Source organism: Dicentrarchus labrax, unplaced genomic scaffold, assembly GCF_905237075.1.
Source record: "Dicentrarchus labrax unplaced genomic scaffold, dlabrax2021, whole genome shotgun sequence".
Lineage (NCBI taxonomy): Eukaryota > Metazoa > Chordata > Actinopteri > Moronidae > Dicentrarchus > Dicentrarchus labrax.
In genome coordinates, this window is record NW_026136722.1 from 21,334,580 (window position 1) to 21,449,747 (window position 115,168).

The following is a 115,168-nucleotide window of genomic DNA, read 5'->3' on the forward strand; positions in this document are numbered from 1 at the left end:
GCAGCTGTGGCTCAGGAGGTAGAGCAAGTAATCGACTAATCAGAAGGTTGGCAGTTCGATCCCTGGCTCCTCAGTGTCCTGGAGGAAGATACTGAACCCCAAAAGGCTCCCAATGCTGTGCGGTGGTTTATGAATGTGACTGAGTGAGTTAGTTCCTGTTTGATGTAGTGTAAAAGAGTGGTCGGAAGACTACAAAGTGCCATACAAGTACAACCACCTCTGATAAGATGTTTATTTAGAGAAAAAGCCGTAGTGCTTGTGCCACTGAGGCATTAAGAATAACTATACAGAAAAAGCCAATCTTCTTGTTGATGTAGATCATATAGAGGTATCAGTATTAAACTGTTTCAGAACCAGTTAAAAAGCCCTTGTAGTAGGTTCAAATAAAACACTCACTCACCATTTCTCAGTTCCATTTTTATTTGGCATCCAACAAAATCCATTAAAAGCTTTAAGAATTAACATTTTACACCATCACCAAAAACATAATTTCTCCCACTAAAAAAGTAAAACTAGAAGGTCAAGATTCATAAAATGCAAGCATTAGGGTTCGGGAGTGAATACATATGAGGCAAGCAACAGCTTCTGACAGGCAAGTCAAAAAAGGCAGAAATCTACTCCTACAGTTCTATCTAAAGAAGGACTGAAGATAGTTACAAAGCACAACACAGACAGAAGACCGAAGAAAAACAATCAGACGGAGGCTCTCCCTCGTCTAAGGGACGTCACCTTGTACGTGTCCAATCCAAGCTCACAAATGAGCCCTCCAAAACTATTTCACATGACAGGACGTTTTCATTTTATCCACAAAAGTACAAAGAACCTTCCTGAGAAAACAACTCCACTTTTATTGTGGGAAACACTTCAGAGACGTGTCAAAGTCTTTACTGTTCACCAATCAAAGTACAGTTGGATTATTGTTTTCCACTCCAATTTCTTTTCATTTAAGGTTTCAGGTGGGTGTCCGAATAGCCTTAAGAATCCTGCTGAACTTTTCTTTCTCATCATTCCCGCCCAACCGTGTAACCCACTGGCCAATCAGAATCAAAACACCCGTTGAGGAAAAGGTTAGAGAAAAACAAGTGTGGCCAAGTACATGCACCATACATCTGAGCCGCAGCTCTGGTGAAGTCCCACCCACAGCCTGTCAGCTGTGTGCTTCAGAGGGAAACGGCTCACTTCCTGCTTCATCCTGCCCTCAGCTGGAGTTTGATTGGCTCAACAGGATGAAGTGACGTTTATGGGTACAACTTGATAGTGAGCTATGCAGGTGAGGGGGGAAGGTATTTCCAAGTGGAGGGTGAGGAAGCCTTTGCCCTCCTTCCCCCCTCCCCCATTCGGCGCTGCTTTGCCTAGTCAAACCCCAGAAAGGAAGGCGGGGCTGCAGGCCCACTAAGCGTTGTGTTAGCCCGATCGCCGATGGTTGGGGGAGTGTGGTTGCAGCGGTGCTACGAGGTCGCTGCCCCAGTTTGGGTGCCCAGGAGTTTGGGAGGGCGGACTAAGCATCCGCTTCCCATTTCCTCCCCCCAGTGTGGTCTGGTACTGCTGTTTCCGACACCCCAGACCCGCTGGACTCTGGTGGATCTCCAAGCCTTCGCTGGACCAATGACGTGAAGCAGCGTAGCGTTCACACCCAGGCCGTCCAACCCTCATACAGCTGGGCCAGGTTGTCCATGTTGGTGGCCTCCTTGATGACATAGTCCACCTGCAACACAACAGTATGACAGTTTAACAAATAGCCCGTGTCTCATTTTTAGAGATGGGAACAATGATCTGAGAGCACTGCTTAGTACTAGTATTTGACAGAGTAAAGAATAAAAACAAATATATGTACAGCAGGTAAATGCAAAAATAAAATGTGTGTGTGAGACAGTTGGCGTGGACACTGCTACTCAATTTATTCTAGTTTAGACTGATGGGATGGTTGTACATCAGGCTTCAATCTGCCATGAGAGCCAGTGTGTCCTGTGTTACCTGCTCAGTGACGCTCATCCTCCTGTTGGGATCGATGTCTCTGCCCTCCAGCTTGGCTTTTACTCTCTTCCACACACTGACCGCGTACGAGTTCCTCTCCTGGACGGCTTTAACACAGCAAGCAGCAGGTTCAAGGCAGTGCAGTGCCATTTCAAACAGATCCCACCCCTGATGTGATGCTTAACGTCACGCTTAGGTATATTTTGAGGATGATGTACATGTAAGGTACAGTATATGGTATCAAGGTATTGCTTTGTAGTGTCTGGTACCTTAGGTGTAATATTTATTGAGCATGAGAGGTGTGTAATAGGATTCCCAACCACAGACCAGTGAAGAGAGTGAAGAACAGTTACCTCGTCCAGTTTTAGGGTCTCGTACAGCCCTCTTGGGGCTGGGGTTGAGGCCTTTGCTGTTCATTAGCAGAGTGCTGGGTGGGGTGTCAGTGGGAGTTCCCAGGTTACGTGGCAGGGCCTTGCGTGCATTCTGGGACATTGAGTCTGGCTGGGTCTTCACCCCACTGCATCTAACAGCTGAAGTCAAAGCACATGTACTTATGATCAGTATTAGACACATGAAACATAAATAGTACATAAACATTTCATCTGGGCCCTGTACACTTGAGCTGTGGACATAAAGTTTGGTAGAGAACGGCTGCTGTCATCAGCTTTAATTCAGTGAGTAGTTAGTAGTAAGTTCCTCTTGTTCCAGGAAGTGGGGAGCCACAACAACTAACCTAGGAATTAAATTACAAAATGAGAATCCCAGTTCTTGTTTGTTTCCACCACATTTAAAAAATCATGTAAAGGAGAGTGTTGAGGTTGAAAAGGAGACCAGAGTGCGTGCCTCCACAGGAGATTTCTCTCCACGAAAGTTGAATTGTGTGCCCTAGCCATGAACGCCATGTCATTAACAAGCTTCCTCCACATGCGGCTCACCTGCTTGTTATAAAACATACTACTGAAGAAACTCAATAGACACATACAGGCTGAGAGTGAGAAAAACAGGAAGAGTAGGTGTGTATGTGCGTAGTAAAGAGTACTAAAGGGAAAAGCAAGGTGAGCAGATTAGAGTAGTATGTGAGTTAAGTACTGAATAAAAAAAATAAATAATAAAAAGGGGCATGTAATATATTCTTCTCAAATTCTCAAATATTTTCAATGGATAAAAATCCCATATCAGTCGGGCTCTGTAGAATTTTGCTGCTGTTTAGATGGTTCTATAGATCTTTTTTCTGCTGTGACAACTGCTCCCACTGGAATCCTTTGTAACTGAAGACAGCTGCTGTTCTAAGCCAAGAAGGAAACAGTGTATTTACAGCCACCTTCAGAGACCACAAGACAAGAAGGAAACTGTATATTCCCGTAATCCATACCTGCTGCAAAGCTCGTCTGTGCTGCAGAAACAGGACTGGCACATTCACTGTCTCTGTCTGTCACCAGCGGGGAGGCAAAGCCCACCAGGCCATTGTACACACTGTAGACACACAGAATATTAACACAGGGAAATGTAATGCGTGTGTAATGGTATACTTGTGTGTTAGTGAGAGTACCTCTGGCTCTGTGAGTGCAGTTCCTTCAGGGTAGCAGGAATCTCCTCCAGCAGTTCAAGCTGCTCCTGGTTGCGAGGCTGCCCGCTGGCCTGAACCACAGTGAATAAGACCAGCTGGATATTGTCCTGCCATGCTTTGTACTCCAACAGGAAGTGACGCACACTGCCCTCATATGCCACCTCTTCACCATCTGCCAACGCTGCCTCCTCGTCCTGTATGACAGAATTAACACAGAGGATGACTACTGGTCCCAGCTGATACACACTCATGGCTCAGGATGGAACATAACTGCATACTGTAAGAAACAATGTCTTTAGATTGTAACACACTATGCAAAGCCCTTTGTTTAAATAAAAGTAAATCAATTAAAAATGACAAAGAAAAAAATCAAATGCAAATGTATTAAAAATGCATGTGTGAAATAGCTGTGTGTTGAGTGTACCTTAGCCATGGCTCTCAGCAGGTGTTTGACGTCAGCCAGCTGGCGGTTGTGGTTGGACAGAATGGTCTTAATGGAGTCGACCAGGAGCTGCAGTGTCTCTCCACAGGACTCCAGCTGCTGCTCCCGCTCCTCCTGAGTCCTCCGCTCCAAGCTCAGCTCCTCCTCCAGTTGTCTCTGGGCACAGCTCAGCCAATCAGGACTGCCTATGGGCAGGTCCAGCACTGGACTCTGTAGGGATCAACAAAGATCTTAAAAAGGTACCCTGTGGTGTTTTTAATCTCCGGTAGCACTACGGAGCAGAGTGGGTCCCTGTTTTGCACACAAGGACGCACACATCCATAATGCAATGAACATTCCTGCCAATGGTTTCCCACCATTCCACTGACCTACAGGTGGCGGTATCATATGAGATATACAGCAATGTGCAGGAAAAGGCAGGGAGGGAGAAGACAGGCTCAAGATAGCTGCCAACTTGTAGCCTACCGTTCATGCCGATGCACATGGTTCTATTTATACTACAAATGAGGGTCTGTGTTCTTACTAACTTCACTTTTTCCCCGGAATTTGTGCTTTCCCGTCTCGCAGGTTCTCATGGATCCTAATGGTGCCTGCTATCATGGTCCTGCTCGACTCCCACTGCTAATGTTATTCATCTTTATTATTCTTCTTATTACTATTGTTATTATTATTCATTCCCCATCATTGTGGCATCATCATCATCATCATCCTCAGTTATTTCTACTAGTATAGTTGTTGCTATTGTTTTTGCTGTGCACCTTTTTCTGTGTCCTCCTCTCTCCCTCTAACCCCAACTGGTCGAGGCAGACTGCCACCCACCTGGAGCTGCTGTCGCCAAGTGCTTGCTCATGGTGGGAACTGTTGGGTCTCTGTAAATAATTTTATAAGAAGTACGGTCTAGACTTGCTCTATTTGAAAAGGGTCCTGAGATGAACTGGCGCTATACAAATAAAATTTAATTTAATTATCTGGAACATGCACTGTTGGCATGCTTGATATATGTTAAGTCCGCATGGCAACAAATATTGGCCTACACATGGACATCGGCATTTACATTGTGCTGACCAAAGCGGACACTCACGGACAGCATGAATTGGCCTTAAATGCTTTCCGTTTCAAATAGAACTTCCAAGCATGATAAATAAAGATGATTTTAAGTTTCTTTTTTTCTTCTCGTAACATTTCAAGTAGGAAGCAGAGCATTAAGTACTTCTGGTTTTACCATCAGAAACAAAATACTTTTAATAATTAACTTAATAAGCTAATGAATCATCTAAATTACGCTAAAATATTATTAATCTATAAACATGTAACAAAACTTCCAATGAAAGGTCAGAGGTCAAACCCACCAGTCTGTGCAACAGTTGGAGCTCGAGAGGAGAAACAGTGCTGCTGAACTGGGCAGCATAGGAACATGTTTGCTGGCAGCGCTTCAGCAGCTCAAACAGTGCTGCATCCATGTTGAGGGCTTCGGGGGTTCGGGTCCGAAGACCCTCAAAGTTCAGGATGGTAGAGCACAAGAAGGTGACCTGCAAGGAAGATAGCAAGGAAACATTCTTCAGCATTGGTCATCTATCAAGTGCAAGGGAGGGTAAAAAGAGAGTCACTGAAGTTTTACAAATGGTAGATGGATAGATCATTGTCAAAACACGGGTCTTACCTGGCTGGTGTGCTGGTTCTCTCTGGCCACCATGGCCCGTCTCTCCCTGATGGTCATCTCAAAGTCCTGCAGAACAGGGGCCAGTGCCGGGTTGGCTCCACCAGCCCACTTAAGGCGCTGCTCAATGCTTGCCTCCAGCGACACCAGTTTCTCCTGAGAACACCAGCAGTCAAACAACACAGGATTATTTTATTATTACATCTTAGTGCGGCATTTGACACCACTGACCATAATATTCTTTTACAGAGACTTGAGCATCAAATTGGCATTAAAGGAACCGCACTAAGCTGGTTTAGGTCATACTTATCAGATCGTTCTCAGTTTGTACACGTTAACGATGAATCTTCCATAAATACTAGTTAGTCACGGAGTTCCACAAGGTTCTGTACTTGGACCAATTCTATTCACTTTATACATGCTACCCTTAAGCAACATTATTAGGAATCACTCCATTAACTTGCTATGCAGATGATACCCAGTTATATCTTTCGATCAAGCCCGTTGAAATTAACCAATTATCTAAATTACAAACATGTCTTAAGGACATAAAAACCTGGATGTGCTGCAATTTTCTGATGTTAAACTCAGAAAAAAAACAAAATTCTTGTACTTGGGCCCCAAAAACTCACTGTCTGAAGATATAGTTACTCTAAATGGCATTACCTTGGCCTCTAGCACCACTGTCAGGAATCTTGGAGTTATCTTTGATCAGGACATGTCATTTAATTCCCATATAAAGCAAACCTCTAGGACTGCCTTTTTTCATTTATTGAATTATATATTACATATACATTGCAAAAATCAGACACATCCTGTCTAATCCATGCATTTGTTACTTCGAGGCTGGATTACTGCAATTTCTTATTATCAGGTTGCCCCAATAAGTCCATTAAGACGCTCCAATTAATTCAGAACGCTGCAGCACGAGTACTGACAGGAACTAGGAAGAGATCACATCTCTCCTGTACTAGCTTCTCTGCATTGGCTCCCTTTAAAATTTAGAATAGAATTTAAAATCCTCCTCCTCACCTACAAAGATCTTTGTGGTCAGGCCCTTTCATATCTTAAAGAACTCATAGCACCCTATTATCCCCCTAGAACACTACGTTCTCTGAATGCAGGGCTACTTGTGGTTCCTATAGTCTCTAAAAGTAGAACAGGAGCCAGAGCCCCCAGTTACCAAGCTCCTCTCCTGTGGAACCAGCTTCCAGTTTTGGTTCTGGAGGCAGACACCCTCTCCACATTTAAGAGTAGGCTTAAGACGTTCTTCTTTGATAAAGCTTATAGTTAGGGCTGACTCAGGTGAGTCCTGAACCATCCCTTAGTTATGCTGCTCTAGGCCTAGACTACCGGGGATTTCCCATGATGCACTGAGCTGAGGAGTTCTTGTGCTTTCTCGTCTTGCAGGTTCTCATGGATCCTGGTGGAGCCTCCTGCCGTGGTCCTACTTGACTCCCATTGCTAATATTACTGAATTATAATAATAATTAGGGACAGAGCCAGCGACCGTTGGAGGTCGCTGGTCAGCCACTAGGTGGCGCTATTGTCAAGAAATTGCATTTAGGCTAATAACTTCCGCATCTTTTGTCACACATTCGAAAACCTTATATCAACGCGTTCGGTGAATGGAGCTGAATCTCCCCATATAGGCCACGCCCATTTTTGCCTTGAGTTTTTTTTTTGCTAGAGCCCAAAATGTCCTTAAACTACTTTTTCGTGATCCATCCATGCGCTTTTGTCCGATTCGCACAAAATTTTGCACGTAGCATCTGGAGACTGTCCTGGCAAAAAAGGAATTTAAAGTATTTAGATATTTCAAAAAATAAGCAAGTTATAAAGTTAGCACTTCCTGTTGATTTTTAGTCAAAAAAGGAAGTGGGGTATTTCTCCACATTGGTATGTCCGATATACACCAACCTTGGGGTCAATAGTTCCTTATGTCTTCATTATGTATCGTTCACAATTCCAGGCCATAACCACAAGGTGGCGCTCTTTAAAATTAAGAAGTTTATATCTCAGCATTGGAATGTGTGATTAAAATGAAACTTGGTACGATGCTTGCCCATGGCTCCCTGAGGCTCACTAATAAATGTGTCAACAATCTGCCACTACATGACGCTCTGGTGGCAGGGTAAACCACTCTGCGGAGACCATAATAGTTATGAATATGAAATTCACACGGCACATGTAGACTGGTGCCTGTAGTTCAAATACCAAAAATCGTGTTTGAATTCCGTGCTCATTTTCTGTGATTTTTCGCCTTGTATTTGAACGAACTCCTCCTAGGGAATTTATCGGATCAACTTCTAATTTAATCAGCGCAATCTAAAGACATTCATGATTAAAAGTTGTGCTATTTACGACATTCCGTCAAACGGCGTGCCCGTGGCGCTGTGTTGAATTACAACCAGTCACTATGTACACTGAAGTGGAGTACACTGCAAATTATCTGGCACTTGCCAAGATTAAAAATCTAATTTCTAGACATCATAGATAATTTGCATTGTTTGAAAAGTTATTATTCACTTATTTTTAAGTCATCATTTTACATTATAATCTTACCCTTTCACACACATTCACTCAGCGATGGCAAAGTCCATCGAACACAAACTAACATTCATACACATTCACACACTGATGCACGGCATCTGGAGCAATTTGGGGTTAAGTATCTTCAACAGGAGCCGGGGATCGAACCCAGTTCCGATTAAGGAACGACCTGCTCTGCCTCTCAGCCACAGCCGCCTGATTTAAGAATCACATATAACGCATCGATGACTGACTTCAAACATGTTGAAACAAAAAGAAACTATACAACCTTAGATACAATTACACATTTTCAGTAGAGATGCAACAGGCAACAATCAGATCCTAATCTGGTTAAAATAGCTGATTCTGTATTATTTACATTTTTTGTATGATTTTCACATGAGCTATGATATTTTTATGTTGGTGACCGACAAGCAGGCTGCTCCCCCTTTTTGATCAAACCCCTTATGGCAAAGTACTTGTGTATCAGAGCAAAGGTCATCATCAGGGATCATCATCTAGGGGTCATTATTGAAATAATTTAGATGAAAGGGATATTTTAAATAAATAAACAGAAAATTTGAACTGATGGTGGTAGAGCAGAGATCATGGGGTCAATAAAAAGATAAAAACTACTGAAAATACATTAAAGTCTGAGCTGAAGATGGTGCTAAAGCAAATGTCATGAGCTCACCAAAATACATTGGCTTCATCCCTAATAAGGACTTATCAATGTGCACTGTAAGTTTGAAAAAACAAACAAACATGAAAGCTATGCCAGATATTGTGCTAACACGAAAACTGAGATGGTGAGGGTAAAACCCTTAAAACCCCCCCAAAAAAATCCAGATGAAAGAAATACTGTTTGAAAAAACCATCACACCAAAGTTTTGCAAACCCAAATAGTGGGAGTGGGATGGGGGGGTCGTTGTCCATTCGCTTGGTGGGCACGCAGTCGTCAAATACAGATTTTAAGGGTAAATGTGGTATTTTTTAGTATTTTCTGCGCATTCTAAGTTCATGATGTCAGTCATTTGTGTCTAGCATGGTTGAAGCGATTTCCCGCTTTGAAAGAAATGACACCGCTGAAAAACTTCAACGAGGGGAACAAAAATTCAAGGTAAGTACGTTAACCTACTTAATCCAGGAACGCCTTGTTATTTTGAGACAAAACCGCGGTTAAAAGTAACTGCATTGTAATGCACAGAGGCGGCTGGTCGCAAGCTAGCTATCATTAGCCTTTGCCCGCTTTTGCTAACGTTAGCTTACTCTGGCTGTGTATTTTTTGTGGAAAGCGAGACGGAAAGCTCCGATAACCCAACATGGACGAGTTCGAGGACACCATATTGTCGGTGTTGGAAGGTAAATCATGTTTTTCATTCATGTTAACTGATTAGCTGAGCAACATTAGCATCTTTATTTGTCTGTATCTTTGAAAGGGAGATTGTTGACGTAATAACTAACGTTAGTGTGCTGTTAGCACAAAATTTGAGAGTCATGTTAAATGCTAATAGCGAGTCATTAAGTAACTGTTCAATGCATATAATTTAATGAGTAATTGTTTCAATAATAGCTCTAACGCACATATAATGATAAGTGAAGAGCTGCAAACATTCTGTCTTTGACTACCATAAAACTACAGTTTACACCAGGCTTTTATGCTTTTAGTCTATTAACTTGTCTTGCTTTTAATTGGGATAGGTGTAAGGATGGGGCCGATCCGATCAAGTATCGGGACCGATACCAGCGTAATTCACGTATCGGATTTTCCCGATCCAACCTGTGGAGATATCCGATATCCATGAGCCTTAACGTTGTCGGCTGAAATGACTCCACAAGTTATTCCTGCCGGCCGGTCTGCTAGCTGGCTGCAAACTGCGGAATGGATTTCCTGAACCGAGGCGCGGCTCAATGAGACAGAGTTATGAGACACGCACCCGCTCAGGAAATCCATTCCGCAGTTTGCAGCCAGGTAGCAAAGCCGTGATTCAGAGAGGCGGAAGCTCCCTCACGTCATACAACACTACAAACGCAATCAAACCTTTAAAGAAGCACGGGGCTGTATATGAAAATTCGAAGCAGTAACATTATCCTTAGAGTGACTTCCTGAGGAGGGCAGTAATACGCCTAGCGTCTAAACTGCCGGAAATCCATACAAAGACGACGACGAACAGCACAGGGATTTTTTAGCCAGGGGGCAGAAAGACAAAAGTAGCTTCCAGGGATCACTTCTAGAGTCATTCCAAAAACAAGGTAAACTCCAGGCAGACAACGTGAAAGCTAAAGGGATTAGTGTGTGTGTGTGTGTGTGTGTGTGTGTGTGTGTGTGTGTGTGTGTGTGTGTGTAAGATGCTTACACTTATTGCACTTTTCTTATATTTCAATTATTTGACATTTTGGGAATTTAATAAATATTGACATGACAATCAATTTGAAACCCTTACAGTTGCATATTTGTTTTCAGGATGGGATTTTTCCTGTTAATAGGATTTCCTGTTTTTCTGACTTTCTTTTCTGACCTTATACTTACCTCAAGTTGCCTTTTGGGGCATACATACGTACATATCATACTTGCCTGTTGAGAGGAGTTTATTTCAGCCTCATATAAAATCAACAATAATGATAATATTAAAGCAAACAGAGCTCTGGTATCGGAATAGTGTCGGTATTGGCAGTTATCCAAATTCAGGTATCGGGATCGGAAGTGAAAAAATGTGGATCGGTGCATCCCTAGAGGTGTCTAAATGAGACATTAAAATATTTTTGACTGATTGGTAATCAGTAATTGTGATGTTTAGAATTTTAGTAAAAACTGGGTGCTTCATTTCACAGACAACCAGACAGACATATGTATATGTGTTTATAACATGCAACCACAACCAGGCAACGATAAATATATTGCAACTCCTCATGTGACTGGGAGCTGGAAAATGTCTCATCTAAAACTAGAAATGTTTTATCAATTACAGCCGCCGGCATTGATGAGGAGGCTTTGAAAAACCTTAGCCGGGATGACCTGAAGGATCTTTTTCCTGGTCCTGAGAATTTTCTCAGAAGAAAGAAGCTTTGGGATTTTATCAATCAAAAGGTAAATACACATGTGATGGGATTTACTGTACAAATGTTCTCACATGATCAATGCTCTTAATTGTTTTTATTTATTTATCCCCAACAATTGTAATAGTGTGAAAGAACTGACCAAGATACCAGCACTTGTAGAGGAAGTTGGATTATAGCCTCAACTAGTGCCATCCCACCATGCCAGCCTCAAGCTTCCACTCCCATATCCAAAACTGCTGACAAAACAATGAAAATGCTAGTTCATGGGAGAAGAAGTAGAATACCCCTCCAAAGTTGAAATGAGAGCAATGGCACAGAAAATTGTGGTGAGACAAGTCACGACACAAGTGGCGACACAAGTGGTTCCAGTGTTGATACCATACTACTTGAGAGCAACGATGACCTCAGCGAGGACAACTCCAGTGCTGGTATGTTCTTAAAGTTGGGAAAAGTGAAAGTGTGCAGTCACCGTACTGGTTTCTGTAAATCCATAAAAAACATTTAAACCTGTAATGAGACTGCATGTATGTGCTTTCCTGTTAGTTTTCAAATACTTACATTTAAATTTTTTTCAATCATTTTTGCCACAAAAAAGCATCCCCGCTCCAGCTACCCTCCAGTGGTAAGGAAGCCCAATAATAGCAACCTTGCTTCAGTGCTATCATCCAACTCATCCACATTATCCAGGACTGCAACAGCTTCACCAACTACATTTGCAGAGGATGTTGGTAAGCTTCACTCTTTGCCACCTTTCAGCCTGCTATTGATGATAGATCTTGATCTTTAGATTAAATTACTTCCAAAAATATATCGGCTCACAGTCATTGTCTACTTTACTTTTTGGCCTAACTTAACTTGATTTGACCCATTATTTTACAAACAAGCATCTCAAACATGCATTTAACCCAAGTTGTGCATCATAATGCATTATTTTTAACATTAGGGCTAATGAAATTAATAAAGTAATTTTCTTTAATTTTTAATACTTCATTAAGAAATTTTACTTGAGTTTGGTAGAAATATTACTTCTGATAGTGTACCTTAATATGGATTTTGTGAAGTCTAGTGGGGGGACTAGCTACAAATAGAAAAATAATTTTAAACATGCTGGATTATAGCATGTCTGCTAATTTGCCCAACGCTGCTTGCAGCTTTAGTTCCATGTTAATTTCCTCTGTTTCAACATCAGTTTGAGCACTCTGTTGATAGTGCACTTGATGCCATTCATTTGCTGCAACCTGATCAGTTAATCAATGACTGTGTTCAGTGAACATACTCTTTTAAGCAGTTTTGATGCACAGCATGTTCACACTCTCCACCATATTGTCCTTATCGTTCTGTTCCAGCCTGGCGAGGACCCTGGGCTCTACCTGGAGAAGCGGCCTCTCTCCTCCCTGGTGCTACTTTTTGATGGAACGATCAGCATCGTTGCCGTGGGAAACAGGCCAGTGTGCAACCTCCCCCAGGAGGATTTTTGGGAAGGAATTTTGGTGTTAATGGCATACTACTACACTTTGCACTTGACATACCCAAAATGTGTTGCAACAGTCCTCTGTCATTCAGTAATTGGTGATGCCATCCACGATCAAGACGCCACTGGCGCATATAAAAAAGCAATAGCTGAATGGAAGTCGTTCATTGACAAATAAGTGAATGGTGAGAAGGACTTTGACAGGTCAGTTGTTTTGCTTTTTGTTTGCTGTGCCTTAGCTTGTTTTGTTCATAACTTCGTATGGATAACGTGTTTGATTTTATGATGCTGGAACCCTGACAGTGTTTATTAAATGTGGATGTTTATCATGCAGTCCAGGCTGTGGTTTCAGTGTGTCGGTCAAGACGTGTAGTCTTGTAATAAGGACAGGTTTCAAGATTTTGGGTCTGCTTATAATATGGATTTAGTTTCATTTTAAGATGTGACAACTTGTATCAAGATACAGCTTGTTTCATTTTAAGATGTGACAACTTGTATCAAGATACAGCTTGTTTCATTTTAAGATGTGACAACTTGTATCAAGATACAGCTTGTTTCATTTTAAGATGTGACAACTTGTATCAAGATACAGCTTGTTTCATTTTAAGATGTGACAACTTGTAACGAGATACAGCTTAATCAAACTATACTTAAACTGAGTCATTTTTACTTAAAGTATAATTAGGGACCGAGCACTAAAAAGTGCAAGGACCCTATTGTTCCTCTAAGAATTATTATTATACCTCTGGGACTTCAACCGCATATTTGGCCCCCGCAACATGCTCAAAATGCCATGAAAATTTGCACAAAATTCAAACGTAGATAAAATACCGATATGACATTGTCCCCGTGCACGGGCGCTGCCGAACGTCTAAGCCACGCCCCCCAGAATCAGCCCCCAAGACACGTAAGGCCCACATGTACGAAAATTGCTACGCATGTGTATCATGATAAAAGAAGCAGAAAAGCCTCTTGGACCCATGCCCCAAAACCCACAGGAAGTCTGCAATTTCAATTTTTAATTTTCATCATTTTGTGGTCATTTTGACTTTTTGGGCTTGTATTTGAACGAACTCCTCCTAGGGAACTTCAAAATTGGTCAGTACAGTCAAAACATGGTGCTGAATGAACGCTGTTCAATTTGTAACTGTACGTTGAAGGGCGTGTCCGTGGCGTGCCGTCAAAGTTGGCCATTTTTAAGTCCTTGGTCATTTTCGGTGAATTTTCGCCTTGCATTTGAACGAACTCGTCCTAGGGAATTTCTGGGATCTGCTTCAAAATTGGTCAGTACAGTCACAAAATGGTGCTGAATGAACGCTGTTCATTTTTTGACTGTACGTTGAAGGGTGTGTCCGTGGCGTGCCGTCAAAGTTGGCCATTTTGAAGTCTGTGATCTTGTATTTGAACAAACAAACCCCTAGGGAATTTATCAGATCTGCTTCAAAACTTGACAGTACTCTTGAATAATGTTGCTGATTACAAGTTGTGCTATTTATGACTGTACGTTGAAGGGCGTGTCTGTGGCGTGCCGTCAAAGTTGGCCATTTTGAACGAATGTCACACTGTGATGTCATTTTTGGCATTTCAGGGCTTCTATTTTAACTAACTCCTCCTACAGGTTCTATTGGATCTACTTCAAAATTGGTCAGTGCAGTCAGTTTTTTTCGTCCAACATTGTGCCCGTGGCGTGGCGTCCCGTGGCATCCAATTTCAAACCTTTGCCATGAAAGAGGGATTCTTCATAACTTCTGCGTACATGATCCAACTGCAACGAAACTTCACATGTTTGATAAGAGTCCCGCCCTGAACATGTCTATGTGATAATATTCTGTAATAGTCAGAGCGCCACCTAGTGGCAACAGGAAGTATCACGTTTTATACTTTCATGTTCTACACCAAGCAGGATGATCAGACCCAGCTGAAATTTACTTATAAAATGCAAAACACATAGTTGATTATATGTGATGACTGTGGTGAGGGGGCGTGTCTGTAGCGTGGCGGGAAATTTTGATGCATCGCCACAAAACACGAATTTGCTATAACTTGAGTGTACATTGTCCAATGGGCTCCAAACTTCACATGTCTGATAAGAGTCCCGCCCTGAACACGTCTATGTGATAATATTCAGTAAAAGTGAGAGCGCCACCTAGTGGTGAAAGGAAATGTCATTTTTTTATACTTCCATGTTCTACTCCTAGTAGGATGATCAGATCAAGCTGAAATCTAGTCAGAAAATGGAAAACATGTTCTTGATGATATTTCTTGATTGTGGTGAGTTTTTGTTACAGGGCGTGTCCGTGGCGTGGCGTCAAACTTTGATGTACCGCCAGAACACACAAAGTTGCTATAACTTGAGTGTACATTGTCCAATCGGCTCCAAACTTCACATGTCTGATAAGAGTCCTGCCCTGAACACATAGTGATAGCGCCACCTAGTGGCAACAGGAAGTAAGTGCTGCGTGGCGATTTTGAGCTGATTTACGTGAGATTTTCATGTCGTGGTCCGCACGTGTTACGACGGCACGTGACGCGGCCGCAGCACGCCCCGAGTTGCGTGGAGTGCGAGGTCCCGTCCATCGCTGCTTGCAGCTTTAATTTATTATTATTGTTGTTATTATTGTTGCTACGGTCACTGTTGATGCTGTGGTCGCTGGCTCCTCCCGCCACATGTACACCAAATTGCTCCCGATGCTGTGCGTCGGTGTGTGAATGTGTATGTATGTGTTAGTTTCCGTTCGATGGTTTGCCATCACTGTGTGAATGTGTGTGAAAGGGTGAATGTGGCACGTAGTGTAAAAGCGCCTCGAGTGGTCGGAAGACTAGACATTCCAGTATGAGTGTTAAATTTTTTTGTCATTTTGTTTCTCTTAAATTTGAGACTTTAAGCTGAGAAAATGGCATTTTCCTGAACTGAACTCCATTACAATACCATGTCTCGGTGAGGACATTTGACTGATGGATTAAACATGGTGTCTGGGGCAGGACACTGACCTGAATAGCCACTATGGCTCCCTCGTCCTGACTCAGCTTGTACAGCTTCTTTTTCATGTTGCTGAGGATGACGGAGCGAGGAGGAATGCTGACACTCAGAGGTTGGTTACTGGGGCCCAGAACATCCTCATGCTGCCACTGTAGGTGGACACACACACAATACACACAATTTTTCCCTTTATAATTTACCTCAATACAAATAATATCACAATTATATCATATTTACACCCACACACACACACACACACACACACACACACACACACACACACACACACACACACACAGAAATAAGTGGTACTAGTCCATGATAACAGATAATTAACCTTGTAAACTGTCATACTACAAGCAAGCAACATTTTCAGTGTTGGTAAATATATGACAAATGTGTGAATATGTGTGCTCATTTCAACCTTTGAAGAGAATATAAACACAGCTTACCAGAAACATCCACACACACAAACACACTTCAGTCTGTACCTGAAACATGGCAATGTGCAGCTGACTCCTCTGCAGGCTGGCCTTGGTGGCTTCCAGGTTGGCGTCTAACCTCCTCAGCAGATCTACTTTCTTCCAGGCTGTGTCATAGGAGGAGGCCAGCACCGTGGCTCTGTTCAGCAGCAGCTGGGAGACCCGGCCTGACGCCAGGCTCTGCTCCACTGCCTTCTTACAAAGCTCATCCAGGGACACCTGAGGAGTCAACACAGACAGTGCTTAAGTCATAATAAGGTCAGATACTGACTGATATGTAGGGATCTTTTTGTACACTGAAACAGTAAAAGGGTCTATGAGTACTATCCAGAACCATACCTATACAGTATATAAGTTATAATGCAGTGCCTCAGGTACAGGCCTCTACAGTACAAGTATCTGACTTGCATATGCGATTGCACTGTGCAAATGAGAAAAATGATTTGGGCACACACATGTGAATGACTAGGGATGTCCCCAAAAACCCAGTTCTGAATTGGAACTGGTTCTAAATTGTAATAAAAACATAAGTAAAAGGTCAATAAAAGAAAAAACAAAAACATAAAAAGCAACTAGTGCTGTCACCTAACAGTTGACTAAACCATTAGTCGATGAGCAGTCTTAGTCAACGCACTTTTCGTTGGTTGGATAGTCAACAATTGTCCTGCTCTATTTGAAAAGTGTCCTGAGATAACTTCTGTTATGAATTGGCGCTATACAAATAAAAATGAATTGAATTAAATTGAATTGAATTGTCGTACCTTGCTCTCTGCACCAAAGTCTTTTGCCTCCACCTGGGCAACAACGTCCAGGCCGAGGGCAGACAGGGTGCTGCAGAGGGCCAGGCCAAGGGCTTGGCTAGGCAGACCCATGAGCATCTGCCGAACAAACTCTGCTGTGAAGGCCTGGATGGGGCGAGTCATCTGCTCCTCACTGACCACCGTCACACCTGAGCCTGCTGCACTTGGCCGCCGGTACAGAGGCTTCCCCAAGCAAACTGGTCCATTTGTAGGTAACAGGTCCTCAGCTGGGGGGCAGGTACCTAAACACACCAGAATTGTCACAGTCTTAATATAATACGAACTGATACATTTTTTTCAATTCATTTTTCAAGCAAAAATGTTAATTATTTGCTGGTTCCAGCTTCTTCAGTGTAAGGATTTTCTGCTTTTCTTTGTCATGTTTGTGATGATGTTATATGAACATTTTTCACATTTAGTTCGACATTTTATAAACCATTAGGCAGATTAATCGATAATGAAAAGATTTGTTAGTCGCAGCCCTTCTGAAAAGCTAACCAATGAACTCTTAACACTGATGGTTATTGACCATGAATACAATTTCAATTTTAATAAAATCTGCAAGCAACGATGATCGGGTAATCGCACTCCACGCAACTCGGGGCGTGCTGCGGCTGTGTCACGTGCAGGCGTAACACATGCAGACCAAAACATGAAAATTTCATGTAAATCAGATCAAAGTCGCTGTGCAGCGCTTACTTCCGGTTGCCAGTAGGTGGTGCTATCACTATATCTGAATATTGTCATGGAGACTTGTTCAGGGCGGGACTCTTATCAAACGTGTGAAGTTTCATTGAGATTGGACCACTATCTGTTTTATGGCCAATTGGCGGAATTCGACACATCGTCACGGGAACGCGGTTAAACGTACATTCACAAATAGCACAACTTTTGATCACCAATGCGTCTAGATTGCAGTGATCGAATTTAAAGTCAGTCTGATGGAGAACCGGATGTGCTTTGCCGTGTGAAGATGTGCATGCGGAGGCTCCGTGTAAAAGTTGTAAAAAATATTAATATCACCATACTTCTATCAGTTTGGGGGAGTGACCGAATGCTGTTCTGTTTCGGGAGCTAACAAGTGCGCTTTTAGTGCATTTTAAGACCGAAAATGACTTCTCGATCGACTCGAACGGGTGGAGAGAAGCAGCAGGTGGTTAGCAGCATGGCCTCCTCGGCTAGCAAGGACAATGTTAGCCCATCACAAGCCGACGGCATACCTCAGTGGGCTAAGGACATATTGTCCGAGATTAAAAAAAACAAAGCTGGGGTTACGAAACACAGAGAGGAGACAAAGACCGAGATCGCAAAGTGTAAGGAAGAGATAGAAAAAGGAAGAAAAGAGATGATGAATGAGATGGAAAAATGGACCACGAGTTTGGAAGAGAGCACGAAAGCCCAGTTTGAGTTGCTACGCGGGGAGGTGAAGCTGATCGGTGACAAAACTAGCAGTCTGGCTGATAGGATGGACGAACGAAAAAAGGAGGTAGATGAAACGTTAAATGATCAGTCCAAAACCATAACCAACATGGGGACAAGACTGAAAGAAATGGAGAAGGAGATACTGAAGGGACTGAGGGACGTCGAGTGAACGATCACGGCGCAACAACATACGTATCGTGGGGGTAAGAGAAGGGGCTGAGGCAGACAAAAAGCCGTCGGAGTTTGTGGCGGGCTTACTGAAAGAAAAGTTGGGTCTGGCAGCAGCACCGATGCTGGACCGAGCACACCGGGCACTCGGCGCGAGACGAGACAGGAACGGAGTTCCACCGAGAGCATTTGTAGTGAGATGTCATTACTACACAGAGAAAGAGGAGATATTGAAGAGGGCGAGGGAAATGGAGAGAACACCCGAGGGTCAGAGCGGACGGATTCACATCTTCCCGGACTTCACCCAGGAAGTGAACAGTAAGAGAGCAGCCTTCAGAGAAGCAAGAAGCCTCTGCGGACCTGCACAGACGTCAGATACGGGCTGCGTTACCCGGCAACACTGGTGATTATGCCAGAAGGAGGACAAACGACATACATCAAGAAGGAACTGAGCCCCGGGTGAAGCTTAATTGTCTGATTTGTTTCTGGCTAAGTAGAAATTACACATGCTTACACTGTTGAAATGGTGGGATTAATATAGGCAGGATATTGTTGACCAGCCCTGACAATATTGACAAAATATTTGGTTTCAGTGTATATTTAAAGGGAAGGTATATATATATACAACACACTACTTTACCCTATTCAGGATCTCATTGTTGAGAGCTCCCCATGTTTGTTGTTTCCATTAGGTGAATAAGTCAAAAGGGTGATGTTATATTTTTCAGACTAAGAGGGTGATATGCACGGAGCTGCACACGGTAGGCTTGGTGTGCAGGAGATGGTGGACCGGTTGGCCACGAGGGAGCTCGTTAAGAGCATTATGTTTGGGTTAGCATTCATATGTTATGTGTTATGTATTGACTGTGTCTGTGTGTGTGATGGCAAGTGATGAGCTGGAATGTAAGGGCGATCAATAAGCCAGCCAAACGGAGTAAGGTATTTTCACATTTGAGAGACCAGGGAGTAGAGATAGTATATTTACAGGAGACACATTTGTTGAACAGGGACCACCTCAAGCTCTGCAGGGGAGGATTTAATCAGGTTTATCACTCAAATTTCAATAGTAAGAGTCGGGGAGTGGCCATCCTCATACATAGGAATGTACAATTTATAGAAACAACTACTATAAAAGATAAACATGATCGGTATATTATTGTAGTTGGAAAATTATTCAATATGCCAGTGGTGCTGGTAAACATATATGCACCCAATTGGGATAATGTTAAATTTTTTAAAGGACCTATTCTCATTATTACCAAATCTGGATACTCATAATCTGATTCTAGGGGGAGACTTGAATTGTGCCCTAGATTCAACTCTGGACCACTCTAGCCCAACATCCAATGTAATAAGCAAATCAGCACAATGCATTAACGCCTTCTGTAAGGTATATGGTATATTTGATCCATGGAGATACGTAAATCCAACCTCCAGGCAATGCTCCTTTTACTCCCCACCAAATCGGACGTATACTAGGATCGACTACTTCTTATTAGATAATAAACTGACCCCTATAGTAACAGGTATAGAATATTCTGGTATAGTAATATCCGACCACAGCCCAGTCATATTGAAACTTCACTTTCCTGAGAACACGCCACCTCAGAGAATGTGGCGCCTTAATAACAGGCTATTGGCAGATGATCATTTTACAAAATTTATAAACTTGCAAATAGTCTTTTTCTTAGAGCTTAATGATACCCCTGACATAAGTAGTGCCACTTTGTGGGAATCCTTAAAAGCTTATATTTGAGGACAAATAATTTCATATAATGCTGGTGAAAGGAAAAGAAAGATGAATATGATATCTTAATAAATCAACCCGAGGAGGATCTATATGTTAGGTCGAGACAGGATATCTACGAGCAGGGTGAGCGTGCAGGTAAGCTCCTCAGCCACCAGCTGAAGAAATCAGCAGCTGCTGGTATGATAGTGGAGATGGGGGATAATCTGGGAAATAAAATTATAGAGCAGAAAGGTATTAACCTATTTAAGTCTTTTTATAAGGATCTTTATACTTCAGAAGTAAATGACAGGGAGCGAGTGAAGAATTTTTTTTGAAAATCTGGAAATGCCATCCCTAGAGAGGGCAGCTAGGGATAGATTAGAGGGGCCCCTGACTACAAGGGAGATAGAGAATGCGATTCGAAATATGAAGACAGGTAAAGCGCCAGGCCCTGATGGGTTCCCGAGTGAATTTTATAAAACATTTGCTCCTAAACTGATACCCCTGCTCTGTAGAGTATATAAGGAGGTTCTTGATAATAAAACTTTACCTCAAACAATGTCACAGGCTATGATCTCTGTGCTCCTTAAGAAGGATAAGGATCCACTTAAATGTGAATCATACCACCCAGTGAGTTTACTTGGATGTGACTATAAGATATTGACCAAAGTACTGGCAGCTAGGATTGAGCCTGTTATAAGATAATACATACTGACCAGACAGGGTTTGTTACTGGCAGACAGCTTTCCAGTAATCTCCGTCGCCTTTTTAATGTGATATATACTGCTGAAGATAACATTGAGCCCGAGATTGTGATAGCCTTAGATGCCCACAAAGCCTTTGATAGAATAGAGTATTTCTATCTGTCATGGCCCTTGAGAGATTCGGATTTGGTCCTAAATTTCGTTCATGGATTGAGATAATATATGCAAACCCCCAGGCTATGGTAAGAACAAACAATATAATATCTGAACCTTTTCCTCTGTTTCGGGGAACAAGGCAGGGGTGCCCTTTGTCACCCCTGCTCTTTGATGTGGCAATTGAGCCCCTTGCAATAATGCTGAGGAATGCTGCTGGCTTGGGGGGAATACGCAGGGGGATGCAAAACCATAAACTTTCGCTATATGCTGATGACCTCCTCCTTTTCCTGTCGAACCCTGTCACAAGCATTCCGGTGGCTCTTGGTATTATCAGGGACTTTGGGAGGGTTTCGGGCTATAAAATTAACCTAGAAAAAAGCGTTCTTTTCCCAATTAATAAATAGGCGAGGAGACTATCATTCCAGGCCTACCCTTTTACAACACATAAAGATAAATTCATCTATTTAGGTGTTAATGTAACAAGTAAATACAAAGACTTATTTAATCATAACTTTAAAGTAACATTGGATAAGGCAAAATTAGATATGGAAAGGTGGTCATCCCTCCCACTATCATTAGCAGTGAAAATAAATTCTGTTAAAATGACTGTAATGCCTGGATTCCTGTATTTGTTCCAGACAATACCAATTTTCATTCCTAAATCGTTTTTTAAAAGAACTGAATAAATGTACATCTACCTTTATCTGGAAAAAAACAGTCCCCTGGATAAGAAGAGAGTTTCTTGAGAGACAGAGGGAAGAGGGAGGCCTGGCCCTTCCAAATTATATGCACTATTATTGGGCGGCTAATATACATAAACTGTTGTTTTGGGTCTCACAGTTAGATGATGATGAAACCCCAGTGTGGGTACATATGGAAAGATATGCATCTAGTCCAGTATCCCTACGCTCCCTGATCTGCGCCCCTCTGCCCTTAAGCAAGCATCTTTACACAAACAACCCTGTTGTACATGGCTCTATCGATATCTGGGTTCAATTCAGAACTCATCTTAAAAACAGAAACGCCCTCCTATCTGCTCCCGTTTATGGCAATCACTTGTTTTTCCTCGGCCCTTGGGGGAACAGCGTTTAGGGATTAATGTGTTAAAAATCTTTTTAAAGATGATGTATTTACGTCTGCTGCTCAACTGAAGAAGGAATATTGAATCCCCTCAAAGACTAACTACCTCAGATACTTTCAGATTCGAGATTTTGTGAAAAAGACATTCTCCTCATCCCTAGAGTTACCACAGAGTGGGTGGATAGATGGGCTATTGGACATGAACCCGACTATTAAAGGGATGGTTTCTATGCTTTATGTGAATAAGCAGAAGGTGGCTTCCCCATCCCTTGATTACATAAAGAAGAAATGGGAGAAAGAGTTACAGTTGGACACATCGGATGTTGAATGGAGATGGGCAGTAGAACTAATACACACTTCTTCTGTATGTGTTAGGCATGGATTGATACAGTTTAAGGTGTTACACAGACTTCATTTCACGATGGACAAACTGGCAAGAATCTACCAGGGAGCTGATCCGACTTGCCCTCGATGTAAACAGGTGCCAGCCAACATAAGCCACATGTTCTGGTCTTGTCCCAGGCTCAAAGAGTTTTGGACCAAAATTTTCAAAACCTTCTCATCCATTTATAACAAAAATATAGAGCCCGGTCCTCTGGCAGCCATTTTTGGTGTGGCGCCGGGGGAAACACAACTAACGATTGCTCAAAGGAGAGCAATAGCATTCTCTTCATTGTTGGCCAGGAGATTGATCTTATTTAACTGGATAAAGGCAGCACCGCCAACTCACAAACGATGGGTAGAGGAGGTGATGGCACACCTTAAATTAGAACATCTTAGATTTACTTTGCAGGACAACACTACGAGATACTCTAAGATCTGGCAGCCAGTTTTCATCTGCTCCAACATAACTGGCAGCTTCTGACGGACACGCCCTTTAATGTACATGCACAAATAGCACAACTTTTAATCAGCACCATACTTAGACTGTACTGACCAATTTTGAAGCAGATCCGATGAATTCCCTAGGAGGAGTTCGTTCAAATACAACGCAAAAAGATCGCCGAAAGTGAAAATCTAAATCAAAATGGCCGACTTCCCGTGGGGTTTGGGGTATGGGTCCTAGTTTCGTACAAATCGGTGAAACATGGCGCCGGGGCTGCTGTTTTTTATTCTGTAGGGGGCGCTACAAACACAACGATTTTTGGTATGTGAACTTCAGGCACCAGTCTACACGTGCCCTGTGAATTTCATATTTATAACTATTACGGTCTCCGCAGAGTGATTTACCCTGCAACCAGAGCGGATTGTTGACACATTTATAAGTGAGCCTCAGGGAGCCATGGGAAAGCATCCTACCAAGTTTCATTTTAATCACACGTGCCAATGCTGAGATATAAACTTCTTCATTTTAAAGAGCGCCACCTTGTGGCTATGGCCTGAAATTGTGCACGATGCCTTAGGAAGACATGGGGAACTATGGACCCAATCTTGGCGTCAATTGGAGAAACCAATGTGGAGAAATGGTCCACTTCCTTTTTTGATGAAAAAATAAAAGGAAGTTCTAATTTTATAACATGCTTATTTTTTAAATATAAAAGTTCTTTAAATTACTTTTTTATAAAGGATGGTCTACAGATGCTACGTGAAAACTTTTGTGCGAATCAGACCAAGCGTGTAGGAGGAACACGAAAAAGTAGTTCATGGACATTTTGTGCTCTAGAGGAAAAAAAAATTCCGGGGGGTAATGGCCTATATGGGGAGATTCAGCTCCATTCACCGTACGCGTGGATATAAGCTTTTTGAATGTGCGACAAGCGATGTGAGTTATTAGCCTAAATCAATTTCCTGTTGCCACTAGGTGGCGCTCTCACTATTAGTGAATATTAATCACATAGATGTGTTCAGAGCCGGACTCTTATCAAACATGTGAAGTTTCGTTGCAGTCAGATCATGTATGCAGAAGTTATGACGAATCCCTCTTTCATGGCGAAGGTTTGAAATTGCATGCCACAGGATGCCATTGTTGACATTTCTTAGCGAACCTCAGGGAGCCATGGGCAAGCATCATACCAAGTTTCATTTTAATCACACGTGCCGTTGCAGAGATATAAACTTCTTTATTTTAAAGAGCGCCACCTAGTGGTGATGGCTGGAAATTGTGCACGATGCCTCAGGAAGACATGGGGAACTATGGACCCATGGTTGGTGTCAGTCAGACATACCAATGTGGAGAAATGGTCCACTCCACAGGAAGTGCTAATTTTACAACGTGCTTATTTTTTTTAAATATCAAAACTCTTTTAATTACTTTATTATTAGGACAGTTCCCAGATGCTACGTACAAAATTTCATGCGAATCGGACAAGGGACATGGGAGGAACAAGATAAAGTAGTTTATGGACATTATGCGCTCTAGAAAATAAAAAGTCGAGGCAGAAGTGGGCGGGGCTTATATGGGGAGATTCAGCTCCATTCACCGAACGTGTGGATATGAGTTTTTTGAATGTGCGACAAACGATGTGGGAGTTATTAGCCTAAACACACTTTTCATGATAGTAGTGCCACCTAGTGGCCAACCCAAAATTGACACATAGAATATCGAATTTTTCGCCACGACTGACAATAATAATTCCTTGAATTACAATAGGGCCTTGCACTGGTCAGTGCTCGCTCCCTAATAATAATTCCTTGCATTACAATAGGGCCTTGCACTGGTCAGCGCTCGCTCCCTAATAATAATTCCTTGCATTACAATAGGGCCTTGCACTGGTCAGTGCTCGCTCCCTAATAATAATTCCTTGCATTACAATAGGGCCTTGCACTGGTCAGTGCTCGGTCCCTAATAATAGGTAAGAATAAGAAACAGCAAATACAATAGGGACCTCCAGTGGTCGCTGGCTCGGTCCCTAATAAGAAACATAGCAAATACAATAGGGACCTCCAGCGGTCGCTGGCTCGATCCCTAGTAAGAAAAAGAAGAATTCCTTAAATTACAATAGGGCCTTCGCACGGTCAGTGCTCGGGCCCTAATTAAAACAACCAAGTGGGATAAAATTGACTAAGACTCATTTTCCCTGCCTGAGAAACACACCTTTGATTTGGTCTAAAAACAGCAGAAATATAAAGATAAAATTTTTTTAATTTTACAGTATAAGGATTAAAAAAAAGGAAGAAAATCTTTTTCTGTCTTCCACAGCACTTATCAAGTCCAGTCCAAGTTCCATTTTAACAGGTGACTTGTGGTAGTGCCAAGCACTATGGGTGAATGATTTTTAATTGGTTTAAAAAAACCTTAAAAACTAACACCGTGATTCCACCCGGTACGGCTCTATAACAGCTTGTCCTCCACACAGCTTCATGCCCCACCAGGAGTGTTTTGCCTGCCGATTTTGTGGATTTGGACTTTATCCCTAGACTTATGTGCTTCTACCCTGGGTAATTGTTCCTTTTTTTTTCTGTTTTTACAACTGGGCGTCTGTACAGGGTGTTTTATTTTGAAAATTGACTAGATTCTTTACACTGTTTCTTTGTCTGACTTCCTGCCAGCTGAAAATAGACCAGCTGGGTATTCTCCGTGGAGCAGAATGGAGAGATTCTTCTGATGGAACTACAAGCAGTGTCTATAAGGGCTGCGACGCAGGCATGACTGAATCAAGTCTTTAGCTACTATGATGCAGTGAGGAGTTCTTACCAGACAGAGTCTGAGCGAAGGAGGCACACAGCCTGAAGAAATCCCTGATGGTCTGCAGTCTCTTGAGGAAGAACACCTCCTCCATCAGCTGCCGCTGATTAAGGCTGTCAAAGAAGTGGAGCTGTGTGGCCCGTGCCTCCTTGAGAACATCTACCTTCCTCCAGGCCGATGGCACCTCCAGAGAACTCAGCTGAGGACAAAGAGGAGCAGTAGAAAATGGGGTTAGAGCGCCGATTGGTCACTCAGGGAAAAGCTGATCAATATTTACCACTGGCCTGTTTAAGACCGTACCACCCTGCACCAGCATTGTTTTTTGCCACAATGCTGCCACTCCCACAATCCACAAGTTCAGTTGCAAGCCAACAATCTAATAATTTTTTTTGTCTGAAGTCCTTGAAAAACTCTTAAGTATACATGATAATGGCTTCGGAGTGTAAATCGAAGGGTCTCATGGAAAATGCAGACCGACTGGCCCGCACAGACCTCTAGCCTGTGGTTTTTACGTAGGATTGAGGGCTTACATATAAATTAACAGACATGACACAGGGAAGAACATTCTGTATGTCATTCAAATGCTATTATTACAGTTATCATATTTGAATACAATTTGGAAGTTACCTTCTCTGTGAGCTGCCCAAAGGCAGTCTCTAGCTGGGTAAACATGCCATCAAAGGCCACCAACAACATCTGACCCGCAGACATCTTTGGTGTGTCCTGGCCTGGTCCATCCATGCTGCGAGGCTGAATCAGCTCAGAGTACTGAGCACGCAGCATCCTGAGCAAAAAAAATATTTTCATAGGTTTGTGTCTGCCAATGCTGTGTCTGATCATGACAAGTAGAACTCAATCCACAAACACAGCAACTACTTACCTGGTGATGTGCAGGCAGTGGTTGTGCCCGTCGTGGTCCAGGCCTGTGGTGGCCTGCAGACTGTCGGCCAAACCTTGCAGGCCGAGGCCGTCGGAGCTCTGCTCCACCAGCTGCTCCAACTCTGCCAACATTGACTCCAGGGTGGGCTCTCCTTTCACCATACAGCGCAGAGCTTCTGGAAAGATGATCTGACGGAAGTTGGTGTTTAGTTCCTACAAAGGAGACATTAGTCAGAAACCCCTGTACAACAAAACAAAAACATGACGGAAGCTCATTTCCATCCACAGAACAGCCTGCTTCTGGCTGTCAACGGTTGAATTCACCATGTTTTGGGGGTGCGCTTACCTGCAAGCAAGTGTACACAGCGTTGGCCAGGTACACAGCTTGTGTGGTAGCTGAGGGTGCAGGCAGCTCCAGGTCGTGGGGCAGAAGTGGGCAGCGTTGTAGCAGTGTTGCCAGGGCACTGACATTTCCAATCATACTGCTGAGCTCCTCCAGGAACCACGCCCCATCCCGAGATGTCAGGTCTACCAGCTGCTCTCCAGCACTGGCCGCTGCACCCTCCATCACCAGGTTCCGCCTGGAGAACAAAAAAAATGTGATCTCATTCTGTTCGACTGCAAATTTTATCTTTCCCTTTATTTTCTGAGTTACATGTTCCAGAAGCACCACATATAAATAGTTTGATGTTCTGAACAGAAATACAGATGAAAATAGCTTAGTTTAGCACTTCGTAGGATATTTTACCACCAACTGGACAAACAGCAGAGTGAAATGTGAACGAAAATTGGTTAAACCTGCAGAGTGTGCAGAGGGCAGAGGTGATGATTCCAGCCATGCTGAGGGAGCCCAACTCGCCATTCTCCCGTAGGTAGACTGTGATGCAGTGCTCAATCTCCTGGAGCTGCTCCTCGCAGGCTGCTGCAGTTGTGCACTCAGCCTTCAGTCGCTCTGCTTGGTGCATCACACGCTCGTTAGTGTCAGCCACTTGGTGCTGCAAAGTCAGCTCCACGCTGGACAAAAACTGGCAGGAGGCTGCAGGAGGCTGGGGAGCAAACAGCACCTCATATCTGTAAAGGGAGGAGGAAACAAAGCTCAATGATGAGTACAACAAAATGACATAATCTTAATGATAATGATATGATGGTGCAGAGGCAGAGCGGGTCGTCCCCTAATCAGAAGGTTGTTGGTTCGATCCCCGGCTCCTCCTTTCACATGTCAAAATATCCTTGAGCAAGATACTGAACCCCAAATTGCTCCCGATGCTGTGCATCAGTGTGTGAATGTGTATGAATGAGTTAGTTTCTGTTCGATGGACTTTGCCATCACTGTGTGAATGTGTGTGAAAGGGTGAATGTGGTATGTAGTGTAAAAGTGCTTTGAGTGGTCGGAAGACTAGAAAGGTACAGGTCCATTTACCATTTACCTTTTTCACAGCAGCCATTTTGACATAAAATAGGGTAAACTCAGGTGCTACCAATGATCAGGGTGCTGTTATTGTGGCATGTTAGCTCAGTAGAAAGGATCTGCTACACTAAATGGAAGTGGATTATCCTGAGGATAACATTTCTGGAAAGAGATGCTTTTTAGGGTAAACAACCTTGAGTAGGACAACCTGTTGCTTAGTAACAGTGACAGACAATAGCGTTTCAAGAATTTGCAAGAATCCACCAGGCCTTAACAAAACCAACCAATCAGAGCAGAGAAAGATAGTTGAGTCTCATTCCCAGGTCGTCAAATATTAATGTTGGGAATGAGACTAATCAATCATCTTCAAGCCACCAGCCCAAAGTGTCTTTATATCTTTATTGGCTCTGATTGGTTGTTTTCGTTCAGGCCCGGTGGAATCTTGCAGATTCCATTAGGAGCACTAGGAGGAGCCAGAGGAACCTGATTATCTGTCTCATGTTCTACTGTCAGGATATAGTGAAAGTTACAGCAAATATGACAAAAAGTTATTTAAAAAAACCTACTATACCTTTAATGAATGAAATAGAAAAATACATTGCTGTAGATTTCAGAATGCGACTGGTCGTACAGTCATATGAAAATAAACCACACCTTTGAACAATTTAGAAATTTGCCATGGAAATAGTATAAGGGTTCTTAATATTTTATATGATACCATAAAGGAAAAGCTTGCTGGAGTTCCTTACTGTCTGCAGACGTGCTGGCATTGCTCCGCTGTCATGTCTCTCAGCAGTTCCTCCAACCAAGCCTTCCACTGGTGGGCGCGATGGAGCAGCACGGTAGCCCGTGGGTACAACAGAGCCACTGTGGCATAGCTGTGCAGTTGCTCCAGGCAGCCATGAAGGGCCCCGCGGCGCTGCTGCAGCAAGGAGCTGACCTCTGTCTCCAGGCTCTCGCACTGGCTGATCAGGTGGGCCTGGCCTGCATTCTGCAGAAAGGCTGTAGCTGGTACATAGCTAGGAGGACCTGGAAGAATTGAACAACCAAGAACAAGATGTAACACAACTCAAAGAAACTACAAAAAATTGCTCAATATGGAATTTTAACAATACATTTCACCACACTTAAAGACATGAAGTTAGGCCTTAAAAAGTAGCAGCCTTTAAATTGTATTCTACTCTGCATGCTGGCAGGATGATCTTGGTGGAAATTTGCTTGATGACCCTCATAAGTCTAATAAACACCCAATGGTAGCTAGCTAATTAAATACATCATATCCAGGAATGTGTATAAAAATGGGGAAGCACATTTTACATAAAACCAAAGAAAATTGATTCTTAAAAACTAATTCATCCATTGCTTGCATCAGTTCCAGTGGCACTAACCAAGATCTATGGGGCTGCTGATGTCCTGCAGCAGGCTGGCCAGTTGGGTGGCCTCCAGGTTGGAGAATGCTGCCTGGTACTGGGAGATCCACTGGTCCAGGTCAGCCAGTTTGCTCTGAATGGCCTCCTGCACAGTCCGCTGCCGCGACTGCAGCTGAGTGTGCTCAGAGTACCTGTGATGAGGAGGGCTGGGTGAATAAGCTTTCATAAAATGGTGCTACATACAGTATTTATGAGCCACCTGCCTGGCTCCTCCCTGTATATAAAGAAGAGAAAATCCATCTCAAGTCTTAAGCATTTTGTGAAAGTCAGTCTTTGTTGAAATTACCGTATTTACAGTTATTGGTCTGTTTATTATTATTACGTTTAGGACCTTTCACTGCATTTTGACCCCCCCTGAACGTATACTTTTCGTGAATTTTATTTGGCGGGCCTGGTGCAATATCGGATATTCTATGCGTCACATTCAGGTCGGCCACTAGGTGGTGCTACTATCATAAAAAATGCGTTTAGGCTAATAACTCCTGCATACTTTTTCTCACATTCAAAAACCTTGTATCCATGATATGCAACGAAACTTCACGTTTGATAAGAGTCTGGCTCTGAACACGTCTATGTGATAATATTCAGAAATAGTGAGAGCGCCACCTAGTGGCAACAGGAAATTGTTTTAGGCTATTAACTCCCACATTAAATTAGCACTTCCTGTTGATTTTTCGTCAAAAAAGGAAGTTGGGCATTTCTCCACATTGGTATGTTCAATTGACACCAAACTTGGGTCAATAGTTGATTATCTGTCTTCATTATGCATCGTACACAATTTCAGGTCATCACCACAAGGCGCTTTAAAATGAAGAAGTTTAAACCACCGCAATGGAAAGGTATTAAAATAAACCTCGTTAGGTTTTTCCCCCCTCCCCCTCGGGCCCCAAGAAAGAAAAAAAAAATACGAATGTGGCGCGCAGAAATCCTACGCGGAGACCGTAATAGTTATGAATATGAAATTCACAGGACACGTGTAGACTGGTGCCTGTAGCTCACATACCAAAAATCGTGTTTGTCGCGCCCCCCTACAGGATTTCAAAAAAGCAGCCCAGGCGCCACGTTTCACCGATATGTATGAAAACTATTTGAATGAACTCCTCCTATGGAAATTCTGGGATCTGCTTCAAAATTGGTCAGTACAGTCAATTTGTGACTCTAAGTTGAAGGGCGTGTCCGTGGCATGCCGTCAAAGTTGGCCATTTTGAAGTCCGTGCTCATTTTCGGTGAATTTCCGCTTTGTATTTGAACAAACTCCTCCTAGGGAATTTCTGGGATCTGCTTCAAAATTGGTCAGTACAGTCAAAAAAATTTGCTGAATGAACGCTGTTCTTTTTGGGACTGTACGTTGAAGGGCGTGTCTCTGGCGTGCCGTCAAAGTTGGCCATTTTGAATCGAATGTCAAACTGTGATGTCATTTTTGGCATTTCAGGGCTTCTATTTTAACTAACTCCTCCTACAGGTTTTATCAGACCTACTTCAAAATTGGTCAGTACAGTCAAAAAATGTTGCTGAATGAACGCTGTTCATTTTGTGACTGTACGTTAAAGGGCGTGTCCGTGGCGTGTCGCCAAAGTTAGCCATTTTGAATTCCATGGTCTTTTTTTCGAAGTGATAAAACACAAACACCCCTCCACTCCCACCAGCCACATCTACAAACAATATTTCCTACGGAGTATTGTTCGTGGAATATTGTAGGAAACCGCTGGAAGTCAAGTATTAAATTGCAAGATAAATAGGGGACTTTACGTCAAACTGCGTGCCAGTGACGACTTGTCGAATTCAGCCGATTTGCCATTAAACAGTACTCATAACTTCAGCGTACGTGGTCCAATCTCAATGAAACTTCACGTGTTTGATAAGAGTCCAGCCCTGAACACGTCTACATGACAATATTCAGACAGTGATAGCGCCACCTACTGGCAACAGGAAGCAATCGCTGCGTGGCGATTTTGAGCTGATTTACGTGAGATTTTCATGTCGTGGTCCGCACGCGTTACGACGGCACATGATACGGCCGCAGCACGCCCCCAGTTTTGTGGAGTGCGAGGTCCCGTCCAACGCTGCTTGCAGCTTTAATTTAGAAATGTATTTCCCAAAATCCATGACCAAGAACAGACAGAGACTATGTAACTCGACATATAGAGGCCAAAAAGATTGAGAATTCTACCGGGAATGTTAATGAAGACGAAGGAGTGAAATGAGGTGAGCTGGGCGATATGAAGACGGCCAATTTACCAAAGATTCACTGAACAAAAATGCTGATGTGGTACATGAAAATTTAGCTAAAAATGTGGAGAATGCAATGCAATCAAGCATTTTGGGTGATGTCTAGGCAAACGCCGGCAGCAGAGCAAAAACACGGGAGGCTACCTTATTTAGAAATTTAGTTTACAGCATTCAAGACCAAGAACAGACATTCAATCAGGAAATGCAAGTTAAACACAATAGCACACAGAAATTAACATAACACGCCACCGAGTCCAACAAGCAAGTTACCGGTAGCAAGTTCACCATCCATTAAATTCTTCGTCCTCCGTAGGGCTAGGCCTACATAGTTGTATAACGGCTCTGGTTGTCACAAGCCTAGAGCGCCTTCTCGCGGCTGTGGACGGTAATGTTTAGGCTACTCCTCGTTTCATGTCGGAATTATTATTCATAAACATGTTAAATTTCATATATAAGTTGCACCTGACTATAAGTCGCAGGACCAGCCAAACTATGAAAAAAAGCACGACTTATAGTCCAGAAAATACGGTATTTCTTGTGTCTTCTGTTTTGATTCATTTTAACTTGGATTTGGAGTAAATGAATATTGTGCTGTTAGACCTTTGCTCGAGGGTGAGGATTAGATGATCTGGATGGTTCTCTGCCCCCTCCAGGAAGGCCATCTCCTCCTGAAGTTTGGCTTGTAGTTTTTCCCCCTGGCAGAGCAGCTCCTGCAGGACCAAGTACTCATCCACTGCCTCTTCCACTTGTGGCAACACTGCCAGCATCTCGTCACGATTCTTAAACCAGTTTACCTGCACACAGTCCACAGTCACACTCAAAATCCTTAAATGCTTTGCTTCTAGATAATTTGTGTGAAGTACTTCAATAAATCAAATGGTCTATCTTTGTAGGGGATACTTTCCATAATGTTGTAAGACACTTAGAATAGGAATATGAGCCTGTCAGTGGCAGAAACAACAACTTTTAGTGGACGTACTTTGATGGAAAGACTAACATTACAAGGAAGCCATAGTATTTTCTCATCTAACTCAGTGACTTTTGTTCAAACCAGCATAGGTGATTGTTGGAACAGTGGAAATACTAACAAAGACAGTTGTGGTGAGTTTTATTGTTTTTGTCCAGTTTAAATTGACTTTTAAAATTATTCAATTCAATTTATTTGTATAGTGCCAATTCATAACAGAACATATCTCAGGACACTTTTCAAAATAGAGCAGGTCTAGACCGAACTCCTTATAACATTATTTACAGAGACCCAACAGTTATCTGCTAGGTAAAATTACTGGTTTTCTCAAAAGGAGTCTGGTCAGCAGTAGCATGGCAAGTACATTTTGTATATATAACCCTTTAAATGAAATAGAGGGCATACATTGTCACCTCCCGAATTTCATTCTATTCAGACTGATTAAACATAATTTAGACAATTAGAGAAAATTAAAACTTTGCAGCAGTCAACTCTTGTCATGCCCTCACCTTAATCTCAGCCACCCTGGAGGAGAAGAGAGAGCGTGTGATGTCTCTCTCCATCTCCCTCTTGCTCTGCTTGCTGTCGGCCTGTTGGCCTCCTCCTCCATACACTGCACCAGCAAAGCCCACCTCCCCCCCAGCAGTCCAGTCCACCAGGGGATCATAAACAAAGGCCTCCAGCAGGGTGAGTAGGGTCTCTCTGCCCCGACGCATCATCTGAACCACCTGAAATGACACATCTGACTTTAGCAATTACTGCAGAGCAGCAGCTATCTGCAAGAAGCAGCAAACATTTTTATTAGAGATCAAGACTAGGTCCTGCACAGTCTTTGCCTTAAGGTTATGCATTTCAACAGGTGTATAAATGGTTTTACGATGAAGTCCTGAATGTGTGTGAATGTGATGTGGTGTCACCTGTTCGCAGGACAGCCTGAAGATACCCTCCACGCCAGTGACTCCCAGAGCAGTCTCAATGTTGTGGGTCATTCTGAATGGGACCTTCTCTGGCACCCGAAGGCTCTTCCCTAAACACATGCAAAAAAACATGCATACTGTCTTTTCTTATGGGTAACAGTTTGCTCAGGACTATTTTTATGACCTAATTTTTGATCAAGTAAGACATAATCAGCAGAAACAAATGAAACAGTAGCTCATAAGACAAGGCAGAGCGTACATATTGGACATAAAGTGGTTCTTAATGTCATTCTGATTACAGGTTAAATTTAAGACTTTAAGATGTTTTTAAGACCATTATGACTGCAATTTATGACCCATTTTACATCCATACTGGGAAAAAAAAATTACAAAGATATGAAGAAAAAATGGTATTGGTTCCATGTGGTTTTGTAGTTGTTGCAGCATTATCAATACAAATTTCTACCAAAAACACATTTAAATCTGTACCAGAAAATGAAAGTAACGTTAACTTCAGTAATCCCATGAATTTTAAAAGACCTTTCAAAATCATATTTAAGACTGTTGGGATCCAAGGATACCTTTAAATATGAACTTCATTTGTTCATTTGAAGTGTTTAACAGAAACACAAAAGAACATGTTGGAATATGGCCATGTGCTCAGGAATTCTCCTGAGGCCTGTATGTACCAGTAAAAGCCTGATTGTGGTAGTCTTTCAGACAAAGGGAACACGCCCGCCAGATAAGAGACCTCAAGTGGGGGTCACGGAATGCGGGGTGTGTTTTAAAAGCCATAAAATGACCAAACACCGGCCTGTCACCAAGGCTATTTAAGCCAGAGAGATGATTCGGTTCTCCCTCGCTCACACCCACACTGGGTGATAAGTTCTGGACCTCGGTGCAGCCTGACCCACCGACGACACACGACAATAGGATTATAGCACGGCACAAAGGCCTGCTTTTTCCTGTGATACCTGCACCAGCGGACATCGCACAGCAGACTGTTTGGACTTCAGAACCACAATTACTACTGGCTGACCCACGCAACTCGACCAAACTCTTTTTCATCTCCATTGGACTGTTGGTAACGTACTGGGCATAGACAGACAATTTAACAGAGTTAACGGATAAACAAAGACTGTTTAATTATTGTTAATGTTGCTGATGTGTTTTATTCAGGTTACTGTGGTATTGTGATGTTGATTTGATTAACTGAGGTTACTGTAGTAACTGTAGTCTTTGAGACAGTGCCAAGGTGCTGTTAGTTTAATGCTTCACATAGACCTCGTCTTTGCATACACCAACTCCCTTAAGGCACCGTTAAACTAAAAATCACACACACATATTTGGTCTAAGTACACGAGGAGAGGGATTCAAATCCTCCCGCTTCTTCTATCTCTCACCAGCATGTGTTTCACATCCTGAAACATCTGGTCAGAGGACCTTTTATGACACACACACACACACACACACACACACACACACACACACACACACACACACACACACACACACACACACACACACACACACACACACACACACACACACACACACACACACACCACCCCCCACCCACACCCCTTTAGTTCTTTTAAGTCGGACTGTATATTGTGTATCTTTCCTCTGTTTGCTTTTATTATATCTGGTTAATAAATGTTTGTGTTTACATAGCTGGCCTATTTAATTTCGTACAAGAGTGAGTGATACCAACCTCTTCTATGTAGAACTCCAATAGCTCCCACTTTAGCTATTATTAATGATTTTGGTTGTAATTATTAATTTAATTATTAATCTGATTTCTGAATTAATAGTTTAGTGTAATTTTTATGAGACTGATCAATCGATTATTGGTTATCGTTCCCTTATTTAAGGGTGGTGCCCTGAGGAACTTTAATATTAATTAAAGTAATTTTCTATTATCTTCTGATAATTATAATTTTTGATAACCATTAATTGATTAAACCAATACAGTTAGACCACTCTACCACCCTACGTCGTAGAGCCCGACAAGACATTTGAAGGCCTAAAAATCAGATAATTGGAATTTAGACCCTGCAGACACCCTGGATTAAAATGACTCAGCACACAGTTAAATAAACCAGTTGAAACTGACCTTTTTCAAAGCATACATTGTAGTCAATGTGCACCACCTCTCCAGTAGTCATGTCAATCAACACATTGTCAAGGTGGCGGTCGCCAAGGCCGATGATGTACCCCACCATCGACATAACAGCAGTGGATCTGGCATAAGACTGCAGCATGAAAGAAAAGGAATATCAACAAAACAGAAAATTCAGAGTGGACGCTTGAGCAAACACTGGACATGCTGTATTTTTTTTTTATGGTAAAGATTTTGTCATGAGTAAAAAAACAGTTAAATGTTTGATAATGCAAACAGCCGTGACTACCTGAGTGACCCTCCACCACTCACTGGGTGTGGTGCAGGAACACCACAGCTCCTTGGCCAGCAGGTTGGAAGGTGTGGCCTCCATTAACTCTTTCAGCACCTCCTTCATGACGCTCAGGGGCCAGTCTCGTCGTGTCACATCTAGACTGAGCCCCACTGCCTTTAGAGCTGGACCAATGCGGCTGTAATAGAGCTCACTAGGGCGGGGCACTGGAGGCACTGGCTGTTGCTGGAATGAGTCTTGGGCCTGGTCAGGACAAAAAAAAAACAAGTCAATGTAGTCAGAAAATGTCCTGGTGCAGTTTTGGTAAACAAATTGTGAGCGAGTGCAGAGGAGAATGTTACCTTCTGAGTCTGCAGCACAGTCTCTCTCTGCTGCCAGCGCTTGTAGAGGCCAAACAGTGGCGTGGCTCCGTCCACCCACTGGATAAGTCCTGATCTGGTTCCGAGGGGGGTAACAGAGTAGTGGCGGGCATGGAAGTGCGGCTGCTCCTGCTGGTTGATCTTGGTGAACATGGTGTTGACAATTGACAAAAACTGCATAATGCGCTCATCCAAATGCAAATCCTCCAGACCTGAGGGGACAAGATTTGAATCATTATTATCATTAGGGACCGAGCCAGCGACCGCCTATTGTCCCTTAGGCAGTGACATCTTATGAATCTTAAACATTTTTAAAGAACCATGTTGCCATGGCGAGGTGGCAAAAATCAGCTTTTGTGTTAACATTTGAACACTTTTTGGGGGGCTAAAACATTCCAGAAAAACTCATGAAACTTTGCACAAAATTCAATCATGGCGGAGGCTAAGGTATTGTCTTGGCCCCGCAGATGGGCGTTGCATAATGGCCCAGAATCAGCCCCCACGACACGTACGACTGACATGTACAGAAATTGGTACGCATGCGTACCATGATGGGACAAGCAAAAAAGCCTCTTGGACCCATAACCCAAACCCAACTGGAAGTCGGCCATTTTGAATTTCGTGTTCATTTTCGCCGATTTGCACACGTTGTATTTGAACAAACTCCTCCTAGGGAATTTATCGGATCAACTTCAAATTTAATCAGCGCAATCTAAAGACATTCATGATTAAAAGTTGTGCTATTTACAAAATTCTGTGCCTGTGGCGTCACATTTTAAGGATTTGCTATGAAAAAGAAGTTGTGATAACTTCAGTGTACATGATCCAATCTCAATGAATCTTCACGTTTAATAAGAGTCCCGCCCTGAACACGTCTAGCTCTAGTAATAGCGCCACCCACTGGCAACAGGAAGTAAGCGCTGCGTGGCAATTTTGATCTGATTTACGTGAAAGTTTCATGTTCTGGTCTGCATGTGTTACACCAGCACATGACGCGGCCGCAGCACACCCCGAGTTGCGTGGAGTGCGAGGGCCTGTTCATCTCTGCTTGCAGCTTTAATTAGGGACCGAGCCAGTGTCAACACTGGGAGGTCATTATTGTTTTTGCTAAAGTTATTATTATTTGGGTTAGTGTTAAAAGTAGGTTTAGGTAGGGGCGCCCAGTTAGCTTAGTGGGTAGAGCTGCCGACCCATGTACCAAGGTTGAGTCCAGTGTTGCTGCAGTGGCCCAGGGTTCGTGTCATCCCGTTTCTGCCCCCCTTTCGTGTCTATCTTCAGCTGCCACTATCATAAAGGCAATAAAAGCCCAATTTTTTTTTTTTTAAAGTAGGTTTAGGCTAATAACTCCTGCATCGTTTGTCTCACATTAAAAACACTATATCCACATGATAAGTGAATGGAGCTGCATAGGACACGCCCATTTCCGCCTAGAATCTTTTTTTGCTACAGCGCGAAAAGTCCATAAACTACGTTTTCGTGTTCCATCCATGCACTTTTGTCCGATTCGCACAAAACTTGTCACGTAGTAGTTTATATCTCCGCATCGGCACGTGTAATTAAAACGAAATATGATACGATGATTTCCCATGGCTACCTGAGGCTCGCTAAAAAATGTGTTAACAATCCGCCACTAGGTGGCGCTCCGGTGGCAGGGTAAATCACTGTGCGGAGACCGTATTAGTTATGAATGTGAAATTCACAGGGCACGTCTAGACTGGTGCCTGTGTCTTACATACCAAAAATTGTGTGTGTTTTATTTGAACAAACTCCTCCTAGGGAATATATCGGATAAATTTCAAAATTGGTCAGTACAATCAAAACAAACTGTAGATAAAAAGTGCTATTTGTGACTGTGTGTCAAGCGGCATGCCCATGGTGTGGCGTCCAATTTCAATGACTCGCACGAAAAAGGAAGTTGTGTAATGGTAGATTCAGTTTGTTTGTTTTGGCCACTGCAGATGCCCAACCTCCCCCTTCCTAACACAAGATGCCAGGTCCTTTTGCGTTTTGTAGATTGTGATGTCTGGACTCGGCTTTGCACCTGAATGCAAGATCCTGCAGGACGCCTCATATGCAAAACACACCAGCAGGGGGTCGGCCCCGATGCCTGCAGGGGGCAGAGGGGTGTGAAAGCACTTCTTGGAGGGCCAGACTCCTACAGCAGACAAAGGGGTGTGAAAGAGGTGGTCCTCAGGTATAAATGTTTAGATCTCCCCATGTTCGGGGTCTTTGACCGCTTGCATGTTGATTGACCTTTTCTTTGCAAAAAAATTAAAAACTTCTGCTTCTTCTATAGGCAGGGCTTAAAGTTTGAAAAAACCCTGAGCCTGAACTTTTTTCGACAGGGGGGGAAGAGGGTAGTGGATCCGACGCATACGCTAGGTGATTTGGCAAATTTTGGCATTGTGCTTGGTAGGGTACAAGATGACCTACCTTCGTGACGTCGTGCCACTAGTAACATATATTAGCTTCTTCGCGCACAACACACAGAAACAAGCACCTGGCTCTCTTAATTTTTGGCACCAGCTACCAAAAGGCTTGCTGTCTCCGCCCCTTTCTTCTATCCACGCCCAGCGCCATTTATTTTGAAGACCTTTTTCAGTAAGCACGTCTTCTTCAGGCTTCATGAATTTCCCCTCCATCTTTGGATTTCAGTGAAACAAACGCCGGCCTGGATGCTGCGTTTAAGACCACTCAGAGGTAACCGAGAAGTCATAGTGTACGCGCTACAGGTTAAGTCGGAAGAGAAAAGCGAAGTGTGGCAAATTGTCACTATCCGCTGAACACTGAAAACCTATGCAGCAGCAATTCATGCTTATTTTGGAAGAAGATGAATATACCTGTAATTTCCGAGTTTGACGCTGATCAATTCATTTTCCACAATTCACAGCCCGTTTTTCCCGAGTTGTCTGGAACGCAGCATCACCTGCTGCTGGCCTCCCGTGGTTACTGTTGCTATGTCTGTCACAACCTTCGGAGTACATCCACGGTCACAGCAACCGTAACTATGCACGTCATTGCGTGTGCATAGTTACGATTGCTAACTTTGGATTGGACAGTAGCGGTTTGAGGGAGGGGCTTGACAATATCCTGCATCAACAGGTTATTTTTTAATGTTTACTTTTTTTTTTTTAATGAATCGCGGTCAAACTCCACACTGGCACGGTGCTGGAATACTTTAAGCCCTGTATAGGGGGGAAAAAAAAAGGAACCAGTACATGAATTTTTGTATTGAACATCCAAATTCGATTTGACACACAAAATTCGGATAAGTCGGATACAGTCCTAATTAGGGACCGAGCCAGCGACCGGCAAGGTCCCTATTGTTTTTGCTTCGTTTCTTATTATTAGGGACCGAGCCAGCGACCGCTGGAGGCCCCTATTGTTTTTGCTCGATTTCTTCTTCTTACCTATTATTTTTAGCCCCCATTGACTGCATTTTTGCTCCCTGAACATATACCAAAAGTCAATTTTATTTGGCAAAGTTGTCAGGCCTGGTGAAAATGGGGATTTTCTATGCGTCGCTTAAAGTGCGTTTAGGCTAATAACTTCTGCATAGTTTGTCGCATATTCATAAACCTTATATCCACGCGTTCGGTGAATGGAGCTGAATCTCCCCATATAGGCCCCGCCCACTTCCGCCTATAATTTCTTTTCGTTAGGGCGCGAAATGTCCTTAAATTACTTTTTCGTGGTCCTCCTACACGCTTTTTCCGATTCGCATGAAATTTTTCACCTAGCACCTGGGGACCGCCCTGGCAAAAACAGTAATTTGAACATTTTTGAAATTTCAAAAAATATATATAAAATTCCAACTTCCTGTAGATTTTTCGTCAAAAAAGGAAGTGGACTATTTCTCCACATTGCTATGTCCGATTGACACCAAACTTGGGTCCATAGTTCCACACAGCATCGTGCACAATTTCAGGCCATCGCCACTAGGTAGCGCTCTTTAAAATGTAGAAGTTTATATCCCTACAACGGTATGTGTGATTAAGATGAAACTTGGTACGATGCTTCCCCATGGCTCCCTGAAGCTCGCTAAAAAATGTGTCAACAATCCGCCACTAGGTGGCGCTCTGGTGGCATGGTAAATCACTGTGCGGAGACCGTAATAGTTATGAATATGAAATTCACAGGGCACGTGTAGAGTGGGGCCTGAAGCTCACATACCAAAAATCGTGTTTGTCGTGTGTAGCGCCCCCTACAGGATAAAAAAACAGCAGCCCCGGCGCCACATTTCACCGATATGTACGAAACTCGGTAGGCATGTGTAACATGCCGGGACGTACAAAAAAGCCTCTTGGACCCATACCCAAAACCCCACAGGAAGTCGGCCATTTTGATTTTCACTTTCAGCGAACTTTTCGTGTTGTATTTGAACGAACTCCTCCTAGGGAATTTATCGGATCTGCTTCAAAATTTGTGAGTACAGTCAAAAAATGGTGCTGATTAAAAGTTGTGCTATTTGTGCATGTACGTTGAAGGGCGTGTCCGTGGCGTGCCCTCAAAGTTGGCCAGGTTGAACCAAATGTCAAACTGTGATGCCATTTCCGGCATTTTGCAGTGATTTTCAGCATTTTTTTGCGCTGTATTTGAACAAACTCCTGCTGTGCTATTTGAGACTGTACGTTGAACGTCTATGGCGTGAGGTCAAAATTGGCCACTTTGAATTCTGTCGTCATACAAACTGAAAAGTTGAGCTGTGACTGTACATTAAACGGCGTGCCAGTGACAACTTGTCCATTTCAGCAGATTCGCCATAAAATAGTGCTCATAACTTCAGTGTGCAGTGTCCAATCTCCAATAAACTTAATATATTCTGAAACAGTTTTGCCCTGAACACGTCGCGTAACTTCAGCGTACGTGGTCCAGTCTCAATGAAACTTCACGTGTGTTATAACAGTCCCGCCCTGAACTTGTCTACATGACAATATTAAGACATAGTGATAGCGCCACCTACTGACAACAGGAAGTAAGCGCTGCATGGCAATTTTGAGCTGATTTACGTGAAATTTCATGTTTTGGTCCACACGTGTAACGACGGCACGTGGCGCGGCCGCATCACGACCCGAGTTGCGTGGAGTGCGAGGTCCCGCTCAACGCTGCTTGCAGCTTTAATTAGTTAATGGTTACTGTAGCCATGTAGATATATTTTTGACAAGTATGTTCTATAAGTATAAAGGCAAGAGTGCAGTTGATGTTAATGTCCCCCTTAACAAATAAGTATAAATCTAGTTCAAGGAAATAAAACCATTCTCCTTTAAACTGCAATGAAACTGCGCACAGTGTAACTGGATTGAATGTTGAATGTTCTTCGGGTGAGATAAAGGCTATTCTTGTAAGAACCCTTTTTATTTGTTTCCCCCCCCATACTGGCTGCTGTGAGCTGTCTCCTACCTTTAAAAAGGTATGGGTAGCTGCGTCCATCTGAGCCCAGAAAGAAGAGCTTCTTTGGCTTGGTCTTAGTGGGCAGGATGGTGATGGTGTTGCCCACGTTCTGTATGGTGACGGCGTCTGACGCAGACACCTCGCCTGGCAGGGCCATCTCGGTTTTGGTCATAGACACCAGGCGAGGGCTGATCTCATCCAGATGAAGCAGATAGCTGGCTCGCTTCTGAGCACGCTGCTGCAGGCTCATCATGATCTGACAAACACCCACAACACTTAGTCAAGCTTGTTGTGTTGTGTACAATGCATAATGATTGTATTGATGATTGTATGTATAGAAAGAGTATATAACTATCATAAGCCTAAAACCATGCTTACAGGTCTCTCTGACACACACCTGCTTGAAGGGGAGCCAGCTGCTGGCGGGGTTGGCAGGGTTTGCAGGGTTTCTCAGTCGCTCCAGGGCAGAGACAATGGCATTACCATAGGTTTGCTGGAACCAGGTCTCATGTGGAGTCTCTGCTGGAGCTGCTGTGATGCTGCAGACGTGATCCAGGGCAAAAACCACGGGCCGCATAAGAGCAGAGTGCTTCTCACGCATAATGGCAATCTTTTCATCCCTGCAGCACAACAAAGAGTATAACTAGACTTGCAAGTATAATCCAGGCAGCCCAGTGCAATTTGGACCTGGAAAGCAAGGGCTTTAACAGGTGGTTTAACATCAGTGATGAAGTTGCAGAGTTTAGGCAAACCAATGGAAGCTTCTTGGCATCGCGATTAAACTCTGGATAGCATCTGTTTAACTGATATTTCAAGTTGACTTTAAATATTGTCTGATCATTGGCCTGCAGAATGGGAGGACTGCCGTTTGCTGCAATGCCTCATTTGGTCTGAATACAGACCTTAAAAAAGCTATACTCTTCACAGACACTCCAGAAGGCAGCATGAATTGTCATATTTAAATTTGATTGTGTTTATTTTGAATGAAAAAAACTTGTTTTCCTTTTTAATTAACATGACCATACTTTTAATACATCCTGCATAAGCACATGAATTTCAGTGGCATTTGGAGCACTTTTTAGATCTTGGTGGTTTTTATATTTGAACCGGATGAAGGATTTTAGTCTTGATCTTAAATTGTCATAATCTGAACCAAAATGAGAGTCAAAATGAAGACAAAACCGAAGGGAACATAGAAACTGTACTTTCAATTTAGACTAATAACTACCAGAACATAGACTCACAGGTTAAATGCAGCTGTTAGTGAGAAATTGCCTACAACTGAGGATCTCGGTTTCTAAGGTCTATGTAGGTCAGCCTCACCTGCGCAGTGTGTTGTTGTTCTGCACTCTCTTGACCTCATCCTCCAGCTGCTGGATCCTACGCAGGACGTGCATGTGTTGCTGTTGTAAGACGCCCAGCCACAGCTCATCCCACAGTAAGGTCACTCTGCGCAGCTCACCCACCAGCTGCTGGACCTGGTTGGCACACAGGACTGGTTACCAGCTTTTCAAGACTACAGCATGAATCTTATCTGCAGGCCCTGTATGTGTCCACCAACATAGGTGTTTTGTTTTTTATCCTGAACAGGACTCAGGACTGTGTGGGCACGTACACACTGTGCTTGACTGCTAACTCCCTCACTCTGAAAGTTCCCTTTTGGGAAGTTCATGACTGATGACTATATAGTCTTGTAATATGGATGCTTTTTTCAGCTACAGCTGATATAAGTAACACGAACAGTGTAATGCTGGTATTTTGCAAATAATCTTACATAGGGCTTGCCAAAGACTGCAAGAGCTGGAATGTTTCCAGCATGAGACTGGAACAAACTCTCTGTGTAGCCTCCTACCTGAAGCACCATGGTAGGGTTTGCAAAGGACAGTTTCTCCACAATCTTGCTGTAACAGTCCTGCATCATGGCTTGATCTTGACTGGAGCAGAAGGTTGCGAGCTGTTCTCCAGATCCTTCTTGTCCGCCACTCTCTGGCTGCTCCTCCCCCTCCCCACCCAGGCCCTCTTCCTGCATGCTGCCCAAGAAGGTGGGCAGAGCTGACGGCAATTTACTCCCTGTCAATACATTTGATCTTAAGTTAAACAAATCTACAGTATATACATATCTATTGGTATCACAAATAATTTTTATTGTCATTAAGGCCACTAAATTGATATTTTCACTTAAATACCATTTTGTATCAATTTTGACCAGTGGTGGTCATCTGTTCCACTGTTAACAGAAGCCAAACAGTGAAGATAATGAGAATAAATCACTTCTAATAAAATTAATGAGACATGTTAACTGCACACAGCCAGGTCAACAGAGTTTCAGAATACCTGCATTCTGAGCCTCCCCTCCCAGGGAGAGTGAGCCCACAATGGCGGGGTAGAGGATGAGATGCGGAGAGTCCTGGGCCACTCGACAAAGCAGGCTGCATATGCTCTGTCGGATGTAAGCCTCTGGATGGTTGAGGCGGGAAAAGAGCTGGGGGATGATACCTAGGGAAGGACACACGTTATCACATAATGCAGCAGTATGCTACAACAGAAAGGTGAGGTGAGAAACTGGTCGTCATAGAGATGGGGAGGAAGCGAAAACTGTTTATACACAGGGATATAATTGTTTAAACACGGGATAGCGACACATGTTCATGGTGTTACTGTACTCCACGGTTGAAAACCTTAAACTCTGAGCAAATTAAATGTCACACTGTAGCCGCCAAAAAAGGAAACGTTCGCTACGGAAATAAAAGCTTACTTGAAGTTTAGACAGATTTACCAAGGTCGAGGGATAATACACAATGACAGTCATTCTCTCCTCACTCACACTTCACTGGAAGAAATGGCAATTGTCGCCAAAATGTGGCTGTAGGTGTGTGTGACCAATCGGTAGGTGTGCATATTCTGACCCTATGGGCTGACCAAGAGCCAGTCAAATCAAAACTAAACCTTTCCTGCATATAACCAGCTTTTGCCTACTCCTCTTTTCTATTCTGTTCATCTGATATACATGATTGCAACAGCCAGTGCATCGATGACTCAGATAGTTAATCTTATTCTTGTGCACACAAGACAAGAACAAACTCTCCTTTGGACACTATTTGTATGGGAAGAATTCACTTGTGGATGCTTATTATGCATTAGAACATACCCCTCCAGGGTGCTGTAGGGGTTGAGGCTAAGCCTAGCTCAAGCCCTTCCCTCAGTTCACCAGCATGCTTCACCAGCAGACGGAGAAGACGCAGGGTTGCCATGACGATCACATCGTCATTGCTCTGTTTGGTGTTGTGACAGGACAGCAGGAGTTTAGGGTCATCCTCATCAATAGGGACCTAAAACACACAATACACACTTACGAAGGACTGAGTCATAGTCAGCCACAACATAACAGCAACACACTGTTTGTCATTAGGTTTCACCTGTCCAGCATTCAGCTTGAGGAAGGTAAAATAGGCCTGGCAGGACACCCGGTACAGGCCGAAGATGCGGTCCACCACCCGTCTCCAAACCCGGATCAGACCATCTGTGACGGGCTGGCCCGCCTCTCCCAGCCAAGGGCACGAGGCGATCAGCTGCCGCCAGATCACTTCCACCATGTCGTCCTCGTCTTCCTGCTGTAGAGCCATGTCCTCATCCTGACACACAACAAAGTAGTAGGATCAGAACAATCTGCACTGCTGAGCAGTGATCTGTTAATAATGCATGTAGTGCACACGCTGAGCATTAATGCAGCTTCTTGCAGTTGCTCCTGCTTGCCTTCTTATTATATACTGTTATATACCCTACCTGTATGCCAGTGGGTCGACACATGGCCTGTCCGAGAATGCTGAAGATGGTGTCTTTGTCTTCTTCACTGGTGGTTGCTGGCAGCAGCTCCTCTATCTCCCTTTTCTCCCCAGGAAGAAGAGGCAAACCCTCTCCTTGGCTGGAGAGAAAAAAAAATTTCAATTAGAAATATTACTACAGAATGCTGCTTACTGGCTTGGAAATACAAACAATGAGTTTTGAAAGGAAGTTTTCCTTGCCGCTGTCGCCAAGTGCTTGCTCATGATGGGAACTGTTGGGTCTCTGTAAATAATTTTATAAGGAGTTCTATTTTGAAAAGTGTCCTGAGATAACTTCTGTTATGATTTGGCGCTATACAAATAAAATTGAATTGAATAAATAACAACAACATTATCAATGTGGTATGGTAGAGTTAACTGTAATAGATCATAAAAGGTGAAGCTCCAAGCTGGTAACTATACATCTAGTCCACTGTCTGCACATACCTGGCATTATCCACCACCTTCCTGCCCCAACGGTAAGCCCAGCTGGCCAGGGCTGCCCAGGACTTTGCCAGCTCTGGAGCCAGGCTGGTGGAGAGCTGGTAAAGTTGGCCCAATACGAAGTCTGGCTCCCCAACACCAACACTCACTGCACAGGGAACACCACCAAGATTAAAATTTAAATAGAATGTAATCAAGAACTGTTAAAATACAGCAGCGTAGGCCGACCCTATTCAGGTACGGACAGTTCACCTAGGAGACAGCTTTATTCCTAATAAGATGATTATTGTTTTTGACTGATGTTGAATCCTGAAAAAAAAAAAAAAAACAGTTCAAGAATGAGAGCTAATATGGAGGAAAAGCAGTCCTCCCAGTCCATACTTCTCTTCCCAATAGTTTACGTCTGGAGCCATGATTGCATTGTGTCATTTTACCTACAATCACTTTTCAACTCGTAACTAATCATGGATGTATGTGCATGCTATGTGCATGAATGTGACTGCCTAACTGGCCAATATTGAAACAAAATATTACAGGAAATAAAAACTTATATTAAAGGGGATCTATTATGCTAATTTCAGCTCTATATTCTCAGTCTGAGACTTCACTAGAGTAGCTTTGCATGATTCACTCTTTAAAATCATCCTTATTTATCTTATACTCGTCCTTCATGCAGCCCTTCAGTTCATCCTCTGTCTGCAACAGCCATCTCTTTAAGCAGTCTGAATTCTGAGCTTTTTGCTTACAGGGATTACTTTTACATACGTTTACCAAATTTTTTGACACTTTGGCCTCCTTTAATATCAATATCTAACATTGTAACATTATATGACAGAAAACAAGGAAAAGGAAATACCAGTCCTTTAAATAACATTTCAGTGAACTTATAGTACTGTCATTAAAAATTTTGTAGTATTATTTTGACAGTGTTGTTTCATCAGTTATAACGAGTTCGGTCTAGACCTGTTCTATTTGAAAAGTGTCCTGAGATAACTTCTGTTATGATTTGGCACTATACAAATAAAATTGAATTGAATCAGTTTCAATAATTATTTATTTTTTAAATCAGATATTCCTCTTTGTACCACTAGAGGCAGCTTGCGTACCACCAGTGATACACAGACCACTGTTTGAGAGCCAGTGATCTAGAGGTATGAAGACTTTAACATGTGTCGGGTATGAATACTTTTCTATCTTATTAATCTAGGTGAGTTTGTATTGTAAATGTTACCTGAGGTCTCAGCGACGATGTGAGGAATGCCCTGTTCTTCGAGGGGAAACTCCAGCAGAGCAGAGATATTCCTGCTCAGAGGTGACATGCTGCTCACAGCATTGGATGAGTTTACTGCTCCTGGCTTCTTTACAACCTAGACCAAAACATCACCAGTCCTTATAGGTTATTTACCCCCCCTTAATAATACCACCACTTGTTGTAAATGAGGACTAAATTATAATAAGGAAAACAATTCTTGTGTTTGACAGCTAAATAGCACTGTGTAAAGAAAGTAAACAAATCACTGCTGTGTATTTTTTTTACTTTTACAAAAAATGATCAGAATATTCCCAATACCAATAAACATCTCAGTAACATCACATACATTTCAAAACAGTGAAATTGAGAGCACATTAAAGGTAGAGCTGTATTGAAAGGTAGGCATGCCTGTTTAAGCTGAGGTGTCATGTCCTTCCAGTCAGCCAGCAACCATTTGCAGAGTGTCAGCAGTGAACGGCAGGCAGCTCCTTCATTCTTCCCCACATGGCAGTAGGACAGAGCAGCCCTGCTCAGCATCTCCATGGCTGTCATGGACTGGCCTTTAGACAGAGACATTGCTTAGAGGAAACTGAGGACCGTGTTCTGAGCAATACATTTAAAACACAATTGAGAAATTGACGTGTGCTAATGCGTGCAGGCTCATTCACTGTGAGATGTATTTACCATGAAAGGAAAGATTAATGTAGAACCTAACATTATGGTGAGTACTGTTATTCTTGTGGATGTTAAAGTCACTCTGGACAGATATGATGGAACTTCCTAGCTTGGTCCTTGCCAAAAATCACCCTTATATTGCAGCAGCAATATTTCAATGTCTCCTGTTCCTCACCTGCAGTTCTCAGGACTTTGGCTTTTTCTATCTGCAGCTCTGGTCCCCATTTCTCCCCCAGAGTTCCCTCCAGGGTAAGTCGCCTGAAGGCCTTGCTTAGCTCGTCCTGGTGCTCCTCCTCTTGTGTCCCATCACTGCACTGGCTGAGCAGGCGGGACGCCAAGGCAATGTTGCCTTTTTTCCGAGCAAATTTGACAGCAGTCAGACACAGCTCCATTAGGTGGCCATCTATGGAGGAAGAGTAACCTGGACAAGAATGGAATCAGAATTTGGTTTATTGCCAGGTAGGTTTACACATACAAGGAATTTGTCTTGGTGCATAAAATATAGAAATCACACAAAAATATAGAAATCACACAAAAATCACACAAGAAGAAAGAACTTTTAAAATATAAATAAATAAATAAAGATAAGAAAGATAAGAAAAGATAAGAAAACTGTACACAAAACAGGAGTGCATTAATGTAATGCATACTGTATATACAGGGTGGGTTTAAGAGTCAGTGTCAGTGGGGGGTTGGGGCCTTGTTAATGAGGCCAGCTGCAGATGGAAAGAAATTGTTTTTGTGGCGTGAGGTTTTGGTCCTGATGGACTACCTTTGATCTTGTGGAGGAGTTGTCTCTGGAACATGGTGTATCTGAGGGCCTGAAGGAAAGGCTGGACATCCTGCTGCTTACAAGAGCTCAGAGCCTCGCTGGACAGGGGAATCACGAAGTCCTGCAAAGAATAGAAACAGCTTGTTTTCTATGGTCAGAACAATAGTTCGTTTTACTTTGTTGATTTTTTTGGTGCTGTTTACTTTAGGTAAACACTGCCTCTGAACAGGCCAACCAGGGCTTACGAAGCAAAATAGGCATTCATTTTCCAGCAGCTCCAATTCAATAAAATGTTATTTGTATAGCGCCAATTCATAACAGAAGTTATCTCAGGACACTTTTCAAGTAGAGCAGGTCTAGACCGAACTCTTTAAAACATTATTGACAGAGACCCAACAGTACCACCATGAGCAAGCACATGGCAACAGGGGCAAGGAAAAACTGCCTTTTAAGAGGCAGAAACCTAGGACGGACCCTTTGGCTCTAGGTGGGTGGTCATCTGCCTCAACCAGTTGGGGTGAGAGAGAGAGAGAGAGAGAGAGAGAGAGAGAGAGAGAGAGAGAGAGAGAGAGAGAGAGAGAGAGAGAGAGAGAGAGAGAGAGAGAGAGAGAGACGCACAGCAACAACAGTAGCAACAACTACACTAATAGTAATGACTGATGATGATGATGAACATGAAGAAGATGGATGACGACAACAACGATGGGGGACAATGAGCAGTGACAATAGTAATAATAGTAATTGTAGTAATAATAATAATTAAAACTGCAAGCAGCGTTGGGCGGGACCTTGCACTTCACGCAACTCTGCTGCAGCAGCACCGCATGCTGTCGTAACACGTGCGGACCACAACATGAAAATCTCATGTAAATCAGCTCAAAATCGCCACGCAGCGCATACTTCTAGTTGCCAGTAGGGGGCGCTGTCAATATGTATGAATATTGTCATGTAGATGTGTTCAGGGCGGCACTCTTATTAAACACGTGAAGTTTCATTGAGATTGGACCACGTACGCTGAAGTTATGAGGATGTGTTCAGGGTGAGACTGTTACAGAATATATGAAGTTTATTGGAGATTGGACATTGCACACTGAAGTTATGAGTACTATTTTATGGCGATCGGCTGAATTGGACAAGTTGTCACTGGCAAACGGTTTGACGTACAGTCACAAATAGCTCAACTTTTCAATCAGTTTGTATGACGACAGAATTCAAAGTGGCCAACTTTGACCTCACGCCACAGACACGCGTTCAACGTACAGTCTCAAATAGAACAACTTTTAATCAGCACCATTTTTTGACTGTACTGACTAATTTTGAAGTAGATCCGATAAATTCCTTAGGAGGAGTTCGTTCAAAAACAACATGAAAAATCATAGAAAATGAGCACGGAATTCAAAATGGCTGACTTTGATGCCATGCCACGGACACGCCCTTTAATGTACATGCACAAATAGCACAACTTTTTAATCAGCACCATTCTTTGACTGTACTCACAAATTTTGAAGCGGATCTGATAAATTCTCTAGGAGGAGTTAGTTCAAATACAACGCAAAAAAAAAAACTGAAAATCATTGCAAAATGCCGGAAATGGTATCACAGTCTGACATTTGATTCAACCTGGCCAACGTTGAGGGCACGCAACGGACACGCCCTTTAATGTACATGCACAAATAGCACAACTTTTAATCAGGACCATGTTTTGACTGTACTGACCAATTTTGAAGCAGATCCGATAAATTCCCTAGGAGGAGTTCGTTCAAATACAACGTGAAAAATCACAGAAAATGAGCAAAAAAATCAAAATGGCTGACTTTGATGGCATGCCACGGACACGCCATTTAATGTACATGCACAAATAGCACGACTTTTAATCAGCACCATTTTTTGACTGTACTGACCAATTTTCAAGTAGATCCGATAAATTCCCTAGGAGGAGTTTGTTCAAATACAACGCAAAAAATTCACCGAAAATGCGCACAGAAATCACTATGGCCAACTTTGAGGGCACGCCACGGACACGCCCTTCAACGTACATTTTCAACGCGAAAAGTTCGCCGAAAGTGAAAATTAAAATCAAAATGGCCGACTTCCTGTGGGGTTTTGGGTATGGGTCCAAGAGGCTTTTTCGTACGTCCCGGCATGTTACACGTGCCTACCAAGTTTCGTACATATTGGTGAAACATGGCGCCGGGGCTGCTGTTATTTTACCCTGGAGGGGGCGCTACAAACACGACAAACATGATTTTTGGTATGTGAGCTACAGGCACCACTCTACACATGCCCTGTGAATTTCATATTCATAACTATTACTTCCTGTTGCCACTAGGTGGTGCTATCACTATGTGTTCAGGGCAGGACTCTTATCAGACATGTCAAGTTTGGAGCCGATTGGACAATGTACACGTAAGCTATAGCAACTTTGTGTTCTGGCGGTACATCAAAGTTTGACGCCACGCCACGGACACGCCCTGTAACAAAAACTCACCACAATCAAGAAATATCATAAGAACATGTTTTCCATTTTCTGACTAGATTTCAGCTTGATCTGATCATCCTACTAGGAGTAGAACATGGAAGTATAAAAAAAATGACATTTCCTTTCACCACTAGGTGGCGCTCTCACTTTTACTGAATATTATCACATAGACGTGTTCAGGGCGGGACTCTTATCAGACGTGAAGTTTGGAGCCGATTGGACAATGTACACTCAAGTTATAGCAAATTCGTGTTTTGTGGAGGTACATCAAAATTTCCCGCCACGCTACAGACACACCCCCTCACCACAGTCATCACATATATTCAGCAATGTGTTTTGCATTTTATAAGTAAATTTCAGCTGGGTCTGATCATCCTGCTAGGAGTAGGAACATGAAAGTATAAAACGTGATACTTCCTGTTGCCACTAGGTGGCGCTCTGACTATTACCGAATATTATCACATAGACATGTTCAGGGCGGGACTCTTATCAAACATGTGAAGTTTCGTTGCAGTCGGATCATGTACGCAGAAGTTATGACGAATCCCTCTTTCATGGCAAAGGTTTGAAATTGGATGCCACGGGACGCCACGCCACAGGCACAATGTTGGACGAAAAAACTGACCGCACTGACCAATTTTGAAGTACATCCAATAGAACCTGTAGGAGGAGTTAGTTAAATTAGAAGCCCTGAAATGCCAAAAATGACATCACAGTGTGACATTCGTTCAAAATGGCCAACTTTGACGGCACGCCACGGACACGCCCTTCAACATAGTCATAAATAGCACAACTTGTAATCAGCAACATTATTCAAGAGTACTATCAAGTTTTGAAGCAGATCTGATTAATTCCCTAGGGGTTTGTTTGTTCAAATACAACATCACAGACTTCAAAATGGCCAACTTTGACGGCACGCCACGGACACGCCCTTCAACATAGTCATAAATAGCACAACTTGTAATCAGCGACATTATTCAAGAGTACTATCAAGTTTTGAAGCAGATCTGATTAATTCCCTAGGCGTTTGTTTGTTCAAATACAAGATCACAGACTTCAAAACGGCCAACTTTGACGGCACGCCACGGACACACCCTTCAACGTACAGTCAAAATATGAACAGCGTTCATTCAGAACCATGTTTTGACTGCACTGACCAATTTTGAAGTAGATCCAATAAAACCTGTAGGAGGAGTTAGTAAAAATAGAAGCCCTGAAATGCCAAAAATGCCATCACAGTGTGACATTCGTTGAAAATGGCCAACTTTGACGGCACGCCACGGACACGCCCTTCAACGTACAGTGAAAAAATTAACAGCGTAGATTCAGCACCATTTTGTGACTCTAGTGACCAATTTTGAAGCAGATCCCAGAAATTCCCTAGGAGGAGTTCGTTCAAATACAAGCCCAAAAAGTCAAAATGACCACAAAATGATGAAAATTAAAAATTGAAATTGCAGACTTCCTGTGGGTTTTGGGGCATGGGTCCAAGAGGCTTTTCTGCTTCTTTTATCATGATACACATGCGTAGCAATTTTCGTACATGTGGGCCTTATGTGTCTTGGGGGCCGGATTCTGGGGGCGTGGCTTAGACGTTTAGCGGCGCCCGTGCAATGTCATATCGGTAAACCGCTGGAAGTCAAGTATTAAATTGCAAGATAAATAGGGGACTTATCAAATCTACTTCAAAATTGGACAGTACAATCAAAACAAACTGTATATGAAAAGTTGCGCTATTTGTGACTGTATGTCAAACTGCTTGCCAGTACCTCAAACCACGTGCCGGTGAAAACTTGTCGAATTCAGCCGATTCGCCATAAAACAATACTCATAACTTCAGTGTTTAATGTCCAATCTCCAATAAACATCATATATTCTTTAACAGTCTCTCCCTGAACACGTCCTCATAATTTCAGCGTATGTGGTCCAATCTCAACGAAACTTCACGTGTTTGATAAGAGTCCCGCCCTGAACATGTCTACATGACAATATTCAGACATAGTGATAGTGGCACTTACTGACAACAGGAAGTAAGTGCTGCGTGGCGATTTTGAGTTGATTTACATGAAATCTTCATGTTATGGTCTACACGTGTTACGTCAGCATGTGACGCAGCATGCCCCGAGTTGTGTGGAGGTCCTGCCCAACCTCTCCCTCTCTCTCATGAAAGTTTTTTAAAAAACAAAATTGCCAAAGCAAAGTATTCAAATACAATAAATCAAAGATATATACATTATTATTATATGAACATTATATTAGTTATATACAGTGTGTGTGTGTGTGTGTGTGTGTGTGTGTGTGTGTGTGTGTGTGTGTGTGTGTGTGTGTGTGCGCGCCTCCATCACTCACTGTCCCTCAAGTAGTGGCATGTTAATATATACTGGGCAAGGTGTGCCCGCTCTCCTTCTCCGAGGAGTATTTTTTATTTTAATTTGGAGAGGTCGTTCAGCTCTTTGAAATCTTGTATCAAAGAGCTGAACATGTTCAAATACATTTTTCTAGTATTATTTAATTTTGTACATTGTAGGAGAAAGTGAATCTCTGTCTCAACCTCACCTGTCGAACAGTGACCACATTTTCTGTTTTCTTTTGGTTGCCATGATTTTTTGTGTCTTCCTGTTTCAGTTGCCAGTTTGTGGTCACTGAGCATGAGCCTGAGCCTGACATAGGGGACTCTTTTCTGGGCTCAGTTCTTGGGTTTGGAGGTCTTTGGAGTGGAGGGTGCCTCTGGGGCTGGATTTCAGGTGGTTAAAAAGGTTGAGCGTTCTCTTCTGAATGTTAATTATCAGTGGATATCGGCCTAATTCTGCTCTACATGCATTTGTTGGTGTGTTTCTGTGTACATGTAAAATGTATCTGCAGAATTCTGCATGTAGAGATTCTGTTGGATGTTTGTCCCAACGGGTAAAGCTCTGATGACTGAGTGGACCCCATACTTCACTACCGTACAGCGCAATGGGCTAGATGACACTATCAAATATTTTAAGCCAGATTTTTATTGGAATATGGAAATTATAAAATGTTCTCTTAATTGCATATAGAGCTCTTCCCCTCTCCCCCTCCCCCCCTCTAATCTATACTATTGGTAATACTGTAACTATGATTGACTCAATCACAATCACAATCAATCAATCTCAGTCAATAAGTAATTAATTACAGTGACTCAGTTTGTGTCAACTAAAAATGTCATTAAAACAGTAGTAAAGTAACTACTAACTAACTACAGTTAAAACAAGTAGTCTGTTGTCAAAGTAACAGTAATAACAAATTATTAAATATATCTAAAGCAAACCTCTAGGACTGCCTTCTTTCATTTACGTATTATTACAAAAATTAGACACATCCTATCACAGACAGATGCAGAAAAACTAATCCATGCATTTGTTACTTCAAGGCTGGATTACTGCAACTCTTTATTATCAGGTTGCCCCAATAAGACCATTAAAACGCTCCAATTAATTCAGAACGCTGCAGCACGAGTACTGACAGGAACTAGAAAAAGAGATCACATCTCTCCTGTACTAGCTTCTCTGCACTGGCTCCCTGTAAAATTTAGAATAGAATTTAAAATCCTCCTCCTCACCTATAAAGCTCTTCATGGTCAGGCCCCTTCATATCTTAAAGAGCTCATAGTACCCTATTACCCCACTAGAACACTACGTTCTCTGAATGCTGGGCTACTTGTGGTTCCTATAGTCTCTAAAAGTAGAACAGGAGCCAGAGCCTTCAGTTACCAAGCTCCTCTCCTGTGGAACCAGCTTCCAGTTGTGGTTCGGGAGGCAGACACCCTCTCCACATTCAAGAGTAGGCTTAAGACATTCCTCTTTGATAAAGCTTATAGTAAGGGCTGGATCAGGTGAGTCCCCTCCTTTCTTTTTTTTTTTTTTTTTTTTTTTTTTTTTTTTTTTTTTTTTTTTTTTTTCCTTTTTTTTTTTTCTTCTTTTTTTTCCCTCCTCCTTCTTCATTATTTTATTATTTTTTTTTTTTTTTTTTTTTTTTTTTTTTTTTTTTTTTTTTTTTTTTTTTTTTTTTTTTTTTTTTTTTTTTTTTTATTTTTTTTTTTTTTTTTTGGGGGGGGGGCCACTCTGCTCTGCACAGATCATTTGGTGTTTTTCTCTGCACCTGCAGGATGCTCTTACAGAACTCGGTGTGGAAAGATTCTATGATTGTTTTGTCCCATTTGTCAAATTCATTATTTAGTTTTGGTCCCCAAATTTTGCTGCCATATAGAATTATTGGTTCTAGTAAAAATTGGAAAATTTTAAGCCAGACTTTGATTGGAATAGAGATTTTAATGTTTCTCTTTATTGCATAGAAAGCTCTCCTTGCTTTGTCCCTCAGATCTTTCAAAGCCATGTTGAGGTTTCCTGTGTATGTAATGTTGAGGCCAAGGTAAGTGTAGTTTTTTGTATGTTGTAATTTAGTGGTGTCTAAATAGAAATTGTGTGTAACCTGATTTCTGTATTGTTTCTGAAAGATCATTATCTTAGTCTTTGCTGTGTTTATTGTCAGGGCCCAGGTCTGACACAATCTCTGCTGCAAACCTTCTTTAGTAGGTGAAAGCAACACTAAGTCATCTGCATATAGCAGACCTCTGATCTCTGTGTCGTTCAGGGTGAGACCAGGTGCCGTGGAACGCTCTAGTTGGTTCGGTAATTCATTGATATATTGGCAAGAAGCCAATTTGGCATTTATGCAGAATATTGTGGTCATCAAGGAAGTTGACAAGTCGTTTATTAATGATGTTGCAGAATATTTTTCCCAGGTTACTGGAGACACATATTCACTCTGTAAATATCTGGATCATATTTATTTCCGGATTTATAAATTGGGGTTATTAAACCTTTGTTCCTGATGTCTGGAAAAGCTCCAGTTGACAGAATAGTATTGAATAGTTTTAGTATAGCCAATCTGATTTTATGGTCTGAGTATTTGATCATTTCGTTGAGGATTCCATCATGGATTACCACAAGCCTTTTTTCCTTTCAGGGACTGGATGACTTCTGTTAATTCTTGTTCTGTTACTGGGTAATCTAGAGGGTTTTGGTTGTTTTTTATCACTGCCTCCAGAGTTTTCCATTTCGTGAATATCTTGTACTGATCATAATTTTTTGTAACATTACTGTATAATTCACTAAAGTGATTAATCCAAATATTTTCATCGTGGATCGCCAATTCATCCTGCTGGGTTTTGTTTAGGTTGTTCCATTTCTCCCAGAACTGGTTGGATACGAGGGATTCCTCAGTTTCACAGAGCTGGTTCTTGCTGTGTTGTTCTTTCTTTGTTTTTAGGGTGTGCTTGTATTGTTTCAGAGTGGCCTCATATTGACAGCGTATGTTGTGGTTATCTGGGTCTCTATGCTTTTCATTTGATAATTTCCTTAAAGTTTTCCTTAGGTTTTTGCACTCAGTGTCAAACCATTTGTTATTGTTCATTTGTTGAGATTTTGGTTTGGAGGCTTTCAAATTAGACAATAGAGCCAAATGATGAAAAATTTAATTGATTTTGTCCACAGCAGAATTTACACTAGAATTATTATGGGGAAATGTTTCGGTTAGAAATAAATGAGTTAAATCATATGTTTTGATTTTCCAGTGCCTTCTGGTACGCCCCCCATGCTTTCAGTGTCCTGAGATAACTTCTGTTATGAATTGGCGCTATACAAATAGAATTGAACAGTGTTAATATCTTAGTGTTTAGCAAAGCGTGCAGGGCCTTTGTTTGTGCTCTTTTTTGTGATTTACATTTGGTTGTGACCAAACCAGTGAACACTTGAATAAAACAACAAATAAAGCATGACAAACATTCTAGTCTAAATTCCATTTATATTACAGTCAAATAGAAAGTGTGGGTATACATACTTCTTGTCCAGTGAGTGTGTTCTCCAGGGTGGCAGTGCAGTGGAGCTGCAGGGTGGGCAGGGTGGGCAGGGCGTCAGACAGAGTGAGGGTGGACAGGCGAAGAGGACCCAAGCAGATCCGTCCAGTCTGTTTCAGGCAGCGCACTAAAGTACTGCAACATTACATCATATGACTCAATAAGAGACTGCATAACTCTGACATGCAAAAGTAAAGAATGCTCACATCAATATTTACCAAGCAAGTCCAACAATGACAAATCTTCTTGGTTTTAGTGAGGAATGCTTCTGAACATTGACCTTTTTCTCAGGCAGCCCCCTAACAGTTAACTAAATCGTTTGTTCATGAGAGGAGTCTAAATTGACCCACTTTGCATCAGTCAGACAGTCGCTACAGTATACTGATATGTATATCCTGTATCATGATATGTATCACCAGACTCTTGCCAATACACAGCCTTATCCCTGAACCCTTGAGGACCTGATACTGGTTTCTGTGTCCAGCACACCTCAACATCTATGACACACATTAGTGTGAACACTCACTCTGTATTGGATGTGTTCCTCTGCTCTTGCTGTTGAGTGAATTTCGTCATGGCGCAAACAGCGCTCCGAAGGAGCTGCACCTCGATGGCTCTCTGCAGCTCAGTTGGATCTGGACTCATAGAGGGAAGGAGCCTCTTCAGATCTAACATGCACACACACAAACCACAATTTATGTTGTTTTGAGGTGAAATGGGAATGTTTGAAGACTGGTGATTATGTTCAATGTTATTCTGTTTTGTTGTTGATTCTAAAATAAAATCATTAATATTTACAGGACTTGAATGTTATTTTCTAGATTGTGTCCTATAATGCACATACCTAGCTTATCCTTACTGCTGGAGAGCGAGCTGTAGTCCTCTCCAGGCAGCAGCTCCAGCTGAGCCCCGCACTCTGCCAGATCTCCGTCCTCAAAGCAGCTCAGGGCCTGGATGTAGTTGAAGTCAGTCCTCAGGTTGATGTTGACTGGATTGGTGGAGCTCTGTTTGAGGGAATGGACGGTGGCCTGCCACTCTTTAACAGATGCCCAATCACAGAGTGCCAGGTAACACTGACACGCTTTGTTGGCCAGAAAGTTGATCACCTCAGGAGAGCACTCGCTGGACTTTAGCAGAACTGTCTTCCTGCTGTCACCTTTTCAGAGAAATACACCACCAGAAAATCCCACTCTGAGCAGCAGTCTTACGAGACTAAACATTAGGAAACATGATTAGTCTTTTAGAATTAGATATCCGATTAGATATCAGGAGCTGAAATATTAACACTATCGAGCCCGTTGTCCTTATACGCCCACTAAACAAGCTGCATAGGGCCCTGCCCAAAGCAAATGGGTGAAATACAACTATTTATACGTTTGACGAACACCAACAAGCAACAGTGTTAATAAATAGCTTGTGAACGATAACATACTACCGTGTTGTGCTTGAATGTGCGTTCCAGTGTGCATGCACAAAATGAAACTTGCTGTGTGTGTAATGCTGACTATATAATATTGTGATGACTGGGATAATTACCAGGCAGCAGAGCCAACGCTCAGTGTTATATTTTTTCATTTTATATTCAATTATATACAATTTGTTAATGTTAATATTCACTTATCTTAAAAGACAGAAAATATTCTTTTCAATAAATACTGTTTGTTCATGCCTCATTCTGTTCGGTGTAGGTCTACTTATTCTTAGACCTGACAACTGGTTTCGCTCCATCTGTTGGTCTGATAGTTTGGTAATGACAAATGGTTTACATGACTTACATGTCAGATAGGAGGGCCCCTAAGAACCGGCCATCATTAGGGCCCGGGCACTGACCGTGCGAAGTATGCAATTGTCCCCAAAAGTCCCGCCCCCCAGAATCAGCCCCCAAGACGCGTAAGACCGACATGTATGGAAATCGGTACGCATGTTTATCGTGATAATAGAAGCAGAAAAGCCTCTTGGACCAATACCCCAAACCCAACAGGAAGTTGGCCATTTTGGATTTAGCGGCCATTTCTGGCGATTTGCACACGTATTTGAACTCCTCCTCCTCCTAGGGAATTGATTGGATCGACTTCAGATTTGGACACAGCCATCTAAAGACATGCATGATTAAAAGTTGTGCTATTTAAGACATTCCGTCGAACAGCGTGGCGTGGAATTTCAACGACTCGCCATGAAAGAGGGATTTGTTCTGCATACATGATCCGATCTCAATGAAACTTCACGTTTGATAAGAGTCCCGCCCTGAACAGGTCTATGTGATAATATTCAGTAATAGTGATAGCACCACCTACTGGCAACAGGAAGTAAGTGCTGCATGGCAACTTTGATCTGATTTACATGAAATTTCGCGAGATCCCGCCCAATGCTGCTTGCAGCTTTAATTATTATCATCATCAGTATAAAGAAAGAAAAATGTCCACATTAACTCTTGTAAGTGGGAAAAGCAATATTGCAGTGACTAAAGTTACTACAAGCATCTTCTCAACAATCTCTATATCCATCTTGAATTTTGGGGTCATACATCTCAATTTAGACATAATGACTGAAGTGCAAATACAGGTGGACGTTGTAGTTTATCGTAGTTGGACTGCACTGAAGGTGGATATTTGCTGCTTACCATTGCTTGTGTGTTTGGGGCTGCTTGTGTTGCTGGAGAATTTGAGCAGACAGCATTCAGAGCTTTTGATGCTGCAGTCCATCCCGGTAACCGCAGACAGCTGATCTTGATACTCCAGAGCTGACTTCTCAAACCTACACACACACACACACACACACACACACACACACACACACACACACACACACACACACACACACACACACACACACACACACACACACACACACACACACACACACACACACACACACACACACACACACACACTTACTATTTCAGAGAGGACAACCAAATAGATGAACCACAGACACGTGGAGGTGGATGATTTAGTTATTTGTCAGAGTTGTGAGGACGTGTGGTTAAGTTGGCGTTACTTACCGTCCCTCAGCCTGCAGGGCGACTGACGACAGCCAGCCCAGACTCCTGCCAGTGGTGAGGAGGCTCCAGGCTGCCAGGCCCTGGATGGCCTCAGGGCAACGTAGTTCACACAGAGCCTCTACCAGCAATGTCAGAGGAACCTCCAGTTCTGGACCCTGAGGAACACACCAGAATATATGCTATTCATGTAACCAGATAATATGACTATCAAATAACCACAAACATGTATGTCATAAATTCTGATAGCATGAAGCTACAGAGTCACATATCCGAACAGAGAGATTCTGTGTATCTGCACTGACCTGGGTGCCGCTGTTCTTAATCTCTGTAAGCAGGTCAAAGCCGTGGCGAATGGTTACTGCCGGTTGGCCAGAAAGAAGACCGACCCTCATCAGTGCCAGGCGGATCCTTGTCAGCCAGTCTTGGCACGTCTGACGGTTGGTGTAGAAGAATGTTCTGATGCCCTGAGACACAGAGAAAGAGGGATTCGTCATATTCTTTATTCTTAGATCAATGGCTATTACTAAAGGGATGCGGTTGCCATTTTGGTTATACTCCTTCTGGATTTTTTAAAATTTTACTCAGCAGTAGAATCTGGAGCTTTTCTTTGCACACCTTTGGGGGGGCAGTGAGAGCGTTGGCACAGCCCTCATAGGCATTGTACATGAGCTTTTCCAGGTTCTCCAGGTACTGAAGCAGCAGAGCGAGGCGAAGCTGATTGGAATGGTGACCATCCCCATCACCTCCAGCACCAGCCCACGCTCCAACATCCTGCTCTGGGTTCAAACTGTGGGCAGCCAGGCTTCGGATCATACCTGAAACACAGGGTTAGAGAAGAAAACCTTGAATTACCGGCCATTGCATGCTTCCACCATCTTGTCAAGTTGCAATTCACATCCCTGTCCGTCCAGACTCATAATATATATAATAGTGTATATAAAATGATTAAAGTGTAATTCTTGGCTTAATGGAAATTATAACTATATTGATGATACACTCGTGGCCTAGATGATGACCATTACCCACAATGTCCATGGTTTATGTCAAAGCGGACATTTGTTACATGTCACTACTCATTGGTTGCTCTCCTTGTTTACTGTACTGCCTACCATTAATTCTAGAGCGCTGCAGAGAGTGGCAGCTCGACGCAACAGCTCCCGCTCCGCCTCTTATTTTTTGGCTTAAATCTTACTACTTCTTTATTCATTCTCAAATAGCACTGTGTTTATTGTTGTAAATAGACCGCCAGTGTTGGTAGTTAATTTTTTTACTTTTTTGCCGTAGTTGAACTATACTTCAATTCAATTTTATTTGTAACAGAAGTTATCTCAGGACACTTTGCAAATAGAGCAGGTCTAGACCGAACTCTTTATTACATTATTTACATTTATTACAAACCCAACAGTACCACCATGAGCAAGCAAACAGAGCGGTAAAAAGTCGGGAGGAGGGCTTGCTGTCTTTGTGAACTCTAAATGGTCTAACCCTGGACATATTGTCAAGAAGGCAGAAATCTGCACGTCTGACATTGAACTGCTGGCCATCGGGTTAAGGCCATACTATCTGCCCCGTGAGTTTTCAGCCACTATTGTTGTCATTGTTTACATTCCTCTATCAGCAGTAGCGGCGCACACCTGTAACGTCATCCACTCCACCGTTGCAGACCTGCACACCATCCCAGCCCATTAACTGACACAACCCATTTTAACCATGCCAAAATCTCAAAGACCCTGACAAACTTTACCCAGTACGTCACCTGTAACACCAGAGGGTAAAAGACCTTGGATCTGCTGTATGCCAATGAAAAGGAGGCATACAGCACTACCGCTCTCCCCCCTCTCGGCAAATCTGACCACTGTCTGATACATCTCAATCCTACATACAGGCCTGCTGTTAGGAGGAGCTAAGAGGCAGAGGAGGCCTTGATGGAGTGTTACAGTACAACCGACTGGGAAGTGTTCCAGGAAGACTACGGAGACGACATCGAGGGTCTCACCCAGTGTGTCACAGACTACATCAGGTTCTATGAGGACAGTGTTATCCCCACCAAGAGGACTCGCTGTTTCCCCAACAACAAGCCATGGATCAACAGAGACATCAAAGCCCTGTTGAACAGAAAGAAGATGGCTTTCACGGCAGGAGATGAGGATGCCAAGAAAGACATTCAGAGGGAGCTGAGGAGGGAGTTGAAGAGGGCCAAAGACTGTTACAAGAACAAGATAGAGGGGAGGCTGCAACAGACCAACACGTGTGTGTGTGTGTGGGGGGGGGAGAGATGAGGAGCATTACTGGCATGAAAAGGTCAGTAGGTTCAGTAGAAGGGACAAAGGGACGTGCCACAGAGATAAACCTGTTCTTCAATAGGTTGGACTCACAAACCCCCCTCCACCTCCTCAGGTACCCCCCATTCACACCCTGGCTACCCCACCCTCCACAGCCCGTATTCCCCATGACAACAGTAATGGTGCTATCCATTTGTCTCATAAATCCCCTGCCCGAGTTGCTCTGACACGCGAACGTGACGTCATTGCATGGCTTGTACCACTTACAGCGTTCCAGTTTGTCTTTGGGCATTTGCTACACGACGAGTCAGGAAGAACATGGTGCCAGTGCAGCAGCTGTGTTATTGCTGGACGTTTTCCTAGAACACGAGAGCAAGCTTGTGGCTCATCTAAACAAGCTCAATGTGAAATAATATGTTTTTCTACAGAAACACTAACATTTCAAGTAATTCCGTTATTGCAAGTCTTACATTTCAATAATATTTTGCCATTTTCGCCTATTTCAATTTGCTGTCAAGTGTCAAGTGCGTTTTTCTTGAGCCACCAGGCAGGCAGGCTAGTGTTATTGTAAGCTACATTAGCCTATTTAGCAAACCAGGTCAAAATCAAAACTTTACATTGTATTGCACGCACAGCAACACCGTGCAATGCATAAATTGGTGACTGGACTAAAGCAGCAATGTGTGTAAGAGCATTTAAAATCAACATTAAAACGACCAACGTAGTACAAATACAAAGAAAATACATCTCAATATGGGCGCAGCCATCTTTGTTTTGTGACTCGTATGTTCCCCCTCGTTCAGCTCGGTGTACTCTGAGGAGCCCCGAGTGGGACGGTTGATATTACGACCAAAAGGGGGTGTGTCTCGGTGAAATGTTGCGAGATTTACACTTTGGCGGGGGATTTACGAGACAAATGGATAGCACCATAACACCACCCCCCTCATCTACCCTAAACCCCCTACACTCCCCCTATCCTCTCCATTTTTCCACCCAACAAACCTCCACCTCCTCCCCCCACCTACCTCTCTCCGCTACCTTTTCCAGTGCCTTCGACACCATCCAGCGTCTCTGGCTGGCAGAAAAGCTCTCTGATGCAGGTGGATCAGGTCCTCGTGGCCTGGATCACTGACTACCTCACTGACAGACCACAGTATGTCAGACTGCACAGCTGCTTGTCAGATGTTGTAACGAGCAGCACTGGTACACCCCAAGGAACCGTACTGTCACCATTCCTGTTCACCCTCTACACCTCTGACTTCTGCTTCAACTCTGGAGAGCGCCACCTACAGAAGTTCTCTGATGACCCTCCATTGTCGGCTGTATCTCAGATGATAGGGAGGAGGAGTACAGTGACCTGATTGAGAACTTCATTGGATGGTGCGACAGGAATCACCTATCGCTCAACACAGGAAAAACCAAAGAGCTGGTGGTGGACTTCCAGTGGAGCAAGAGGACCCTCTCCCCAGTTGAGATTAGGCGGGAGAAGGTAGAGATGGTGGAAACCTACAAGTTCCTGGGGGTGACACTCAACAATAAACTGGACTGGACGGATCACACTGAGGCCCTCTACAGGAAAGGACAGAGCAGGCTGTTCTTTCTGAGGAGGCTCAGGTCATTCAACGTGTGCACTCGGCTACTATGGATGTTCTACCAGTCTGTAGTGGCCAGTCTCCTCTTCTTTGCGGTGGTCTGTTGGGGGGGAGGCATCGGCAATGGGGGTGCCAACAAGCTTAGCAAGCTGGTGAGGAAGGCCAGCTCGGTGGTGGGGATGGAGCTGGACAGTGTGGAGGCTTTGACTGAAAAGATGATGAGAGGGAAGCTGAAAGCCATCATGGACAACCCCTCTCATACTCTCTCCACTGAGCTGAGGCAGCTCAGGAGCACTTTCAGCTACAGACCGACCCAGCCCCGAGCCTCAAAGCGGTTTGGAGGCACAACTGTACCATCAGCCATCAGACTCCACAACGCCACAGCACCCAGTACCTCCAACCCCCGCAGACAAAGACTGGTTTAAAACTCCTACCTATAGCGCACAAACCTTTTGCACTATTTATATTTAAATTCCACTTGTACAGTTTAGTTTTAGTCAAGTTTAATTTTCTGCTCATATTTTGCACTCCATGTCCTACTTGAACAATGCATAGTGTATATACTTTCATTTATAGTTTTATATCTTCTAATATCTTCTAATATTAGTAATATTTTTATTTGTGATATTCTTTGTTCTCTGTTTTTGCACTTCTTTGCCCTACTGCTGCTGTGTCAACCTGAATTTCGGTCTAGACCTGCTCTATTTGAAAAGTGTCCTGAGATAACTTCTGTTATGAATTGGCGCTATACAAATAAAATTGAATTGAATTTCTCCTAAGGGGGATAAATAAAGCAATATCTAATCTTATCTTACCAAGTGAAAATGTGACTTATTTTAAGATTCTTTTCTTAAATAATCGTCTATTGCATATTAATCACAGGAAATACATACCAAGGTGTACCCATACAGAAAGCAATGGGCTATGCACAAGGTACGCCCAGCATGTCCATCATATACTTTACAAAAGCTCATCATAGTATCCCAAGAATTTTGTTAAGTTCTGTTAACTATGAACACAAACTGAATCTAGACTGTTTACCCTCAATTGTCTGGAAGGTATCCTGAGCTCGGCCCAGCGGCGTTCTGAGTTTGGACTGTACAGTAAACTGTGCGGCCTCCCACACAGCCCACTGCCACAGCACCGCCTCAGTTTTCAACAGCGTGCGTGGCACTACACCTGGCCGGCTGCAGTCCACACCTCCTCTGCCATCCCGTTTCTCCAGCCGCTGGCAGCTGTAGTACAGGCGCTCCAGCCAGGGGTCTTTGCTGTGGATACACAACTGTGGAGCTTAGAAACAGTGACGCATGCCACCATGAGGTACACACACAGTGGTACAAACTGACAGAATGAATATACTTGGATACAGAGAAATAAATTATACACATGAAAAAATATTGAAGAATATCATACCCCAACTGCTAAATAGCAGTGTTGTAAACATAAACTGAGGGCTATGATGTTGGATGTTACAGATCCCACTGTAAACTAAAAAAGTAGACTTTTTAAACTTTTATCCCTCGGACTGCAATAACAATTTGTATACAGTCTATGCAGCTGATCAATCCGTACCCTCCACGGTGCAGGACTCCATATAAGATGAAGCTGATGAGGTCGCTGAAGTCCTGGGGGTGGAAGGTGCTGCTTGGCGCTCGGCTCATGTGGTGGCGGATGGCCAGCGAGATCTCCCTCATCTCAGGGTGGCTATGGTTACTGTGGACAAAAATCACACAGGCAATAATCAGGCATACACCTTAACCAGCATTATAAAATGAACTATATGAGAGATTAGATTAAAAACTAAGAAATGATTGACTCCTCAGAACATGAGTACTTCATTCGGTTTGAACTTTCAAATCAATTCAAATCAAATTGAATTGTCCACTGGTGAATGTCATATATACACACACAAGATGTCAAACTTGGTATGCAGAGAACAGATCCATTTTACTGCAGATGCCCCCCAGTGGTACAATAAGTCTTACCTTAAAGCCACATCAAGGGGGATTGTCCTGAGCAGCTTGCCATAGGCTTGCCTCACCCTCACTGCTGAATGGACCAACTGGACTCTGCACACATCCACACACCTACACACACCCACACACACACACACACTTTAAACTCAGCAGGACAGGCAGTTTTCTCCCCTCATGTTTGCAGCAAAGTGCAGAACAGCAAGAAAACATGACAACTTTATGGACCATGTTAAGTGTACAGGCATTTTAAATACAGTCTGAAAGTGTGTGTGTGTGTGCGTGCGTGCGTGCGTGTGTGTGTGTGTCTGTGTTTGTGTGTAAGTATGATGTTCACCTCTGCAGTAGCTCAGTAGACAGAGATGAAGAGAGGACCTGTAAGCTGTGGCAGGTCTGAAGGCAGATACTTGGATCTTCATTCAGACCTGTGCACAGAAACAACATTTCTGATGAATGAGTCATACAGGTTAAAAATGATTCACGGGAAATGCTGGATGTGTTGGGCTCACCATTAGCCAGCAGGCCCCTGCAGAACTTGTTGAAGGAGGGCAGGGAGAAGAGGGGGCTATAGGTGTCTGACTTCTTCATCAGCACAGAGATTTCCTGAGCCCAGGTCAGCAGCAGCCTCCTGACACACCAACACAAAATGTATCAGCGCAATTGTATCCAGTAACATCGGTCAATGTTATATAGTTACCAGCACAAACATGATTTGATTTTTGATAGACATTGTGTTTTGGATTAAATAATACACTGAAATTCAAGTTAATTAAGTTGCAGCATTGGGAAATATAGTGCAATAAAAAATAAAAAAAAAGTACAGTGTACATACAATCTTATCACAAATAAGAATATTATAAAATATAATAGAAATTAAAGCTGCAAGCAGCTTTGGATGGGACCTCGCACTCCACGCAACTCGGGGTGTGCTGCGGCTGCGTCACATGCTGTTGTTACACGTGCGGACCACAACATGAAAATTTCATGTAAATCAGTTCAGAATCGCCACGAAGGGCTTACTTTCTGTTGCCAGTAGGTGGCGCTATCACTATGTCTGAATATCGTCATTTAGACGTGCTAGGGGTGGGATATGGCAAAAATAATATCTCAATATTTTTGGGGATTTTGGCGATAACGATAATCAGTCGATATCCTTTAAAATGTGATTAGAATTGTCTGAGCTGGACTTGTCCACCAAACGCGTTTACAGCGCTGAGAGAGCTCAAAAACTCATTTTCCGAGCGCCCAGCGGTGTTAAAAGTGAACAGATTCAACTTGAAGCGCTCTGAGCGCTGCCTAAAAAAACCCCGTCTCCGCGACATCTTTTACCGCTGAAGGCGCAGCGCTCTGAACGCTGAAGCCCATAGGACCCACGTCTCGGCACTAAATCATCTGAAGTACCGGTAGCTTCAGGGACTGGAGGTGTTTGCATTTTCTCTCTACCATCGCAACGCGCTGCTAAACTGTTGCAAGGAGGATGCTAACGAGAGGTCACGTGATCCCGTCATGTGATTACGTAGGCCCACTAGTGGTGTGACTGAATCCTGCCATGCTGTAGAGGTGCTGCTGCACCGTGTATTAATGGATGTGAGGAGTTTCCGCGGGCGTTTCATTGTTTTTGTCGAAGTAATTTAAATACTCGATAATGGAAATTGGCACATCGTCAAAACAACAATGACGATATTATCGCAAACGATATATATCGCCCACCTCTAAGACGTGCTCAAGGCGGGACTGTTATCAAACATGTTAAGTTTCATTGAGATTGGACCATGTACACTGAAGTTGTGAGGACGTGTTATAGAATATGTGACGTTTAGTGGACATGAGTTTATCATGTTAGTTATGAGTACTATCTGTTTCACGGCCATCGGGGGAATTCAACACATCGTCACAGGCACGCGGTTCGATATACAGTCACAAATAGCACAACTTTTGATCAGCAGTATTTTTTAACTGTATGGACCAATTTTGAAGTTGATCCGATAAATTCCCTAGTAGGAGTTTGTTTAAAAAAAAACGCTGAAAGTCTGCAAAGTGCCAGAAATGGCACCACAGTTTGACATTCAGTTCAACCTGGCCAACTTTGATGCCACGCCACGGACACGCCCTTCAATGTACATGCACAAACAGCACAACTTTTAATCAGCACCAATTTCTGACTGTACTGACCAATTTTGAAGTAGATCTGATAAATTCCCTAGGAGGAGTTCGTTCAAATACAACGCGAAAAGTTCGCCATGAAAATGAAAATGGCCGACTTCCCGTGGGGTTTGGGGTATGGGTCCAAGAGGCTTTTTTTGTACGTCTTGGCATGTTACACATGCCTTCCAAGCTTCATACATATCGGTGAAACAAAAATAATATTTTAAAAAATATATATTTTAAGCAGCTTGCCTAAAAAACTAAACTGTACATGTGCAATTTAAGATAAATAATATAAGTTTGCTCAGCTTGTTGCTACCACTAGTCCCGATGCCTCCTCCCCAACAAACCACTGCAAAGAAGAGGACACTGGCCACTACAGACTGCTCTGTCCTTTCCTGTAGAGGGCCTCAGTGTGGTCCGTCCAGTCCAGTTTACTGTTGAGCGTAATCCCCAAGAACTTGTAGGTGTCCACCATCTCTCCCCTCTCTCCCCAAACAGCAACTTGGGAGGGGGGCCTCTTGCTGCGCTGGAAGTTCACCACGAGCTCTTTGGTTTTCCCTGTGTTGAGCTGTAAGTGGTTTCTGTCGCACCATCTAATTCAATTCAATTCAATTTTATTTGTATAGCGCCAATTCATAACAGAAGTTATCTCAGGACACTTTTCAAATAGAGCAGGTCTAGACCGAACTCTTTATAAAATTATTTACAGAGACCCAACAGTACCACCATGAGCAAGCACTTGGCGACAAGGGCAAGGAAAAACTGCCTGTTAAAAGGCAGAAACCTAGGACAGATCCTCCGGCTCTAGGTGGGTGGTCGTCTGTCTCGAAGTTCTAGTGAAGTTCTGGATCAGGTCTCTTTACTCCTCCTCCCTATCATCTGTGGTACAGTCGACAACCCCGAATTGCTATGAATGCGTTACTTTCAGTTCGATGGGCTTTGCCATCGCTGAGTGAATGTGTGTGAAAGGGTGAATGTGGCACGTAGTGTAAAAGCGATTTTAGTGGTTGGAAGACTAGAAAGGCGCTTTACAAGTACAGGTCCATTTACCAACTTGTCGGCACGTCCCTTTGTCCCCTCAACTGAACCTACTGACCTTTTCATACCAGTAATGCTCTGCTGCAGGGGTCTGCTGCAGCTTCCCCTCTATCTTGTTCTTGTAATAGTCTTTGGCCCTCCTCAACTCCCTCTGAATGTCTTTCTTGGCATCTTCATCTCCTGCCATGAAAGCCATCTTACTTTTGTTCAACAGGGCTTTGATGACCCTGTTGATCCTGGGCTTGTTGTTGGCTGCACAGTCCTGGTGGTGATGGGCTGTCTCCTCCTAACAGCAGGGCTGTATGTACGAGTGAGCTGTATCAGGCAGTGGTCAGATTTGCGAGGGGGGAGGGTGGTGGCGCTGTATGCCTCCTTTTCATTGGCATACAGCAGATCCAAGGTCTTTCCCCCTCTTGTGTTACAGGTCACGTACTGGGTAAAGTTGGTCAGTGTCCTTGAGATTTTCGCATGGTTAAAATATCCATTTATTGTAATAAAGGCGCTGGGATGGTGTGTCTGCAGGTCCGCAACGGTGGTGTGGATGATGTCACAGGCGTGTGCGCCGCTACTGCCGATGGAGGAATGTAAACAATGACAACAATGGCGGCCAAATACTCACAGGGAAGATAATATGGCCTTAACCCTATGGCCAGCAGTTCAATATCAGGAGTGCAGATTTCTGCCTTCGTGACAACATGTAATGGGTTATAACATTTAGAGTTAACCCTTTAAGCTCCAAAGTCGCAAAATTGCGACAGGACGCGGTACTGAATCAAACAGCTGTTTTCTCCTAATAAATATAATAATACTCCCCTCCACTAGTTGGCAGACATCCCGTACTTAGACCTTAGCTCAGAAAAACGTCATGTTTCAATACAAAATGTTCGAGGAAGTCCCGTCCAAACTGTTGGGTGAGAAACCGGAAATAGTGTGCCACGGCGCTATTTATGCTGAAGCGGTATTGCTGGATTAAGGAGTTACTGAGACGAAATAAACGAAAATGGCAAGCAAAAAGTTGACACTTAGGGAAGTGATGGGTCTCCTATTCGCAGACTCTGATTCCGAAGGGGAAAATCTACCTTTGGGAGATGACGGCCGGTCGATTAGTGATCGTGATACGGTGCGTCTTTGCACCGGCGCTGCCGGGCAAAGTGAGGTAAACACACAAGCACAAACACACGACCCTTTGCCCAACATAGGTGGGAGTACTACACAAACTCGTAGTATCAGTAAGGGAGCTAATGGATGTGGTAGAAGTAGCGGGGGTGGTGAGAATAGCGCTGGGACCAGCGTTAGTGTTCACTCTTTCTACCGCGCCGGTCACAGTGCCAAAGTCCATGCGCGGCAGTGGCGCAGCAATCCGATGCAGCAGTGTACCTGTCCATTTGTTAGGCTATGTGGTGGGGTCTCAATATTGTTCATATTGTCTCTGTACTGTGCCTTGCAATGAGAGGTTCCACACTCTATCTCATACTACATCTATCTGGATAGATGGGCGCAGATTAGGCCTCTGCAGCTAAAAGATGCCTACTGTTATTATATCATATTATAACGATAATAATAATAATAATAATAATAATAATAATAATAATAATAATAATGAAGAGAATAAAAAAGAAAAGAAAAAGTGTCCTCCAATGGGGGGGGTGGTGGGTAAAAAATCATAAAAAACGCCTACTGTTTACATGAGTTTTGTGGTAGTAATAGTTCTAGTTTACGACTGTTGGCTTACAATTTACTTTTACCTGTTCATTTGATATGTGGACAACATAACAAATAGAGGAAACTGTAAATAAGTCAACTCTTAATTACTCAAAATATCAGGTATTCATAAATTATATAATCCAATATGTCCGTCGCCATTTGACGTCATTATATGCAAATTAGATGGGGAAATTTACTCCCTAGATAAACTTTAGGTCATTCTCAATATTTGTCTCATTTACACTTCGTCTCTATCTCAAACCACTTTCAAGCCAGAGCCTTCTGAAATTTAGATGTCAAAATCTAGTATTTTTAAAAATAAAACCTGGCGCCTAAAGGGTTAACAAATACAGAAAGCCCTCCTCCAAAACCGCTATTTTTCTTCCTGTCTGCCCGAACTAGTGAAAAGCAATCTAGTTCTACTGAGCAGTCTGTTGTATTACCATTCAGCCATGTCTCATAACAGTCAGACATAACATGCTGCACTCCCGATACTCGCGTTGTCTGCTAACCAGGGCCGAGAGCTCGTCCATCTTATTTCATTCCCCATGACAACCGAGGGAAGACATGGCTTATATCTCCACCGCCTCACGTGAGTAACCCCCAGGCGCTTTGTTGTGTGTTGGTCGCGGTGTCCACATTCCTGCACATTGTGTATTGATACAAAACTAAGCTAAACTAAGGCAAAAAACGAAATTACCATCAATGTCGGTCCTATTTACAACCACAAATACAGTGCTAGTTAGAAAGTAAGAAAAAAAGAGCGTAAAGATTAAAGGTGAAAATAGAGAGGGGGAGCAGGAGCTCTTGTGTCAAGCTGCCACTCTCTGCAGTGCCGGAAGTCAGTCAAGTATACTTTCACACTTTCCAACATTACATAGATATCTTAGTCCTCATGAAGTTAAGGTGTTTTTATCACATATTTATATATATTTATTTAGGTATTTTTGGATATTATTATTGGGTTATGGTATTTTAGAGTTTGTAATTTCCTGTAAAACAATAAAATGTTGTTGATGTCTCATCCTGTAATAGAGGGCGTATACTAATTTTGCATCCAATGAACCGCTTTCTTCCTTGTGACAACGTGGAGTGTTTCTGAGGGCCTCACTGATGACACTGTACCAAAGCACAACTTTATAACTTTGTGTGTGTGTGTGTGTGTGTGTGTGTGTGTGTGTGTGTGTGTGTGTGTGTCAAAGACAGAGAGACAAGAACCTGGCCTCGGGGTAGAGGTGCTCCTTTACCAGCAGACCTCCCAGAAGGCTTAGCAGTGTGCTGAAATGTTTCTTAGTTGCCGTGGTCACAGTGCTGATGACAGCACCATCGAACAAGGAGGGAGATGATGATGACAGGCTGGATGAGATGAAGTGATCATGTCTGGATAAGCAAACAGAGGAGACACACATGGCCAGTTGAGAAGAGTAACCAAAGAGAAGCAAGAACAGTTATTCAGTGCATTTCCTTAAGTCCTGACTTTGATTGAGACCCATTAAAAGACTTGAGGAACATGTTATACAGGAAAATGTTTTTAGATGAATTCCTCACAATATATATTTTGTCTCTCACATGTGCTCCAAAGTCAAAGAGCGCAGTATTTGTTTTGTTGGGATTTATTTATTCCGTCTTTTGTGCGATGTTATACTGTGTTAAAATATTCACATTCAGAATCATTACTGCTTTTTTTCCTCTCCATTAGCATTTAACAGGCAGTCGACTATTGGCTTTATCTTACAACTACTAGTCAACTAGAAAAATCCTTCGTCTACTAGGGCTGCCCCCCCCAGTCCCTGTTATGTAAAAGTCACAATGGCAATGTACAAATGCCTATTTCTGTGTATGTGCCCCCCCCCATTACATTGAGAACCACTGTTCTGATGGGTGTGTAACATTCAGAATGCTGTAGTGGACTGTTGCTCACAGTACAAGTGTTTGTGTATTACCTTGTGCAGTGGGAGTACAGGGTGAAGAGTACAGCGTACTGGATGGCAGGGTAGTAGACTGCTAACTCAGAGTGGACCAGCATCAGATTGTGACTAAGCAAAGCAAAGACCGTAGGAGACAACGCCCACATCTAAAACACACAAAACACATTTCAAAATCAACATACGTGGCCAATATAAAATAGCTTCTGTCAGAGCAGAAATGAACACATGCAGATCCTGCTTTTCACCAGCCAACCATTGCGACCAACTACCTTCTGGTAGCCTTAACAATGATGAAAAATTACTGAACAGGTCACTATGTTTGTCTTTTTGCTATATTTTCTATCATGTTAAGCTACCTTGGGCCTGTGTGGACTAGTGAGGTGGTGGGAAAAAGGAGGCCAGATGCTGCAAGGAACAAAGCAAACAGAGACTGGCACTCACCACCTTTCCTGAAAAGCAACCAAGCCATTTAGGTATGCTGCAGCCAGTTAGCAGGTGGTACAGCCATAGGTAATTAAATAAAGTAATAATAAGGTAATAACCTAAAACAAATCATTTAACCAGTCCTGCCTATGCTGGGACATTGAGTGCTATTAAGTGAGTAAGTAAGCAACATAGAAAAAGACAATGGTGCTCACCCCAATGAGAGAGTTCTTGGTGTTGCCGATGGTGGTGAGGGTGCTGAGGTTAAAGATGAGGGTGAACTGGGCCTTCTCCGGGGGTAGGGTGAGGGAGGCAAAAGCAGGGTGCTGGATGCTTGGGCAAGGGCCGTCGAGCACTGTGGCCCTACCACTGGGCTCCAGGGTTGCTGTCAGGCTAGACAGGGCACATTCCATCTCACCCAAAACGATTTTATAAGCTGCCTCCAGTGTTGGAATGTTTTTCAGGCTTAGGAGCGCCTGGTACACACCATGGACAGCTGAGGTCACCTGTGGAGTGGACGCGTGAACAGACACAAACTTTGGATTAGATACATTTCAGGACATTATATTGTTCCATTCTGGTTTAATCTAACCTAATCCCAACCATAACGCATAGCCACACTAACACCCTGTTCACATAGGCTGCCTGAGCAGTGCATGGCATCTGATTGCTGCGTGGCTGCTGCAAAGCTGCTGCTGCCAGCCCTATGTTCCTCTCTACACTTTTCCCTGTATAATGTCCATAAAAATTCAAAATGTTCAGTTTAAGTTTAAACATAAAGGTGAAGAAAGCACATGGGGTTTGTTTACCCGAGAGAGAGAGCGTAGTGGAAAAAAACTGCCCTTCAACTGGAAATTATTTATATTATAATTTATATTATATAAGTCAAGCTGTGGTAAATAAGATTACTACGGTGCTTTTACTTTGAAAAGGAAGTTTAAACTGGACTGAAATATGTGGATGACTACCAACAGGTCCTTTCATTGTGCCCTTTTGGTGGGAGACGCACACCATAAATAAAAATAGGCGAGACCTCGACTCTCTATTGACTCTCGCTGCAGACGTGTCTCTCACACAGGCAGTGTGACCACTTTAATCTGTTAACATGGGCGCCGAAATAAGAATCAAGATGTTCCGCCATGCACACGCCACATAAACACGGTCGGTGTGAACAAGCCGTGAGTCTCTCTTCAACCTTACTCTAGTGCCAGTTAGACCCATCAAGTATTATAAAGCAGTGGTGATTTATATTATTTCACTGGTTGGGACAACCGCAACAGCTCTTGGCACTCTGTATTTCCTAAAAAATAATAAACATTATGGAACAGCTTAAATGCAGGCATATTCTTTTTTCATGCAATGCAGACCTATTCACCTGTATTATCTAGGAAAATATCATAACCACGTATCAGCAGATACTCAATATTTAATGACTGATAGGGACCAAAACAACTTAATCAGGACATCCCTAATATTTGCTATATAGGAAATATGAACCGAGCTTTGCATATTTTCACATGGCCCTATATGTTACCTTGTTATACTATACAGTTTTTTGATAAGGCAACACACACACACCTCTTTCTCTCGATGGAAGCGCAGCTTCAGCAGCTGGGAGTCGGGTGCCAACAATTTCTCAACGAAAGACGCAGGTAGCTTTGTGTTGATCTGGTCCACAATCTGAAAGCAAATGTCAACAATGACTACAAAAAAAAGTTATAGAAAAATATAGAAAAGAAACATCTAACAGCAGTACAGCTCTACTGGTACAATATTGGTTTTCTGTCTGGAAGCCCTCTTCAAATATTTTATGGCTTTGTGGGAAGGGTCGACAGTGACTACGTTCACATGCACAAAATATTCCAGGTTTTGCCCTTATTTTGAAAAAGACAATATTTCTACTACGATGTTTACATGGCTAATAAAAAATAATATTCCACTAATATTCCTGTTTACATGCAGCTGTACTTCAATTAACCTAACTGTTAATGACGTACTGCACATCCTACGTCATGTTGCTCCCGTAGTAAAAGTTGAACAGATGGTGCTGCTGGAGACATTTTGCCTAATGGCCTAATTGAAAGTTTTTCACCAATGGCGGACTTGTTCGGCCGTGCAAACACAGCCTCCTTCTGTCATGTGTTTATCATGCATCTCTACTAGAGCCTTGCAAACCATTGGTTTGTTTACAATGCACAAAAGGCTGAAAAATATCCAGAGAATGCTCCTAAAACCTGAATATCCTCCTAGAAATAAATATCAGTAAGGTTCATCCATCCAAGTTCCATTGAATCATTACACATACATGAGTGGAACTGTAACCAGATTTGTTTGGGCTGCTCAGATGCCAGATGACAAAGATGAACTCTAAAAGCGACGGTACCAGAGTGAGGAGGCTGAGCACTGCCAGATTGTAGTCCGAGCCGCAGGCCCGGCAGCAGTCCAGCTGGTCCAGGCCATAGGCTAGAACAGCCTCCATCAGCTGACCACAGGGCTCCACACTGGCCAGCAAGACACCCACACACTCATTCCCTGCTGTGAGAACTGCCTCAGAGAACTGGACTTGCTTTGCTGTAGTCACACAGGCCAGAACCCGGTTCAGAACCTGAAAACGCAGAGAAAAAAACAATAGAGAGGATCTTTGTGAACATTCATTTGAAGACAACTAAACAACAGTAGTAGGTTGGATGTCGGTAACTGTTTTTCATGTTGTTTTATCTGGAGCTGCATTGCTTTATACTGCATTAACTTTTCTGTTGTATGGAAGCCCGTTTTGCACCATGATCCTTTCCAGTATGTGTACGTTGCTGCTTTATCTGAATTTACTGGATAGACATGCCATGAAGGTAACGATATTGCTACGTGTGAATAGGTATTAATCAAACTTCAGGAATGCATTCTCTTGGAAATGTTAGGTTGCTTTGATGAGCACCCAGCAGCTAGCAGGTAGAAAGCACTGTGGTAGATATAGCTCACTCAGAAAAAGCCGATTTTGTTTCTCAATTGACCTATTGAGTGGTTGAAGAGGAGGTCCAACCAATATTTTCTTTGGTTGACTACAGCCCGAACAATAATTACATTTTCTTACTTATTGGTCAATATTACATCAGCCACCGATATTTTGTGCATCCCTATTGGGAGTTGGGATTCCAAACTCAACTCAACTCAGGGACCATTCTCTCTTCTGAGACATGTATAACCATCAAAGTACTTGACTATAGATATAGTCACCTCAATGTCATCATGAAGAATAGTCAAAAACATGTTCTTCTTGTCTATGGTTATCTTCCAGAGTCTTTTAAGTACAACTGTACTTCCACAGGTGTAAGTGTGTTTCCTGAAACGGTTTCCTTGCTGAGCTGCAGTGGAGGTATTGTAACACAAAGAAAGGATTTGGTGCTGACGAGACTGTAACTTTGGAAGATCTCCTCTTTGTTCAACTCAAACTGCTCATATTAGCAGAGGATTTTACACCCTAGTCACACTAGAAAGGGATCTCTCAGTGTTTTATATTGTATCAAGATAAGTCTTTAAAAACAACCACGTATTCACACAAAATCACTACAACAACATAATCATTGCATTGCAAGTCTCATACTGCTTTCCTAATTTTTCCCACGAGTTGACTGGATCATCTATTTAGTACATATTTTATAATATGAACACTGCTCAGCTCTAAGCCAGGTTCTCCGAGGAGTGTCTCTTACATCAGTGACGTAGACCTCAGTAATGGGTGGTCCTCTGAAAGGGTTGAATCGCTCTCCGATGCTGCGGACCACTGTGCTGAAAACCCTCAGCAAAGCTGCCAGCTTGGGCAGTGACACTGAGGGAGGGGGGATGTCTTCATCCAGCACCTCGCCTGACACCACGTGGTTCAAATCCTAAACAGAGCACAGACTCAGTAAAGTCTTTGACAAAAGCACTCATGAGTTCTGTGTGGCATTTTGAGAAGAGAATATCATTTTAACAAGATTTCTTGAAGATCTTCAAGTATTTACTGTCTTAATCACAAATACAGGGTTTCTGAAGGTCTGTAAAAGTCTAAAATCCAATCATCTGAATTTTAGGTCTTACAATGTCTTAAATTGTATAAAGTTGATGATACCTTTATAAAATAGCATTAACTTTCACTGTCTTGCTTTTAAATGTTGTTTAAATGTGTTTTTGGGAAAAATGGTAATGATAAAGTTCAAGTTTTAATTGTCAGTTATGATCAGAGTTTTTATTACATTGTGTGTGGGCTAAAAATTGTTTCTGCAAACAATACTTTCATGTATTCTGTGTAAGTGCAAGTTCAGGCCTCAGTTCTGGCTGGAGAACAGCGAATTTAGTGCTTGGATGAAGCCTTTGGAAAACAAGTTTGAAGCCTGCTGCACCTTGTGCAAGAAAACACTCAAATAAAAGAACTTTGGGTATAAAAAAGGCATTAGAGTTGTATGGGAAGTCATAGATGTCCATTTAATGTTCCTGTTGAAGGTGAATAAATTAATTTACTTAGTAATTCTGTGAGTCTGATTTTCCCTCATATTCTTCATACTTTTTTTTGCCATTAGGGACTGAAAATAGGTCTTAAAAAGGGCCAGTGTGTAGGATTTAGTGGCATCCAACGGTGTAGTTACTGACTGCAACTCTTTGTATAACTACTTATAACTAGATAATGCATTTTCTGAAGAAATTGTGGGTGTGAATGCTCACTGCTGAACGGCCTACGCCAGGCTCAATTGCTAGCTGTAAAAGTTAAATAATATTAATAATCTGTAAAAAAGGTGGAAGATTTGAAGGTGTGTTGAAGAGCTGTCAATACTGAGTTGCTGACTTTAATTTTTTGGAAGTAATTGAAGGAGTATTGTACTTGGAAAGATGTGAAAGAGTAATTACTATAAATCGGGCTAAAAACCACTGTAGTGATGTCACCCACTCTAGCGCTGAACATTTTAATAGGATTTGAAAGTTGAATAATAGCTAGAATGTCTGAAAGATGTTTAATATTTCAGTGTTTGAATGGACTTTTTAGCTGAAAGCATGAATGAGAAGGTAACAGTTGAGAAATCACGAAAACCTGAGTGAGCATTCACACCTAATAACTAACTTGTAGAGTGAGTCTCTTCTTAATTTAATTAAAACATTTTTCATTGCCTTTTAATTGATAGTGACAGCTGAAGAGTGACAGGAAAGGGGGGAAAAGAGAGGGGAATGACACACAGCAAAGGGCCGCAGGTAGGATTCGAACCCTGGGACGCTACAGCAAGCGACTCCCACACTTCATCGTCCCCTTCCAAACACGATGGACAAACTACAGTGGTCAAAAAACACAAAAAACCTCAAACGCTCCTATCTAGGATCAGTGTTTGGTTTGGCAATTCAACATGCCAGCCTCCCTCTGTAGATATAAACAACTCTCAGCACTGGTTGTAAAGAAGTTCAGTCTGCAGCAGGCTTAACGACTAACTTCACCTCTGCATACGCCTCCATATCCTCCAAGAACTGTCCCAGCAGGGTGGTAGAGAAGGTCAGGTCTGCCACCCAGAACTGTTCCAGACTCTGTAACCAGCCTAAACAAAGACAGGGAGAGCAGACATTAAAAAAGTACCATTAAGCCTTGACACCATGTCTACACAGGCAGTATAGAGAAAGAAGCATGTCAGCAGAGCAGCCACAGGATGTGCTCAGACAGGAATATAGAACAGGCTTGCCCAATTTCATGGCAGTAGGACGGCAACTAACGATTATTTTATTATCAATTAATCTGTCAATCATTTTCTCAATTAATTTATTAGTGGTTTGGTCCATAGGTCAGAAAATGATGAACAATGTTAATCAGTGTTTCCCAAAGCCTAATGTGCCATCCTCAAATGTCAAAAGACATTCAGACAATGTATGTGGTGAACACAAATGTCAATCCAACTTTATTACAAGCAGACAGGGCTGAAGAGTTTGCAATCAGAAGATCAGATACAACTTCTTCAACAACAATCTTTGAGTGCTGATAAAAAAAATCAAACTAACCGGAAACTTGCTGAGTGACTGACTGCTTCTGTGTGTGGTCGATGTGCCAGCCCACTAGGATGTCCACTGTGTCCTGCAGAACATCAAAGGAAAAGGAGCCTGCATTATGAAACAATACCAACCACTGTAAGGCCAGTTGGCAGGCGCCACTCGGCTCATTCTAGCTGGAATCGGTCCTCTAAAGTATTAGCAGGTAGCTAATGGGCTGATCGCTGCTGAAACACTCACCCTGAAGTTGGTGCTGAAGACGTGCGGGTAGCAGCGAGCCACCTGAAGAATACACTTCACACTTTGACAAAGCAGCTCTGGTGTGTCCACATTCTCCAGGATGGACTGCAGGTTGCTCATCACCAGCTGAAACACGCAAAACACTGAATAACAACTTTGACATAAGACTAGTCTAAGGAGGGACTCATCTACAAGAAACTGGCCACAGAATGTCCAGAGCTTTACAGAAATCAACTGAAGCCTATGTCCTTTGCATTGTTACCTGCATGACGTGAGAGAAGGCCTTCCTCTCTCCAGCAGCCTCCAGAGCACGCTGCGCTGCGACCAGGTACAACAGCTTCACCTCGTCACGACTACTTGAAGTCAACTTGAGAAAGAGCCACTTGAAGATGCGCTCCGCCTCGTAGCTGAGCACTGTGCAGAGGAGACCCAGGCAGGCAGCCGCGTCCTGACGCAACTCCCACAACAGCTTGCTGCTACACACGTCAACAACAAAGAGACTACATGTTAGAGACCACGTGGTACATGGGACTAGCAGAGTCTAAGTGTACATGTCATGCTTCTGAGACATGTAGTCAGGACGGCATTACTTGAGCCTGGTCTCCAGATGCCTCAAGTAGATGGACCTTTGTTACAATTTGAGAGATCATTAGCAAGGTTCCCACTATTCTTAAGAAATCAGTTTGAAGGAGCTTGCTCACAAATGTGGTAATCATTTAAGCTCACCTTCGTGGCATGTTTGCCTGTCCTCACCAAAGCAGATTTTTCCACTTTCTGCACTGACTTCAGTTTCTCTCGAACATTAATTTGGCTACAGTTCAGACTAATTATTTCCAGGATATTTAGACACTTTAATCAATTTCCAGGTTTCCATGACACATTAGTCATGAGTCCTGATTAGATTAGGTTGGTTATTAAAAATTATTTATTAAAAATAATAAATTAAAGCACTACACACTGACATGCTTCTAAACTAAACATAATGAACACCATAAAATTATCTTATATTTATTTTGAACTTACAAGCTCCTCTTTTTATAATTGTCAGGAATACAGTATTTGCTGCAGCCAATACAAAATGTATTTTGTTAGACAGCTGTGTATCTATGCTTGGTTGTGATTGTTGCCAGTTTGTGCACTAAGCAAGGTGGTCTGGGATGGCACTGCCTTTGTGTTATGATATGCACATATCCACATCTGTAGGGATGTCCTGGTCTGATCCCAGGGATCGTATAGGGGAAGATCAAGGCATTTTTTAACCCATCAGTACTGGCTTTTCTTAATGCAATGCAGAGCTATTCAAATGTCAAACATAGGACCCATCTGAATACCTTGTATGTACTTGCAACTGTATTATCTGGGAAATTACTATTGAACTACTATAGTATTGGATCAGGACTCCGTATCAGAAGATACTTAATATTAAATGGCTCTGATTGGTATCAGGGGCAAAAAAACTTGATCGCGACATCCCTTCTTCCAGCATTTCCAACATTTCTGAACAACTGATTGAAGAGCCTTTATGCGCCTTCTAAACGCTTTGACATTTTCGCTCCGGCCCAACCCCAGTTCTGACACCTGCCTTCAAGACAAAAAGGCTGGCAGGTGTTTACATTTCTTAGGATTTTTAATATTGTTTTGTAATTTCTATTTTTACTGCCCTGGACTTTTGACCCCACTGGAGTCCCTGACATGTTTCCCACCTGTATTGACAACACCTTCTTCCAGTATGTCCAGAAGTCCTGATTAGGGCTGGGTATTATTAAGAACCTCATGATTTGATTTGATTTTGATTCGATATTGATTTAAATGCTTCGATATCGATTCAGAGCCGACTTCAACGACTCCAAAACCGCTGTCTTTACCTCTGTTTACAGCTTCGGGATGGCAATTTCCATCATGTGTTTGCGTGTTGGTATGGCGTATCGTGGTTCCAGTGTGGATACCATCTCCTTAAGACCCCTGTTTTCCACAACACTGTACGGTCGTAGGTCCTTACATATGAAGACGGCCACAGACTCTGTTATCTTCTGTGCAGAGTTTGGCGGAAGTTTGCAAAGGAAAAATCTGTCGAGTTGCGTCTGTTTTGAATCCACAGGTTTAGCCGCGGGTTGCTGCTGAGCATCTGCATGGTGTTGGCTCAAGTGGTTGCGCAAATTTATTGTGTTATTGCAGTATTTTAGTACTGCCTGGCACAGCTTACACACTACCTTACTTTGGTCTATTTCCTGTGTTCCGGGTTTGCACTGGAATATAAAATGACTCCAAACGTCTGCTTTTAAAGTTGAAGGCGCTGGTTTAACACTGCTGCTACCTGCTTCGGTTACCATGTTGTTTTAGTGTGGTCGAGTGCGGCCTCCGTCCGTACAACGCAAATCACACAAAAGCTGCTCACCGCGCCCCCACTGGCCAGGGGCTTGAATCGATTCAGAGGATTTAATGAATTGATATTGAATTGGGAAAAAATACATTGCAATGCATTGATGAACCGATATTTTTACCCACCTCTTGTCCTGATCGCAATAAAGCTAGAGCACCTATCTTTCTCTTACCTTTCATTCAGAATGTCATTCAAGGTGCTGAGGATGGTGTCCAACTGTTTGACCAGGGTCTGCGTGAGAGAAGACACAAAGTATTAGGACAGTGATGTGTTTGTTAGTAGTCTTATATTATTTCTACACGTGACACACATGACTAATGTCGTTGGGTTAGGTTTTATTTTTTATGTAAATTTTTTTAATTTATATTAGTAAGTATAATAATATAGTGTTACTTTTAGTGCTGTCAAACGATTAAAATAGTTAACTCGCAATTAATCACAATTAATCGCACATTTTTATCTATTCTAAATGTCCCTTGATTTCTTTTTGTCCCATTATTTTTTCTCTCATTTTAATGCTCTTATCAACATGGAAAGGTGGATCGGCTTGCTTTATTCAAATGTTGTTTTTATTGAAAACAACATTGGCATATACTGTAGTGTTCAATTTCACACTAACATTCTCACTTGCAGCAAATAATCTCTCACACAATGTAACACTGTCCATCAATAAAAGGGTGAAAAAAATACTTTGTCACACAAACAGCCCCTTCAACAGCCCTTTCTAAGGGATCAAAACAGGGCGATACAAAATAAAATTACAAAGTGCACATGTAAGGTAAACTAGGACTCAGCCTATAGTGCAGTTAAACCATGGCTTAATACTTTCCTTAAGTTTGCTTTGAACATAGCAGTCAGGCTACTGCTCTTATTTCAGAAAGAATGAACAGTAACGGTTACCAATAAAAGGTAAGCCTACTACTTCTTTGCTCTGAGCCAGTTACTCAAACAGACAAGCCTGTTGACATTTTCAGACACCAAGGAATCTATCCATTTCGGCATCTCGCGCTCTCCATCCACTCAAAACGTAATGTCTACTACTCTTAAACAACTGTTGTTTTGTTTCCGGTCTAGCTAGATCCGGTGTGGTGTTGTAGTTTTTCTAACGTTACTAGTTGTTGCAACAGCAAAAACTACAAAGTGTGCTAGGCGTTAATCTTGCGATAAAAAAATTGACGCCGTTAAAATGGGTTTGCGTTAACGCCGTTAATAACGTGTTAAACTGACAGCACTAATTACTTTAAACTGTTAACAGATATTATATTGCTCAATTTCAAGTTCAAATGTAAATTAAGGAATGGCAAGTTCCTTAATATCCTCGACCGTCATTTCATGATTCTTTTTTTAAAAAAAAGTATCATCTTTATACGTATCGTTTTAGCACTCAGGGCTCCAGACTAACTATTTGCATTGGTTGCACTGGTGCGCCAAACTTTTTTTTTTTTTTTTTTTTGTGGCACCAGCACAAAATGTAGGTGCACCAAAATTGCCTTTACCGCCATAAGGTCACCTTTTTATCGCTCTCCATAACTTTATATACTGTGAATGATTTTTAAACAAGAATAAGGTGTAGAGAAATGCTTGTCTTTATTTGAAGCACAAATATATATAAAAAGAAAAATAAAGTGTTTAAAGTGCTTCACTGAGCTGAAGTTGAACATTTCAAACTAAAACACTAAGCAAAATAAAACATTTCCAAATAAAAGAGGACCTGATTACTACTATCTGCCGCTGGAATGCAGCTGGGAGAGGGGCCACTTTCTCTACACGCTTGTCACGACATATCGTGTGTTTTTTAGACATGTTATGTTTTTTTAAAGTTTCGATACGAAATGTGTTGACCCGCTCACGAATGCACTATTTCCGGCCATATTCTGACCGCACTCCTGACAGTACACGCAGTGCATTGCGTTACGTCTTTTGTTGTACCTCAGCCAGGGAAATTGTAGGGCTGGTTGTAGGCTTGGTTTTCTTAATGAAAAAACTTTCAATATTTCTGCCTCTCTTCATTTCCCCTCGTTTTGTCGCATTTATTTCATTTTTCCGTTTCAGTTAGTCAGCTATTCTGGTGCTCAGGTCGCGCGCAAAGACCAGGACACAGGTGAACAGGACCACAGCCAATCAGAGGCAAATACCCGCCCGAGCTCTGTCTCTTATTGGTTTAGAACACGATATGATCCTACCATGAGCGTGTGAGTTCGGTCACAGGAGAACACAGAGAGATGATGCGCTTGCGAAATAAATTTATGTTTTCATGTTTTTCGCGTGCGTCAGGTGCACCAGTGCGACCTAGAAAAATTATTAGTCGAGAGAGCATGTGTCTTAACAAGTAATGTTTAAATGCAGAAACATAATGAAGAAGATAATCTGTACACAATCCGACTGACCACTTTGCTTTCGCTGTGACTGATGAATTCCTTCAGCTGTTTGAGGGTGGCCAGCCTGCGGTCGCGATCATCTTCCCTGGAGACTCGGCGCAGGAGGTTGGCCAGCCGAGACTCTTCTGAGTGAGCCATCCCTCTATCTACAATAACATGTGAATAACAATGCACTGACACACTCCATCACATGCTGCATGTTTAACATCACATATACCCTGACATGAGGGAATAGATTTAGCTATGAACTAATATTCTGAACTATAAATGACTAAAGTTGATGCTCATCTCTCATGAATAGATACTAGTGTGGCTTTAAAAAAAACAAAAACAAGCACTCCTGTTTCTGTTGTTATTCCTCAGATGTGTTTACACTTTATATCAGAGGTTTGTTTGTTACCTTAATAGAGAGCTACCACACAAATGGTTAAAGTGACAAAGAAATGACTGTAGTCTGTCAGTAAGAACAGCCTGGATATGTAAGAGTAACTAAATTCTATCAACATATCTTATTCCATCTGAATACTGCAGCCATTGCTGTTTTCACTGGCTCATATGTTAGAATACTGAATGTCAGTAAGAGCTTACCCTGCGATTTCTTCATGTCCTTAGAAGCTAAAGCACGGTTTCCATGCTGAAAAGGAGTCAAATCTGGTGTCACGTCATTGGGCCTCAACTCTTGCCCCACCGACTTCCAACCAAACGTATTATCACAGACACCTTGACCAGCTTCATATCCACCTATAGGAAACCATAACAAACCATGTTGGATTAGACCAATTTATTACACAGAAAGCATAATTTATCTGCATTTCTAGAAACATTGATAATTCCTGAGTTGAGTTTGTCTAATAAATATTTTCCAAAGACACCACAATCATATTCTGGGTTATTCAATAATGAATTTACAATCACAATAACAATTAAAGCAGCAAGCAGCGTTGGGCAGGACCTCGCACTCCACGCAACTCAGGGTGTGCTGCGGCCGTGTCACGTACCGTCGTAAAACGTGCGGACCACAACATGAAAATTTCACATAAATCAGCTCAAAATCGCAACACAGCGCTTACTTCCTGTTGCCAGTAGGTGGCGCTATCACTGTCTGAATATTGTCATGTAGATGTGTTCAGGGCGGGACTCTTATCAAACACGTGAAGTTTCATTGAGATTGGACCACGTACGCTGAAGTTATGAGGACGTGTTCAGGGCGAAACTGTTACAGAATATATGAAGTTTATTGGAGATTGGACATTGCACACTGAAGTTCAACGTACAGTCTCAAATAGCACAACTTTTAATCAGCAATGTTTTTTGACTTTACTGACCAATTTTGAAGTAGATCCGATAAATTCTCTAGGAGGAGTTCGTTCAAATACAACGCGAAAACTTTGCCGAAAGTGAAAATGAAAATCAAAATGGCTGACTTTCCGTGGGGTTTGGGGTATGGGTCCAAGAGGCTTTTTTGTACGTCTCGGCAGATTACAAGTGCCTACCGAGTTTCATACGTATTGGTGAAATGTGGCACCGGGGCTGCTTTTTTGCAAGCATAAGGGAGCCATGGGCAATCATCGTACCAAATTTTGTTTTAATCACACCTGCTGATGCGGAGAGATATAAACTTCTTCATTTTAAATAGCGCCACCTTGTGGGGATGGCCTGAAATTGTGCACGATGCCTAAGGAAGACATGTGGAACTATGGACCCAAGTTTGGTGTCAATCGGACATAGCAATGTGGAGAAATGGTCCACTTCCTTTTTTGATGAAAATCCACAGGAAGTGCTAATTTTATAACGCAACAAAAACGCAATCAAAAGTGCTAAAAATAATAATAATAATAATAATAATAATAATAATAATAATAGGTAAGAAGAAACAAAGCAAAAACAATAGGGACCTCCAGCGGTCGCTGGCTCGGTCCCTAATAAATACAGGTGCACATAATGATTAAAAAACAATATAAAACAAATTCTGCCAGTAGAAATGATTCCTGTGCTTATTTTTTGGCAGCTTATCTTTATTTATTCTGTGTTCTATTGATGAAGCCTATGAGTGTTTTCTTAATTTACGATAATGATTAGAGAAGATGCTTTCGGTCATTTTAGACATTTCCATCAATGCAATAATGTCACTGCAGCAAATAACATTAACCAGCAAAACTTAAAAACTGTTAGAACATTGACAGGACATATAAACTCTCCAAAGTAAACATAGGAAAGTCCTCCTGATAAACTGTTTTACTACAATTTCCTTGTATGAACCTGGACTATGTGTGGGAACTTCTGGAGGTGGAAATTAACAGACCATTATGCCCTCACCGTGTCGGACATTTAAATAATGAAGTTATGCTGCTGTGCTTCGTGCGGAAATGTGCACAGCCTGTCTCTTAATGGGGAGAAACTTCCCTACCCTAATTCAGTCCCAGTCCAGCTGCTATTAATCATAATGTTATCCTAATTTTATTAACCCAACTGGTCAGATCGATCTCAGTGCTGCGGTTTTAACTGTGAACAGGTGATAATTCATGTGCAAGTGTTTGTTAAACAGGTAACAGGCTGCTGCTCTGCCACTGTTGACCATGTGTCTTTATTAATATTAGCTTATAATATTATAACTTATATAGCGCCTTTCTGTCTTCCCAACACTCAAAGCACTTTTACATTCACATACATTCACCCTTTCACACACATTCACACAGTGATGGCAAAGCCCATCCAACAGAAACTAACTCATTCATTCTAACACAGACGCACAGCATAGAACAATCCCCAACAGAGATTGAACCAACAACCTTCCGATTAGTGGACGACCCGTTTCTAGCTCTTAGCCACAGTTATCCAGGTGATGAGTTTATGGTCTCAATCGCTAGTTTCAAGTCTTCTTCAATACATTATGATGTTCATTTAGTAAATTATGGTCAACTTTAGACTAAAATAGAGGATAAAGTGACATATGCTTTTGGGCGGGGCAACCTTATGATTGACAGGTTATTCTCAGTGGGTCTGTCCAGCGCAGCAGCCCAAACAAACAAACTGTCAAACTAGGCAGTGCAGATTAAATATGAAGCAAGATTCTGGCGAGTTGCCATCATTTCCTGCTACGAATGAGTTAAAACTGCACAGCCAATGATCAACACGTAGTATGTCCCATCCACTGGCTCACGCTGGCTCCGTCTAAATGTCATGGCTTCAAAACGGTACTTGACAAACGAATGGGTGACATAACAATAAGTGCACACTCGCATGAGATCCACCTTTAGTCATGCTGTTGGTTTATTTGTCATTTCATAAATGGTAAATGGACCTGTACTTGTATAGCGCCTTTCCAGTCTTCCGACCACTCAAAGCGCTTTTACACTACGTGCCACATTCACCCTTTCACACACATTCACTCAGTGATGGCAAAGTCCATCGAACAGAAACTAAAATTCATACACATTCACACACCAATGCATGGCATCGGGAGCAATTTGGGGTTCAGTATCTTGCTCAAGGATACTTCGACATGTGGCACCAGGAGCCAGGGATTGAACCCACAACCTTCCGATTAAGGAACGACCCGCTCTGCCTCTGAGCCACAGCCCCCATAACAGGGGTCACACAATGAAATGTAAATTGTAGTACGTTCATGTTACACACAAAGTACTTAAGTGAATGAATGAGTTAGTTTCTGTTCGATGGACTTTACCATCACTGAGTGAATGTGTGTGAAAGGGTGAATGTGGCACGTAGTGTAAAAGCACTTTGAGTGGTCGGAAAGACTAGAAAGGCGCTATACAATAGGGGTGGGCGTTGTGGGCAAATATCAATATCTCGTTATTTTGGGGGATTTTGGCGATAACGATAATCAGTCGATATCCTTTAAAATGTGATTGGAATTGTCTGAGTTAGGGCTTGTGTCCACTAAACGCGTCTTTAGCGCTAAGAGTGCTCAAAAACAAATTTTCCGAGTGCCCAGCGGTGTTAAAAGTTGAACAGATTTCAACTTGAAGCGCTCTGAGCGCTGCGCTAAAAAAATGTCTCCGCTGACATCTTTTTACCGTTGAAGGCGCTTAGTGCTCTGAACGCTGAAGCTCATAGGATTTGTATTCAAAATAGGTGCTGCTAGCACTAAAAACGTGTTTGGTGGACACAGACCCTTATCACTCTTTTCGAAACCAAACCATTTCCATGCCAGAGAGGTAGACCCACGACTCGGCACTAAATCATCTGAAGTGGGACTGGAGGTGCTTGCATTTTCTCTCTACCATCACAACGCCCTGCTAAACTGTTGCAAGGAGGATGCTAGCGAGAGGTCACGTGATCACGTAGGCCCACTAGTCGTGTGACTGAATCCTGTCATGCTGTAGAGAGCGTTGCTGCACCGTGTATTTTAGTAATTTAAATACTCGATAATGGAAATTCGCACATCGTCAAAACAACAATGACGATATTATCGCAAACAATATATATCGCCCACCTCTACTATACAAGTACAGGTCCACTTACCATACATTTTCTATTAACACAGGGCTCATGACAAAGTGACACAGGTTCATTACATGTAGGTGGTCAGTGTTTCAAGACTCTCTGTGTTAGCAGGACACTATGTTTGCCTGCTTTCTGTCTCTGGTGATTTACTACAGTTTTCCTCTAACCCAGGTTACGTAGGTGATCTGAGAGAGGGGCTAAAATTCAATTAAAATTTTCCGTGACAGCATAGATTATTTGCAGGATATTTGGTCATTTTTATCATCAATTTCCAGTCTCTCAGGGCGCATGGGATCCCTGCATATGTAACAGACCTTGATGTTTTATCATGGTTAGGTCAGGGTGACAGAACTTTCAAATCCAAACAAATACAAGCTCATTTTCAGCAGAAAAGGCTATTTTTCCACACACAATATATTTTGTTGGGGAAGAAAATCACCTTAAGATTTCATACCAACAAGAATCTGTGTTACGTGTACAGTGTAAAAAAACTAATGTAATGTTGTGTTCCTATTTAATACTATTTAAGACGTGCAGATACACTGTGCACATACATTGTAAAACTACTTATGATCCTGATGACCATAAGGTGCTAGCAGGGGCCTCACCCTCTTCCTGGTGTGTATCTGCAGCAGCGTAGGCATCGCTGGGCACCACGGGCTGGTCAGGGAAGCTGGAGGGCAACACGTTGTACAACGCTGCTGAACCAAGCTCTTTGGTCTTCGCTCCGTCCTGGCTGGATGACACACTGTCAACTCTGAACGCATGGACACAAAAAAAAGACAAATCCTATGTATGGGTTCACATTGCCTTTGGTGTTTAGGTTATAATCTTATTGGTTACAATAATATTTTACTCCACAACTGAAAGGGTTAGATAGGAATATTTGGTGGGAGCGATTCTTCAGGATTTAATTCAGAATCAATTCTCAATTCAGCAGCAATTCAACAGGTAGTCAAATGGCAATATAAAAGAGGAAGCTTAGCTAAAAAGGTCTTCAGTGATTTCCCTAGACCTCTTTGTGGGTGCTGTTCTGAAACATGAGTTAACCTCTGCCTGGGAAACTCTGGCATGAGTGTATGGGATGCAGGTGAGCTAACATGACTTTTGCACCGCCTAACAGAGAAAAAGATGTAAAGCAGACGGACAACCATATATATTAACGTTTTTCTCCAAAACTCCAGAACTAAGCAAGGAAATAATTCTAGTTAGAAAGTAAGTTTCACTTTCATTTGCTGGTGGAGCTGTATTTCCTGTATTTTTAAATCAATTTCCAGATGTCTTCCTGACTGGAAAACTAGTCTCTAAATTTGCTGGTTTTCCAGTATAAACTGCAGACCGCCTGCTGCGCCACGTCAATATGCCACCCTGCTCGCCTCAACATTAGTCTTGCTATCAAGCAAATAAAGCAGAGAGATAGTTGTGCAGTATGCAGATTTTCAATGGGAAAAATGTGATATATATGTGGATATGCAAGTCTTAAGCCTGCAAAATAATAATTGACTGAAAGTTTCTACCACTACTGGTGGGAAGTCTTGGTACTTTTGTGCAGGAATCAAAGCCCTCCACCGTGTCTGCAGCAGTGGAAATACCCTGCAACACTATCACAAGGAAAACACATTGTTAACCAAGTACGGGCACATGGCTTTTAAAAAAGGTACAGAAAGTGGTTATTTTCTTCGGCCAGTCGGAGTTGGCTGGAAGTTGGAAGAACTTACTTGGCCTACTTGCTCGTTAGCACTGGACTTTGAGAAATTGGGATGGAAATATTTCACTGTTTTGAAATTTTTGTTCTATTATTAACAAATAATCTAGAAAATTATCTGCAAAAAAAAAAAATATTAGTTGCAACCCCACTAGGGTTCCTGAATGGAACAGACCTTTAATTAGTATCATTGCTAACACCTGCATTTACCCTATTATTCAAAATGGCTGCTGTGAAAAAGGTCTATTGGTGACACTTAAATTACACTGTACTCAAAATTTATTTCGAAATACGTACACTGTAACTGGCATGGAAAGATTTCACGTCATGATTATCTTGGCCAAAACAATTGAGATTCACACTATTATTGGGATAATCATTAAAAAGAAATGCCTGAAAACATACTGGAATCACTTTTCCTGACATTTTGTTAAAAAAACTAATTGCATTACAGACAGGAACCTCACCTCTCTTGTCATTCTTTAGTTTGAAATTCATAATATTTAACTTTTGGTGGGGAATATAGTTGGCAAGCTGAGCCTTCAGCCATGGTGAAAGAGTGAAAACTTGATTCCTCCTCGTCCCCTTGTTCAAAAGAAATCAGGAAATCGGTATAGGATAACCAACACAATAGATGTAGTTGGTCCCTGGACTCCTGTTTGAAAACCACTGCATTGATGAGCTAGATAGCTTTTTCAAGTCACTCTTGAAGATATTCATGATTATCTCTTAATAGATCATTCACTGGGATATTCTTTTCTGAGTGCTTATTCGTGATACACAATAAAATTGTTTATTGTCCCATCCCTACACTGTCAGCATTATGTCAACTATTAAGGCTGCAGTAGCAATATCTTTTTGTCATATTTGCTGAAACTTTGACTCTATCCCGACAGTGACCTGAGACAGATAATCTGTGAAAATTCCTCTGGCTTGTGGTGCTCCTAATAGCATTCATAAGAATCTACCAGGCCTGAACGAAAGCAACCAATCAGAGCCAAGAAATATAGTTTATTGTTGAGTCTCATTCCCACAGCATCAACTACAAACACTCTGGGATCCTGGGAATGAGACTCAATCAATTATCTATCTATACAATGCCATTAGGAGCACTAGGAGGAGCCAGAGGAACCTGGTTGTTTCATAGATTATCTGTCTCATGTTCTACTGTCAGGATATAGTGAAAGTTCCAACAAATATGACACAAAGTCGTTTTAATAAAAATGATTAACTTTAAATATTATCACTAGACTTTGACACAAGGCCTCAAGATTCGGTAACTAAAGATACAAGAACCAAAATAAGATTCTTAACGATTACATTCAGTCAGTGGTGCAAACAAATATGCAATGGATCCAGTTTCTACAGACTAACTGCCACCAGTGAACCTCTGGCTCGGTGACCCCTGTGAGTCCAGGGCCCTGGGGCAGTTGTCTACTAAAAAGGAATAAGTTACACCTGTTACAAACCGTTTAGAGACGAACGTTAACACACGTGAGGCTATCTCAGTCCGACGCGTCAGTATTGTTGAGAGTTAACTTAAGTTACTTCTTATCATATCAAAAAGGTTAAAAGACCACCACTATCACACTTTCTGTAAACGTTTTATAAATATACACGGAAGTTCTTTGGGAAGTTGATAACATTACAGCAGGGTGGCGTCTTCCCCGTGCTAGCTGGCTATCGTTAGCCAGCGCCACCAGTATCGTGGTAATGCTAGCCAGCTAGCCAAACTAACACAGCCCATTGACGATTTCTGTCACCTTGTGGTTGACACCAATTCAAAATCACTCACTTAGTTCATCGTCGCAGTTTATGTGGCCTTATTATCGTTCTTGCTAACGCGTCTTGTTTTGTATGCTGTCAATTAGCCATTAGCGTCAACTGAGTTAGCAGAAGGCTGACAGCATTTAGTTAGCTTACCAATGCTGTGAACCAACTGAACTAACGTTAGCGCCGGGCTCACCGCTCAGACTGCGAGGCGGAATTGAACCCGGGATAAAACGCTTTGGCTTTGTGTAATTTACACTCCGTGACAAACTGGGACAAGATTGCGTCTTAAAAGAAAGACCACTGTGAGTATTTCAAGTTGTGGTAAATAGAGGCAAAGTATGTCCCTCCTTCGTGGTCACAACTTAATAAAGCAGCACAGGCCCAAAAGAGTCCCCGTTTTATTTCAACCAGCCTCCCACAGAGAAGAACACCAACCTGGGCTGCCAGTCATTCCAGTGTGGCTGCAGTTTGTGGGCGCCGCTGAGCCGAGACCCTGAGGCTTTACGGCTCATTACCTTTTAGAGAGCTGCATGACCCGCTGGCAGCGGTAACCGTGCCTCTCCTTAAGGGTTACTTTGTACTATTATGTTTTGTCAAGTCTCACAAATCGGTTAGCAAGTCGTCGGTAAAGCTAGCTTACGGTAGTGTTTCTTCTTCTTTGGGGTTATACGGCGGTTGGCATCCTTGACGTTGCATTACTGCCCTCGTCTGGAGTTAGTTCACTCCTACAGTGTCCTGTTGGTCAGGGTTTCCCATCAGTCCTGTTCACGAACCTCTCTTCATGGAATATTGTTTTTTATATTAATTATAATATATGTCAGTATATAACATCCCTGTAACACCTAGGGAGTGTACAATACCCTCTGGAGTTTTATGCTGTTTAAACCTCACCTGTCCAACAATTGCTCTTGCTATCTCCAACATACACTCCCAAAGGCAAAATTAGTTTTTTCAGTTATTCTGGTAATAACAACAGATCTATAAGTGGTCATTCTACAGAAACGTCCACTTTTGCAATGGGAAGATGACTTAAAATGTATTTATTTTCTAACATTTTCTAAAACTTATACCACATTATTATATAATTACTTAAGTTTATGAATACACATAAATGATAAATCTTTTTTTTTTTTACTGGTTTTAACAGATAATATCACATCACCCCAATCCTGCCTTTTCTCCATTGGCTCCCTGTTCCTTTTAGAACTTATTTTAATATTTTACTGATCACTTTTAAAAGCACGTTGACCCCTTATTTGCACCTGAGGTGCAGGTGGGTGCATCTGGATGTTACAAAGTCAAAGCTTAAACCTAAAGTTGGCCGTTCTTTTGCCATTAGGGCCCTTCGACTTTCGGATGACCTACCTGTGGGAAATCAGTGACTTCTTTAAATGTTTTTATTTCTTTTGAAGGTGACAGCCGAAGAGCAACTGGAAAGGGGGGAGAAAGAGAGGGGATGACACACAGGTTGGAGTTGAACCCATGGCTGCTGCAGTAAGGAGCCAGCTCTACCAGGTGAGACACCCTCATAATACCCACTCTATTTTTAATTGAATGTAAATATCTTCCCCTGCTTTTGCCACTCTTTATTGATCTTTTTTTACATTTTGAGTTTGATTTCTATGTGTACTTGTGTTTACAACAGCTTGTGTGTCTAGTTGGTTCCCATACGAGCAGGAACCCTAATGAATGTGACCTCAGTGCCTTGTTTTATCAATCTACAATACATTGCCATTCTATCAAATCAGTCTTGGCAATAAATGCATGCACCTGACTTAAGAAAGAGCATAGATTGAGTGGATTTAGTCTTTCTCATTGTCAATTTCAAATCAGTCCTGTTCAGGTCTGCAACTAATGATTTTTGATTAATCTGTTGATAATTCTCTTGATTATCAACTAGTTGTTTGGTCCATAAAATGTAAGAAAGTCATTGCAAAGACCCTGGTGACGTCCTCAAATGTCTTGGTTTGTCCACAACCCTTGGGGACTAAAGAAAGAATATTTTTTTATTTTAATAATAAAAAAATAAATCAGAAAATTTTGACTTTTTTCTTAAAAAGAAAATCAATTATCAAAATAGTTGGCAATTAATTTAATAGTTCACAACTAATCAATGAATCGTTGCAGCTTTTGCCCTGCCACAGAAGAGAACTGATAAATTGCTTAATGAACCCACATAATGAACACAATATCAGAGTTAAGTTTTCCTGATATTTTTAGGGACATTTTTAAATACAAAATATTACAGTTCCTATTTTTTTTCAAACCATCATACAAACTCAATATTCTTTTTTTCTATACATTGTTTTCTTAGCGCTTTGTTTTCTTTGTAACTTTTGTAATGCTGTACGAGGCTGTTTATCAGAGAGTGAATATAGCGTGTGTTCTTCACCATGCTCCTATTATGTGAGATTTCTTTGAAAGTGTATATCTAAAATAATAATAATAAACTTTAAAAGTTTAAATTTAATTTAATTTTCTTCACAAACATTAATGAAATGCTGAGATATAGGCCTACTGTGTATATTTTTTTAAATGTTGTTACCCTGGAAGGCCTAACGACCCTCCATGAAGCTTTGGTGACCCATACTGGGGGTCCCTTACCATATACCATTTTGACCCCCAGTTTAAAGCATACTTTTTTTAACTTGTGAGTCAGCTACATCAGAAGGAACATCAAGAACAGAAGCTGATATACAACCCTTAAATAGCATAGACATAACAGATGGATTAGGCGATGACAAACTGTTTATGAGTTTTAATCATATTTTTTTGTGCACTCCAGTGAACATCAATCAAACTGGTGTTAGTTTTTTAAAGGTCCAGTGTGTAACATTTAGGATGATCTATTGGCGGAAATGCAATATAATATTCAGAGGTATGTTTTCAATAGTGTATAATCACCTGAATATAGGAATTGTTGCATTTTCGTTACCTTAGAATGTTTTTATCTACAGACTCCATGGGTCGCCTTCCATGGAGGCCGCCATGTTGAATTGCCATGCTTCTATAGTAGCCTAGAAAGGACTCTCATGGCCACCATAGTTTCTCCTACACACTTTACAGCCTGTTTTCATTCCCAGGTCCTCAAATACAGACGCAAGCAGTGTCCAGTAACATTACTTCTGAATGGCACTAAGTCCTACGCACTGATCTTTTAAGAATGGCATTTTTTGCATCTTTTCTTCCCTCCTTGACACCCCCACCTCCCTCTTCTCTTCTATTGAGTGGCTTTGTTAACTACTATTCAAAAAATATAGAAACCATGGTTAAATGCACTTATTGTAAGCCAGTGTAATGTAAATGTAAAGCATAAGAAATGGCTATCACATGACTGCACTGTAAGCAGAGGTAAAAGGATTTGGGATGTGTCTCAGCGTGCCAGGGAATCACACTGCAGCAGATTGGCCACAGCTTTGGAGAACACTTCCACCTTCTATGGAACGAATCAATGAATGAGTACAGGGCCATGTGTCCACTGGCACCTATAAGGGGATAGATTTTTATGTATTTAAAATGTTTTAAATCATTCTATATAATTCACTCAGTTTCTGTTCTGTGTCATTACCTTTATCACTGACTATGTTTTATGATCCAATATTTATTTTAATTCTCTTAAATACTTAATTATACAACGTACAGTGCACACTTTAGGTCTTTTTCACAATTAGTAAAGCAATCTAGGTATGATTTACAGCTCTGTAGCTCTGCATCTTTTTCTAGTTCCTGTCAGTACTCGTGCTGCAGCCTTCTGAATTAATTGGAGCGTCTTAATGGACTTATTGGGGCAGCCTGATAATAAGGAGTTGCAGTAATCCAGCCTAGAAGTAACAAATGTATGAACTAGTTTTTCTGCATCTGTCTGTGACAGGATGTGTCAAATTTTTGCAATATTACATAAATGAAAAAAGACAGTCCTAGTTTGCTTTATGTGGGAGTTAAAGGACATATCCTGATCAAAGATAACTCCAAGATTCCTGATGGTGGTGCTGGAGGCCAAGGTAATACCATCTAGAGTAACTGTATTTCTGGACAGTGAGTTTCGGAGGTGTTTGGTGCCAAGTACAAGAACATCAGTTTTGTTTTTTTGAGTTTGACATTAGAAAATTGCAGCTCATCCAGGATTTTACGTCCTGAAGACATGCTTGTAATTTAGATAACTGATTAATTTCATTAGGCTTGATTGACTGATAAAGCTGGATATCATCTGCATAGCAATGACAATGACTTAATGGAGTGATTCCTAATAATGTTGCCTAAGGGAAGCATATACAGTTAGGCCCAGAAATATTTGGACAGTGACACCATTTTCATGATTTGGGCTCTGCATGCCACCACATTGGATTTGAAATTAAACAACTGAGCATGCAATTGAAGTGCAGACTTTCAGGTTTAATTCAAAGGGTTGAACAAAGATATCCTATCAAATGTTTAGAAATTGCAACCATTTTTAAACAAAGTCTCCTCATTTCAAGGGCTCAAAAATAATTGGACAAATTAACAATACCATAAATAAAATGTTCACTTTTAATACTTTGTTGAGAATCCTTTGCAGGCAATGAATGCCTGAAGTCTGGAACCCATGGATATCACCAAACGCTGGGTTTCCTCCTTTGTGATGCTGTGCCAGGCCTTTTTTGCAGCTGTCTTCAGTTGTTGCTTGTTTGTAGGTCTTTCTGCTTTAAGTTTTGTCTTAAGCAAATGAAATGCATGCACGATCGGGTTCAGATCTGGTGATTGACTCGGCCATTGCAGAATATTCTACTTCTTTGGCTTAAAAAACTCCTGGGTTGCTTTTGCAGTATGTTTTGGGTCATTGTCCATCTGTACTGTGAAGCGCCGTCCAATCAACTTTGCTGCATTTGGCTGAATCTGAGCAGAAAAAATATCCCTATACACTTCAGAATTCATCCGGCTTCTACTGTCTCCTGTCACATCATCAATAAACACTAGTGACCCAGTGCCGTTGGAAGCCATGCATGCCCATGCCATCACACTGCCTCAACCATGTTTTACAGAAAATGTGGTGTGCTTTGGATCATGAGCCATTCCAAGCCTTCTCCATACTTTCTTCTTCTCATCATTCTGGTACAGGTTGATCTGTCCAAAGAACGCTGTTCCAGAACTGGACTGGCTCCTTTAGATGTTTTTAGCAAAGTCTAATCTTTCTATTTTTGAGGCTGAATAATGGTTCGCACCTTGTGGTGAACCCTCTGTATTTGCTCTTATAAAGTTATCTCTTTACTTCCTGGAGGGTGTTCTTCACTTGGGTGGATGTTGTGAAGGGGTTTTTCTTCACCATAGAAAAGATCCTGCGATCATCCACCACTGTTGTTTTCCGTAGACATCCAGGCCTTTTTGAGTTCCTGAGCCCACCAGTGCGCTCTTTTTTTTGTAAGGATGTACCAAACTGTTGATTTGGCCACTCCTAACATTTCCGCTATCTCTCTGATGGATTTCTTCTTTTTTTGCAGCCTAAGGATGGTCTGTTTCACATTGATTGAGAGCTCTTTTGACTGCATGTTGTGGGTTCACAGCAATAGCTTCCAAATGCAAATACCACACCTGGAATCAACTCCAGACCTTTTACCTGCTTAATTGATGATGGGTTAACGAGGGACTAGCCCATGCAGCCCATGAAATAGCTTTTGAGTTAATTGTCCAATTACCTTTGGTCCCTTGAAAAAGAGACATATATTAAAGAGCTGTAATTCCTAAACCCTTCCTCCAATCTGGATGTGAATACCCTCAAATTAAAGCTAAAATAACAGAACTTGTGTCAGGGTCAGAAAATATATGGACCTAACTGTATAAGGTGAACAGAATTGGTCCAAGCACAGAACCTTGTGGAACTCCATGACCATATTAATGTCTCCTATATGTCATAAACATATGACACATAAACGACATTACAGGAAACCATGGGAAATGTTATACACAAGTTAAATATCTCCAAATTTGATCATTTTTTATTAAAAAAAGTATTCTTTCTTAAAATTTGATAATATGAATTTGACTTTTTATCCAATGTTTTCAAGGCCTGCTTATAAAATGATTCTGCTGACTGTAATGTGTCCAGCTGGTCAAACAGTAGTTCATGTGTGAGAGGATCATGGCGTTGATGTACAACTTTGAGGCCTCCACAGTTAGTGTGTCTAAAAATTGCCTGATAGAATTTGATTCTGTTTGCAACTTTTTTAACTTGTGTTTTGAATGTGAGTTGTATATCTATTATGATACCTAAATATTTAAACTATAAATTTTGCATACTTTGAGAACATACATACAGTTTTGCTGATGTTGAGGTGTAAACATGAGTTTGTTAACCAATTAGAGATACTGATCATTGAAGCTAACAGTTCTTCTGCAACAGGTTTCTTACTTCGGGTAGGTCATTAATATACAGACTAAATAACAGGGGACCCAAAGTTTAACCTTGAGGTACAACAACATAATTATCAATTATATTTTTTGGTCTAGAGAAACACAAGGTTTTATATCTGTAAGGTATTTATTAGGAAGACAGCCCTTACTACACCTCCCTGGTCCAATTTAGCCTATTGTTTTTCAAACAAAAACAGTTGTCATCGGAACTGTGTTTTGCAAACCCAAATCGCATAGGATGCAATGAGAAGGACATAGCATTTAAATGACATATTATTTATTCAATGATCCATTTTCCTGCAATTTTTTATACTACTGGAAGGGTACTGATGGGTTGTTAAGTACTAATGACCATGTGGTCAACCGATATCAACACTGGTGTAATGATTGCAGTTCTCCAAGTGCTTGGAAACACTCCTTCATTAATGAACCAGTTAATAATTTTTGCAAAGGGAGGAATGAGTGCCTCCTTATGAGTTTTGATCAATACAATGTCCATCCCCTATACATAATTTGCCCTTAAACAATTAAGAGAGGAAATAATCATGCACACTTTGGAGTTGGTCACTGACCTAAAAGTCAGGCTGTATTTAGAGGAGTGACCGCTCCTATAAGACTGAGCAATTAAATTCAGTTAAATTCAATTTTATTTGTATAGCGCCAATTCATAACAGAAGTTATCTCAGGACACTTTCCAAATAGAGCAGGTGTAGACCGAACTCCTTATAACATTATTTACAGAGACCCAACAGTGGCAGGGGGCTCCGCGAGGATCCATGAGAACCTACGAGACGAGAAAGCACAAGAACTCCGGGGAAGAAGTGAAGTTAGTAACATGCATTAATGGGACATGAATGAGTGCAGAAAGAGAGAGAGAGGAAGAGAGGAGCTCACTGCATCACTGGAAATCCCCCGATAGTCTAGGCCTATAGCAGCATAACTAAGGGATGGTTCAGGACTCACCTGATCCAGCCCTAACTATAAGCTTTATCAAAGAGGAATGTCTTAAGCCTACTCTTGAATGTGGTGAGGGTGTCTGCCTCCCAAACCACAACTGGAAGCTTGATAACTGAAGGCTCTGGCTCCTGTTCTACTTTTAGAGACTATAGGAACCACAAGTAGCCCAGCATTCAGAGAACGTATTGTTCTAGTGGGGTAATAGGGTACTATGAGCTCTTTAAGATATGAAGGGGCCTGGCCATGAAGAGCTTTATAGGTGAGGAGGAGGATTTTAAATTCTATTCTAAATTTTACAGGGAGTCAGTGCAGAGAAGCTAGTACAGGAGAGATGTGATCTCTTTTTCTAGTTCCTGTCAGTACTCGTATTGCAGCATTCTGAATTAATTGGAGCGTTTTAATGGACTTATTGGGGCAACCTGATAATAAAGAGTTGCAGTAATCCAGCCTAGAAGTAACAAATGCATGGATTAGTTTTTCTGCATCTGTCTGTGATAGGATGTGTCTAATTTTTGTAATATTACGTAAATGAAAGAAGGCAGTCCTAGAGGTCTGCTTTATGTGGGAATTAAATGACAAATCCTGATCAAAGATAACTCCAAGATTCCTGACAGTGGTGCTAGAGGCCAAAGTAATGCCATCTAGAGTAACTACATCTTTAGATAGTGAGTCTCTTAGGTTTTTGGGGCCAAGTACAAGAATTTCGTTTTTTTTTTTAGTTTAACATCAGAAAATTGCAGCTCATCCAGGATTTTATGTCCTTAAGACATTTTTGTAATTTAGATAATTGATTAATTTCATCTGGCTTGATCGATAGATATAACTGCGTATCATCTGCATAACAGTGAAAGTTAATGGAGTGATTCTTAATAATATTGCCTAAAGGGAGCATATATAAAGCAGGCACCTCCCACCATGTAGATTCAGTAGGGATGCATTCAGCCAAAATTTAGCAAAACATTTATTTACCTAAGTGCACTCATTTTTTAAATATGACTTTGTTTAATTCAATTCAATTCAATTCAATTCAATTCAATTTTATTTGTATAGCGCCAATTCATAACAGAAGTTATCTCAGGACACTTTTCAAATAGAGCAGGTCTAGACCGAACTCTTTAACATTAATTACAGAGACCCAACAGTACCACCATGAGCAAGCACTTGGCGACAAGGGCAAGGAAAAACTGCCTGTTAAAAGGCAGAAACCTAGGACAGATCCTCCGGCTCTAGGTGGGTGGTCGTCTGTCTCGATATACACATTGTTGCTGAAACTGGAGCAAAATGGTTTTCAGATTTAACGTGCCCCAGGTTTCAGTAAGCAGGACTGGACTGTTACCTAGCATATAGGTGGTGCCTGTTACAAGAAAAGGCTGAATGCAAAAGAGGTATGTCAGGCAGTGCAGGCACAGTGTAATATGTGGGAGACAGTAATTCTCTTTGGTGTGGACTTTGGGTTTTGTCATTTTTCAGACCTTTTACATACATAAAAAAGCTAATAAAAGTACGGGTAAAACCCCCAAAAGCAAAAATATGGGCTCTTTAAGATGCACAGTGGGGCAATTTTGACAGTGGTCATTTCAGGAGCAAAAATTTGTTTTGGTCACTGGGGGGCAGCAAAAACAAGTTTGGAACACAACATTGACTTGTCATCACATTTTAAGCTGATAATATGTTAAGCAGTTGCTTATTTACACATCCAGCAGTTATGGAGAAACATTAATTCATTTGGAGTCGTGTTTCTGGCCATCTGGAGAAGTCCAGGTATTCATTCCCTTTTAGCTCTGGTTTTGGTGCCTACCAACTCCTAAAGGAAAAGTGTTAGCTGTTAAATGTTCCACTGTGTTCACCAGCTAGTCTTTAACTGTGTCGCTCTGTCATTTAACGATGAGCAAGTAATGTGTAGTGGGAAATTGGAGAGCAAACAATGCTATGAGAGTGCTGAAACAGTAAAGTTGGAGGCCAGACAGATAAAAAATTAGCTGAAACTCTTTATGCAGTTCTGTAAAACTGAGGGAAGCTGCACATTTGGGTGATATTTCGCTGTAGGCTCATGATTATGAGTGACTCCTTTCACATTGTCACATTGTTTTGACATCATTTGATACATTATTCTAAAAATATTGATTATAGATGCTTTCAGGGTCTAGATTATCAGCTTTTGTTGAATTCACTGACTTCTACACTGTGTTCCAAATTATTATGCTGTTTTTGTTCTTTTTTTCCTAAATAGTCTATATAATTGGCAGTCAATAGGATTTTTTTATTCATCAACAGTTATATTGTAATCTGGATTTTATTAAACAAAATTGCCAATGATGACAAGTCATTTTTTTGCAAAATAACTCAAAATGCAGCGTTCCAAATTATTATGCAAAACAGAGTTTCAAAACACTCAATAGTTTCTAAAGGCGTTGTCTTGCATGAAAATGATTTTACCGGAAGGCACGGTTCTTTTTTCTATACCATGGTAGGAAATGGGCTGTTAGGGACTCCACATATTTTGCAGAGGTCATTTTGACACCTTCAGGCACCTTAAAGGGGCCTACCAACTCACTTCCCATGATTCCATCCCAAAACATCATCCACCACGTCCTTGCTGACGTCGCAGCCTTGTTGGGACATGGTGGCCATCCACCAACCATCCAGAATTCGCCCATCTAGACCATCCAGTGTAATAAAATAAAACTGTTAAAATTTTAACTGACTAAAATTAGTCTTCATGTATTTCCGAACCCACTGCAATCGTTTCTCCTCGTGGGCATTGTTTAAGGGTGGCCGAACTACAGCTTTATGCACATCAGCAAGCCTCTGAAGGATCCTGCATCGAGAGGTTCTTGGGACTCCAGAAGCACCAGCAGCTTCAAATACCTGTTTGCTACTCATCAGTGGCTTTTCACAGTTGCTCTCTTAATACGATGAATTTGCCTTACAGAAACCTTCCTTAACACGCCTTTATCTGAACGAGCCTGTCTGCACTCTGAATCAGACACAAATCTTTTTACAGTACGATGATCTCTCTTAATATTTTGTGAAATCCAGTGTTTTCATACCTTTTGCAAGATACTGCATTATTTCACACTTTTAATTTGCAGGAAGATCTTTCTTTTTCCCCATATTGCATGAAACCTGTAACTTGCTTAATAATGTTGTACAACCTCCTTAAGTAGTTTCCCGTTAATTAGGCTCACTAATTACCAAACCTTTCTGAGATTGATGTCAGTGATCTAAACAGACATGGGAAGCAGCACAATTGAAAACTTTCATTGAAAAACAAAACAAGATATCAAATGTTTGTTTGGAACACAGTGTACATACACATTCCACTTATGATTTATCCCAGTGTGGATCATATTATAATGTTTGCATGGAACATACTGTAAGTAACCTGGTTACATCTGTGATTACTGAACAGTGATGCAAGCAAATGAAGCTCACAGCTCCATGCCAGCAGTTCAGAGTTCAGTGCTTTGCTCAAGGGCCCCTTGGTTAAAAGCTTACCTCCCTCGTGTATATTTTGTGTGCTTATCCAAGTTCTAAAGCCTGCCTTTTTTACACTAACTTCTTTCCAATGGCTGCCGTATGCTTCTTGTTATACTCCACACATATGGCCAATCAACATCTACTGAGCTGTAGCTTGCAACGTTAAGTAGCCGACTTTGTGTCTCTGTCCTTTATGTCCCCAAGATGTTTTTAGAGTTTCAGTGAAGCCAATCACACATCACAGATGCCATCACTGATATATCTTTCGGTTTCTGTCGTGCAGAGACTGCAGCAGTATATTCTCAATATATTCTATATGAGCCACTCTAACACTCTTAACATGTGCAAGCCAACACACATGTGCGCAAGGACTGACACTGTGTATTTAGTGTTCATGAAAATCTGTTATATATATGTTTTGAACATATTGAGAATGTAGGTGGATTGCAGAGAAGTGCTTTTTGCAGCAAAAATGGTTTGTGGAGGACATTCAGATTCTTGGATAGTTACCAATAGAACAAATTATAACTGCTGTGATGAAGGAGAGTCAGTCCTTGGGATAGTGGATTGTTGAGTCTCATTTCCAGCTTGTCAAATATGCTTTCTGTAGGGTCTGATTGCAGACGTGGTAGGGTGTTTTTGTCGCACATGAAAGTAATGCCGGGGTCATTGGTTTCCCACTCTTTTTGGGAGATTTTCCAGGATTTTTCCAGGACATTTTCCAGGAGTTTTCTTGACAATACAGAATAACACTTGCTCACAAACGGTCATATAATTTACTGATAAACCTAGTTTACAGTTTCCCAGTTTTATTCCTCCTTTTTTAATGATGCAGGGTTCATGATGAAGTGATGCAGGTAAGAGCCAGAACTAGCTGTGCATTAATGGTATTAAAGGAGCATATATATAACCTCTATAACCTCAATATAACCAGGAATTATGTTCTAAATAAGCAGAGAAAAATATGGAAATATTGTACATGCACTGTAGCTGTACTGTAAAAAGTTGCTCTGAATACACATAGCGCTACTCCATACTTGTGAACCCTGATCTACCTGCTCCCTACATCTGGGAGAGTGGCTCCAGCATGTATGTTTCCCACCAATCAGGTTTTCTAATTAAAATAATAAAATATTAAACAAACTTCTAAATATAGTTGTATATGTTTATTTACAAGTTGTATAGTTGTAAAAAAACATAATTCTAAGTTTTTTCTGAAGAATGCAACCAAAATTTCTATTATTTTTTATGTGACCCAAATGGGTGTGAAAATAATCATTTTTAAGATTACAATAAATGTCAAATTTAGAAAATCAACAAATAATATTTATATAATTTATCTTTTGCACAGAATACATCTGCAAAAAAGTTGTATCAGTGGAAAATGGCCACTAGATGGCCAAAAAAATGTCCAGAAAGAAGACAAACAAACAGAAAGAAAAAACAAGTGGGTGTTGTATCCCACAAGCTAATGAAAGCAGTGGGCGCTACAGCAACACCGCGCCATGGCTGACATCAGACCCATCTCAACATCTCATCTTGGTTAGGGCCAACAGGTGGCATACCCACTAAATTGACCTTGAGGTGAGATTAGAATTTGAGTGCTGTACTACACATTTTATGGAGGAAGAAATTGAACATAGATTTATTTTTATTTTTTTTGCCAAATACTGCTTCTAAGATCAGGAATAACAAGATGAAAAGTCCTTAAGGTGCTTACAATAAAAGAAAAAATGTAATATGTTCGAAAGCTTCAGAACAGCAACTAAATGGACCTTGAAGCAAGGGTGTTTTGTAAATATCAAGATCAGGTGTATTTCTTTTGTCCTGATTTCAAAAGTCTATTTAAGGCTGGGACAAGGGCTGCAAATTTGCTCCAGTGTGACTTCCTGTATATATGACATCTGTTAACCTTTATTATTCCTGATAAATAGCCAGACAAACAAATAAATAAACTACCTACATCCTCTGTGAGCACTTATTATCCTGTGAGTCTCAGAGAGCAAGAACGGTATTCTGCCGTTCTTTCAAAACCTCCCTCCAACCCCTCCTTCCCCATCCGTCCCTTTCTCAGTCCCCTTTTCTCCCATTCTCTCTGTGTGTATCTCTCCCTCTGCTGTCTAATAATACCTCTGTTCAAGCCTGAGCATATAGGCCTTTGATGGAGCCGGCTACTCCAGGCTGCCGTGCGTCAGTCATGACGTCAATGCATCCAAACACACAGGGCTCTGTGTGGAGGAGAAGCCTGCTGTGGGTGGGTTAGCTGGGCCTGTTAGCTGCTGCATCCCCGCCCATAGCCCTGGTAGCATAGCACAGTGAATGGCATAGAAAACAAACAAAACAAAACAAAACAAAACCAAACGCATGAATGGAGCATGCTAGGAAGAAAGGAGGGAGGAGGAGCAGTAGGGACAAAGAGGAGCAGGCAGGAGAGGGAGGCTTGTTATAAATTGCCACTTTGCTGCACTGACATGGTCGCTCTGTTTGCCTCATATGTAATTGACATAATTTTCTAATTCAAAGTCATGATAAATAAAAGTGAAAATATTTTGTGCATGTAAGCGTAGTTCGTGTCTCCTGTATCACTGACATATCGGTTCTTTGGTGATGGCAGAAAAATAAGCTGGACGAACTCAGGCGCAAGGTGGCTTTTCAACATAACACTACAAACTGTAACATTATGGTTTTCACAGAGACTTTTCACAACCCTTCGACCCCAAACTCAGTCATTGTTCCACATTTTTCCAATAATCAACAAACAGTGTCACCCAGATCGATCTATCTATCTACATCTCATCTCTTCATATGTCACTGGATCCACTGGAATTTGCTAACAGGCCAAACAGTTTCAATGGATGACACGATTGGCCTAGCCTTCTACACTGCCATCTCCCACCTGGTCCAGAGGAACACATATGTGAGAATGGTGTTTATTGACTATAGCTCAGCATTCAGTGCCCTCCAAGCTTGTCATCAAGCTCAGTGACCTGGGACTCAACACCTCTCTCTATGACTAGATCCTGAATTTTCCTGATGGGCAGAACCCAGACAGTGTGAGCGGGTGGTAATTGGACGTGCATTTATATAGCAAGTTTCTTGTCTTCCGACCACTCAATGACCCATTCACACATTAATGGAAGAGGCTGCCATGTGAGGCGCCAACTGCTCATCCGAAAGCACCAGAATAAGTATCAGCACATCCTCTACTCTTACTCAATTTCAATTTCAATTTCAATGAATGTCAGAAACAATTACTGCCAAACATGGGAGGAAAAAAAAATACAATTCATTAAAATGACTGATAATACGGTCCATAAAGAATACAGTTCATTAAATACAATAAAATAAATGAATAGATGAACAAAAACAACAAGAAAGTCTAATTTTCTTTAATGTAAAACAGTAATTGTGTGTGTGTGTGTGTGTGTGTGTGTGTGTGTGTTCCATATATATGATAAGCTCATGATAGTAATTTGTCACATTCACTAATGATATTTTTATTATCTGTCCCTCAGTTTGTGACATGCAGTCACATATTGTGCAGCTATGTTTGCTCCAGCTCCCTCTCCTAATAGAATCTGCTGTTTTCATGGTCACCTTAACTTAAAGTTTGGATGAGTGAATGAGAAAGAGAGAGGGGATGACACGCAGCAAAGGGCCTCAGGTCAGATTCAGTCCCATGGCTGCTGCAGCAAGGACTTAGCCTGGGTACATGGGCTCTACCAGGCGAGCTATCTGGATGCTCCAGGGCTCAAAATGTAGTTAAAGGGATAGACTGAGAGACTCTGAGGAGAATTTGAATGCTTCCTTTAGATTGATGATCAATAAGGAAGCTTGTTGCACTGTTCCCATGAAGCATAATCCCAGATTCCGTGTGGTGGTTTGTTAATACAATAAAGAATTTCAGTTTTTCTATGTCTGTAAGAAACAGAAATAGAGGATATAGAAAATGAAAACAATATCCAACGCTGTGTTATGCAGTGGAGTATTAAAGGCAGTAGCAAGAAGAGTAATTATGAATGCAAAAAGAAACAGTTGGAAGAGATTTTGTGAATAGCTGGGCCCTGAGACTCCTATAAGACACATGTGGTCAGCTGTACGCAGTATGTCAGGGCAGTATAATGGAAGATCAATTCCAGTTTTACAGAATGGTGGGGTGGAAGCAGTATCCAACAAAAAAGCAGTGCACAGCTCTGGGAAGCTGGAAGTTGAGAGAGGTATGAAGAGGACCAAACTGATTATTGAGAGAATAACTGAGAGCTGAGAATTTAAATAATTTTAAGCCTATTAGGCCGGGGCTGTCATATGAGTTATTCAAGAATTTGGAAGATGTTGGTCTTATGGTCAGGTCGGCTATGGTGCAGAGGCAGAGTGGGTCTTCCCCTAATCTGAAGGTTGTGGGTTCGATCCCCGGCTCCTGGTGCCACATGTTGAAGTATCCTTGAGCAAGATACCGAACCCCGAATTGCTCCCGATGCCGTGCATAGGTGTGTGAATGTGTATGAATGTATTAGTTTCTGTTTGATAGGCTTTGCCGTCCCTGTGTGAATGTGTGTGAAAGGGCGAATGTGGCACGTATAGTGTAAAAGCGCTTTGAGTGGTCGGAAGACTAGAGAGGCGCTATACAAGTACAGGTCCATTTACCATTTACCATAGAAATTCTAGCTAGTTTAATTTGGTGTGGGCAGAGGGGAATGGAAACATGCAGTTATAGTTCCAATCTTTAAACCAGGCAAAGATCTGACCCCAGTAAATACTGTCCTATAGCCTTAAAATTAGTGCTTTGTAAAATCATGGCAGACACTAAAAGGCTAGTTATTTTTTATAAAGCAAGGGACTTTTTGTTGATTTCCAAACTGGTTTCACAAACTGAAGTTCAACAGTTGCAGTGTTATATCAAGATATTAAAAGGAAATTTGATAATAAAGAAATAGTGGTAAGTGTATTCCTGGATATTGAGAAAACTTGTGATTCTTTGTGAAAGGAGGAACTAATGATTGAATGTATGATTTAGGAGTTAGAGGTAGACTGTAAAAAAGTACAAAAGTACAAAGACATGTAATCAGTCCAGTCCTATTTAATATAATGATAAATTATATATTTAGCAATTTTGGTAGAGAGTTTGGACATTCATTATTTGCAAATGATGGAGCCAGAAATGCAAGCGAGTTTACTTTAAAACAAATTCAAAGGGCTTTAGTTTCTGCAGAGGAATGGGCAGACAAATGGGGCTTTTAAATCTCAGCCACAAACTCTAGATTTATGGTCGGATACAGGTGAAGTGTATAACATTGACTATTTTGGTGTCATGGCATCAGTGGGTGGGATATATTAGACAGCAGGTGAACATTTTGTCCTCAAAGTTGAGGTTTGAAGCAGGAAAAATGGGCAGCATAAGGATTTGAGCTACTTTGACAAGGGCCAAAAAAACAGCAGGCGAAAAGGTCATGGGTCGTGGCCAAAGCTAACCGATGTATGCGGGGAGTGAAGGCTGGCCTGTGTGGTCCGATCAAAAACACGAGCTACTGTAGCTAAAATTACTAAAAAACCTAATGTTGGTTCTGATAGAAAGGTGTAAGAAAAAACAGTGCATCGCGCTTTGTTCTATATGACAGGGAACAAATACAAATTATCATCATCATCAATTAGGTTATTATCGAATGGTTTTCTCAAAGCAAAGAGGGCACTATTTGGCGAATTTAAACTTTCCATTCATTCTAGACCTGTTGTTTCCCTTGCCAGTGCCGCAATAGAGTCCTGCTCAAAAGGGTTTCTTCCTTCCCCCCTGGTTCTGCCAAGCCCGTTCCATTAGCTGCTCTTTAAGGACAGTGGGAATCTCGTTCATCCATTCATCGCCTCACTAATGTGATGACGGGGCAGTCGGCTACTCTTAGAGCCTTTGAGACTCTGGGTTCTTCCAGCCCATCAGGAATCATCGCCATGCTGCGACATGAATCGGACTGCCTGGGCTCAGAATACACTAGACAGTCTGCCAGCCTTTTCATCTTAGTTAGGTTAACCCTCACCTCAGCTGCCAAATGTGGCCCACAGGACTCCAAAATGGGATTCAAGTTTAGCGCCGTCCCTGCTGTCCGACCGCTGCTGCCGCTTGGACTCACCACAGGACTCCCAACAATCCCGCTTCACAATTGATCGGGACAATGCAATGCAAACGCTGTTAACATTAATTACTGAACTATATGACCATGTACGAGGTGAGATACATGATAATTATTACCAAGAGAGCGTGAGTCAGGTTATAACAATACAAGCGGTTTCACCAAATCACTGTCTTTATTTTGATACAGTATTTAATAATCGCCACCTGAGATCTATATTCACCTTCACCCAGCCCTTTTGCAGGTTGCACTGCTGAACATACATGGACCAAATTAGCAGAGGTGTATAGTAATGAAATAGATGTACTTCGTTACACTACTTAACTAGTTTTTTTTGAGGATCTGTACTTTACTTGAGTCTTTTTTTTAATCAAGACTTTACTTTTACTCTACTACATTTAAAAGTAAAAAAAAACTTTACCCGTTACTTGACGTTGCCACCTCATTACCCGTTACAAATTATTACAATGGATTATCGGAATGGGCGTGTCCGAGAGGACGAGAAGAACAACGATGGTACCGCGAAGATTAGAGGTAAGGGCGGGATGTGCGGGGTGGCGGAGATCAACAGGACGACGTGGAAGACGTTACCACACCGACAGCATCTCCTTCGGTAGAAGACGACAGTCACCCGCCGTGGTCATACCTGGCAACAATGTTTGGCTACCTTGGGATGTGGGAAAGTACTAAAACATACAGAATGAAGTGCCTCTTGTTCCTACCAAAGTGCCACAAGATAAAGGCATTTAAGAACTCTCCATCCAACCTTAAGAAACACAAGGGGAGAACCATTTTTGGTTGTTTTGCTTCTTTTTATGCGTACTATAACAATACTTTGTACTTTACTTGTACTTGTACTTTTGATACTTGAGTTTTTTTTTTCACAAGATACTTTTGATACTTAAGTACATTTAATGTGAGCTACTTTAAGACTTTTACTCAAGTGATTTTCTTATGGGTGACTTTAACTTTTACCAAAGTCATTTTCAGTTATGGTATTTGTGCTTTTACTTATTTCTTTCAAGTACTTTATACACCTCTGCAAATTAGAAGGTGCACCTGGAGACCCCCATACAGTTTATGCGCCTATGCGCTTGACTTTAAGGGTGCAAATGATTAAACTCAGGGTGCAATGCATGTTTGACCTCTCGTAGAACCAGGTCTGAATATAAAACGACTATAATTACATATTATATAAAAAAAATAGCAATATGCCCTTCCAGCTTGAATGGGAATGACTCGACTGTCTTGAGTCAACATTGTAATATTACACATCTAAAACAAGATGGCACCAGTGCCTTGATGACGTCAGATTCCATTCCACATATTCAAAGTTTCATTCCATATATTTAAAGATTCATTCCACATATTCAAAGTTACATTTCATATATTCAAGTTTCATTCAATATACTGTATTCAAGTTTCATATTGAATTTGTGTCTGGTTAAATGTAAACAGCTGCGCTCTGTTGGTTCGGAACGCGGTCTGCCTATCAAGTGTTGATCCAGGATGTTGATGGAGCAGGTTTCTGTAAGAAATTTCCCCTGGGGATCACTAAAGTATTTCTGATTCTGATTCTGAATCTGATAAAGATGTGGGTATAACAGTCCCATTTCGTGCAAAACCGGACATCAGCTAGGAGCAGCCTTAAGTCCAAGCTGCATGCCTTCTGGAGTGACAGCACCTGCTGTTGATGGACTGGTCCTGGCCGATGAACGCACAGCTGTTATTATAGTTCACTTGTTTACCAGAGTATAACATTTTAGTTGGTTTAGTTTTATTTTATTTCATATTTCTGTATTATACTTTATTCCTATTTTTTAATTTCTGGATTTTCTGTCTTTATTTCTTACATTCAGATTTTTCTTTTTTATGCATATTTATATGAGCATTGTTGGAGGGTGCCTGAGACCTAATAATTGAATTGCCAATGGCTGCTTCACTGTAGGCCTGACGGTTATGTCAATGTTAATAAAGAACTTGAAAGTGAAAAAGGAGAAAAGTGAACACATTCCCATCTTCCTATGGTATTTTCTAATTAATTGACCAATTAATTAAAAGGTAGCTGATCAAATCATCTTAAAAAATTCCAAGGGCATTTCAAAAAGTTATTTGTTTCTAATTGTTCTAATTTTAGTATCCACTCAATGAACTAGCTAGAGTCATAACACACACGCACACACACAAACCTCTACACTCGGGTTCCTTCCTCAGCAACCGCGCAGTTACTAAGAGACTGATTGCAAAGAGGTAGTGTTGCCATGCCATCAGCGCTAGTGGCTGAGTCATCTTCACTGCAGTGCATGCTCTTACACGAGCGCACGTGTTTGCTTGTGAATTAGAGCTCATTCATTCACATCTACACATAGTTTTGAATATGATAATCAGAATGCTTAAAAACCAAACAATGACATTTTCTAAATGTCTGTGGGACATTAGTGTCAGCAGATGATACCACAGCAGTCTTAATTCTGAGGGGACAAGGCTGATGACAGATGTTTCAATCTTTCTCTGGTGGAAACCAGTGTATGACTCTCCCCAAATCAACTGCTGTATCTTGCCTGTTTGTCTTTGAAAGTGTCCTTTCATGGATTAAATACTGTTGGACAGATGCCCACTGCTCCTTGTATTTAGGATGGGTCAAATGCAGAGAATGAATAAAGGATAACTCAACTCAATTCAACGTTACTTTACTTACTTTAGTTACTGTAATTATTATGAAAAATATTAAATAAATGCTAGAAATTATAATTCCAAGAATGTTAAAGCAGCTATAATTGATATTGTTTCAATAACAATGTATCAAATGACTGTGTGAAAACAGTGTGACAATGTGCAAGGGATCTCTGTTGATGAACATGAAGAGAATTATGACCTTAATCTGCAGCTCCTGTCCGGCCACAGGTAAAAAATATAGGCAATATAGGCAATTAATATTGGACTTCCATTCACCAGGGGGCCGGAAACACGACTTCAAATGAGTGATAAAGTGAACAGCAAGATCAGACCAGGTTCAATACAGCATCCGATGCTGACAGAGGCCAATTTGAGACAGGGAATTTTTGCCGGATTTTCGCCAGGGATGATTTCACTAACATCAGCCTCACAAGCTAACTAGCACAATATGACTGGGAATGTAATCTTGAAGGGTTAAATAGCCATTTTTCACTTCATCTGGACTTTAACCTGACATCACATGCTAACATGACAAGTTCAGGTAAGACTGCAAACTGTTGTTGCTGCAACAAGGGGGTATTTTTAGTGTTAATGTGTGGTAGCTGTGTCTGAGAGTGATAGGCTGAATGGATGAACAACAGCTTATTATTATTACTACACACACACAAACAGGGCAATAGTAATTGTCAGGCTACATTGTAGAAGCCCCCTCCCCCTCTATATATTACAGGCAGTGTTCCTCCCGGCATTATTAATGCAATAGTATGTACACTATGATGTGTATTTCTGGGTTTTTATTAGGCTTTGCTTTGCGCGTGACATTATATGCCGGCTTTTGTTAATGTGTGCATACTGTGTTTTTGTATTTACAGTGTAAATGCATGAATTCACTTTTTGAACATAACATGCAACGCCCTGTGTGTTGTGCTTGCATGCTTGCTGTCCATGGATGCTTTGTGTGTGTCTGTGGGTGTAACTCTTTGTGCCGAAGGCGGTTGGAGGCTGAACAGGCGGGTAGGATTCTATAAATAGAAAGCTCTCCAGCTTCTGGCCTCTTGCGAGAGAGAGAGAGAGAGAGACAGAGAGAGAGACACACACACACACATACACACACAAAGAAAGACACGGAGAGAATCAGAGGCAGCTGTGCTATGCTCGCCTGAAAGATACAGAACAAACAGAGGAGGAGAGGCAGTGAGCCGTAGCGTCACTTCCTCATTGAGGGTGATGCCCATATCAGGACAAATCCCCAGAAGGAGGTGTATGGCAGTGATTCCCAAACTGATTTGCTTGTGCAATGAAGCAACGTCTACTTGTGACCTCACAGCACAGTTACTGCCTTTAAAAAACCCACACACCACCAATTTTGACAATATAAAGGCAAAATAGAGAACATTCATAAAAAATAAATATATTTATGTGTAACCAAAATATCAATTGTTTTACTTATCTCTTTAATGTTCTTGTTTCCCCTAAAAGTTTGGTCCCAACCCCAGGTAGGGAGCCATCAGTTTATGTTTTGGGACATTTAGTCTTTCATTCAATCATCAGTGTCTTGTATTTCTGAGTGTATCTGGACTAAACTACATTACTTATTAATTACCTTTTTAAGTTTATACTCATATTTTGGTAACAGGAATTTGATCACAAACATGAACAGCATTTCCTTCACTGAATGACCTGCTTTGTTGCTGAGGACAGCATTAATAAACTGCAGATAAACGTATCTTAATGAGGAATTTCAAGTGTGTAGGATTTAGTGGTATCTAGCGATGTAGCTATAAATTGCGACTCCATCGCTTCACCCTCTTCTTCCAAGCATGAGGGAGAAATTACAGTGGCTGTGAAACAGACGAAAAACGCAAAGGCCCCTATCCAGAGTTGGAGTTTGGTTTGTCCCTTTTGGGCGACTGTAGAAACATGGTGGTTCAACATGTACCCACGGCATCTGTAGATACAAAAACATAATTATTGATTGATTCTATATTCAGGTGATAATACACTGATAAAAACATACCTACACCAACAAAAAACCTTTAAATTAAACATATATCCATATAAAAAGTACAAAAATCTCAATCCCCACATCTAAAAAAAATAAAAATCTAAAATTCATACCTGACCTCGGGTTCTAGGCTGTTGTCTGTTGTAGTGCATTTTAGTCCTCTGTGGGGGATGTGTGTCTCTCATCTGCATTTCAATAGCCATGTAGCTACATTGCTTTATTTAGAGAAAAAACATTATTCATTTAGCCATATTTTTTCAACATTAAGCCATAAAAATATAATAAAGCCTTTTCGCTTTTCTTTTTTCACCTAAGATTAATCCCTACTGTGGAGCAGATGGACTCAATTGGAGGACAATGCCAAAAGCTGTAAAACTGGCAACTAATTCATTGAAAATTATGGGCCAAAAATTGGCTGTATCGTTGACATGAGCTTATTGCAACAATATCAGTATCAGCATAAATGTCAGCTGATAATAATCAACAAATAATATAGAGAGAAATTTCAAATATATATGTGAAGGAAACATATAAACAGTATCTCTATAGCTTGCAGCTATATCATTATACTTTTTGTACTCTTAAATATTAATATCTGAATTGTCTGAAAAGCCAGATAGGTTGTCACACAGAACAATCTTTAAAGTCGTTGGTTGAAATGGCTTGAAAAAGGGCAGGCACATTCAAAGAGTACTTGGCAGGTGATTGGATAAACCATCTGTCTATCAGCGTCTATAACAGCGGAACTTCAACCAATCAGATCAAAGAACCATATAATGTAGTCAAATTCTTACTGAAGCCAGTCAGGTGAAGAATCAAAACATTTTTTCCATGAAGAAAAGCCTTCAGTGCCATTCTTTGCTCTTTTTTAATGAAGAAACATTCTCAGGTTCCGATATAACTGATGTTTGCAGCATCTACACTAACCTCTATGGGAGCAGCCACTATTGTTGTTTAATGAACAGTGTCTTCTCGCTGCGTCACACCTTGCACCTACCCTTGTAGCTGCCTGTAGTTCCTCAAAGGATACTGATTGGTTTAGTACCACTGTCGTTTGGCCACAAAGATGGATCCTAATGCATTATGGATGCAGATCTATAGACTTGGGCCATCTGACTTGTCATAATGCTATCCATCTCATCCCAACATACAAATCACTTTTTAAGAGAGGCCAAGTCCAAATGAAAGAGAAAAAGACTCTGCTGATAACAATGATCAGCTGGCTAAAACTGTCTCTAACTACATCTGATTCTGTTTGGACACTATCATACCAACAGAACATGTTACAGCCTTCCCAACAGCAAACTTTGAATCTCAAGATCAGTGAAAGATGCACAGCAGAGGAGGCAGTGGGCCC

At 41.8% G+C, this 115,168-nt stretch overlaps 1 protein-coding gene across 2 annotated transcripts; it reads right to left on the reverse strand.

The window, feature by feature from the left end:
* Window positions 1-402: 402 nt before the first annotated feature.
* Window positions 403-92,852, reverse strand: smg1 (SMG1 nonsense mediated mRNA decay associated PI3K related kinase). 2 transcript variants are annotated; one of them, XM_051386807.1, is made up of 64 exons: window positions 92,626-92,852; window positions 89,321-89,469; window positions 84,834-84,986; window positions 84,255-84,391; window positions 82,040-82,098; window positions 79,750-79,963; window positions 79,488-79,613; window positions 79,260-79,332; window positions 78,708-78,805; window positions 76,961-77,134; window positions 75,637-75,858; window positions 74,832-74,933; window positions 73,469-73,759; window positions 72,846-72,976; window positions 72,121-72,282; window positions 66,522-66,640; window positions 66,350-66,437; window positions 66,025-66,126; window positions 65,612-65,752; window positions 65,081-65,307; window positions 60,781-60,980; window positions 60,468-60,629; window positions 60,166-60,320; window positions 59,785-59,918; window positions 58,009-58,320; window positions 57,691-57,832; window positions 57,149-57,299; window positions 48,808-48,928; window positions 48,211-48,456; window positions 47,769-47,920; window positions 47,340-47,475; window positions 46,112-46,256; window positions 45,627-45,765; window positions 45,260-45,475; window positions 44,992-45,172; window positions 44,178-44,339; window positions 43,696-43,913; window positions 43,167-43,321; window positions 42,241-42,463; window positions 41,853-42,099; window positions 36,435-36,664; window positions 36,091-36,336; window positions 35,796-35,934; window positions 33,680-33,789; window positions 33,272-33,490; window positions 32,396-32,589; window positions 29,525-29,697; window positions 28,886-29,165; window positions 27,527-27,799; window positions 27,075-27,309; window positions 26,730-26,941; window positions 26,477-26,633; window positions 25,859-26,048; window positions 16,927-17,207; window positions 16,175-16,384; window positions 15,695-15,832; window positions 5,644-5,796; window positions 5,333-5,512; window positions 3,966-4,193; window positions 3,524-3,735; window positions 3,347-3,447; window positions 2,328-2,504; window positions 1,975-2,081; window positions 403-1,705 (listed from the first exon to the last, which is right to left on the reverse strand). In XM_051386807.1, exons 1-64 carry the CDS (start codon window positions 92,700-92,702, stop codon window positions 1,628-1,630), a joined length of 10,965 nt encoding a protein of 3,654 aa, XP_051242767.1. In that variant the 5' UTR covers window positions 92,703-92,852; the 3' UTR covers window positions 403-1,627. The 2 variants fall into 2 exon arrangements, with proteins under 2 accessions (XP_051242767.1, XP_051242768.1); XM_051386808.1 differs by lacking the exon at window positions 89,321-89,469 and having other exon boundaries at window positions 92,626-92,841.
* Window positions 92,853-115,168: the final 22,316 nt, after the last annotated feature.

What these genes read in the sequence shown, in the direction of transcription:
- smg1 (XM_051386807.1), bottom strand. Translation starts at nt 92,702, where the DNA reads ATGAGCCGTAAAGCCTCAGGGTCTCGGCTCAGCGGCGCCCACAAACTG. An exon ending in TGGAATGACTGGCAGCCCAG is followed by an intron (nt 89,470 to 92,625) that starts GTTGGTGTTCTT and finishes CCATGCGTTCAG; the next exon opens with AGTTGACAGTGTGTCATCCA. An exon ending in AACAACAACACACTGCGCAG is followed by an intron (nt 42,464 to 43,166) that starts GTGAGGCTGACC and finishes GTTGTGCTGCAG; the next exon opens with GGATGAAAAGATTGCCATTA.